Source organism: Antechinus flavipes, chromosome 1 (assembly GCF_016432865.1).
Source record: "Antechinus flavipes isolate AdamAnt ecotype Samford, QLD, Australia chromosome 1, AdamAnt_v2, whole genome shotgun sequence".
Taxonomy (NCBI): domain Eukaryota; kingdom Metazoa; phylum Chordata; class Mammalia; order Dasyuromorphia; family Dasyuridae; genus Antechinus; species Antechinus flavipes.
The window spans coordinates 260,963,158-261,107,336 of NC_067398.1; the positions used below are offsets into that span (position 1 = coordinate 260,963,158).

Below are 144,179 nucleotides of genomic sequence, written 5' to 3' on the forward strand. Positions count from 1 at the left end.
ATCCATAAAGTAAACTACCACTATTATTGGAAAGGTTGGCACATCAAATTTACCTTGTTAATAGTAAGTTGTCTTTGTATGTGAATAACATATTTGTATTTAGTAAAATGTCCTATGGGATGCTGATTCTAATGTCCAATAGAGTCCATAAACACTGAACACCAAACAACATGATTTGTGTAAAGAATATTGATGAAGGAAGAGGAAAAACCTGAGTTTTAATCTCAGTTCTATTATTAAATTGGTTCTTTTTGAAAAAATAACAATTTCTCATTTTTCTCATCTGGAATAATTTCTATTTTCAAAAAGCTATTGTGAAGAGAAAGTAGGAATGTAGATTAGAAGGTATTTTGGATAAGTAAAACCTATACATGCTATGTATTTTTTTTTTGTGTGTGTGTAGATCTTTTGTCTTCCTAATAAAAGGTAAGTTCCCTGAGGGTGAAACTATTTCATTTTTGATTATGTTTTTCTGCCGTTTTAACCTGGTGCCTGACACGCAGTATTGTGTGTACCTGTAAAGAGTTTTATAATAAATTATTTTCACCATCAAAGATAGTAAAGCTACTAAATCTGGGTTCTCAACTAATAATTTTTGGATATTCTTATAAAGGAGGCAGAAAAAGGCACTAAAGAGAACAAAGAAGAAAACAGCTGGATTGGCTGAAGTGTACATGAAATAGGGCTGTGGGGGTGACTCAATTATAGGGGTGTTAAGAGAACAAGTCACAAGGAAACCAAAGGAGCTGAAGATGCCAAACATGAGGAAAAAATCCCAGCTCAGACTAATAAAGAAAAAAGGTGATCCAGAAAATAACTCCCAACCTATGTGCCTACTTGTCAGTAAGTCACCACGTACTAACTGCCTACTATTGGCAAAGACTGTGCTAAGTTCTGGGATACAAAGCACCCCCAGAGACAGCTCCCAGACTAATGGGGACAAGAGCAGGCAGCTGCACAAAGCAAAGAAGCATAGGATAAGTTGCAAGGCACCAATACTAAGGTGGATTGTGAGAAAAAGGAGGCAAAGATGAAGGGGGAGAGAGTTCCAGGCGCGGGGGACAACGGGAGACAATGCAAGGAGTCAGGAGATGGAGTGTCTCGTGGCAGGAACAGCCAGATCAGCGTTGCTGGGTCATCGAGTACGTGAGGAGATGGGGAAAGAGATAAGAAGTCTGGAAGTGTGGGTATCTGTGTGTGTGTGGGTTAAACACCAAACATGATTTTGTTTGATCTTAGAAATGACGGGGGGTATGTTACTTTGTCTACTCCTAAACTTTAGGACTTTTCAATTAATTAATCAATTAATTAATTTACAAAGTATATACATGGGTAATTTTTAAGTATTGATCCTTGCAAAACCTTCTGTACCAACTTTTCCCCTCCTTCCTCCCACCCCCTCCTCTGGCTGGCAGGTAGCCCAATACATGTTACATATGTTATAATAGATGTTAAAAACAATATATGTATATATATTTATACAGTTATCTTGTTGCACAAGAAAAATTGGATCAAGAAGGAAGAAAAAGAAAAACTGAAAAAGAAAATAAATTGCAAGACTTTAAGACTTTGGCAGTTGAGTGGAGGATGGGGAAACATTTGTAGCATGGAGACCAATCAGAAAGCTACTCCCAATAGTCTAAGTATGAGACAAGAAGGACCTGTCCATATTAAAAAAGGTGACAGTGTTAGAAGAGAGAAGGGAACATATAGGAACAATAATACAGAAGTAAAATGGACCTCAGCAACAAATTGGATATGGATATTTTCTTCCTTCCTTCCTTCCTTTCTTCCTTCCTTCCTTCCTTCCTTCCTTCCTTCCTTCCTTCCTTCCTTCCTTCCTTCCTTTCTTTCTCTTTCTTTTTTTTTCTTTCTTTCTCTTTTTCTTTCTTTCTTTCTTTCTTTCTTTCTTTCTTTCTTTCTTTCTTTCTTTCTTTCTTTCTTTCTCTCTCTCTCTCTCTCTCTCTCTCTCTCTCTCTCTGTCTCTCTCTCTCCCTTTTTCCCTCTCTGTGTCTGTCTGTCTGTCTCTCTCTCCCTCCCTTCCTCTCTCCTTCCTTCCTCTTTCCATTCCTCCCTTCCTCTCTTCTTCCCTCCCTCCCCCCTTCCTTCCCTCTCTTTCTCTTTTTCTTTCTTTCCTTTGAATTTTTGATTTGAGCTCAAGTCCTCATAACTTGAGGCTGGTGCTCTAACTACTATGCCACCTAGCTGCCCCCTGGATATTTTCTAATAAGGGAACCCATAATTAGGATATTAGTACGGAAAATTCAGAATTATGAAAAAAAATTGATTTAGTTGAGCAACATGTTGTTTTAAAAGGCTTCCCCATCATATATCAGAATTATTCAGCATTCTTGTTTAATATATCCTCTGAGGCTTTATCTTAATTCACAATTGCCCTGATGCCACAAAGTTTGACTACCATGTCTATGTGAGAATTAGTGAGTAATCTTCAAGGGTTAAACAGGACCCTTCTTCCAATGCTATGAGTTTTAAGGCTCTTATTTTGCTCCCATTTAATACCATTTTATTTTATTTTTCCAATTACATCTAAAGACAGTTTTCAACATTTATTTTTGTAAGATTTTGAGTTCCAAGTTTTTCTTCCTCCCCTCCCTTACCTTCCTCTCTCCCCAAGACAATAAGCCAATCTGATACAGGTTATACACGTATAATCATTTTAAACTTATTTCCATATTTGTCATGTTGTGAAAGAAAAATCAGAACGAAAGAGAAAAACTATGAGAAAAAACAAAAAAAGATGCAAATAATTTGTTCCAATCTTTGTTCAGTCTTTTTAGTTCTTTCTCTTGAAGTAGATGGCATTTTTCTATTTCAAATTTATTGAAATTGTTTTGGATCACGATACAGGCTTTTCTGAAATTAGCCTGCTCATCATTTCTTATAAAGCAATAGTATATTTCATAACTTATACAACCATTTCCCAATTGATGGGCATCCACTCAGTTTCTAATTTCTAGCCAACACAAAGAGTTACCACAAACGTTTTTGCCCATGTTGGTCTTTTCTCCTCTTTTAGGATCTTTTTGGGATACAGATCCAGAAGTGACACTGTTGGATCAAAGGGTATGCACAGTTTTATAGCTCTTTGGACATAGTTATGAATTTTGAGATCTTTCTTAATGTGCTTTTCCCTATTGTTATCAGGAATGAATCATTGTACTTAGTCAGACTTACTTAGCCTTTAGAAAGAGTGTATTTATAAGTGATAGAGTAAAAATAGTTAGTATAAAATATCCTAAAAAATTCTATAATGAATCCCCAGCAGGGGAAAGTAGCCATGTGAGTTCTTGTCAAAAAGGGGTAACAGTTTTTGGCTGCTGGTTTTCTTCCATTTGTGGGACTCTCAAAAGTTTCCTCTTAGTTATGAGAAACATTTTTTTTTGATGAGACCATGAATCTATACCCAGTGAATCTTTGGTTCCCAAGGCAGCTGTCAGTTGCTCTGGGGATGCTGTCAGGACACTGATGGGAAGCCCAAAATTCTCCTTCCTTTTCACAGTTTTTAAGGTTTTCCTTCAGTCAGGTTCTAGACTTGGGCTAAAACCCAAACCTTTTCCTCTTTAGAAGCAATTGGGAAGTACAATGTATAGAACTCTGGTCAGGAAAACCTGAGTTCAAATTTGGCTTTAGATACTCATTAGATATGTGACTGGGCAAAATCTGTTTAATTCAGTTTTCTCAGTTATAAAGTGGTTATAATACCTAATACCTCTAGGGCTGTTGTGAACATCAAATGAGACAATCTTTGCCTGGCATATACTTATATATGCTTATTCCCTTCCTTTCTCCTTTCCCTCAAGCAGTTCTTTCTCAAGGGTTTTTTATTGGAACAATTTACTTGTTTTAATTTCTGGAACAGCTTGTATAGTTAAGTTCTTACCTCTAGGGTGTGATCAGGTTTCCTCGGCCTATCTGAACAATCTCCTAATGCAATATCATCTTTATTCCAAGGACTTTAAGCAATTAGCTTAAAGCCAAAGACTGATTTAAATTAAAACCTACAATTAAGATTTAATTGATTGATCAAAATTTCTCACTTCATTAAATTATTAGGACGTACTGTCACTTATTTTAAGCAGAGTGTGCTGATTTGATGGATGTATCCAATTAATTATATCCTAATAGTAGAAAGATATAACATCAAATGCCTAACTCACTGCACTGCTAGGTGGTGAGGGGATAAAGCACTGGGCCTGGAGGCAGGAAAACTTATCTTCCTGATTTAAAATTTGGCCCCAGATATTCTCTAGCTGTGTAAACATGGGCAAGTCATTTAACTCTGCCTCAGTTTCTCCATTTGTAAAATGAGCTGGGGAAGGAAGGAGAAAACCATTCTGGCATCTCTGCCAAGAAGACCCCAAATGGGGTCACAAGGAGTCAGACATGACTGAAAAATTATAACAACAATAAAAAACCTTGATCAATGACCTGATCACAAAAATCAGGGAAGGGATAAAACCAAGAGATATATGCTGGCCAAAGGTGTTCATCACTTGCTGGAGCAAATCCAGTGCAAAGTCCAAGGGGAAGAGGGATTACTTGCAGATAGTGAGGACTTCTAAGATGTCAGATAATATCTACTCTCCTAACACCATACTATTGCCCTGCAACATTATAAAACCTTCTGGAAGAAATTCATAATCAATTAAAAACACCATGCATTTCAGCCAACCAAGTAGATAAAGAGAACCTATGATATTTAAAAGAAAATTCTAATATTTTATTGCTTTCATATGGTCTCTGAAGAGATGGAAATAAATATCAAACAAACAGAATGTACATGAAAAGATAGATAAGGTAGATGGTGGATTTGAACAAATAACGTAAAATAAAAGAATGGGGTGACAATTGACATCAAAAGTATGATAGAAAAAGAATGTGCTGGTCATGTGTTGGGATTAAGGGATGACTGTGGGAATGCTGGATGCAATAATATGAGAAAGCAAGGAGGGCCTCCTACTTATATGGCCAACTTATGGGAAAATATGGAAGAGAACTGTGTGGGATGGGTGGGCATAGTTAGGGCATATTTGGAACATAGAGATCATGGATTTATGGATCCCCAATACCTCATCCAGTACCTGGCATATATATAAGTACATAGTAAAGGTTTATAAATTTTTTATTTATAATTATATTAATTATAATTATATATAATTACATTAATTATAAATATAAAATAATTATAATGTATATATTAGATATAATTGGGTTGATTTTAGAAAGCTAATTTCTTAATTTTAGATAGCATTATCTATAGGTTTTGATTTATATCTATATCTATATTTTATCTATAAAGTTTTGAAACAATTCTTAATTATTCAAGAACAAAACGTACTTCACTTTTCCTTTTTTCTGCTTAGAATTTTGTCCATTTTATATTCAACAAGTTATTTTGTTGACTATCTATTAGACACTCAACTCTATGCAAGGCACTAAAGCTGTTCAACTGTTTTTCAGTTGTCTCCAGCTTTTCATGACCCCATATGGGGTTTTCTTGGGTAAAATACTGGAATGATTTGCCACTTCCTTCTCCAGCTCATTTTACAGATGAGGAAACTGAGGAAAATAGAGTGAAGTGACTTGTCCAAGGTCACACAGTTACTGAGTGTCTAAGCTCAAATTCCTGACTCCATGTCTGGCACTCAATCCACTGTACCACCTAGCAGGCACCATGGGAAGTATACAAATATTGTAACTTATACTCCTCCTTACTTTCAGGAGTAATATTTCAAGAGTTATATTTCTTGTTGAAAAGGCAAGCCTGATGCCCAAAACACATACACACATGAGCATATACAAATTGGAAGGGAATAAAAGATGGCATCATTGAGTACTAAAGTGTGTGGTACAAATACTACAACATAGGAGAAAGAAGACCAAGTTTTAATATTCAAAAGTAAGTTAAAAGAATATAATTGTGAATAAAGGTAAAAAAGAGAAATGAGGAAGTATAGGAAACTTCAAGGGATGTTTCTGAGAGTTTCTCCCGTTACCTTGTAACTATGTTTTGTATGTCTCTGTCTGTCTGTCTGTCTCTTTCTCTGTCTCTCTCTGTCTCTGTGTCTATGTCTCTCTGTGTGTATTGCTTTCCTTATTTCCTCAGGACAAAGGACAAAGTTTTTTAAATTTTTTTAATTTTTCTTTATATCTCCAATATCTGGCACAAATAAGAAAAAGAAGTATTGGGTTTTTTTTTTTTAAGCACCAGAGGAATTCAGAGAAAAGAAAGGTCATTGAGAGTTAGAAGAGTCAGGGAGATTTTTAAAACATTTTTTAGTTTTGAATTCCACATTCTACTCCTCTCTTCCTCCTTCTCTTCCTCCCTCCCTGAGATAGTAAACGACTTGATATACTTTAGACATATGCAATCATGTAAAACATTTCCATATTAGTCATTTTGCATAAGAAGACTTGAATTTAAAGAAAGAGAAGATAACCTGCTTCACTCTATATTCAGACAATATCAGTTCTTTTTCTAGAGGCAGATAGCATTCTTCATTATGAATCCTTCTTTGAAATTATCTTGGATTAGGGTATTACTGAAAATAGCTAAGTCATTCACAATTCTTAATCATACAATATTGTGTTACTGTGTATAATGATCTCCTGGTTCTGGTCATTTCATTTTGCATCATTTCGTGTAAGTCTTTCTAGGTTTTTCTGAAATCATACTGCTTGTCATTTCTTATAGTGCAATAATATTCCATCATAATCATACCACAGCTTGTTTAGCCAGTAAGTTGATGGACATCCTCTCAATTTCCATTTTTTAGTCACCACATAAAGAGCTGCTATAAATATTTTTGCACAAACAGGTCCTTTCCCCTTTCTGAGGGGTGGGGTTTGGAAGGAATGATGGGAGGAAGAAGAGAACTATGATCAAAGGTACAGAGGAGATATGAGGAAAATTTAACTATAGGATAGTGAGTATTTCATCCTGACTGGAGCAAATGAATAGAGAAAGAATACTGGCTTTGGAGTCAACTAACTTTTGGGTTCAAATCCTTCTGTCATTTACTCCCTGTGTAGTTTTAGGTAAGTAGTCTCTATGGAACTTAGTCTCTTTGTCTGTGAAATACATAGGTTAGACTTAATGGCCTCTTAGGTTCCTTCCCTTTAAAGAACGAAAATCTATGATCTTTTAAAAATAAAGCATTCCAGTGCACAAATAGCAGGGCATTGGTTTGCAAAGCTAGATTCAAGACAGCCTTAGAAACCAGGGTGAAGAGTTTGTTGTGTCTACCTCTAGGCAATAGAGATTTTCCAAAAATTTGAGGGGAATTACATGAAAATGATGTTTTTAAGGAGACTAATGTGCTAGACCATGTGAAGAATACAGATTTATTTTTGTAGGGGGGAGAAGAAGAAAATGAGAGATTGGTTTAAGCTCCAGGACTGAGCCAATAAGGACATGGAAACTAAAAGCAGGGGATGTACTGAACAGATATTTTATCAAAGGGAGAATCAATATCAATAGATAATCGGTAGAGTTCATTTGTTCATAGCAACTATGTCTTATTCAATCTGGGAACTTTAAATAAGTCACATTAATAATTTGTGTTTCCTCTAACAGGTGAAATTTACTTGTCAGAAGGGCCTAACCAGGTGAGAACCTGAGGCTGAGAATCAGAAGGGAATATTTCATGGAAAAACCTGTCTGTTGTGTTAACATTATCTTAGGCAAACAGAGGTACAGGCTAAAGCCTAATTTATTCCATTGTCTAGTATAACCAAAGATGTTTGTCTTTTGATTAAAAGGAAAAATTGAGTACATTTCCAGTCTTTAAACTTCACAGTATTTTCAAGTCTGATGGAAAGGTTTTAGGACAATGAAAATTAATTGCTTTCAGTTTATTCTGTGAGCTGAAGTCACCACCTATCTAAAACAAAAAAGACTTGGACATAATGGCCAAATTTGTTGTTGCATGGCAACAGGTTATATACCAAATTGAAGACAATCTTTGTACTTCCCCGTTGCACAGGTTGCCAGAAAAGGTTCATTTAACTTTTTCCACCTCTTCAAGTTTTAGAAGATTCTTTTGTTGCAGATTTCCTACCTGTATGGACAAAGTGTCTTTGAAGCTCACAAGGGACAAAGTCCAAGAAAGAAGACTGAAATAAAACCAATGGCCTCAAATTTGGACACATAAATCTCTAGATGATCTAATGAAAGGAGACAAGGGAAACCTCAGAGGTATTGCAGAGATTTACTAGATGGTAACCTGGGTGACTGAACTGCACTCTGGGAATTTTTTATTCAAAAGAAACAAGATTGTCAGGGGGGGTGGGATGTAGTAGTAGTATATATTAATAAATTCAAGAACCAGAGATGGGAAAGCATGGTGGAGAGTTTGGGTGAAGATCAGTGAAGGGAGAAGCAGAAGTCATTGTCATTAGAGCATACTACAAACCACCTAGTCAGAAAGAAGAAATAGATGAGACTTGTTACTTAGACATTTGTTGGGTTCTTTTTTTGTCAAAAGCAGAGTGGCTAAAAACATCTTGATTTATTTTAATTGTAACTTCATTATTCAAAAGTTAAGAGGAATCAACAAGGGAAAATATTGGACCCGATTTTCAGTAACAGGGTTGCTAGAGTGGACATAATTAGAACTTCAGGGGAAATGACTACTCTTCTTCCATCTTTTCTTTCTCTTTCCCTCCTTCTTATCTTTCCACCCTCCCTCCCTCCTTCCTTCCTTCTTCCTTCTTTCTTTTTTCTCTTTTTTTCTTTTCTTTCTTTCGCTATGTTATGGAGAATGATGATTAAGAAAAGGATAAGATTGCTGCTTGGGATATATGGCATGATGCAATACATATTTATGTGATGATCATACACACATTTATTAAGCATCTATTCTGGACTAGACTCTGCTAAATGCTGGGGGATACAAATAAGGAAAAGGTAGTCTCTATCCTCAAAAAGTTTATAATCCAATTGGGGAAAAGATAATACACAAAAGGAAAGTGAAAAGGGGAGGAGAGTACCAGAGGGTATCCTTCTGGAGAGCATGATGATGATGTTGCGATCTAAACCAAGCACAGCAAATGGTGATAAATGAAGAAATACCTAGGATTTTGAGCCCTTTATAATAAAAAGCGAGTCTTTGGCTCAATCCTTCCACTCTCCAGTCAGAGGGAAAGAAGCTTCACTAGCTTCTAGGGTATTGATGAGGTGTGAGCATCAAAGCTGAAACAAGCTCCATAATGATGAGTTTCATGGTGAAGCCTTTATCTTGGAGAAGTGGGGTAAGGAAGAATGATGATAATCAACAACCAATTTGAGAGAACGCAGAGCTGCTCATTTCTTATTTTCTTTGGACTTTTCTGCCAAGGAGAATGACTTTCACACAGGAAATGATGAAACAAAAATGTGCAACAAAAAGTTTGATACCCAAGATCATAATGTAGATAATAAGAGAGCTCTTAAATGCCCTTCATGCATTCAAGTCCCTTGGCACAGATGGACTATATGTTTGGTAGGAAAATCACTTGAGCATCTCTGTGGAGGATTGCTTGGACAGAGATGGGAGATCAATTAGGAGCATTACACTAATCCAGGGAGGGGTGATAAGGGATTGCACTGGGATAGTAACTATAAATGGAGAGAAGATGGAGGGGAAAGAGATTGTAGAAATAGAAACTATAAGGTTTGGAAATTGGGAGAGTGAGGAATCAAGGATGATGGTGTTTACAATGTTATTAGAACAGTTTGGAAGAGGATGGTTTTTTTGGGGAGGGATATGAGTTTCATTTTGGACATGTTGAGTTTGAGAAACCTATAGGATATCCAGTTTTAAATGTCCAGAAAATAGTTATGCTTCTGGGAGGCAGTTGGTTTTTGTTTTGTTGTTTGGCACACGGTAGTGGTCTAGTTGACTCTCTAATTGAGAGATTAGAACTTGATATATAGGTCTGGAAGACACCTGCATGGAAGCTAATGAGGCCATTCAATAAAAGAAAAGAGTGCAGGACAGAGCTTTGGGGTGTACCCACAATTATATGGTTGATAATCCAGGGAAAGCGAATGCGGTGATATGGTCCCTTAGATAGTAGAACCAGGAAAGAGCAGTGCCACAAAAGACTAGAGAAATGAAGGAGAAGGTTGTCAAATATCTCAAGCTGCATGGAAGTCAAGAAAGATGAGGAAAAGAAAAGGCTTCTCAGATTTGCTCACATAATGAGAAGACAGGGACTTATTGGAAAGGATGCTGATGTGGGGGAAACTGGGAACATGGAATAGCACAGGATAAGATGAATAGTGTCATGGAAATAATGAATATGAACTTGGACAGACTTTGAGAGATAGTGGAAGAAGGAAGGATCTGATGATGTATGGTCCATGGGGTCACAAAGAGTTGTATACGATGAACACCAACATGTTGTCTCCCACATTAGATTGTGAACTCCTTGAGATTGGGGATTGTCTTGTTTCTTTTTTTATCTCCTGTGCTTAGCACAGTGCCTTAGAAGTAGTAGGTGCTTAATAAGTATTGACTGATTAATTGATTGATTTGTTAGGATGGAGTATTAGAGAAGTACTGGAACACTGAGAAAAGTGCAAATGTCCTTTTTTTTTTTTTTAAAGTTAAGAGTACAGTTCAAAGTGCTTTGATCCCTGACAAAATTTTAGAACAGGTTGTTAAAGAATGGGTACGATAATAACCATCTAGAAAATGAAGTATGTATTGATTACAAAAAGCAAATATGAGTTAATCAAGAATAGCTCATAGTAGCCATCTTTTATTTTTTGGCAGAATCATCTGTTAGATCAGTAAATGGTAGAGAGAAAATTTAGATATATACAAAGCATTTGATTAAAATACCTCATACTCTTCTTGTAGAAAAGACAGAGAGATGATAATTAGATGGATTTGGAATTTGTTAAATGACTGGATTCAGGATCAATTGGAAAGGAAGTTTCTAACCTGGAAGGATCTCCTTCCTTCTCAATATTTCTATATGTAGATGACTTTTTTTTTTTTTTTTTTTAGTGAGCTATATAAATAACTCATCAAAACTGAAGATCACCCAAAGCTTTCTTGGCAGGGTAAGGATTCCAAAAGATCTAGATAATCTTGCACATAAATTTGAATATAATAAAATGGCATTGAAGAGGGATAAATGGATTCAAAAAATCAACTTCATAAATAAAAGATGGTGGTTGAAATATGGTTAGGTGGTTTGTTTTGAAAAGATCTAGAGAACTGAGCAGATTACAAGCTCGATAATATAGTAGTGTGAAACAACAGTCAAAAAAGCTAACACAGCTTTGGAATACATAGTTCCCAGGAAACAAGGGAGTCCCTCTATACTCTGCCTTGGTAAGCCTACATGGAGAAGGAATATTCTATCCTGGGAGCATAGTGTAAGTGAATATTGATAAGCCAGACATTATCTAGAAAAAGGTGTGTCATTTGTCACATGAAGGGGTATGTGTCCCAAAGCACTGGATTTGGAGAAGACTCAGCAGAACATTAACCATCCCTCAGGTATTGAAATGGCTGTAGTCTAGAGAGATTGAACTTGTTTTGTTTGGATGGCTATTGATTTAGCTCTGAAATTCTGTTTTTTTGGTGATGTCTACAGAACACAAGATATTTAACTAGCATGTATAAGGATCTCTTTAAACCACTGTTCCCGTTTTCTTTCAAGTGATGGAGAATGAAAGTTAACACAATACTGCTTTATGTGCTGGGAACAAAAGAAAATCAGTTGCAACACAAATTCATAACCAATCTCAGGAATAAGAGTAAGATTAAGAGGTTTCGGTTTCTATAAAACTCTTATGTTTTTATTTGAGTCAATGAGAAAATAGGCAATCTCTCAAAGGAGTTTGGCCAGGCCGTATGAAGAGGAGAGAAGGGGTGAAGAGAGCAAATCGCCCAATTTCAGCTTCATTTGGATGGCCAACCTATACAGTTTATCCAATAGTCTGTATATCTGGGATGGACAGCCCAGAACTAAAACTCGGGCCCAGAGCTGACCAGGAAGAGAGTGGATTGGATTGGACTGCTTTCAGGAAATTGAAATGCGCCTTTACTGACTCCCAAATTCCCATGAAAGCAAAGGCCCAATTTTCTTTACAAAAGCTTATATTTCTAAAACATATGCATAGATAATTTTCTTTTTTTTTTTTAAATTTAAATTTTATTTTATTTAATAATAACTTTGTATTGACAGAATCCATGCCAGGGTAATTTTTTACATTATCTCTTGCACTCGCTTATGTTTTGATTTTTTTCCCCTCCCTCCCTCCCTCCACACCCCCCCCCCGAAGATGGCAAGCAGTCCTATAAATGTTAAATATGTTGCAGTATATCCTAGATACAATACATATTTGCAGAACCGAACAGTTCTCCTGTTGCACAGGGAGAATTGGATTCAGAAGGATAGATAATTTTCAATATCTATATTTGGCAAAATTTTTTCTTCCTCCTTTCCTCCCACCTTCTCCTTTAGACAAAGGCTCATCTTTTCAACACTAACACTCCACTAGGATTACTCTGACAATAAGACATGGAATACTGGTTCTGAACTAAAAAGGAGTATCATGGGAGACACACACTGCAGATGAGAGCAGGCTGCAACACATCCTTAGGAAGGGATGAAGGAGGGCACAAGATACCATCAAAGAACTGAATAATGGACTAGGAGACAGGCTGGTCATGAGGCAAGAATGAGGGATGATGGATGGACGTCCCGTTTCGGGCGCTCCTCTTGTATCCTGATATCAGGAGAAGGCTTCTGGCACACTGGGTGGAACTTCTGGGGCAAACTTTTGGGGGAGACAAAGACAAGAGTTGCCCAATAGGCAGACATGAATAATCTGTGTTCTGCATTGTTGGAGGGAATTCTCAAATTGATGATAGTTTAGTATTTAACTAATGTTATACATCAACACTATACCTACTGGGTTATATATAAGTAGGGCCTAAACAAAACATGACAAAAGATAATGAAAATACCTGCCATTCTGGAAAACATTACTGTTACCCAGAGACACAGAAACTTTCAGATGAACTCCTGAAAAACAGGATAAATTCTTAATTCAAATGGGACAATTTAGATGCTATCCTAATTAAGAGGCAGGAGGGCGGACCTTTTAGGACCACTGTGAATTCTGAGAATTTACATATCCATTTTTTTCTCTTATGTTGAAGATGTAGTAAATGACTACAGAAACAGAGATTATAAATATATAACTATATTTTTATTTTGAATATTAAATAAGTTTTTAAATTACAAGCAATTTATTGAATCACACTATGCATGATCAATATACAGTAGAAATCTTACAATTTAAAAATGTACACAATTTAAAGACAATTTGACCTGAAATTTCATTAACTATGATATTGCCATAAACCTCATATACCTGTATTAAATTATGATATGAAAACCCTCTTACCTATGATTTTATTACATAATTCCTCATTTACAAACATAATTCAACATTATATATACACATCAGTACCATTATCAAGTTACACCTAGGCCTGTGCAAATCTGAACAACTTCTTAAACAAAACCAAATTATTTTAAGTTATTCAAACATATCTTTAACAGGCTGCTGGTATCACAAATACTGTCAACACATCTTTAAGGTCCTTTTTATTACCGTAATTTTGTTTTTTAAATCAAAAACTTGAACTAATACAATTAATATCTTAGAATATTGGTTTTTTGTGATTTAAAGCTGAAGTTATTTGTACACCCCATTCTTATGTTAAGGCTGTTTCTCATAAGGCTAATATATTTTGATGCTACCCATTACTATATCCAAACAATTGGATTATAACGCTTGATTCACTTCTGAAGTTTTAAATGAAGTGCTTAGGACAGTTTAAAACTAGAAGTATTTTCCCTTTAGCCAAGCCCTTCAACACACACTCAAAAATATTCATTAAATCTTACAAATTTACTATGTAAAATAGTTAAAAAAAAAAAAAAAGAGGTGGCTCAAATTTTTAGTGCAGCAGAAATATACAATAACCTTTCCTAGATAACCTCATTTCTACAAAAATGGTTACCCATCCATCTGAACATCTAAAAGCCACATTGTTTTGTTTTGTTTCAAATTAAACACATTTGTGGTTTTTTACCCTGAAGCCCTAATTATAAACATTAAATCAGGTTATCAGAGATTTTGGAAGCACTTTTTATGCATTTCTATTTTGGGCTGTAACTAATTCTCAACTGAGAAAATCAATTAACTGCTTTGGATAGACAACAAAGGCAATTTTAAAAGAGTAGATAATATGGGGTTTACTTGATAGAATCCACCTATTCAGCAATAAACCACTGAAAAACTAAGATACAACCTAAAATTGGCTATTTTTTGAACTATCAAAAGCAAGGTTAGGAATGAATATTTGTTGTGGATCAAGTATTATAAACCAATTCTATCTAATTTGAAGAATCCCAATGAATTGCTTTCAATTGCATAATCTGTTTTAGAACAAATTAAAAAAAAATCCTATTGCTTGTAATAAAAAAAAAATATCTAATTTGAACAAGGAACTACATGCTGATATTTCCAAACACAGAATTGACTACTATAATCTATTTTATTGAACCATCTAGTGTGTATTGCTTGAAATTTCAAAATAGTATGATAACACACATTTGTAAATAAATTTTATCTTCCATATCCTAATAAGATTTTTCCATAAATTCCAAACTAAATTGATCTAAAGATGCATGTTTGGCAACTAGTTATATGTCATTTAGACTCAAAGAAGTAACTTTTTATTGAGGCTCAGGGTAATATTAATTTTTAAAAAATCTATTAAATTATAGATAAGTAGCTAATTTCTTCATACATGATAAAAAAGAAATTGCCTAAAAGTTTGAAGCAATCCTTGCTGGGCTGACAAATATGGGTTTGGGGGAAGGGGGGAAGGAAGGGCAATTTTCTTGTCTGATCTTTGAACCCTTAGTACCTAGCACAAATTATTAATAGGTGCTTAATTAATTAATATCTGATGCCAGCAGTTCAAAATGAATTCCCAGTTATAATTTTGTAAAAGAGCAGCCTCTCATTTTTTTTTTTTTTTTTGCTCAATTTAAGTCAGAAATTAGCTATAAAACCTATCATTCACTACTAATACTTAAGGAGTCTCTGTAGCAAGAAATTCAGAGTTGAGGTTCAATTTTGGCACAATCATACTCTAATGCCCTGTAATTTAAAAAAAAATAAACATACACACGAATATGGTTTTTGAAATAGGATTTCATGCTCTTTGGGGACTCCTGCAAGTGCTTAGAGTACACAACAAATAGTGGTTTTAAAAGGGTCACAGTCTCTCCTTTGTAGTTTTCCCCTCTGTGGAAATTTAATGCTAATATAGTCAATGTGTATAAGTAGTAAGTAGGTCATGATTTTACTACAATAAAAATTTGCAAGACTGAACTGAGATCATGAGTTATGTGACGTGGCCTACTGGTCTTAACTATTTTTTAACATTTAATCACAGATTGTGCCCTATATTTTCAAAGCTATTACAGTAGTGGAGACTGTAAAATATACTTACTAAAGGCAGTAAGGCTTTTTACACTTGGGTCTGAAGAGTACTTGTTGACATAAAGAACAATGTTCTATGGCATCAACTAACAGACCGATTGGCAAACTTTCCCTTATGATAAATGGCTTCATCATGCATCTGATTTTTCACTCAGCACAGTACCACAGAATCTTTTTGGCAATTGTAAACACTGTATTTGGGGAAGTTGACACTACACTTACCTGTGGCCACTATCAATTTTCAAAAATAAACAGTCTCTTTTAGAGTAAGTTCCTTTCCCCTCTTTTCTCTGCACAGTCACAAAGTTGTTTCTCAAGCATTCCAGTCTCTTAAAACTCAAGTGCTTTTAAACAATAAAAAAGCAGCATAGTGACTTAATTCAGGAGGAAATATATCCAGTCTCATGAGCACTGTGGCTACTTTATGATCATGCCCATCTAGTGGCAAATTTCCCCAAAACCCTGCTTTAAAAATAAAAGAAATGAGTTCTGTGTGCTCAGGCCAATAACAGGAACGTCTGAAGGGTCGGTTAGATCTAGCTTAACACAATTTTAAAGCAAGTCACAACCCGAAACTACACCATGTTACTCATTTCATGGGCTGCCATATTATCCAGAACTCTTTGGAGTTGACCAGGTTCATCTTGGGAAGCTGCTGATTTTTTCAAATGCTCACATCAACCAGCAATAGAATCTAGGTAAAGCAGCAGTAAACTTTTACTTTTAAAAGTAAGACAGAGTGACTTTAGGAGGAGCATTTCCCATTTTCACTTTTGGTATCACTGCTTTTTTGAAGCAAAGATGAAGGAAACTGTCAATATATTAGCTTGATTTTTTTTTTTTTTGGTTGTTGGGGTAATTGGGATTAAATGACTTGCCCAGGTTCACACATCTAAGCAAGGGTTGTGTTTAAGGCCGAATTTGAACTCAGGGACTCCTGACTCTAGGTTGGTGCTCTATCTACTGTACCATGTAGCTGCCCCATAGATCAAGTCTGATCTTTTAAATTAATTTCTGGGAAAACTTCATGATATCACTATGAAATGTCTGACTTAATAATCTCATATTTGGTTAATACAAGCTAAGAAATTTGTTCCAACCTTTACAGTTGCTTTACTTTTTAATCTAGGGAGTTTAGGAGCTAAATCATTTCTGCTTCCCTTCAAAAAACAAAAAAGTTAAGAATCATTGATTAAAAGACCCTCCAACTATCTGGAAAGAAGCCTCATATTTTCAAGTCACTCTAAGAGAAGAAATGAAAATGCATCTGATTCAGTTGAGCAACCCAGATCAGTGTTTTCAGACTCCTCAAATATATTTCCTATAAAAACATGAACACTGTAACATTCAGAATCAATTATCATTTTGAAAAATGGTACTGGTTTAAGATTCCAGTAAACTCTACAACAGCATAACACTCACTTAAATTTTACAAGTACCATGCATAGCAAACAAAATATAAAAAACAGGAGAAATCAAACTAGTCAACAGCTCTAGCTTGACCTGCTTTATTTTTCTTGAATAATTTACGATTCTGATTCTGTACATTGTTGGGGAATCTGGGAACATATATCCATAGTGCAATTACAGAAATCAAGGTAATATGTATTTAGTGATCTTCTCCCCCCCACCCTCCCCAAGAATAAATATGGCTCACTACTGACCAACTATCATTCATACGGTTTCAGTGACACAGCCACCTGTTGTACAGACACAATTATATATAATTCTATGACAGGTGTAGGTTCAAATAGAATAAACTACATGGAAAAATATAAAAAGAATATGATACAATCCCATACATAACCAGAAGGTTGTGTAATTGCTTTACAAGTTTATTACAAATAACAATTGCCTGAAGAATTAATACTTCAAGTTTTTTTTTAAAACAGCTGTAGATTCATCTCTTCCAAATGAAAAGCAAATTGCACTGATTAAAAACACACATTACAAATACACATCAAAAGTTCTGATTTAACATTTCTTTTCTGTGTTTCTTGATTCTCCTCTTCTTACTCCAGCAGAAGCCTACAGTGGCTCTCTGAACACAATTGTGTTTATCAGTATTTACACTGTGCAGGCCATCAGTGTGGGCATGCTGTCTTGTATGAGCAGTTTTGATAAAAAAAAGTATTTTACCCACTTAATCTTTTTCTCCATCTTCACTGCTTCCTATTTGATAAAAAGAGAATAAGATGGCATGAAGAGAAACAATTTTTGTAGGTTAAAAATTTTCTAGTTCAAATTCAACACAAATGTATTATGTAGAAAATGGAGTAGTTGAAGACTTAACACCTGACTGATTTTTTTGCCTTTAAAGCAAGCAACACCTGCCATACTCTCATACAGACAAAACACATCTGTTTAACTCACACATTTAAGTTCAATGTCACAAGTTGAAGCATGCAAAAAATTGAGTGGTTCTCTAAACATCTGCCTATTTGAAGGACTACTGGGTAATTGGTATTATCTAATCAGTATAAGTAAAATGTAATGCAAGTACAAATAAAAGCTCTTTATATTACTTTTAAATTATTTGATTTGCAAACTTCAATTGCCAGAGCACCTATTAACATTTATCTTTAAATCTAGCAATGAAAGAAGGTGGTATTTATTCCAAGATACTACTTAACATGTATGTACCCCTGTCCCTTCATTTCGATTCCTACCTACCATGCACTGATATTGTTTAAAAAAAAAAACTCAAAAATCACTACCCCCCCCAAAAAAAGATACTTTCAAATTAACCTGTGTCCTATGATAACTTCTACATATTAATGGGCTTGCCTTATTTAGAAGAGTTGAAGATCTCCTTAAATCTCCCACACCCAAGTACCCAAGTGTTTGCACATGCACCTACTGTCACATAGGCACTACTCACCTCCTTGTTCAATATCTGAATCTGTAAGATGTGTAAGAGAAAAACTTGCAATGTTGGCAGGAGAGATAGAAAACCTGGAATAAGGCGATGCATGTGACCAACTTTGCTCAATACTTCTAGATGGTGGTGGAGGAGAAAAGTACTTTGATGTTTGAAGAGAAGGCTTAGAACCAAGGTTATCCGCTGTTTTTGACATAAAAGACTCTTGAGAGAAGTCATCATCCCATTCAAAACCTCCACCTATAAGAAAAAAAATTTTGGTTTTGGAATTGTTTTTATTATTCATAAGAATCTAAATATGTAGTATATAATTTATACATGATAAAATTTGCTAACAATGACAAAAAACTTGTACTGAAATGAAAATTCTCTGTAGCAGAGGGAAATTGTTAGGCAGCATCTAAGTATTTGAAAGAATACAAATGAGCTGATAAATATTATATTTAAAGCTTGTGTAAGATTTTCAAAATACCTTCTTCATCAGTTGAACTTTCTGAGTTTGTAAACCTGTTCAAGTAATTAGGACCTAATGATGGCGTTGCACTATTAGACTCCTGATTATTAGCTTCAGCTCCTCGGTGTCCCAGTTCTTTGGTTGGTGTTTCCTAAAGAAAAAAAAAACTCCAATTATGTACTATATGGGAAAAAAGGAGAGGGTAGGAGGGAGAGGATCATATTAGTCATCAGTTTTAGCCAAGAATTTGGTCTACAGCATTTATGTTTCTCTTCTCTGTCTTGTCTTCTACTGTTTCATTCCTAAATAAATCTTTTCTTCTCTTTTGCCTCCCCACATCTATGTGGAATGTGTGTGTTCTCTCTCCACCTTAATTGAAAGGTTCTTGAGGTCAAGAATTGTATTTTACTTTGTTTTGAATCCTCACATCTAACAGAATGCCTAGGATGTGCAGGTGCTTAACAAAGATTTTTTGGTTAAATAATTATATTATTTACTTATCAGAATTTTATTTAAGGCCCCTCTGAAGAAATAGTTGCAATAATTCTGCAATTTACACATAAAGTATAAGGGAGAAAATTTTAAAATAATTATTCTTTTAAATTAACTAATTTAATAGTTTTATTTTTTCACAGTTACATTTAAAACATTTTTACATTTATTTTTAAAACTTAAGTTCTCTCCCTTTTCTCCATCCCCAGCCCCATTAAGAAAAGCACATGTGAAGTTATGCAAAATATTTCCATAAACCATGTCGTGAAAGGAAATGTATAGATCTCCATCCCTTAAAAAAAAAGGGGGGGGGGGAGGGGAGACAAATTTTATTTTTGTTGAAAAGCTAGTGAAATGGGTCCTTTAGATCAGTGATCTAAAGTTTTCTTTCTACTCTTTAATGGAAAAAAGAATTTTATTTTCCCAGGTTTCTTTGGTTAACTAAAAACAAAAGGGAAGGAAAAACTGGATAACAGAAGGTCAAATAAACTAATTGGGTAAAGAAAATGCAACTCTTGGCCAGATTAACTAGGAAAAAAAATAGAATAGAATCAAAAGAGCTAAAAAATATTTCATTTGTAGCTTGATTTTTAAACTCTCTAGTTAATTTCCTATCACAGCACTTTTTTTATGTATGACATCTGATTTTTTTGTATTTTTAAAATCCATTAATATCACTTCCCAGGCTCAAGTGATTGCTTTGTAGTCCTCAATTTACTGTGACCTTTGTTGTTATTTTTTAACATTTGAAAAATTACACCTAGTTTTCCAAGCTTAAAACTGCTTTAAAAAAGCTTAAAATATCCAATCTGAATCACAGTAACAGAATTTCAAAACTGGAAGAGACCAAGTTATACTGAAAAAGAATTCTGAATATACCATAACAGGTAAGTCATTGCGTAGCCTCTGACTAAAGACCTTTGGGGAAGGAAAATTTTACTTCTCAAGGCAACCACAAGCACTTTGGGACTTTTTTTAATAGCTAGGGAAGTTTTTTCTGATATCAAGCCTAAATTTGCTTCTCTTCAGTATCCACCCTTTCCCTGGTTCTGTTTTCTACATTATCATTTTGGTATTTCTCCTCCTCTCCCCTACCCTGCCCCCACCCTACGACTCCTCAAATGACGTGAACTCAGGGCCCTTTGCACTGTCCTTATGTTGTGTTTTATCATGCATTCACACTCAAAGTAGATAAACATCAGATAATTAAAAATACAACCATATTTTTAAAACAGGTACGGTGTGAAAAGAACGTTATGAGGGATTTGAATTCAGGGGCCAGCGTTTGCTAGTTGTACTATGCTAAACAGATTAGACTCTTAGAGCTTGTTTCTTTCTTTCTTTTTCAAATGATAATTTTTTTTTAATTTTGCAAAATACATGCAAAGATAGTTTTGAAAATTTACCCTTGCAAAATCTTGTGTTCCAAAGTATTCTCCCTCTGCCATTTCCCCCCAGACAACAAGTAATCCAAAATAGGTTTCATCATTTGTAAAATAGGAACAGTTCTAGGAATGCCTATACCTCAAGGGATTGTTGTGGAGAAAGTAGTTTATAAACCTTCATAAATGTGAGTTGCTTTGGTTTTAAACTATATGCAACAATACATGAGAAAGAGAACTGTTAAGATTAAAAGGAAACGCAGGTTGAGAGAAAATGAATCCTAATGAAAAAGTTGAAGGAAACTTTAGAAAATAGGCTTCTGTACAGCAAAGGTGGGATAGGCAAAGCAAAGTAGAAAGAGCAAAGAGTCTCTTTGTTACACTAGCACAAGGAGTCTTGATCCCTGTGGGCCCCATACTGATTTAGAAAACCATATATTAACATTATCTATGTTTTACTGCATTTTTATTTTGTTACACATTGCCAGTTACATTTTAAACTGATTCAGTTTAAATATGATTCCTTTATCAATAGTCAAAAGAAGCCAAATAATTTTACACAGACTGATTTTCAAGGAGGATGACACCTCAGCATATTCTGTACATGTGGTTCTATTTCATACTGGAAAGTCTTTTAGAGTTAAATCAAAATTCACAGAGATGACTTCAAATGAAGACTATGTAGAAATAGGAGCACTGTATCTAAATGTCAAGTTATTTGTCAAATTAAATACAATAGTTAAAATTACCTTCCAAAAGCTGCAATTTTCCTTGCTCAGGACCCTTCAGAGACTTCTAATTCAGATTCAACATAAACTCTTCACCTTGGTATGTAAAGCCCTATACAATTTGGCTCCAACCTACATTTCTAGGCTTACTGATTGTATCTTACTACCCCCACCCTTCACCCATTATATTGTTGCTGTTAGTCACGGCCAACTTTTTGTGATACCATTTGGGGTTATCTTGGCAAAAATATTAATGTGCTTTGCCATTTCCTTCTCCAGCTGATTTCACAGATGAAGAAACTGAGGCAATTGTGTTACATGACTTACTCAAAGTCATGCACACAGCTATTAAGTGTCTTAAGACCAGATATGAACTTGGGGAATATAAGTTTTCCTGACTCCAGTCTATCTACTGTGGCCCCTAGCTGTCTATTATACATTCTGGGTAACCCAAGCTACTTGCTGTTCCCCAAATTGGCATCCTACCTCCAGTCTGTGTGCCTATCCTGCCCTTCCTGCTTGAAATGTATTTCCGCCTCACCTCAACTTCCTAGCATCATTGTCTTCCTTCAAAGCTCAATTAATGGGAATTATTTTCTGATTCTCCTGAGTCTTTATATTGTACCGATTCATGCTGCTAGCCTACTTCACCTCTGAGCCAACAGCTGGTAATACCTTTATACCTAATGGTTTTTTTCTCCAATTAGAAAGCTCTTGCCCTGAAATCTCCATTTGAGGAATACCCATTACATCCATACTGACTTCAAATTTGGCTCATCAACACCACTCTCTGGATTGCTGCTTTGTCTCTCCTTTTTGTGTTGCCTTCGTCAGTTAGGATGTCTTTCTTTTTACTCATTTGTATTTCTAGGTATAGAATAGTACCTGGCACATGGTAAGCTATTAATAAATCCTTTATGCTCTCTCCCTTCTCAAAATGAATATACATGCTTTTCATTCTACGTGTTATAGCCACCTAGTAGAAGATAAATTAATGTTTAAGCCAGGAACTGGTTCCGTTTTATTTTGTCTTTGTGTTTCCAGGATGTAACACGTTTTTGCACATAGGAAGAGCTTAATTAATGATTTTAGGATTGTACTGAATCCCTTAATCAGGACATAACTGTGAAATATTGTTTACAAGGGACAGAAATAATCACAAAACTAGACTGATAGTGGTTGGTGGAAAGAAGGCTGGATTTGAAGTTAGCCTTACCTAAGTCCAGATCCTGATTCTGTCATTTGGTATTTGTGTGGTTTTCATAAGCCACAATGTCCCAGAATCTCAAATTTTTCATTTACAAAATGAGAGAGTGAGATGACAACTTTTCTGGTCTCTTCCATTTAAATCTATGATCAACATACTCTTTTTTGTTTTTGGAGTCACTCTCATTGCAGGTATCGTAATAGTTACTAGTGCCCTTTATCCAATAATGAGGCCTAAATTCCTGCTCTTCCTTTACTTTTTTTTCCCTAAAGAGCATGTATTAGGAATAAAAATTAGTTGCTGACACCTTATTAGTTTTGGAGGTTGTCTGGGTTTCATTTACATATTCTTTTAATGTTCTCCTAATAGAAATCACCTAACCATAACTAGAATGGAACCATCTTTGCTAATGTACCTCAGCTGATTCAGAAGGCAGAGATTCAGAGAGCATTATCCAGAGAGATTATTTTACATTGTATGCTAATAAAACCTTAATTTGTACTTAGCTATTATCTATGCCATTAATATCTGAGAGTCACAAAAAAGTAAAAGTTTAAATTATTTGTGCAACAGTTCTGCTAAGTAAGGATTAAATATTATTTGCAATTTTTAACATATGAAACTGAAACACTTTGGTATTAAGCCCATTTGGTGAAAATGAGAAAAAGAACCTGGATTTCGGTCCTTCGATTTAAGTTGATTTCACGTCTAAATTGTGATGCTATAAAATGATGTGTGATTGCCCAACGGTAAATGATGAAGCTAAAGTGAGAAGTTTTCAAAATGGCAAGAACTACCTAAGTAGATTCATTTTTGTATTCTGAACCCTTGGCTTATTTTTAAATATTAAATTATGGGTACCTGATCAAATAGATAGACTGTGACATCATCAAAGAATGTTACTGCTTTCTTATCCTTTCTCCAATTATCAGGTAGTTTGTCACTTCCGACAGACATAGATGGTTTTAGTAAACTCCGTAAATTCTTTCCATCATCATTATCACTCAGTATCACTGGCACTGGATGTACTGTTTCATCTTCTGATTCAGAACTGAGACTATGAAGATGAAAAGCTCTCAGGTCATCATCAGAATCATCACTATTTTCATCTTCTTCATCTGCATCTATTCCATCCTCTGACATGTCAATCATTCCTGAAACACCACGTTTTCCCAGATATTTTCCTTCAATATCTGGCTCCTTCAATTTAGGCCCCTCAGAATAGCAGGATAAGGCCTTATCTCCCATCAAGTCTGTTGAAAAAGAGGCTGCTGCCATTGCTGAAGGGCTCCCAGAACAAAAAGTAGAGTTTGTATAAGCGAGTAATTCATCAGTATTGGTGCCAGTAGAAGTGCGGTTGCAGCAGTGATCATCTATGTCAAATTCTTCGCTATAACTACACTCTGAATTTGTGATAAAAGTCAAAGGATTTTCAGCCTCCAATTCAGCCAAATCAACCTGTTTGGAAATGTCAGTCTGTTCTGGCTCCAATACATCTTGCAACTCTGGTTCATCAGTGCTTTGCAAACCCGATAGAGGGCTTTGGTTAACTCTCTCTTCACAACGATTATGCTTGGCATTACAACTCTGCTCAGTGCTGGATAAACCCTTATGGGGTTGATCTTTTGTAAACAAGGCCAATGCTGCTGTAACATCCTCGCTTTTCTTATCAGTCTCAGAATCGTTATCAGAAAAATAGGCAGAGTCTCGATAAGAGTTTTGAGTACTGCACACTAATGTCTTTGAGGCTAAGTCAAAATCTTTGTTGACATCTGCTTCATCTGAAATTATGATAACTGGATTGGGAGGCAGAGCAGTAAGAGTACCATCATCAATTAATGTGGTACCTGTATTTGAAGCATCATCACTGGCAGGATGGGAAGTCCATTCTGGAGATTCCAGATTCTCTGTTTCATAGCCACTATCAGCAGGTTTATCAGGTGGCACAAGTTTCTGCGGACTTTGAGTACCTAATGCATCTAAAACTCCATGGACGTCTAATGAATCCAAAGAGTCTGGTGTTTCTACAGATTGCTCAGATGTCTGTATGGGTGTTGAAAGGCTGTCTTCTAAAAGACTATCTTGGCTTGTGGAATCAGAAGAAAGGGTAGATATTAAGCCTACTTCTTTTGGTGCTTCTTTATAAATAAGCCGATTTGAAATCCCTAGAGTTTTATTTTCTTTCTTTAGCAAACTTCTAGCATTATGGTCTCCTAAAGGGGACTTGTTTTCCAAGTCCTGATTCATTTCTTCTGGAAGACATATCTTCATCCTCATACTACAATCAGTTTCTTCATCAAAATGAAGTGGTTCACTTTTGATGATATTTGTGGACTTTTCGCTTTTGGGGGAAATGTCACATGATCCACTTTCAATGTTTTCTGTTATGGCATCACTAGACAGCACTTCAACTAATGCAGTCTTAGTGCTTGGATTTATCTCTTGCTTGGAGGTATCACCACACCTGACAACATTTAAAAAGGTGAGTTTGGTTTCTTCTTGAAACAGAATAGAATCTGGGTGTATATCACAAGACATTTCTTCAGTTTTGGGCAAGTTAGAAATTATTTGCAATTCTGGAGAAGACTGCAAAGATACATTCAAATTTTCCGCTAATGGCATTATACACTCTTCTTTACTTTCAGTTTTTGCATTATTCTGTAACAAAGACAAGGCCGATTTATTTTCAATGAAGTTAAGCTCAATGTCTAAAGAATTTCTATGTGAAGATCCTAACACATTCCCAGTAAAACCTGCTTTTTCTAATTCTGTCTGGAGATCAGTGGCATGTTCTTTCCTAGACAATGTATCTTTTATTAAATTTTTCTCTCGAAGAAACAAGAAGTTTTCTGACAGTTCTTGAACATTCAGTGGGTCAAAATCATTCTGATGGACAAGATTTTCAGATAAACAAACAGCATCATGATCAAAAATATTATGGCCATTCTTTTTTTCAAGATGGCTAGTTATTAGTGTCTCTTTAGGCACATCCAAACCTGGGCTCAGAGTAGCTGGTTTAAATTCAGCATGAATGCCATTTAGTTCTGTTAAGTCAAATATTTTTTGATGACTATGCAAATCCTCTGATTTGTCAAAATCATTAAATATATTACTGAAAGGGCTTTCAGGGACACTGGCAACACGTGAATCTTCAGGTATACCAATATCTTTAGAGTCTCCAGTGTAGTGGAAAAATTCTCCACCTGTATTTGATTCCCTATCATCAAGATCCTTGAGTGCCATGAATTGGGAACTTTGATCAGTTAGTGTGTCAGGATTATCCACTTCTGTAGTGAGAATTGCTGATTGATTATCAAGATCCAAGCTGCCACCACTTTTTTCTTCTAATTGGATGTAATAATCGCTCCCAACAGAAAGGTTGTGGGCATCAAAAACAGGGACTACCCCTGGTGCCCTGAGTGACACATCTTGGCCACTTTCATCTTGTTTTCCAGGTCCAGGATCTGAGAGTGAACTCTCAAAAACATCAACTGGAAAAAAGATGCTTGTATATGACATGGCCTCATCAGGATTGACCTGACTGCGCTCATCAAAATGATCATGTTTAGCTGCCTCCCAGACATACTCAAAACTAAGCCCCTGACTTGTTTCAGTTACTGTGAGGACTTCTTCCATTTCACGACCAAGTCTATCCCTTGTAAAATGGTCAAGTATTGGGAATGCAGCATTATTTGAAGTCTCTCTGTTATTGGTATTTGGTTTAAGAGCATTCCATTGCTGCTCAAAGTCAATTTCAGAGTCCCTTTGGCTTTGCATACGAAGATAAGTTAGTAGTCTATGTACTTCTTCTGCTGTTGGTCTCTTGTCTGGTGGTAGCCAGCAGAACTGCAAAACTTCATACCTGAAAGAGCCAATTATTGAATTTATAGATAAAATAATAAAATAACAAACCACATCTTTGCAAATTTCCAACTCAATCCAAGATCTCCATACCCCCCTGGACAATTTTTAGTCTTTAATTCTTGAGATCCAATTCAATCAAGATATCGAGGTGAAAGAACAGAAGTAAAAATCTAGCCTGAGTTTTTGGCAGAATGACATTTATTTAAATCTGTTTTCACTGTTTTTTTTGGCCTGATCATTAGTTCTTTATGGGAACTTTCCAATCCCAAATTCATTAAATTAAATTTAGACTTAATTGTAGTTTTCCACTAAAAAAAAAAAAAAAAAACAGACATTATATTTGGGAAATGATCTTTTATATTTTAAGTGGATTCATTTCAATTTAGGTGAATTTTGCATAGACAAGTATTCTTCACTTATTCTCCTTCCAATAAAAAAATAAGCAACGATAAAAATTTTTGCCATGTATTATTCTTTCTGAATAAAGCATATAATATAGATTGGGAGAAGAAGAAAGAAGGGAAACATGGGAGAACACAAAGCCCAGGGGTAACCATCAGTTAAATCTTTACAGGTTTTAACTAACCAAAGGTAGTATTTTAAGTTATAGTTTAAGATCATATAGCAAACAACCTTAAAGATTGTTGTTCAAGTCTAATATTGGTAATGTTACAAAGGATAGGTTAAGATAATCTCATGAAAAAGAACATTCTTTTTGTATAAGCCCTTTATAATGTAATTGACACAAATCTGTTTTTTAATCTCAATTTTTTATATACCAAAAATGTGTCTTAGAAGGGACCGAGATTTGAATCTAACTTCAATGCTCTGTTGCTAGCTCACTAAGTCAATTAAGTTCTTTGAGATTCAGTTTCTAATTCATAAAGTGGGAACAATTCTTTTAATCAAATCTTTTAATTCTGTTAATTAATAAATCTTTTTAATCTTTAAAACAAATCTTTTAATAAACAATTATTTCACAGGGTTACAAGGAAAATAATTTCTAATTCCATAAAATGCCACATAAATATTATAATTTTAACATTATTCTGAATTGCCTTTTATTTTTATCCAAAAAGATAAAAGATAATTAAAAGATAATTCCCATTGTTTTTATTTCTGATTATTTCAAATTCAAGTTTCCTATTTCATTAACAGATTCAAGAATGCCGAGAAATTCAACAAAATTTACAATCTCAAGAAAAAACCATATCTTGTGCTTTAAAGAAAAAAATCAGTTAAAAATAGCAAATAGAGTGTTAGCTAGCTTTTTAATGGATAGTGATGTTGAAAAACTAAAAAAAAAAAAAAAAAAAAAACCTATATATAAAACAGTGGCTTTTCACAACTGTAATTCTCCTTAAATGAACATGATGGGACCACATTCAGACCAACTAATTATTTGAAAGCTAACAAAGTAAAACCAAAGGTTACCATCTTTCTGAATAGGGCTGCTCCAGCTGTGGTTTAGGGAGCTTTGTGTGTCTCTCTTTTATGACCTGCTGGAGAACTTCGACATCAGAAAGGTGTGCATAAGGCTGAGCACCATGGTCAAAGAGTTCCCAAAGTGTTACACCCAGTGACCTAGAAAAGGGAAAAGATGAAAGGATTATCATATTTTTCCACAATTTTTTTCACCTATATCTCTATATGGATTAGACAAGTTGTATTTGGACATTTTGTCATTTTAAACTTTTTTTTTTTTAAGTTACACATCAAAATCCCTCCATACCAACAAAATTGCAAGGTTTCTTGATGGTTTACACTAAGTCATAAACAATGAATAAGAATTCATGACAATCCTGGACCTAGCATCACAATAATATTACCATGAACAAGAGTGTGAGTTTAGCACATTTCCTCCTCATTGTTAATATGTGCTTTGATATATGAAGACGACACTACTGATTCATGCTTTTTTGAGGTGTTTTTCCAGTAGCAGGGATAGATTTGCACTGATCCATTTATACTTCCTTCCCTATTCCTCCTTGTGAACAACAGGACACATTTATAAGATGACTGATTGGTCATATTTAAAGGTATAGTCTGTAGTATGGAACAAAACAAAGCCAATTGAGCCCATACAAAGAAAAAACCCAAGACCTTAGGGTGGTAATTTTTTGTTTTAGGAGCCTTTTTGAGATCCATAAAACTTGTGTGCATCAGGCTGCTTCTGCTCTCAATTTGCTGTCCTCCCCCACAACATGCCTTTCCTTTTCTGGAATCTTTCATGCAGGAATGTTCTATGCTCCCTAGACAATCCATGATGTCTTCCTGTCTGTGACATCAATAAACAAATCAGATGTGCGAGCCTGATTCTCTGTCACTCTCTATAAGACCCTATTTCCCAACTCTGTTTCAGAGCCGCTCTGTTAGGCTGTCCTTGTATAGGAGTGCAGTTCTACTGCTGTGTAAAGGAGGCTATCACTTCCCCTACCAATTAGGTAGAGATGAGAGCTAGAGCTCAATGATCATTGTCATTTCTCTAAAGGACTCTCATTGAACCCCTTCCTCCTGCTGCCATGGCCTGAGAAGAAAATACTGAGATACAGCGACTGCTAAAACTATATACATTTTGCTGCTTCTGCTTCCTCTGGTGATGCTCCTTCCTGGATCATCCCTTCAATCTTTCCTTGTATGAGTTAAAATGTGCCAAATAAAGGCCTGTAGCTTTCAGTATTGCTGTCCAATTTAATTTTGTTTTTGAAAAAATTTTTTTGGAAGCCTCCTATGTCTCAAAGCAATTCTAACACACTAGGATACTTACTTTCATTAACATGGTTCTGTTCCCTCGCTTCCCTTCGCAGTATTTTTAAAAATTACATGTAAAAACAATTTTTAACATTTTTTTAAATAAAAAATTCCAAGTTTGGCTAAGATTACAGGAAAAAAATGATAAATGTTAGAGAGAATATGGTAAAAGTGGGACACTAATGTATACTTGATATAGTTGTGAAATGATCCAACCATTCTGGAGAGCAACTTGGAACTATGTCCAAAGAGCTATCAAAACTGTATATACCCTTTGATCCAGCAGTATTCTCTACTGGGTCTGTATCCCAAAAAGATCTTAAAAAAGGGAAAAGGACTCACATGTACCAAAATGTAGCAACCCTTTTTGTAGTAGCAAGGAATTAGCAATTGAGTGGATGTCCATCTGTTGAATAATGGATGAATAATTTATGGTATATGAATGTAATAGAATATTATTCTATAAGAAAGGATGAGCTAGCTGATTTCAAAAAGACTTATATGAACTGATGCTAAGGGAACCAAAAGAACAAAAAGAACATTGTGCACAGCCACAAGAAGGTTGTAAGATGATCAACTGTGATGGACTTGGCTCTTTTCAACAACAAGGTGATTCAAGGCAATTCCAATAGGTATGCTGGAAAGAATCATCCTCGTCCAGAGAAAACTATGATCTGAATATGGATCAAAGCATAGTATTTTCCCTTTTTAAAATTTTTTTGTTTATTTTTTCTTTCTTTTTTCCTTTTGATTTGATTTTTCTTGCACGGCACACCCCCAGTAACAATGGCTCCCAATCACTTCCAGGATTAAATAAAAAATCTTTTTGATGTTCAAAGTCTTTCATAACATGTCCTTTCCCTATCAATATTTCTAGACTTTTTACATTTTACTCTCCTCCACATACCCTATGATCCAGTGATTTGGCTCCTTGCTTGTTCCATGTACATGACACTCTCCTTCTGGCTCTTGGCATTTTCTCCAAGTCTGGAATACTGTTGTTTCTTCACTTCTGCCCCATGGCTTCCTTCATGCCCCAGTTAAAATCCTATCTTCTATAGGAAGCCTTTCCTTAACCTAATTAATTCTATTGCCTTCCCTCTCATTTCTATTTATCTGTATACAAGCTTGCTTATACACAGGCTATTATTTAACATGTTGTCTCACCAGTGGGTTGTGAGCTCCTTGAGAAGGAAGATTACTTTTTGTCTTTCTTTGTATCCCTAGCACTTGGCAAAGTGCCTGGCATGTAATTTATGTTTTTTTTAAAAATAAATTAAATTAAATAAACATTATTTAATTAATGTTTATTGACTGGTTGACTGACTACTGTGTGTTTCACACTGTGCAACTAGATGTTTATGAGGGTGAAGGATAAAAAATTTAAAAAAAAAATATGATAGTTCCTTGATTGGAAGATCTTTGAAATCCCATTAGGCAGAACAATAAAAGGTCACACAATTAAAAGTATTAAAATGAATACATTTTAGACTTAGAGGTGCTTTAGAAGGATGGTATGGGGAGACATCTTAGAGGATACAGACCTTAGGACAGGCAGGATTTATGTGGGCAGAGAAAAATGGTGGATATCCCAGAACAGGAATGGGGAAGAAAGTATAAACAAAAACATGGAGATGGAAATGGTATCTTCTAAAGACCATGAGAAGAGGTCAGACAGATCCTTGAGGGAATTTAAAACAAATAATGGGTAAGGAGAATGGGGCCTATTTACAGAGAGCCTCTGAGCCTTGGAAGTAGGACCTGCTGTCCCACTTAATTCTCCTCTTCTAAACTCTCTGCAGTTTAGCTTGACATCATCACTAAATTAAAACTGCGCTCTCCAAAGTTAACAATGAGGTATAGTAAAAGGCAGCATAGCATAGTGGATAGGGCGCTGGACTTAGCAGTAGGAGGACCTGAATTCAAAATCTATCTTAAACATTGTTGCATATGATTCTGGATATGTCACTCTGCAAATTACTTTTCCTAGGTACAGGCTATACAATGCCTATAAAGTCTTTCTAATTCTCAATCTATGATCCTATGATCTCTTCAAATCTAATGACCTTTTCTCAGTCTCAGTTTGTTACCTCTAATAGAGACAGACTCCCAAATCTATATATCCAGTCTGTATTTTTCTCTTGACCTTCCCGTTCTGTAGCATCAACTATTAGGTATTTTAAATACAATGTCCCATAGATATTTCAAACTCCAACATATCCAAAACAGAAGCCGTTCTCTCTAATCTCTGCCCTTCCTCTTTCACAACTTCAGAGCAGTCTTTGACTTTTTACCCTCATTCCACATTTCTAATTAGTCACTAAATCTTGTCATGTCTACTTTTAAAACATTTCTCATGTTCTATTGCCTTTTTTATCATTCACACAACTACCTTTTTAGTTCAGACTCTCCTCATTACTCACCAAGACTACTAAAATAGCCTCCTAATTGATTTTCACAATTTGTCTTTCCTCACTCCAATCAGTTTTCCTTGAAGCTCCCAAAGTGATTTTTCAGATCTGACCAAATTGTCTATCTTATTCCCAAGTATTCCTTATTTCCTTGAAGATCAAATATAAACTCTTCTGTTTAGCATAGAAAGCTCATTACAACCAGGTTACTTCTTACCTTTTCTGCTTTGTTGTGCATTATTCTCTCTCAACACACTAAAGTTCTGGCCATACTGCTTACTGGTTGCTCTTCACCCTGACAGTCAGCAGCCTGCCGCCGAAACTTTTGCTTAGCTGTCCTCTACAGGAAGCTCTCTCCTCATCTCCATCTTTTACAATTTCCTCAGTTTCCTTCTAGATCTACCTTCTAACCAGTGCCTTCTATTCCAAGATTACCTTGTATTCATTTTGAATGTGTTTTGTAAAGAGGTGTGTGTGTGTTTGTGTGTATCATCAAAAAAATTTTCATCTTTTGAGATATTATGAAAATCAATCTTAAAAAAATCAAAATAAAATTCTCCTAGCTCTTCCAAAGATTTCTTCTAGAGGTAATTTGGTAAGGTCTGTTCTTCATAACTTAAATATCTGCTTTATGGTACATCAGGCACAGAGGTGAGTAAGTACAAACATAGTGTTCTTGGAATAAGCTGGTTTGGCTGGATTTCATGCTGACTGCTACAATTTCCTTTCCTCCTCAAATGCTTTTCATCAAGAGTATTACCAATTCAGAATTTTGAAGCTCATTTGAAAAATACTGAAAAGATGATGATGAAGATTCCAAACAATATTTTTGTTCTTGGATTTTCTATCTTTCAGTTGTCCAAGATGATGAAGGGTTATAGGCTAAGACCTTTTCTTGATTCTTTTAGCCTCCTCATCACAGCAACTGTTTTACATCAATTATGCATCTCTAAGAAATGGCAAATGAGAGTTAATCTTTATTTTTATTTAATTTTATTTACTATCCATGTCCCCAGGTTGAAATGTAGAAATTCAGACATGGTATAATATCCTCACCTTTAACTTATAATTTTGTATTAACTTTGATTTTGTTCTAACCACTCCCTAATCTAACAGCATAGAGAAAACCAATTCTACAATGATCATTTTTTTTGTTCAGATGTAGTCAATTTTCCTTTTTATGAATGCTATTTGGCTTGCAGGTATAGCAATTTTCTCTTAATGAAAAACATATCTATGAATATCTATAGCAGGAAGCTTCTGGGGAGTTTATAAATCTTTTTTCTGTTTTTTTTTTTTTTTTTTTTTTTTGAGGTCAGACCTTTGTTTCTAACATAGGTTTTCCTGTTTTATCCTGTGTCTAGTTGTTTTGAAATCAGTAAGTGTGGATGTATATGATAATTAATTTTGGGGTACACTGTCAAATTCTACATAGATTTTTCTGTTTCTTCTTATTCTGCCAGAGATTTAGAGCACAAGCTCAGTCTATTTGCTTATGCTCACTCAAAGGCCCACAAAGTGAGATGAAGTTCTCACAGAATTATGTTTATTGTTGCCTTCTGGAACATAATAAAACCAATAATCCTATCATCTCCCTTATTTATCATTTCAAGAAGAAAATCTGTTAGTCATTCTTCCATTTATCTTCAACTTCTTTTCTCCTTTCATTTATACTAAAAATGCCAGTGATCAGTTCCTTTAACGGTGTTTCATCTCACTGATTCCTGGACAAAGATTTTATTTTAAGAATATTAAATGAATTAATATTTGTGAGTGACCTTAGAGCTTTTTGATTCTTTTTGCTTTACATGACACATTAATGTCTCCTGATTCTCATCTCTAAACAAAGGAATAACTACACCATTAATAAAAATGTTATTGCCATTAACTTCTGAGATCTGAAAGCTGAATGACATTTCAGGAAACTTACTAAGCTCTGATTTCATACAAGTCCAAATGGAAAACATTAAATTTTTTACTGAGAAATGTTTATAAAGTCAATCTGTTTATGATGACTTATTTTTAATAGCAGCAATAATAATAATTTTTATATAGTACTTCAAGATTTGGAAAGCACTTTACCTATATTAATTATCTCTTCTAATCTTCACAAGATCCCTAAAATAGGTGCTATTAATACTAGCACTGTTTTACAGATGAGGAAACTGAGACTAAGATGTTAAGTAACTTTCTCAGAGTGACAATGTCTGAGGAAGAATTAGAGCTTAGGTCTTTCTGACATAAGTCTAGTGTTCTATCCACTACACCATTTTTTTTTTTAACATATTTGACAAATATATTTGAACTATTTACTATTTTATTTTTAGTTAGAAAGTATATCAATTAGAAAAAAATAGCTACACATTAATTCCATTAAGTAATGAACTCTTTTCTGTTCAATACTTCTTTTTATTGACAAATGCAGCCAAAGATAGAAGGCTTATAAAAAGTACAGATGACATGAGAGGACAACTTAACATATTGGATGAAAGAATCAGGATTTTGACATGAGGAAAAAAAAAAAAAACAACAGCGGATTGAATTGAATATCAAGTTCTAGGCTTGGGTTAAAAATATCAACTGCAACAGAATAGGATGGAAGAGGACAATATGTGAAAAAGATTTGAAGATTGTAGTGAATTACAAATTCAAATGAATCAACCAAGCTACTAATTATTGAGGTGAAGTATTAACCCCACCATAATTGGGCACATGTCTAAACTGGAGTGTTCAAATAAAAAAGTGACCAGGATGAAGCAAGGGTCTGGAAAAGTGTTAAAGAAGCTATAGTTCTTTAGCTGGTATATACAAGTCTAAGCAAGGGAACATGAGGTGTCATCAAATAATTGAAAAGCAATCATGAAAGATAAGATTTGCTCTGCTTGACTCCTCCCTCTCCCCCACAAAAAGAATTAGGAGCAATGTGCAAAAATTGTTTATGGAGATGTATTCTTTTCAGTTCAACATGAGGAAACATTTCCTAATCATGAGGAATATTTACAGGTACAATAGACTGCCTTTAAAGAGTAAGATACCCCAGCACTGGAGATTTTCAAGGGGTGGCAAATCGCTTACTTGTCAGGGTCCAAACGATTAGACAAGATAACCTCTGCAGTTCCTTCCAACTCAAATTAATTAAGTTGACATTTATATAGCATTTACTATGTGCCAGACACTGTGCTAAGTCCCTTTATAATTATTAACTCATTTAATCTTTACAACAATGTTGAGAGATAGGTGCTATTATTATCCCCACTTTATAAAGAAATGGGGGCAAGTGACTTAGGGTCACACAGCTAGTAAGTCTGAGGTGTCTGAGGCTAGATTTGAAGTCAGATTTTCCCACTCCTCCAGTGTTTCAGTCAGTGAGGTGCTCCAAATCCTCCAAATGCCTACTATTTGCTGAGAAGTATTGTCATAAATCTAAGGCATAGTTCCTATTCTCAAAGAGTTTATAACTGAGCAAGTATGTCTGCATCAAACTCTAGCTATCTGCTCTGTATATATATAACTTTGTGTCAGAGTCCAAAGGAATTACAAAGATTAAAAAAATATTCAGTTTCTACCCTTGGACTTTATAATTTAATAGTGGTACTGCAATGTACATTGCTGTGGGAGGACAGGAGGGAGAGGAGTAGAGGGACAGAAAAAAGCCTGTTCCTGTAGTGGTAATGCAGTTAAGTTTAGGGAATTCCCAGTGTATATACAATATACTCTTAGAGAACTGCCTGGGGCACTTAAAGGCCTTCTTACTTCCAAAGTGAATTCTCTATTATTATACAATGTTTTTAAATTCAAAACTAAAACAATTAAATGTTGCCAACATAAAATTAGGTGCAAAAATGAAAGTTACAATTTTAAACTTTATATCCTTGGAAAACTACTTTATCTTTCAAGATTTTTCCTTTTTAGAAATAGATATCTTAAATTACAAAGAACATTCAAAGGAGTAATAGACTGCTATTATAATAAATATTAAACAGAAACCACCAAGCTCAACTATATTCCATTAACTAGCATTAAATACAGCCATTAAAATCTCACTTGCTAGCACAGAATCATTTAATATCCACCTCCACATTCACCTTCAGCTGAATTCTATTATTTTGTTTTTAAAAAATATGTATTCTGGGAAAGTAAAAGAGATGAAAGAAAACTGCTATAAAATTTTCCAATCAGATGAAGGATAATCAAAAAGTTTTCTTCCCATATTCTACATGACCCAGTTTTCTTCTTAAAAATGCTAACAGTCTTATTATTATTATTATTTTTTTTGCCAAATAAAGATACATAAGATGACAACTACAAATAGTTACATACCAGATATTACTAAACTTTGTTTGATCTGCAGTTAGTAATCTCTCTTGAAAGCTGGTTACCAATTCTGGTGCAGTCCACCGAAGGGGAATAATTTTATTATCATCTGTTTCAATATAATCCGCCTATGGTGTTAAGACAAAGAATATGGGAAAACAGAATTCACTTTTTAATGCACATCATAACTTATCTAAGAGATATTTAACATGAACTAAAAATGCCTGTATAAAAAAGAGATGGGACAAAGTGATATATTTTTTTTGCTTTTGAAGTTATAAAAGAACTTTCCTAGGATGAAAGATAAATAATGATCATCTATGAAATCCTCTGATTTCTAAAAGTTGAATGGCTCTGAATGATCTTTAATTCCTGAAAAATGATGGCACATAATATCTGGTGTATGAACTCTCCCCAGTCATACAACAAGACTATTTGGGTATAAATACTGGAACTTATAGTGTCAGCCATATATTATTTTATCTATGTAATTTATATGTAAATAAACAAACAAAATAGAAAACTATCATCAGGGTTAGGTTCTGAAAATTAAAACTGATATCCAGAAGGGAACAGAATTAAACTAATTTTATTGGCTACATGAAGAAGTTTATATATACAGTGTTAAATACTAGATGCTACTAAGATCACAGTTTCAGAGATTTATAACTGGATCTTAGAAATCATGTCATTTTATAGACAAGGAAACTGAGGCTAACAAATGTTAAGGCACTTGCCCAAAATCACACAGGGAGTTAAGTGGAAGGACCAGTATTCAAACCCAGGTCCTTGGATTCTATAAAGTAAGGGCTCATACTTTGGGCTCAAAGTAATGGAAACATTACTAGGGTGTCTTTTCTTGTAATAACTTCAGTAAAATGTTGCTATTATTTTTAAATAAATTTCTATATCAAAATGCAATGTTAGATTTGTAAAAACTATTTCTCTAGAATACTGATAATTTATTTGTTGACAATTAATCAACATCTATCATTACAGGGAAATTTATATTTCTTCCAATTCATTTTTTAACTTCTGATCTTCAACGTAAAAAAAAAATCCCTGTATAAATCAAAAAATTAGGATAATAATAATAAAACTTATTGTCCATTCACTTATTTAAAATTTCTTATTATTCACAAGAAGGAAATATTACATTTCCTATGTAGAAGTACATCATATTCTGGAAGAAATTCCAGATGCCAACTTTGACTTTATCCTGTCTCCCCATTTCCCCCACCCCCTTTTAAAAGCCAAAATAACCATTAAAATAATTAGACCAGTAATTCCCTCTTATTAAAAATTACATCAAGACCAAACCTGCATTGAACAAAGAGTGCTATTTTGTCAACATAAAGGTTATTATTCTTTGAAACTGAATTAGGGGGAAAAAATCAAAACCTCTAACTTACCTTGTATTTGCCAAGTCCTATTTCATAGTCTCCTATTTTTACATTTAAATCAGAAGTGAGAAAACAATTCCGCAGGGCTAAGTCACTGGAAAAGAAAACAAAAGAAGAACTAAACAAAAGCAAGAGAAAGGTAAAGTCAATTTTGTGACAAAAATCAAGGACCTGACTAACATAGGTCTGACTCAATTCACTGAATTAGAGCAAACTAATTAAAAAAATTAATCTTTGTACAAAGAGTAACATGATATTGTTATCTTAATGCTAGTATCTTCTGTTTATATTTCCATTTTATCCTGTATGTATATATCCTGTTTGTCCACAGATGGCTACATGCTGTCTGCCCCATTAGATTGTGAGCTCCTTGGGAGCAGGGCCTTCTTTTTGTTTTTTTGTATTCCTTAGGGTTAGTACAGTGTTTAGCACAAAGAGGTGATTAATAATGGCTTACTGAGGAAGAAAGACTTGATTAAACATTAGAGTGACTGTAATGATAAACTTTAATATTAATTTTCAAAGCACTTTATGAATTTATGAACATTATATAAGTTATGTCAGCTGTACTGAGTTACAAAGAACTAATTTATTTTACTGTCCAAGTGAAACATATATATTAAAATTTATTAAATTCAGTCTGTAAGACTAAAATGCCGATGAGTTGCTAATGTACATTAATAGAGTTTAATTTATTTTACTAATGAAGTCACAAGTCCAAACAAATCCCCAAAACTAAGTAGTCAAAGGAATTTCTAGCAAGTTACATTTTAATCTTCTTAATATTAATTTAACACTAAATTAAGGTGTATCTCTCTGGTAAGTAATTTGCATAACACTGAGACTCAAATAAACTTTTTTTCCCCTAATGAAGCAATAATCTACTTAATTTTTCCCTACTATAAAATATAACAACATAACAAGCAGAAGAAGAGTGGAGGCAATCCCAGGCATATCAAACACCTTCCATTTATATAGCACCTTAGTTTGCAAAGCACTTTATATTTCATCAGATTCTCACAACAATCCTGGGAAGTAAGTACTATTACGATTCTTATTTTATAGCTGAAGAAAGAGAGTTAATATGTTAGATGAACTGCTCAGGGCCACACAAGTAGTAAAATGTGAGACTGGTTTTGATTCAGATTTTCCTAATTCTAGACCCAGTACTCTATCCTCCATATCACCTGGCTTCCAAGAGTAGCATTATAACTCTACAAGCAATGTTTGGGAGATGGCAAGTGGTCAACTTTGGCTGTATATGAAGGGGGATATTATGAGATGGAAGTTGAGAAGTAGGTAGTCACTAAAATCATGGAAGGCCTTTTAAGGAAGGCTACAGAGAAAGGACTTCATTTAGATGGAAATTTGTTATTCAAAGTATGTTAAAGGACAGGTCAATTCTCCGAGGGCCTCCACAGCTGTGAATCATAGCATAGCAGCTGCAGGACAGCCTTTGCTGACACAGGTGTTGCAAACTGGGAATGAGATAAATTGGAGGCAGAGGGAAGAGGAAAGAGGTCAGACAATGCAACTGCCTCTCAGTCAGAGAGGTCAGAGAATAGCAACTGCCTCTCGGTATCCTTGTATTATCCTCTCACAAGAGGATGTCCTCCTGTAATCCATTTTTCAGGTCTGGGTTGGATCTCCCTGTGCCACTGTCAGGTGGCTCCTGTGTATTCCAACAACTCCTATGTATTCCAACAAAAGTAGAATTAATTTGAGTTTTTCAGCAGTGTAGTTATGGGATCAATTTTGTACGTTATGGAGTAATTTGTGAGCGGTATATAATTTGGATTTCTATTTGCCTGGCTTATTTTTCTTCTACCTTCTATCAAGTTTTCTGAATTCCAATTCTTCCTCCATTACAGTGCCAGAATGATCTTTCTTATTTATAGATTTGGTCACGTCACTTCTCTATTCAAAAACCTTCAGAGGATCCCTTGTTGTCTTATAGGTAAAGTTCACTCTTGTTTGGCATTCAAGACCTTTCCCTGTTTCTAGGGTATCCTATTTCCTCCTTTTCATCTACTGAATTCCTTCCTATATTTTGTTTTCCTTGATCAATATAATGATTCCCCTCTAATGAACTTAAAAATATTATGGAATAATGGAAAGAGCTGTGGAAGTCAAAGAAATTGGATTTGGCCACTAAGATTAATGATTGCATTGGTGATCCCAGAGAGAAGGGGGGAATGTAAACCCAGAGGCAGAATGTTGAGGAATGAGTAAATAGTATGAAAGTGTAGGTGGGGAATACAGCCTAAAAATTCAAGAAAAGGGAGAAAGAATAGAGGTTTTGATGGGAAGAGAGTTAATGGATTCACTATTCTCAGTAAAGAAGGAAGTGAACAAAGTTATCTGCTAGGTGCATGAGGATGAGCCTGGGCAGTGAATTGATGCAAAAGTCGTTTCTTTCCAGAGAATATATTTCAAATCTTAATTCATAGAGGTAGTATAGACTACCAATTCCAAGCAATTTTTAGGCAGACAAATATATACATATATTTTCTGTCTCAAAATGTGACACAACCTATTATGCCCAGAAAGAAACAGAGATATTGAAGGAAATGTATTAAGCCAAGAGAACAACCAAAGTACTTCAACTGCTTGAGACAAACTCACAGAATCTATCAAGGCATTAAGAGATCCTTTCAAATAACCAACCCAAGACTTGGGGGTTGACTGGGAGAGGGGCTCTGAACAAAATGAGATATCTAGACTTAACCTCAACTAAAACAGAACATTTAAGGTCAAAGTAGACTTGGATTTATCTGACATTAGGGTAATGCTCTTAAAAAATCTTGAGAATTAGAATTCACCAAATTTATAAGAATAAAAGTTGTAGGCAAATGCTCTTATTTCTCACATTCTATTCTAGGTCAGGTTGAAGCAGTGTGATGTTAAGAGAGCAAGACTTGAAGTAAGAAGTAACATGGGTTGAATTCTACCTCTGATGCTTCTCAGCTGAGTGATCCTGGGTCATTAAGTCATGTAACCTTTTTGAGGTTACAAGGGATAGTAATACAATGTGCCTTTGCCACATGAATGTTGTGAGAATCAAATGAAATCATATATGCAAAGCACTTTGTCAATCTTTTCAGTACTATGTAAATGTTAGTTGCTATTATAATTTTGAAAACTCAAACCTAAATAAGTTAGGACCAAAATATATCAAGCAATATAATACAATGTACACTTGTTCTATATATGTACATTTTAAAACTAGCAAATATGTTTAACTTTTAATAAAGAAAATAAGTTGTCTTTCTGTAGTGCAGTTTCCTTAAAAATCAAATTTTCCTTAGCATCTATGCTCAATCTAAGAAAAAGAAACAAATATATATTTTTGCACATTTGATATGTTTGTGCTGTCACATATTCCTAAAGCAAGATGGCCCCCACTTTCACTGATGCAATGAAGAAATTACTTCTTCACTCAATGGGCAGCCCCTAAGATACTAGATTTCAATTGTGAAAGTAAAATGGTATAAAAACAAACTGCTACAGGCTTTCTGATTTAAAATTAACAACTACACAAATTATTTAGACCAAAGCTTTATGAATACATGAATCCTTAGATTATTTTTAAGTGAGAAAAATTAAAGCAAGCAAGAAAAAAAAGTAGAAAGTCAAAAAGAATGCCAAATTACATGTGTAATGATGAAAACTCCTGAATGAAGGATGTGCACTAGTAATATGAATGAACTCCTATACTTTTCTAGTTAAAATATCTCTAATTACACACCAGGAAAACTTTTAAGGAAAACAGTCCTTAATATTAAGTGTGCATTTATACTAAGAATAACACTTGATGCTTAACAATTTATGACAGCTAAATAACTTAGTAACCTTAATATTCTCAGTTGAAACATTCTGGTAATATTATACTATTAACAGTATTAAACAAAACCCTAAAAAATTAATTCTTCCAGGAAAAAACAATCTGAAGATTTAACAATCTACATATTTAACAACTCTAACTATAGAACGTATATAAGTGGCTAATGTGCAGATAACAATATAGCGTATTTATTACTGCATAATCTCAAATATCTTCTAAAAATGACATGATGGAATTTTAATAATACTCTGCTTGAGAAAATTCGAATTTAGGGAATGTTAAGTCCAGACTCTTGGTCAGTGAAGGATAGGAATGGTATGGTACATTAAGATAGCAACAGCTCTGGGAGCTAACAGGTTGCTGTCCTTTGTAACTAAAGAAGACCAAGATGACATCACTATGCTGGGATTAATGCATAGTGTGTCTGACTGGCTGACCAAGCCAATTTAAGCTTAGAAGACTCTATTACATCTTGGGCACAAATAGTTTGCATGAATATTTGGAGTGGAAATGTCTCTAAATTTACACATTTGTTCCTTTTATGCTACTTACAATGTAAATGATAAACTCTAAATTGCACAGATTGTGACAGTTATAGAAATAGGGAGCCTATTGAATTGGTTACATCAAGAGGCATTTATTAAGCACCCACTATGTAAAAACTGCTGTTGTAAGCAATGAGAATACAGAATGAGAAGATGTACTTTATCAACATAGAAAATAAACCAAGTGATGAAATGATGTCTGTCAAAGAATTTAAAAATGACAAACATTTGTTCTGGAACTTCTCAGTATAACAAATATTAGCAAAGAGACCAGCTTACAGTGAAAGATGCAGTTTAATCTCAAATCATATTTGTGGACTGAAAAATTCTTCATTTTGCCATCTTTATTAATTATGTGTTTCAGTTAAGATAACTTTTGTAGAAAACTAAATATTTCCCACAATGCAACAGTCCTCAAATGAGAAGATCTTACCTATGCACAAAGTGATGTTTGTGCATTATGGCAAGTCCAGCAGCAATCTCACAGGCCATTCTCTGTAGCAGCATTATTTGTGAGTCTCCCTTAATATGTTCCTGCTCACTGCACAAATATGCTTTTAGGTCACCCTGAAAAAAATAATTGTTAACATATATTACTATTTTTGAATGCCAAATATGTCCAAGAGATATTTAAAATGAAAGCAGCAACTAAACACATTACTTGATTTACATCAATGAATAAATTTATTAGTAGTTATAAAATAAAGGAACTTAGGAGATTCCAATTCATTGTCTTAAGTTAAAAATAATGATTCTTACAAAACACAATTTAAGTATATCGTACTTTCCTTATAAGTATTACTAACCATCATATCACTTCCTTCATCCAAGCATGTGAAATAATATAAACACAACAACAAAAAACAGCTCTGCATTATTGAATTATTTATATTGTAGTTCTGACTTTTAAATCAAACTTGAGAAAACATAGAAATATAGATTTATGGATCTGTACTTAGTCCACTCCTCATTTAACAGAAGAGAAAACAGAAAATGGGAATATACAATTAAATTCTGGTTTATAATTTATTATTGATATCTTCATCTTATCTTTTCCTCCTTTGCCTTTCCTTATAACAAAGAAGAGAAAAAGATGGAAAAATGAACAGTTCAGAAAAATTAGCCAACATCAAAAAAGTCTGACACTACTAGTAGTAGTCCTTATCTAAAGTTCCCACCATCTCTGTTAAGAGAAGAAAATATCAATATATATGTTAAACCTATGCAATTCTTCTATACATATTTCCACAATTATCAAGCTGTACAAGAAAAATCAGATCAAAAAGGGAAAAAATGAAAAAAGAAAACAAAATGCAAGCAAACAACAACAAAAAAAGATGAAAAAACTATGTTGTGATCCACACTCAGTCCCCATAGTCCTCTCCTGGGTACAGATGGCTCTCTCCATCACAAGCCCACTGGAACTGGTAAGGTAAAGTTTTAATAAACTTACAAAACTATGTTAAGAAGTTAGTAGTAATCCTTAGTAGAAAAATAATAACTAATAAAACCACAGACAGGCTCCTTTTTTAATAGTGCTATAGTTTTTCTCCACAATATTCTTTCAAGTTAAGACATTCAACATTAAGCAGAATACAGGGCTGATTCTTTATATGCCAGTTTACTGCATATGGCAGTATACTGCCAATACTTAAATCTATAATAATAAATTTGGTTGATTGTTTATAATTATTTCATAACCAATGGAATCTAGAAGGAAACAATTCTATGTTTAAAAGGACTGAAATGATAAAAGTCAGCACAAAGTCTTTGGTTTCAGTAGATTTTACACTACAGTATTGGTTCATATTGGTTTGTTCAATTATGGAAATGCCACGATTTTATTCAAATTTTTCATTCCTTCTAAAAAAATATTCAAGGTTGTCCAATTACAAATTTTCATTATCATTTAAATGAAACTCCCCCTTTAATATCTATGCCCCACAAGTATATTGTTTCAGTTTTAAAAAGAGTAGAGGGGTTGAAAAGATTTTGGAATTGCATATTCTATTTTGAAACAGTTTTTATACTGACCAAATAAAATGGGTATTTAATGATATATCTTCTAGATGAAAATCAAATACCCTAAAGCTATTAAACCTGCCATCTTCAATATGTGACTGTAGAGGGCAGCAAGCAACTATGTTAATATATTAGGGGCAGCAACATGTTACTGAAGATTTCTTTAAACTAATTTTTATGAATTGTTTGAAATATATTGAAACACCTTTTAAAAAATCTGGAGAAATAAAGGGAAATTGTTCTGACTTAAATTTTTAGTATGCTATACTGCACTAAGAATTTTCAATCTAAAAACTGAATAGGAAAAAGATGAAAATGAAAGTTTCATCATTATTAAACAAATGAATACTTTGTTCATCTAGTAAGTTTGCTTTAATTATAATTCTAAATGTACAATACAGGTAAAGTGACATTTACAAAGTAATTCAGAATGTACATATATCCCCACCTAATGTACCTGTAATCATTACTACACTTTTTCCCCCAAATTAAGTGGTTTAAAGAATATCACATATGGCAAAATCTTTATTAGAGTAGACAAAAAAGCAATTTGATATAGGGAAGCAGGATACAGAAGTATATATATGAAACAAATGTGAGATCATAAATATTTTAAATATTCTAAGAGAAGCCTTTACATACATGAAATTTTTGTTGAGAAAATTTAGTTTAATTTTTTTTTACAGTGAATTTGTGGTGGCAGAAGAGTCAGAGGATATAGAAATGAGTTAATTCATTAAAGAAAAGCTAGTTTAAGATAGCTTACTAAAAAAAAGAAAAACAATGATAAAAAGTAAAATGCAAACAGAAATACAAAGTGATGGGAATAGGATCAGAGATGTAGCTTAACCTCAGCTTTTGGGATAAGAATTCACTATTAGACAAAAACTGCTGGGAAAATTGGAAACTAGTATAGCAGAAACTAGGCATACCTAACACTGTATACCAACATAAAGTCAAAATGGGTTCATGATCTAGACATAAAGTATGATATTATAAATAAATTAAAACAACATAGGATAGTTTACCTCTCAGATGATTTCTTTTCTTTTGAAAATTATTTATTTTTATTGAAGCTTTTTATTTACAAAGCATATACATGGGTAATTTTTCCAACATTGACACCCTTGCATAATCTTTTGTTTAAAATTTTCCTCTCCTTCCTCCCATCCTCTTCCCTAGTTGTCAGGTAGTCCAATACATGTTAAATATGTTGAAATATATGTTAGATCCAATATATGTATACACATTTATACATTATCTTGTGCAAGAAAAATTAGATCAAGAAGGAAGGAAAAGAAAACTGAGAAAGAAAACAATGCAAGCAAATAACAGAGAATGAGAATGCTAATGTTGTGGTCCACATTGTTCCCACAACTCTCTCTCTGGGTGTAGATGGCTCTCTTTGTCACTGCACATTTCTTGATGTAAGTCTCTCCAGGCATCTCTAAAATCATTCTGCTGGTCGTTTCCTACAGAACAATAATATTCCATAACATTCATATACCATAATTTATTTAGCCATTCTCCAATTGATGGACATCCAATCAGTTTCCAGTTTCTTGTCACTACAAAAAGGGCAGCCACAAACATTTTTGCACATGTGGGTCCCTTTCCCTTCTTTAAGATCTTTGGGACATAATCCCAGTAGTAATACTGCTGGATTAAAAGGTATGCATAATTTGATAACTTTTTGGGCATAGTTCCAAATTGTTCTCCAGAATGGCTGGATCCATTCACAGATGCACAATGTATCAGTGTCCCAGTTTTCCCACATCCCCTCCAACATTCATCATTATCTTTTCCTGTCACCTTAGTCAATCCAACAGGATGATTTCAGACTTACATGAATTGATGCTAAGTGAAATGAGCAGAACCAGGAGATCATCAAGTAAGGCAATAACAAGACTATGATGATCAATTCTGATGGACGTGACTCTCTTTAACAATGAGATGATTCAAACCCATTCCACTTGTTCAGTAATGAAGAGAGCTATCTACATCCAGAGAGAGGACTATGGGAATTGAATGTGGACCACAACATAGCATTTTCACTCTTTCTGTTATTGTCTGCTTGCACTTTTGTTTTCCTTCTTAGGTTTTTTTCCCCTTTCTTTCTAGATCTGATTTTTCTTGGGCAGCAAGAGAACTATAAATATGTATACATATATTGGATTTAACATATATCTTAACATATTTAACATATACTGAACTACCTGCCATTCAGGGGAGGGAGTGGAGGGGAGGAGGGGAAAATTTGGAACAGAAGGTTTTGCAAGGGTCAATGTTAAAAGATTACCCATGCATATGTTTTGTAAATAAAAAAGCTATTAAAAAAAAAAAAGCATATAGCTTAGCTCAGAGAACTTGAAAAAGAAGAAACTAAATGTCCATAAACCAAAAAAACACAATTCAAAAATTTTTGTAGGGGGAAGAAACTATCAAACACTGGCTACACTAGCCAGGAGAGCTTTTTGAATCTTCATGTCATCTCTTCTCCCCACTTACAGAGTTGCCACCTGATTGAGACTTTCATCATCTTAAGTCTCTCACCATTTTAATCTATCCTTCACATATCTCAGATGTTTTCTTAAAGTGAGGTCTGACAAGATACTTCCTTATTCAAAGAACTTCAGTGTCTCCCTATTACATTCAGGCATTTAAAGCCCTTTCCACTTTTCCAATCTCCTTACACTTTATTCTCTACCATATACTCCATAATCTACTGCTCATCTTCACTTTCTGGTTTTCCAGTCTCCCTTCAAGACTCAACTCAAATCCTACTTTCTGCAAGGCCTTTCCTAACTACCCCTAACTATCTATTCTGATTATATCATGCTTGTACTGTCTCCCCATTAGAAGGTGAGTTACTTGAGTGAAGGACGATATCCTCCAGTACTTCCTAGTTCTGACATCTGTTACTTGTGTATCCTCAGGGAAATCACTTAATCTCTCTAGAGTTCAATTTCCTTATCTTAAAAGGAAGTCTCTACCAGCTCAAAGTCCTATAATCCTATGCAGAAAATTTTTTTAAAAGGAAAGTGAGATAACTTTGAACTGGAAGGATGATAGGTTTGCAAAATGAAGAAACTTGAGAGTCATGGTTTGGTGTAAAGGGCTACTTAACAAACCTTTACAATCCAGTTCCAATTACTTTCCAAGCTTACTACAGCCAAACTGGACTTCTTGTTCCTTATACATGACATTACACATCTTGATAGTGTTGTGTACATATGACTGTTGCATTTACCTAGAATGCAATTTCATCTTACTCCCCTAGAATGCAATGCCATCTTATTCCTCCTTTTTAGAAATGCTATTTTCCTTCCATACTCAGTACAAATATCACCTATAGAAATTCCTGCTCTCCCTAGCTATCCTCCCTACCTTCAAACCAAATTAACTTTCTATTCATTTTATATATGCCTATGTATATAAATTATCTTCCCTGGAAGAATGTGAGTTCCCTGAAAGCAAGGACAATTCCATTTTCTCTTTTCTCCCTAGTCAGGGTCTCACACCTGTGAGAAAATAAATACTTGTTGATTAAGTATATTTCAGCTAAAGAGTGTTCATTACACAAAATAATGGGAAGAAAAATGAAAGCAAAATTCTATAGCAGGGTTTGTATATATTCAAAAAAACAAGATTAATGAATCTACATATAGATACAAAATTAAAAAAAACAGAAGACATTAATTTTATTCCTGGATCCACAATTAACAGTGTGGAGTTAAGACAATCTTTTTTCATCTGTTTACTCACCTGTGAATCAGAAGTAGTATTTACACTATCCATTTCACAAAAATGTTGTAAAAATAAAGTGAAATTTTGCATTTGCTTTTTCATGCTGGAATTCTATGTGCTATATATAATATTATTATTGCTCTGGTATCTAGTACATTATTTAATAGTGATGAAAAAAGGAAGAAGGAATTCGTGCTCTGGGGATTTTGAGAATTTATAATCTTAATTTTCAAAGTATTATATACACAGATTTATATACATATTTATGATAGTTGTCAAAGTAGTAAACACATTGTTTGGATATGTAAAAATCTGCTTAAATTACTGTGTGGGGAGGCAAAAGAAAGGAGGGTGGAAAGACAAACCCAACATTTTGAAAAACAAGATCGCCAATGCAGAGTACGTGTTGGAATAGTCTGAAGGGTAAGTCTGGGGACATCTTGTTTTTATCAAGTGAGTTAAATTAAATAGTTCATGGAACACAGGTTAAGAACCCTGGAAAAGAAATTCCCCCACAATAGAGAAATCCTAGAAAAAATCAAAAACAAAACCAAAAAACTATAACTGGATTGGACCCAAATTATGTTCATCAAGTCACTTTTCTTTGGAATACACTATCCTCAAGACTGATATTATAACATTTAAAACTGTATCAAGAAATTTAAGTGAAAATATCAATCAACAGGCATTTATTGTCAATTGAATATGCTTACTCTTTTTTCTGACTGAAAAATAATAAATGAAATGTTTTGTTACCCTTAAACTTAGCATAAACTGAAGAATCATGGAATATGAGGGCTGAAAAATCACAAAAAGCATCTAGACAAAGCTGAACATATGATCAGCAACTTGTCATTCTGCATGTGAACACCTCTGGTAACCAAGAAACTCATCACCAACAAAATTCCACTTTCGGTCAGCTCTAATTGTTAGAAGTTTTTCCTTACTACGAATCTGCCTCTTTGTAACTTCTATTTATTGATCTTATTTCTGACCTAGAGGACAAAGCAGAATAAATCTAATTCTTCTTCCACACATACATGTTGTTCCAAAAGATTCTAAGTTCCTTGAGTTCGGAGATTTTTTTTTCAGTTTTATCTTCAGTGCTTAGTGTAGTAACTACTTGTTGAGATTCCAAATGACACTTTCAAATTTCTGAAAACAGATTAAGTCTAAATTGTCTCTTTTCCTGACTAACCATGCTCAATTCTCTAAAACAAGCTTCATACAGCATGAATTCAAGGTTCTTTACCATCTTGGTTGCCTCCCACCCCAAACTCCTTTTAAACCTGCAGCTTCTTTGTTTTTCTCTAAACAGTGGCATCCAGAACTAACTAAACACAATATGCTAAAAAAAAAAAAAAAATGTGACCAGAGCAGAATAAAGTAGGATTATCTTCTACTTAAGCTGAATGCAAACTCAGAAAGCATAAGCATAAGTGGTTGCCACTTGACTCATACGGACCTTGCAGACTATCAAAATTCTTATATCATTTTTCAGATTTTTAAAAATCTACTCATGCCTCTTCCATCTTTTATTTCTGAAACTGATTTTCTTAAAACCAATTTAAGATTTTACTAATCCTTATTAAATTTCAATATTCAACCAAGAAAAGAGAGAGAACTTTTCCATACATAAATGGCTACACATAAAAATTTTCTTCATTTTATATTGCGATTCAGGAAGCCTAATTACTGGAATCTATGTGGAGTCAAGAAGGAAACTGAGATAGTGACTTCTCAGGATCATAGTTTTCTGAGGGAAAATTTGAACTCAAGTTTTCTTGACTACAAGCCAAGCACTTTTATCCATTTGCATTACCTATCTACCTCAGTACTAATTATTTTCACCACATAGTAGCTCTGCTTTTGTAGATTCCAAGAATTAGGGTTCCTGATTATAGCACTAGAGTTGACATTTTTTAAAAGAATCAAATAAATATTATATTTTTATTCAAACATGTCGCTTATTTTTTAGCACTGGGGTTTTGTAAATTGCCAGTTTAAAATGGAGAACATTGTTATTTGTAGCTATTTGTGTGTGAAAAAGTTGTCTCTTTTTCTTGGTTGAATATTCAACTTAAGAAATGCAAGACAGAAGAAGCATGACTAGATTAAAAAAAATTATCTGCAAATTCAATATGAGTCAATAGTGACAGCCAAAATGCTTATGGGTCTCTGTTTGTATATATAATGTATAAGACTAACATCTCATTCCTGATACAAGGTAAAAGCACATGAATAGGCAGCAAAGATAGAAATCCCAAACTATCAACAATATGAAGAAGAGCTCCAAATCACTAATAATTAGAGAAATACAATACCAGATTAACAAAGATTATAAATGAAGAAATAAAAGCTGGAGAGGCCATGGAAAGAAGCATGTAATGCATGGTCAGTGGAACTGTGAACTGATCCAGTCATTTTACAAAGCAATTTAGAATCTTGTTGTAAAAGTTACTAAACAGTGCATACCCTTGGACTCAGCAATACTTCCACAGGATTATGCTTCAAAGAGGTCAAATAAAGATGAAAAGCACTTATATGTACAAATATATTTTAAGCAGCTCTTTTCATAGTAGCCCCAAACTAGAAACTAATGAAGTGTTACTGTATGTGAATGAAATGGATATGAACTGAGGTTGTGTAAGGCGAACAGAGGCAGAATAATTTATACAATGACAACCAACATTGTAAAAAAAAGACAACTTTGAGAGACTTTAGAACTCTGATCAACCAATACAAAGATAAACTATGAAGTCGGAGACCGACGATGAAATAGGTTACCCAACTCCTGCCAGTGGTGATGAGACTCATTTCTGGATATAGCTAATATGAGAATTTGCTTCACTGAATTATGCATATGAGTTTTTTTAAATTTTTTTGTTCAACAGGGGCAAGGAGGGTACCAAAAGGAAGAATAATTAAAAAAAAAAACCCATGAGCATGTTTTGTAGGCAAAATGGTCATTAATTTTTCTTAATAAAACCAAGAATTATGACTGAATTAACTTTGTGATGTTAGAAGAAAGAGCAACAATGCTATTTAAAAAATTTAGCTAAATTGCTTGGAACTCTACTGGAACATTAAGTCATATGTCAAAGATGTATTTGAATGAGGACCAGAACCTAAGGGACATAGAATTTTTTTTCCTTTTCAACACAGGCAATTTTAATATGAGAACAAAATCAGGATTGTAAATCATATGTATGTGAGAATTCAAGAGGGAGCATGTCAAACAAAAACAACAGAGAAGTTGGACATTGTCCAACAACTAACTTTTCAGGAATATTGTTAAGGATTATGTATATAAGTAGTCACTGATAAGTTGGAAAAATCCATCCTTTATTAAAGGAGTTGGATTTAAATATCATAATTGCTAGATCTAAGTGAAAATTGAGACAGAGAATGATAAAGAAAGAAGAGAAGTTAACTGAACAAATCTTTTGGTTGAAAGGAAGCGTTTTAGATCCCTCAGCTTTAGTGAGCTGCTTAATAGTATATTAAGTACTCAGCAAAAAAAAGTTTGTGACCAGAAGTGTATGAGTCATGGACAGAGGAAAGAAGAGGAGCAACTATAATTGTCTGTGAGATACTACAGTTAAAAGATACTAAATAGTATCACATTGATATAGTTAACCAGGGCTTTTAAGCTAGGGCTTGTTCATTCCTTTGGGAAGCTTACATAATAAGTTGAAGATCAGGTTATTTACAGCATCATGAGGTCCTAAGTTATTCTTTGACCTCAAAGTCTGGAGTCCAGGAGGGAAGTATAAGAACTTATAGGATATTCCTCCTTCAGAGGAAATAAATAAATGAATTTTTCCCAGAAAAGCTTACTTATGATTTTTAAGTAAATTACCAGCAAAGCACTTGCAATTGAGACAAGAGGTTATGATGAAACTAGTATATGGTCTCCATTTTCACACATTTCATAAGCCTTTCAAATAGTCTTCTAAAAATATGAACTTAAATTGTTTCCTGAAACTTACCATGTCACACAACTCAAACACCAAAAGATATGGGATTGCTTCCACACACCGTCCAACACACTGAAGAATATTTGGATGCTGAAGAAGACTATATTTAAAAAAAAAAAAAAAAAAACCTCAAATCAATGTTCATCCCTAAACACGCCAATAAAACTTGTACAAGTTTTTATACCAATTTTTTTTTTGCACTGCATCAAATGTAAATATATTAAAGGCCTGTGATTTTAAGTATTGTGAATTTCCTCTATCTAGATAGATCACAACTTTTCTACATCAGTATTACTAGCTGTCTGGTCCCATCAAGACTGTAATTTGCCTGTGGTTATAGGGCCAGTAGATATGAAAGTAGGTTATCAATTGCCTTAACTTAATTCCATGTTTCTAAGTCCAACATTATGCCCACTATCCCAGAGTATTCTAAATCAAATTTAAATAGACATAGCAAACTAAAAATGACTGACTTGAAATTTATACATAATGTCTTAATAAAGTAATTTCCGTTGCAAAAAGAACATTTCCATATTTCATTTTTTGTTTTTTGACTAAGGAGAGTCATTTAAATTTGCAGAGAAAGGTTCAATTTTGAGTTAACATTTACTATAGTGACAGTCTATGTTAATAAATTTAATTATAGAATTATAATCAGTATTATAGTTATTTTAAGGCAAATAATTTATCCTGTCAATGTTTTGTCTTATTTATGAAAATTTCACTGAATATTTCCCACAGAAGATACCATATTAATTAAAAAAAAGACAAAGTTAGAAAAGTCTTCAACATTAAAAAAAAAAAAAAACTTTACTCAACAGAACATATTTATATCATTGCACAATTTAAAGTTTACTTACTAGTATGGCTCTCCATTTTTCAAAAATTTATCTTGCTCCTTTGAACTCGCACTGGCTTTTAACTCCTTTACTACTACTCTTGCTACACTAGTGCCTGTATAAATCTCCCCAAGCAGAACCTGGAAACAAAAAATAGTTGCTTATATAAATCCCATCAAACTAGATAGAACAGAGTGTCTCATTGCCTGATTAAAATCAACTGAAGCATAGGGGAAAAATTAGATATGAAGACAATAGTCCTTTCTTTTCTTTTTCTAAACCACCACTGAAGTCTTAAATAATTCCTTTCTTTCAAGAAGAAGCAAATTATTCTAACAGGCATATAGATAATACCTGCCCAATTAAGCAAAACATAACTTATCAGTTAACAGGTCAATTTACAGGATTATTTAAAAATTTTATTGGTTAAAGCATTTTACATTGATAGGGTTGTATTAATGTCTTTTGTTACATTTAAATAATGCAAAGGATCAGAGATTTAATTTGTCTGGGTCCCTTATGTCCTCTATGTTTTATAAATTATTTTTATTATGACTAAAATACCTATAGTGTTGATGTCTTTCCAAATTTTGCTAGATTAATTATAACAAGTGACTAGAAAATAGCCCCAAAGTACCTTTTTTAGGTAGGATCTGCTAGATCTTGTTCTCTAATAAAATAGGTCTTCAGAAGCTCATGCTTAAGAAAACAGATGAGGGTTTTCGAAGGGGCAAGTAATTATAAAGGGTTAAAAATACTCATTCGGGTGCAAGTAAATCATAAAACTTTAGATATATATGTTCTAACTTTAACATAATCATCACTTTCTAAAAAAGTATATACTTATTTTGTACCTAAAACTATATACATTGAATACTCTTCAGAATAACAAACACAAATTAAAAGATCTTTAATAAAAAATAAGTGGCATAAAAAAAGTTTAATTGAATTTTGCAAAACATTAAAAGAAATATAAAATTAACTGAAGTGATTTAAGCAAATTTAGGTAAACAAAACTAGAATAGATGAAAAATGGCAATAGTAATTAAGGTATCATGATAATATAAAGTTAATAGCTACTGTGACTTTAGATCAAAATAATCAAAGATGAAAAATCCTTCCCTTTAAATATTTTAAAGTTACTTTACTTACTGACTGAATAAACTAGTAACTTATTCTGTAAATAATAAGGGTTATAAATAGTGTTTGCAGGGTAAATAAAAGGGTAGGTAAAATGTATACAACTTTGGTAATGAACTGAGTTATTATTTTTCAAAGTAATAAGAATGAGAATATGTGGGGTGGCAGGGAGAGGACTGCCACCAATGTGATAAATAAAGTACATTAACAAAGAAAAGGAAGCTGATCTAATTCGGAGAAAAGGCTTTTTTATTGTTGCTGGTTAATCTACTTTAAGAGAAAACAATATTAAAAGATAAAAACTGAAAACTACAAGCAAGGATGTACTTTTCAAGAATAAATAATGGAGGGGCAGCTAGGTGGCGCAGTGGACAGAGCACCAGATCGGGAGGACCCGAGTTCAAATATGGTCTCAGACACTTAATATTTCCTAGCTGTGTGATCCTGGGCAAATCACTTAATCTCAGTTGCTTCAGGGGAAAAAAAAATAATGGAGACCAACCACTAATTTTTTTGACATAGTTCTCAACGAGAGGTGGGCTATGACACTAATCCAGAATTGAGCAAGGCATCTGACAGTCTCTCATGAGATCATTATGAATAAGACAGAGATATTGGACTCTTATCATAGTAAAGTGTTCAGAACTCCAAAACTGGACCTAAAGAGTAGTATGATAATTACAGCGTAGAGGAAAGCATTTAAGGAAATGGCACAATGATTTGTTCTTTGCCCTATTATATTCAATATTCTTTATAAAAACATAAATGGCATGCAAATCAAATTTGTCAAAGATCAAGCTAAAGGGAATACTGAGCATTCTGAACGATAAAATAGAAATATGAAAAGATCTTAACAGAATGGGCTCAAATATAAGATGAAATTCAAAAAGGGTAAGTATGAAGTTTTATACCTAAATTTTTAAAAAATTGAAATACAAGTGGGAAAAATATAATTTACAGTTCATGTAAAACAGATCTATGAAAGTTTGATGTGAATTAATAATATGTGACCAATAAAAAAGTTAAGTCATTTTTATATTGCATTAATAGAAACTTGGTGTCCAAAAGGGGATGGACTGAAGTCCTACTATATTCTAAAATATTATATATGGATTTTTTTGTGCATCATATTTAGGAAAGAAGATAGAACACAAACACATGAAGGCAACTGAAATATTAAAAGTGCTGAAAAATAAGCTATTTGATGAATTATGGAAGAAATTACAGGTTTTTACCATAGAGAACATTAAAGAGAAACATTAAGGTGTCATCAAATATCATTTTACGATAGTCTGTCATGAAGCACAGGGATTACATTTATGTTGCTTAATTCAAAAGGCAGAACCTGAAAATGATACTAACATGCAAAAACAAAAGACTATCATAGAAGTGAGTTAGAAGAACTATTATTATGTCAGTATTTGTTATCTGGGAAAATAAAATCTTCAGGCAAAATATAATTGTAACAAATTCCTGTGGTACACGAAATGATCTTGTTGTGGTAAAATTTTATTATAATGTATATTACTAGAACTAGCATACCTGACCTGACATAGTAATGTTGTTCATTACAGAGAAAATATGTCTACTTTAAGAGTTCATGATTTGAGCAGTGTGGACACATAATTCATCTATACAGATTGCACCTCAAGTAATAGTCTTTGTGAAGTGCTATAACAAAAAATTTATTACCCAATGGCTAATTCTTCCCATAATAAAAATACAAAAAAATGAACAATTCAAGAGCAAAAACACAAATGCTTTTACATAATATTACCTCCTAATTCTTTGATCTTTTAACTTTTATTTTATTTTGGTACGTGTCTTGGGAATTTAAATATGTTGATATATCTGAGCTAGGGAAAGATGAGAAATAAAAATATCTAAAAAATACTGAGATGGTTAAGAACAAACCAAACCAAATTCTAGAAAGCTCCATCATAACTCAATTTAGTGTTCTTTCTGCCATTCACTTTAAAGGCAAAAACAAAAGCATGATATAGACAATTACTACAGCAATCTCAATGTCATATATATGGTCTGTTGGATATCTTTTTCTTTTAAAATGTTCTACTTCGTTATAAAAGGATGAATTTGAGAGGGGAGATTCCTCAAAAATGAGCATAATGTAAAAAATAAAAAGGCACCAAAAGTCCTGTTATGCAGAATGCTTCTTTATAATAGCAGTCATTACAAAGAAAGAAGCAGTTAAAAATATTGGGAAAAGTGTTAGAATGGGAATTTGGAGTCCAGTAGACATTATTGATAGAGAAGTCAAACACTCAGAATCCATTTCTTCTGTAAAACTGGGATAAAAATACTTGCAATACAAACCTCAGAGGACTACTGTGAGTAAAGTTCCTTGTAAGTGTCAAACAAGCTATATGAACAAGCTATTATTATTTTTATCACTAACACTTTAAGAACCACTGATAGTTCTTTAAAAAAAAAAATTACAAAAAGCTAAAGAGTGCAAATTTGGAGGAACTTGGAGAAGTTTCAGAAAGGAAACTTTCTTCCTATCCATGATCTCTAATATAATACTCAAGCGGTCATCATAGTCATTTTGGCATCCTAATCACATAAAAATTCTGCTGGACATCTTTCAGGAAAAAATACAAGGTAAATAAGATTGGGAACTAGTGAGGTGAAGTAGCACTGAGAAAGAAAGATTATCAAATAATGAAAAATGCAGAACAAGAATGATTTCTTCAGTACTAAAAGTTTAAGTAGAAAACTGATACCTATATAAAAACAGAATTTGTGGAAATATTTTTAAAATGTGAGGAAATAAAGTATATAATTCAAATTGGATGACTGATTTTTGATTTTCAATTACCATAGATTATGACATTCAATGGGAATTCTACATTATGATCAATGTAGATCAATCAATTATAATAACCAAAATTTTACTACTAAAGCATCAGAAAATAAATTTTTACCTTTCCAAACCAGCCATTTCCAATTTCCTGAATATAGTTTAGACTCTGGCGTGTAACTTGAGACTTCAATCCTTCTGTTATAGGAAGAAGAAAAAAATACAATCCCTCCCCAATTAATAAAATTTTTTAAAAAAATCACTAAAATTTAAGTAAGTCATTAAACATGTATCAACTTTTTTCTGAACTTGACAAATATCAATAAATGTGAATGTTTCTATGATTAAAGATGAGAACAAATACTGCTTTTTTCTTTTCTTTTTCACTGCGCTGTTATTACTAGCTCCCTTCTCTCTACGATAAATTTGAAAGAAATTTCAAAAACCCTCAGTAACAAAATAGCATAACAAAATAGAACAACATATTAGTTATGTCTAAAAATATATGTTTTATTTTGCATCTCTATTACCTCTATGTTAAGAGGTAGAAAGCATGCTTTGTATTTTGCCCTATGGAGCTGTTGCAAATCATGGTACTTACCAAAATTTTAAATATATATTCTATGACAAAAACTATGTATTATTTTAAGTTTTTCCTAATGTAACAAAGTATAAGCTTCTCAGTATTTTATATTTACTAGATGGTTAATATTTATTGCACTTATTAAAATACAATTAGGTTAATGGGCAAATCATGTTAGGATATTTCATTTCAAATCTCAAAATTGCCAAAGTTCCCAAACTAAGTAATCTGACCTACTGCAATCATATCACTAACCAACTCAATCCTTAATCCTCTACAATTTAGCTTCTGCCACCATAAACTACACTAAAACTGTATTCTTCAAAGTGACACTTTTTCATCTCTATTATCTGTAACACCAAATTCAGAGTCTTGAACCATAAGCCCACTCAAAATGGGAGAAATTCTATGCAAACTACATAAAATAAATACTCAATAAATTAACATAACTTACAATTTTTTTCATGTTTTAATGTTTTTATTTTCCCAGTTATATGTAAAACAATTTTCTACATTTGCTTTTAAAATTCTGGATTCCATTTACTCTCATCAGAATTGGTTCAAATAGGAATCAACATACATACTCAATAGGGGCATATTTTACCCTGCAAGAAAATAGGAGAGAAGGAACAGCTAGGTGGCTCAGTAGATAGAGCACTAGCCCTGAAGTCAGGAGGACCTGAGTTCAAATCTTTTTTTTTTTTTTTAAGTAACTTTTTATTGACAGAACCCATGCCAGGGTAATTTTTTACAGCATTATCCCTTGCACTCACTTCTGTTCCGATTTTTCCCCTCCCTCCCTCCCTCCACCTCCTCCCCCAGGATGGCAAGCAGTCCTTTACATGTGGAATAGGTTACAGTGTATCCTAGATACAATATATGTGTGCAGAACCAAACAGTTTTCTTGTTGCACAGGGAGAATTGGATTCAGAAGGTATAAATTACCCGGGAAGAAAAACAAAAATGCAAGCAGTTTATATTCATTTCCCAGTGTTCTTTCTTTGGGTGTAGCTGCTTCTGTCCATCCTTGGTCAATTGAAACTGAATTAGCTGAGCAGAACCAGGAGATCATTATATACCTCAACAACGATACTGTTTGAGGATGTATTCTGATGGAAGTGGATCTCTTTGATAAAGAGAGCCTTAATTGATCAAAGATGGACAGAAGCAGCTATACCCAGAGAAAGAACACTGGGAAATGAATATAAACTGCTTGCATTTTTGTTTTTCTTCCCGGGTTATTTATACCTTCTGAATTCAATTCTCCCTGTGCAACAACAAAACTGTTCAGTTCTGCACACATATATTATATCTAGGATATACTGCAACCCATTCAACATGTAAAGGACTGCTTGCCATCTGGGGGAAGGGGTGGAGGGAGGGAGGGGAAAAATCGGAACAGAAGTGAATGCAAGGGATAATGCTGTAAAAAATTACCCTGGCATGCGTTCTATCAATAAAAAGTTATTTAAAAAAATTGAAAAAAAAGAAAAAAAGAAACTGAATTAGTTCTCTTTATCGAAGAGATCCACTTCCATCAGAATACATCCTCAAACAGTATTGTTGTTGAGGTATATAATAATCTCCTGGTCTGCTCATTTCACTTAGCATCAGTTCATGTAAGTCTGAGTTCAAATCTGAACTCAGATACTTAACACTTCCTGGCTGTGTGGCCCTGGGCAAGTCACTTAATCCCAATTGCCTCAGCAAAAAAAAAAAAAAAAAAAAAGAGAGAGTGGGAAGGTGATAAGAGAAGGCATATTGGGAGAGTGAGTGGTTAGCAGAAAAACACTTTTGAGGAGGGGTAGAGTGAAAGGAAAGAATAAATGAGGGGAAATACCATTAACAATTGTATTTGTAAAAAAATTTTCAAAGCAAGTTTCTCTGATGGAATATTACTGTTCTCTGGGAAATGATGAGCAGGACGCTCTCAGGGGAAAAAAAAACACTTTGGAAAGTCTTTCATGAACAAAGTGAAATATACTGTATACAAAATAATAGCAATGTTCTGGGATGATCAGCTGTAAATGACTTAGTCAAAGAAGTACAATCATCCACAACTATTCTGAAGGGCTTGGGATGAAAAATCTTATCCATATCCAGAGAAGGAACTGATTGTGTCTGAATATAGATCGAAGCATTCTTTCTTTCTCTCTTTATTCTTAATTTTTTCTTGAGAGTATTTATTTTCATTAGAGTGGAAGATCTGTTTTCTTTTACAATGACTTTTATAGAAATGTTTTGGAAAACTTCACATGCAGTTTCTTAAATTGTGGGTGAAGATAAGAGAGAGAACCTAGAACTCAAAAATCTTAAAAACAAATGTAAAAAAATTGTTTTGAATGTTACTAGGGGAAAACATTAAATTAATTAATTAGTTTAAAAAATACAAATACAAAAACAAAATTTGGATTCTCTCCCTTCCCCTACCCTCCCACTTTGTCCCCCTCATTGAGAAAGTACATATGAAGTTATACAAAACATTTCCATAAAAGTCAAGTTCATAGCCTACAATTTCAATGATTCTATACCTTAGGCATTTGTATTTGTCTGGTTTTGGAAAAGATCTGCCAGAGACCTCATTGTTATGAGAATCTCCCAAAGAGAAAACTCCCTCTACCAATAAAGAGCTATATCTACTTTTCAATTTGTATTCTTCTTACAGACCTGTTATTTGTCTACAGATAAAGTCTATGTACATCAGAAGTGAAATTTGAACTTAGCTGACTATTCACTACACATGATACCTCTCTTAAATCTTAAGAAAAAAAAATCTAAAACCTAAAAGAAAGATTTAGCAAACACAAGGATTTGCTAAATAATTTTTGTCATATAATGAGAAAATGTTTATAGTAATACTTAGCTACATATGGGTGTCTGTGTGTATATGAGAGAGGTAATGTGTTATTAAGTGACTTGCTCAGGGTCACACAACTAATAAGTGTCTGTGTCTGTATTTGAACTCTGGTCCTCCTGATTCCAGGGACCATGCTCTTTCCACTGCATCATCTAACTGTTTCTAAATAGATATTTGATGTAGTTCTCCAATTTCATGCATTAACTCTTCTAATACCAACTTAATTTAATAACTGAGTTTTACTAAACATTCTTGGCTCCATTAAAGCAAATGGAATTGTACATCAAAATACCATTCATTATACATTTAATACAACACATCTGGGGCACTGTAACATCTGTGATAGTACACTTACACAGTCAAAATAGAAGATTTTTTTTTCTCTGTTTCTATTTCTGACATGAATTTATTCTAAAGGGATGACTGAGACCTAAGGAGTGGAAGGTGCAATTAATGGTATGCTCTAACAGTTATACAATCACTCAATTCTTAAAGCTAATTTATAACAAAGTAAATCTGTGAAATCCAACCAAATTGATCCCAAAATGTTTATTATGAGATCTCAATCTTACTGACAAATTTATTCACTTCCTATGGTGCACTGAAGGGCAATACTAATTCAACAAATATTTTATATTAGTCAACATACAAGGGATCATGGCAGGTGCAAGTGATACAAAGACCAAAAAAAAAAAAAAAAAAGGAAGACAGTATCTACCTTTCTGATAAAAGAGGCAGAAATTAATGCAATAAACTGTTAAACATAGAATCTTAATACTTTTTAAACTATTATAAGTAAAAACAATACTGGGATTTTCCAAAGTTAAAAGATGAATCTTTTTTTTTTTGGGAACATGATAATATACTATCTGACCTATATGATTTCCAGAAAAAGGGATACAGAAAATCTGATTAAAGGGATGTGGTTTCTGACCTGGCAATTCAAGGAAGAATTAATACAAAGTTAAGGGGACTTCTTATTAAAATCATTTAAAGGCTTAAGGAAAAAATGAAAGGAAGCTTTGATCCAGAGAGAACAGGATCCAAGGTAACAATGCACAGCTCATTTGTAATAAATTTAGTAAAAGATTGAACAAAAACATTTTCTAGGAGTAGACCTAGAACCAAACACAGACTGAAATGACAGTTCAGAAGACGAAGAGAAGGCTTAAAACTAAAGGAGAGAGTCCAAAAAGGAAAAGACCTGGGTTTTTAAAGATTATAAGGAAGGGGGAAGCGTAGGCCTGGGAACTAGAAGTATTATGGGCTACTAAGAATTGTAGGCTAGTAAAACGCCTCCCAAAGCTTTCCTTTACAAGGCTCTTTCTAGGTAACACTCCAGCTGCGTTTCACTAGAAACTCTGTTTGCTTTGGATGCCATGAAATATTATGCCCCTGCAACAGGCACCCCTGTCATGTTCCTTGAGGGTAGGGATTGTCTTTTTTTTCCCTTGATATTTGTATCCCCAGTGCTGACAGTGCCTAGCACATAGTAAGCATTTAATAAATGTTTACTACATTGAATTCAAAGTCTGGGGGAATTAAAATTTATGCTTTAATGTGTTCAAGTGGTTAATATATAACTATGTTTGTAATTTACTGCATTGTCTATGTTTTTATGTCACAACACAGCAAAGATTAGTCACATACTTGATCCATACTACTAGAAAAGAGGTGGGGAGGGCAGATCTCCATTTTGTGGATGGGCCCTATCTCCCTTTTCTGAGATATTTTCCTTCATCAGAATGTAAGCTTTTCAAGGGCAGGGAATGTTCCCCCTATTTCTCCCCCCTCTTGAAAGTAACCCCTTTTAGTTACTTTTAGTATAGTGTCTGGAGTTAGTAAATGCTCATTTCCTTCTATGTGACAGAAGTCACATTCTCCTAAGAATAAAGTTCTCCCCTTTGATCCCTGAATAGCAGCATCAGAAAGGTTAATTCAAAGTGAAAACAGTCTCTGGATGGTAGAAAATATAAAAAGAATAGAAATTATAAAATAAGTATCACTTCCAATTTTCATTGATTAGTAGCAGGGCTTCAACTAATGATAAAAGTTTTCATTCAGAAAAAATGAGTGATTCTTGCCATTAGAAAATTTAACTAATACTATTACCTGAAGAAGGATGAAATTGGGATGGAACTGGCAAAGAAATATTTGGAACCGAGAGTGTAAAAACTTCTGCAGGAGATTGGACAGAGGGTGTATCTTCTGCTGGTGGTGTAAAATCTATTTCATCATCAAAATTATCTTCAAACTCCTAAAAAAAATTTGGGACAGAAGAGAATAAACATATCAATTATTCTGATTATTAATAAGAAACATTTCAAGAAATATTTATAGCTAAGAAATAGAAAAAGTAGCATGGCAAAGTGAGTAGAGACAATGAGGTGGAGTTGGCGAAAAAGAGATGGAATTGCTCCCTGAAGCAAACAGGAAGTGCACTGATGGGAATCAGTTTAACTTTATAATCCCACCCTTTGTGGAGATCATCCACTCAAAAATCCAAGTTATGTCAAACTCCTAAGGTTAAATTTCCCCTAGAATTCTATCCATGGACATCTTTGCTGGATCTCTTTTGGGGTAGCCTGCCACAGCATTCTGCCAAGGGTGGCTCCCTGTTGCCCCCTTCTCTCTCCCCTCCTCCCATGACTGCCTCATGGTGTCTTTATACTTTTTATAGCTACTCTTTCAGGGTGCTAAGTCCCTTTTGGGATTTAGTCTGCCAGCTAAGAGCACATCCCAACCTCATGGAGCATTCCCTTTCTCCTGGTTAATTGTGAGTTCTACTAGGGAACTTGTCTTTTCCATCATTAATTGTTAAAATTTCTTTCTCTGCTAAGAATATACTCTCCCAATTCTACTTTATTATTTACTATTCCTGGTGTCTATTGTATCTCTTTATTTTATCCCTATGCTATTATAAATAACCCTGACTTTTGCCAAAGAGAATGACCATTGTGAATTCTTCACACAACTGAAACCCAACATTTGGGGCTAAACTCCAAATACACCATCTGGAATTTGAAACTGCTCTGCTAAATCACATCAAAGAGTTACCTTAAGGTTAAAAGAGCTACCTTAAAGGTTAAAAGAAGTCTTGGCTTATGTTTGTTGTATGATCAAGAGCAAGTCACTTATCATTTTGGTACATAAAACAACTCTAAAAGACTGAGATATAAAAAGAGTTGCTAATTTGTTGGAGTGGAGAGAATTTGCATCCTGGAAGTTTAAGAAAACAAAACAAAACAAGTTTTGACTAAACTGTCAGAAAATTAAAAATTCTACGAACCTGGATTTCTTTTACATAAAACTTTTATATAACTGTATATAGCAGAGGACTTCTCAGGTCTCTTCCTACTATGAGATTCTGTGAAGTAAATGCTTATGAGACAAATAGAAGACTACACCAAAGCACTGAATGGCCTCTCAACTAATTTGTCAGAGGCAGGACTTGAATGCAGATCTTCTTAACTTTAAGTAGGACTCTTTTGCCACCATAACAATTATACCATTCTGCCTTATGCATAGGTTTATATCTGAAAGTTACTCAGATTTCCAAAATATGGCTTTAAAAAACCACACTGGTCAACTCATTTATATGAAATTAATTATAAATATTATTTTTCAATGAACATTTTCATGGATCCCAATAATGCAAGTCAAATCAGGTTCCTCATATTTTAATTTTATCTCCATTCTAATTATTAATTTTATGAAAATAAAAACAAGATACTTTGAAAAGTAGCATCTATAGAAAAAGAAATAAAATGTTATTAAATTTTTGATCTCTAGAAAATGGCAACACTTGAACCACAATAACTATTTTAAAATGATTCTGTGTAATTTGAATTTAATTAAAATTGTCAAAAGCTGAAATTATCTTAAGATGGCACCTCTGAAATTCAGTAAACAACGAATGAAAACATGAAGTGACTGATCAAGTTAAACTTAACAAAATTCCTATCTTCATTTAATAAGCACTACTGCATCATAATTCTGGGGGCTAGCTTAAAGCATTTATTAACTTAAATAATGGATAGTCATGTATATTGTTTTCGGCCTCTTACAGAATATCTATCTTACTGACATAATCTAACCATGTCATATAACACCACTCAAATGGTTCCTGGTTTCTCCTTATATCTATCTTATAAAATAAGTCACAGTGTTTAAGTGGACCAAAGAATTAATTAGTGGAAAATTAAGTCTGTATGATCAGAAAATCATAAGATATACTTCTTAGACACTACATTAACTGTAATTTCATGTAACTATAAGCTTTAATGGATGATATCACTATTTGCATCTAAAAGGTGGGTAGGACAAATGAACTTTAGCAATTTCTTTTTTTTTTTTTTTTTGAACTTTAGCAATTTCAATATGTGTGTGGGAACATCTAAGTAAGAAGGATTTGCTCAATTTCTCCTTGAGGCAGCTGTAAAGATTCTTTCATTAAAATGATTGTGTAGCCTAGTTTGCCACCTCTTCACACAATAAAGATGCCACACCAAAAAAAGCATCAATGGAAGTCACTGACTATAGAGTGTGGTGGGGGGAAAAAAAAAAATCAATGTATTTTACAGGTCCCGGGTGCTAGTAAGATATATGTAATGGAACTCTAGAATGGGAGTCAGGAAATTTAAGTTTTGATACCAGTATTATTATGTATTCGTTTTGTGACCTTCACTCTCCTCTTCATCTGAAAAATGAGAAGGCTGCCTAGGCGATTTCTTTTTTCAAAAGAGATTTTTGTATCATCTACACTTTCCTCTGTATCTCTTCCAAGAGTCCATTTGTTATGACAATTTTTGTTTAAAAAAAAAGGGGGAGGGGAATATAAATCAAAACAAATCAACACATCGACAAAAATTTGGTAGCCTTAGATATAAATGTTTTATACTCAAATTCCTAGCGCTGTGAAGGTGTCATCCCGGGTTTCAGCACTATTTATGATGAGGTAAAATAGATACTGGGAGTGGTAAATAGAAATAGATTTGGGAGAGTAATAAATTGTAAAAAGAATATTATATTAAAAAGAACAAAATAGACAATTCATTCAGTTCATAACATGGAGCAACCATGACAAGATATCCATCACAGATTATAAATTATTTGAATTAACAAGGGGGAAAGATAAGTTCTCCAAGGAGACTCACAATTAACTAGAAGGAAGAAGCCATCAAAGGGAAGATACTATAAGGTACTTACCCATAGCAAGCTTATTCCTGAAAAGGAGTCATAAGGAAAGAATGCTATTTATTTACATGATTAGCTTTATGGGGTTCAGCAATTCCCATGTAGACTCATAAATGAATGAGTGGTTTGCATTTCAGGGTAAAGTCTTAGGGGAGCAAAGGCAGGATCTATGAAGTAAAAAGAGGAACCAGACAGGAATTGGTAGCTCTGGAGGGATCAAGGAGGAGCCAAATGGAATCCACAAGACTGCCCAGATCCCAGGTAAGCTAACCAAGATCTCAAAGTTTGTTGAAAAATGTTAATAAGGCAGTCACATTATAGCTGTCATAAAAACAGTCTGGGAAACTATGCTCTCAAGAAGAGCGTTTTACAAGCATATTTATAATTCTACAACATTTAATTTTGACTGATTATTAGTGTGACTTCTAATGTCCTTTCCACATCTAAAATAGTCAAAATTCTTATACACCATATCTGTCCTAAAGAATTCAATAAACTATAGATTGGAATATCATTAGAATAAGAGAAATTTTTAAAAGATGGCACACTTCTTTTTATAGACTAAGAAAGATTAAGCAAACAATTTGCCTTAATGTTATAAAATGGGTTAATAGAATTGGGAATATAACTGGGGTTTCCTGAATGTGAGACTGAATGTTTCCACTACACAACACTGCCACACCTTAAACACATATTAATGTAACTGACATAATCTCAGAAGTTGAAGATAGCCAAAAGTGTTCTTAGACCTAAAAAAACCCCTACTGTTCCACAGACTACCCATCTTATATTTTCCATCTTTAGAATAAGTTCTATATTACTATCTCACAGAAAAAGGCTCTGACAGCTCAATTAACTCCAAGCACACAAAAACTTAAGGCACAGACTACTGCATTTCCACTTATAAGACTCCTTGCATATTAATCTCAATGAACTGTCAGGGGAAAAGGATACCAAACAAAAACACTGAGGAAAAGCTTTCTCTTCAAGCTATAGTTAAGTCTAACTCTTCAAATCCTGTAGGTCCCATATTCTGCTCTTAAGAAAAGACCAACCAGAGATAAGCAACATACCTGTTTCACTAATGATTCAAAAGAGTTGACGCAACATAGGAAATAAAAGATAATAATAAAAGTTAACATTTATACAGAATATACTATGCACCAAGCACTGTGTTAAATGCTTTACAAATACAAATCATCTGATCTTAACAACTAGAGGAGACAGATATTGTTAGTACCCTCACCTTACAGATGAGGAAAATGAGGCCAAGAGAAGTGAAATGAACATTATAGGAGTGCAGACACACTTACAGGCCAGAATTGAGCTATAACTCCAAATGGCCACATTTTTATTATGGAATTACTCAGGCAAGATCTCAGATAATCAATAATATTATTTTCTTAGAATTTACTGACTTTACTGTGCATACCCTTTGATCCAGCAGTGTTACTACTGGGCTTATATCCCAAAGAGATACTAAAGAAGGGAAAGGGACCTGTATATGCCAAAATGTTTGTGGCAGCCCTGTTTGTAGTGGCCAGAAACTGGAAACTGAGTGGATGCCCATCAATTGGTGAATGGCTGAATAAATTGTGGTATATGAATGTTATGGAATATTATTGTTCTATAAGAAATGACCAGCGGGGAAAATTGGAAATTAGTATGGCAGAAACTAGGCATTAACCTGCACTTAATACCGTACACCAAGATAAGGTCAAAATGGGTCATGACCTAGTCATAAAGAATGAGATTATAAATAAATTGGAAGAGCACAGGATCGTTTATCTCTCAGACCTGTGGAAGAGGAAGGAATTTATGACCAAAGAAGAACTAGAGATCATTATTGATCACAAAATAGAAAAATTTGATTATATCAAATTGAAAACTTTTTGTACAAACAAAACTAATGCAGACAAGATTAGAAGGGAAGCAATAAACTGGGAAAATATTTTTATAGTCAAAGGTTCTGATAAAGGCCTCATTTTCAAAATATATAGAGAATCGACTAATTTATAAGAAATCAAGCCATTCTCCAATTGATAAATGGTCAAAGGTTGTGAACAGACAATTCTCAGACGAAGAAATTGAAACTATTTCTAGCCATATGAAAAGATGCTCCAAGTCATTATTAATCAGAGAAATGCAAATTAAGACAACTCTGAGATAGCATTACACACCTGTCAGATTGGCTAGAATGACAGGGGAAAGATAATGCGGAATGTTGGAGGGAAATGTGGGAAAACTAGGACACTGATACATTACTGGTGGAATTGTGAACACATCCAGCCATTCTGGAGAACAATTTGGAACTATGTTCAAAAAGCTATCAAATTGTGCATACCCTTTGACCCAGCAGTGTTACTACTGGACTTATGTCCCAAAGAGATTTTAAAGAAGGGAAAGGGACCTGCATGTGCAAGAATGTTTGTGGCAGCCCTCTTTGTGGTGGCCAGAAACTGAAAATTGAGTGGATGCCCATCAATTGTAGAATGGCTGAATAAATTGTGGTATATGAATATTATTGTTCTGTAAGAAATAACCAGCAGGATGATTTCAGAAAGGCCTGGAGATACTTATATGAACTGATGTTGAGTGAAATGAGCAGGACCAGAAGATCATTATTTACTTCAACAACAATACTATATGATGATCAATTCTGACGGATGTGGCCCTTTTCGGTGATGAGATGAACCAAATCAGTTCCATAAGAGCAGTAATGAATTGAACCAGCTACACCCAGCCAAAGAACTCTGGGAGATGAGTGTGAACCACTACATAGAATTCCCATTCCCTTATTTTTGTCCACCTGTATTTTTGATTTCCTTCACAGATTAATTGTATACTATTTCAAAGTCCGATTCTTTTTGTACAGCAGAACAACTCTACATATGTATACATATATTGCATTTAACTTATGCTTTAACATGTTTAACATATATTGGTCAACCTCCCAGCTGGGGAAGGGGTGGGGGGAAGTAAGGGAAAAATTGGAACAAAGGGTTTTGCAATTGTCAATGCTGACATTACCTATGCGTCAGTAATTTCTTTTTTATTATTATTATAGCTTTTATTGTAAAAAATATTGCAAAAAGCTATAATAATAATACAAAAGAAATTACTGACTTTTCCTACAGAGAATTAATGAAGTCAATAAACATTTATAAAGCACTTAATATATATTCTAAGGCACTGTGCTAAACTACAGTAATGAAGTAAATATGAAATTTTAAAATAGAAAATTAATCAACAAACCCAAAATAAGCACAAAAGAGAAAATCTTGCAAATCTGACAGATAAATTAGAAATGTAATAGAAAACAACTGAATTGACAAAGCTCAAATCTGAATATTTGAAAGACTCAGGAAAATTAATAAAGCTTTAACTACTCTAAGTGTGAGAAAAAGCAAATTATCAAAATAAGAACATAAGATAAAATCACAAGTCCAAAAGAAATAAAAATTATCAGAATCTACCACATGCACCATTATATATCAACAAAACTGAGAATTCAAAAGGAGACTAAAAAAAGAACCCTTCTTCCCCCCCAATTAACAGAATTGAGATTTCAATCAAATTTCAGAAAGGTAAAACTTTTCTGTAAAAGTTGTAAAACCTTTTCAGTAAAACCACATTCTAAAGGGGGAAAAACCCCCCTCAAAACTTGGTCAAGATAGATTTATAGAATTGTTCTCTAAAACTTTTGAGAGATTGCTATCTAAATACAAAAATTCTCAAAACTTGTGAAGGAACACATTTAACCAAAAATCTCTTTTATGAGATATATATGGTTCAAATAGATATGGATGAAAAACATTATGGGACCAAATTATTAATGAATACTGATTCAAATTCTAAAAATAAAATATTGGCCAAAAAAACCGCCATAATAATTTATCCAAAAAAAAAATCATTCAATATGATCAAGTTTAAGTTATTCCAGGGATGCAAGGATGGTTCAATGTAAGGCAAACAAGTAACATAATTAATATTATTAAAAACAAAACATACCAAACCACAAAATTCCATTATCATATGACAAAAAGGCCTTTGATAAAGCATAACACCCATTTTTGCCAAAAATCCAACAAAGCATAAAACATAGATATACAATTTTAATGGCATAAAAAAATCTACTTAAAATCAAAAGCTAGCATTATATGCAATGTGAGAAAATCAGAAGTTTTTCTAGGAATTAAACAAGGATATCCTCCTTCCCAATAGTATTAGACATATTTCTAGAAAAAGCAGCAATAATAATAAGATAAGAGAAAGAAATTAAAAACATAAAGATAGGCAAAATAGAGATGAAATTATTCTTTTCTATTAATGATATGATGATTTATTTATATAATCCCAGGATAATCAATGAGACAATAGTTTCATTAAAGTAGCAGTTTATACAATAAAATCACAAAAATCAACAGTACTTCTATATAGCAACAACAAAATCCAGAAAAGAATAACAGAATGGGAAATTCCATGCAAAACTACAAAAACATACACTACTAGACAATCAATCTATCAAAGCATACTCAATGTGCTTATATAGTTTCAATACAAAATAAAGAATGGTCTACATCCATGGATGGGTCAAGCCAATATAATAAAAACAACAATATTACTGCAATTAATTTACACATTTAGTGATATAACAAATTTAAAACAGTATACTTTACAGAGCTAGATATTAAAAAAAAATCAAGAATATCAATAAAAACAATGAAATTAGGAATAAAAAAGGAATATTTAAAACTACATTATGATCTTCAATTGATAAATGGTCAAAAGATATGAATAGACAATTTTCGGATGAAGAAATTGAAACGATTTTTAGTTATATGAAAAGGTGCTCCAAATTACTATTGATCACAGAAATACAAATTAAGACAACTCTGAGATACTACTATACACCTGTCAGATTGGCTAAGATGACAGGAAAAGATAATGATGAATGTTGGAGGGGATGTGGGAAAAATGAGACACTGATACATTGTTGGTAGAACTGTGAGAGAATCTAACCATTCTGGAGAACAATTTGGAACTATGCTCAAAAAGTTATAAAACTATGCATATCCTTTGACCCAGCAATGTTACTACTGGGCTTATGTCCCAAAGAGATCTTAAAGGAGGGAAAGAGATCTACATGTGCAAAAATGTTTGTGGCAGCCCTTTTTGTAATGGCTAGAAACTGGAAAGTGAGTCAATGCCCATCAATTGGAGAATGGCTGAATAAATTATGGCATATGAATGTTATGGTATATTACTCTTCTGTAAGAAATGACCAACAGGATGATTCCAGAGAGGCCTGGAGAGACTTATATGAACTGATGCTAAGTGAAATGAGCAGAACCAGGAGATCATTATACATGGCAACAACAAGAGTATATGATGATCAATTCTGATGAACATGGCTCTTCAACAATGAGATGATTCAAACCAGTTCCAATTGTTCAGTAATGAAAAAGCCATCTACACCCAGAGAGAGGTCTGTGAGAAGTGAGTGTGGACCATAACATAGCATTTTCACGCTTTCTGTTGATGTTTGTTTGCATTTTGTTTTCCTTCTCAGGTTTTTTTTCCTTTCTAGATCTGATTTTTCTTGTGCAGCAAGCTGACTGTTTAAATATGTATACGTATGTTGGATTTAACATATATCTTAAAATATATGTATTGGACTACCTGCCATCTAGGGGAGGGCCTGGGAGGAAGGAGAGAAAAATTTGGAACAAAAAGTTTTACAAGGATCAATGTTGAAAAATTACCCATGCATATGTTTTGTAATGCTTTAATTAAAAAAAACAAAACCCTCTAATGAAATAGTCACTATCAGTACTATTTAGTATTAGTTAGAAAATAGCAAAGAAAATAAACGAACAAAACCCAAAGAGATAAGAATTACAAGCAAACTGTATAACAGTCTAAACCAATGTTATTGGATTATATAATACATAAACTCAAAATGAGCAAATTATCCTAAATCACTCAATCAAGATCTTAACATGAAAAAAATCAGATGAGAACGAGATCAGCTACCTTTCATAGCTAAGACTAGGAAGTGAATACTTAATAAACAAGCAATAGAGAAAAGTACAAAAGAGAAAGTGGATAATGTTGATTATATGTAATTAAAAATTTTTTGCATGAACAAAATAAATGCAAGTAGAATAAAAAGGGAAGTAATCAACTAAAAAAAAAAGCCCTGTTATTCAAGTTAAAAGACAACTAAAATATATAAGGTAAAAGCCATTTCCATTAAAAGAAAAAGATATGAATAAATTGTTCTCAAAAGAAGAATTGTAAACTCATTAAAACACTATAAAAACACTACATATCACTAATAATAAGAAAAATGCAAATCAAAACTCTGAGGTATCACTTCGCTCTCAGAAAACTTACAAAGATAAGCAAAAGATAAGAATAGTCAATGTAGGAAGGGTTGGAAAGGTAGACATACTAATGCACTGCAGGTATACTTGTGAATTGATTCAATCATTCTAGAAAATAATTTTGAAGTATTCAAAGAAGGTAAATCACAAAAAGTTCTTATATATACATCAAAATATTTATAATGGAACTTTTTACAGTCTAGCAAAGAACTGAAAAACAGAATGGATAAACAAGATTTAATTTTAAAATGAGTTTCAAAATAAAATGAAACAAAGTAAAGTATAACTAGGAATAAACATATAATAATAATAGTGTAAATGAAAATAAACACAACAAAACAGTTGAAAATATTTTTGAAATTATAAGGGCCAACTTTGGTCCTAAAGAAGAGATGTCAGAATTTTTTGATAAGTTGTTAAGTTTTGCTAAATTGTTTTTCCCCTTTTTTTGCTTCCTGGTTATGAGTGATGGCTCTCTGAGATTAGAAGGTGAGTAGAATACATATAGAATATATATAAAAACAATATATTAATAAAAAATTTCCTTTAAAATATTGATATTGAATAATCACAGATTGTTCTCTCTGCAAATAGCTTCTTAGTGTGATAACCCTCAGTAGCTTGATCACTAAATTAATAAAAATGATTTTAGTTTGACAGTACCATTTGAACAAAATAAAAATCTTTAAAAGACAAATAAAAAATTACTACCCTTAGTGATTCTTTTCCCCTTTTATTACAATTGTTTTCCTCTATTAGCATTTCTCAACATCTTTTCTCCCAGTAATATTAATCTTTCCTCTTGCAACAACAAAAAGAGGTTACCAAAACAAACAGTCCCAATGATGACATTGAATTGGCATGTGCAGCACCTCACCACCAAGGTAGTCATTGTGCTCCCAGAAGGGAAGCACGGTTCTTTTCCTAGAGTCTTGCTCTTTCCCTACTTTGTATATACACTTGGGGATAAACAGACACTTGGTAATTTTCTCGTGCCACTAAACAGGAGAGAAGTAGCAGCTGCAGAGACGTTCATATAAATGAGAAGCATCCATTCAATAGACAGATGGTTTTGATTACAAGGCTGCTTTTATACATCAAAGCCAAGAAAATACTTACTTATAAAGATTTTACAGTATTCAAAATAGTGGTCCTTAGCCCTGGGGCAGTACTAATAAATGGTTAGCTACCATTAGTGTTAATATATGAACATTACCACAAATAATACTGAATGTTTTCCACATGATAAATAAACATAAGATAACCAATAAAATCCAGGGAATGACCATTGAAAATATTTCCTTTTTAAAAAGCAAAGCTTTAGAACAAAGGTTTCCAACCAATGTCTTTACTTTTTTGACTTATCTGTAAAATGAACTTTTGGATTATATGATTTTTAATACTCCTATGACCTACCATAAGATCAAGCTTATGTCAATTTCTACCACTATGTTCCATTCTTAGTAATATTCCTTCCCAATAATATTTAAATATTCTCCTAGAAACTCCTACCCTAGGAAGATCAAGTCTTCTGGAAATCATTTGAAATAAGACAGAAGTTTATCTAGCTCAACCAATTTCTGAAGAATGAAATGTCCTCTAAAAATATCCCCAAATAATCATCTAATCTGAAATGAAACACAGCTTATTTTCAGAAAAAGTTTGCAGACATCTGTTCCATAGTAATCTTAACTAAGTAACCCAAAATTTGCCAGTCAAAAAAAGTCTTATGGGCTTTTTCCCCTTTGGTTTTTAAAAGGAATATGTCCTCCCCCACAAGAAATTAATTAAATGAACATGGATTCCTACTTACACAGTAAAATTTAGATTTTATATTGAATATTGTCAAAAATGCTACATGTGTTTAATCATAAGTTATTTCCAGAGGACCAATTAAAATATTTCTATTTTTAAATGCTCACCTTAAAGTCTATTTCTTGATCTTTACAGCAGGATACACAGTTCACAATCAGCACTACCAATGTCAGTAAACTGCATATAGACAGAACCACAAAAAGTAAGGACACTTCTGCAGCAGCTCCTTCCCCTAAAAAGAAAGAGGCAAGTACTCTTAAAAAAAATGCATTCAAAATTAAATTTTAATCACTGAATCAATATCCATGTTCCAACCCCCCAGGCATAAATTGGATCAAATATTAGATAAATGCTTAGAATGAAGCTATGGCCAATTTTAGATTTTTCACTGACATGTCTTTGAGTAATTAATGAGTAATCCAATGCTGATTTGTCAAATCTGATTTGAATATTTTGGGGATTGAGGTACACTAGTGGACACTATTCTTCCTAAATATTCTTTTGCTAATAGTAATTAATGTATCTATTGTGAATTCACAGTAAATTAAAAAAAAAACTATGTATTATAAGTTATGCTTCATCCAATAGGCAAATTCTATTGTAGATTTTAGTTCATTCAAGAAAGACCTGAAAATATCTACTAGAAACAAGAAGGACTAAGTCCCATCAATAACATTCCTCCCTTCTATGTGTGGTTTTCTCTACTTTAAAATGAAGGGATTTTATATACATATTTATAGCTGGAAAGTGATTGTCCAACTGGAGAATAGCTGAACAAATTATGCTATAGATGAAACACAAGAAAGGACAAGAAGAAATCAAGAGAAACTTTGGAAGACTAACAGAGTAAAAAGTAAGTAGAACCAGAACAACTTATATAATGACCACAATAATATGAAAGAAAACAACACTAAATGACTTCAGAGTTCTGGTTCTGATTCAGAAGGTAGAGAATAGAATACGTCTCTTGATTCTTGGCAAATGAATGAGATATTCATTTTTTAAAATTATAGCTTTTTATTTACAAGTTATATGCATGGGTAATTTTACAGCATTGACAATTGCAACCTTTTGTTCCAATTTTTTCCCCTCTTTCCCTCCACCTCCTCCCCCCGGATGGCAGGTTGACCAATACATGTTAAATATATTAAAGTATAAATTAAATACAATATAAGTATACATGTCTAAACAGTTATTTTGCTATACAAAAAGAATCGGGCTTTGAAATAATGAGACATTCATTTTAAACAAAATCAATGTGTCATTTTACTTAACTATATTTCTCTGCTAGGAAGACTGGGGGATGGAGTTTACTAATTTAGGAATGACAGAAAAGTTTTTAAAAGTGTGAATGGCAATTCAAAATAATATAAAATAAAGAGGTTGGAGGAGATGATCTCTACAATGCTTCCCAATGCTAATACTGTAATTCTTATATGAACAAAACCTACCTGTGAATAGCACTGTAGTTACAAGCATACAAAGAATTCTCACAAAACTATTTTGGCTAATAGCAGTACTTAAATCTGTGTTGCATAAATCAGTTAACTGATGAACTTCGAGAATATCAAAGTACATTCTTCTTGGCAGTACTGTTAAGTATTTAGCAGTGTAAGATAAATGAAAAATTATATTTAAAGACTAAGAAGGAGATTTCAGAGTTACTCTCAATAACTCATTCTGTTATTTTGGTTTTAATCCTACAATGGTATTTTCCTTTTCTGATTTAGGTTAATGCTATCTTTCAGATTCTTTTCTTTTCCCAATTCATTCCCCGTTTTCTCTGTCAACTGATATTCCTAAATACAGATCTGGGTGACACTCTATCCCAATTTTTGAACAATTTAAAAATCTGCATGGATCTCTACCGATTTTAGGATAAAATCCAAAATCCTAAATCCAGAATTTAAAGTCTACCATATCCTGACTCCAGACTATCTTGCCAATTTTACTTCATAATACTCCCCTTCATGTACTCCTTGCAAACTAGCCTGTTAATTTATTCTCCATACACAACATTCCACCTTCCATCTCTGATTTTGCATAAGGAGATCTTAGGATTAGCATGAACTCTCTTTCTTAGTTCTCAATTACAGAATCTCTTGCTTCCTTCAAAGCACAAATCAGGTGCCATCTATACTATTCCATTCCCCCAATTACTAAAACACATTCTATATCAAAATTTTGCATATATATTGTATTTACTACTTATGTATGTAATACAAGTATATGTGTATAATGTACAAATGTATATATGTAAACATATATATGTATAAATAAATGTAAGTAATGTAAACTGCTTGAGAAAAAGTATTGCTTTCTTTTTATTTTTGTAGCTCCAACATCTTCTAGTGCCTCCTGCAAATACTCAAATACTTAACCAGTTCTAAAATATCATCAATTAGAAAGTGACCTCTAAAGACTACAACCTATCCATCTCTGCCTGACATAGGACTTGTCTTCCTGTAAGTTCTTCCCTGTTTTTTTCTCAGTTTCAGGAGGTATTGGTACACTCTGACTACCCAAATGCTTTCCTATACCCCTGCAACATGACCATTAGGCACATCTTTTCTAATCATACAGTTTTTTGAAGACATTTTTTATTATGGTTCTTTTGTGATGTTCCTTACTGATATGTAAAGAAAACTCAGAGACATGATGTGACTCTCCTCTGTTCTCTGTGATATTCATTTTCAATTCATCAGAAACCATTATATTGTATATGTTTCATTGTCATTTAGCAAGACTGACAGAATGATGCTATTTAAAAGATGGCCTTGGATTCTATGGGAAGCCTAGTCATTAAAGAAATTTTCTTAGGTGAGCCTTTTGAATCTTCAAAATCTGCCTTATTACTAGTTGGAGGAGTTGGGTCCTGTCACTTAATCTCTTCTAATTTGTTTTCTCATCTGTAGGTAATACCTATCTCATACGCAAGGTGATGTGATGGTCAAGTGAAATAATATATGTAAAGTGTTTTCGAAACAAAGTATTACATAAATTTAAACTATTATTTGCAACTTCTCAATCCAGCCCACTCTCCTCCCATTCAACTTTAAACCAACTCATCCATTTGTGCTGTGTATCTTTACTAGATGCCATTGGATTAGATCTGTAAAGTTGTCCATTCAAATGAATAGTACAACCAGGGCAATAGACAATTTTCATTCATTTGGTCTTTTCTGAGTGGATGGTAAATCAAATTCTTGAGTGGTTAGAGATTTCTTCCAAGAAGCTCTATAACATTCTGAGCATTGATGAGCAATGTCATTCACAAATAGGAAACTACAGGGAATCCCTCTTTAATCTTGATGGGATTTCTCCCATCAGACACATTTTTGATGAGTACAGATTTCCTTTTTTTATATATCACACCTAAATAGTTATTTCTATTCTTTCTTTCAAGTAATCTTAAATGATTTGATGTATGGATGGGAGACACTTGTTAGAAGAGATTGTAAAGCAGTTTTGTTATATAGAATCAAATATATATATTTTTAAAATGTCTTTTAGTCAATTGCAAAATAGCTAAAATATGGTCGATTGTTTAGTATTTTCTGTAAAAGCCTGATATTATTAATATATTCCTTGGAGACGTCCTTAATTCACATACAGATGACTCTCAGAAAACTTTTGTACAGAAGGGGAGAATTGGGTTACAGAATGATAGTTGTTGATGTTTTTTTCCTCAGTTGCCTTTGCAGGGGTGTAAGCAGAGGAGGCAGTAAGATGCAAGATCCTGTCTATGTCTTTATTATTTATCTCATTTTCAGTTACTTTGTCTATCAATTCTCCAATATTCAAACAACTGTGGTGCTTCTGGCATGCCTTCCTGTCTTCAAAATAAATCTAAGCCAGGTCCTTCCCTGTCCATGTTATTTGTATTTTCCCTACAAGCACATCTGGAATTGATGGTTCATGCATTTGTGTTTAAGTGTCCTTGAAGGTAAAAAGTTAACAGTTTTGTAACTCATTTCTCCCATTTTCATTTTTGAATATCCTTAGGACAGTTTTGCTTAGTTTGAACTAGTTTTGGAACTGGTTTTACTACTTCCTTATGGGGTGATCCTGCTTATAATCTGCTATCTTCCCTCTCTTCATAGTATTCTATAGACCATTGAAAATTTCAAACTAGTGCTACCTTTGAATGTTCTATATCTCTAGTCATATGCAAAGTGTTTGCTGATTAAGGTACTTTCAGATTTCTTTTGGTTTACTTATTGTGACAATAGGTTTATATTCTGATTCTTATTCTAATTTTTGTTTGAGCAAGTTGGTAATCTGATGATATATAAATAAATGATTTTGGTTTGACTTCGACAACAATAACAAATCTTTTCTGTTTAAAATATAACCTATTTTGCATTTTTTGGTGATGTTATTTGGTATGTACTATGTCTACTGTCTACCAGTTGCTTTCTCATTATGAGAGTATGAGTATGAGGCTTCTGCAGTAATTTTCTCCCCGAGCCATGTTTTCCAAAATATTTCTTAGAATCCTAACCTTTCTTTTCCCCTTTGCAAAAAAAGTCCTTACGTATCAAAGATGTGTTGATTTAATAGAAAAGATCTTAGTGTTTTTAATAAAACTTTTCTTACTCTTCATCTTCAGCAACCTTTTGGTGCATAATCTGCAATTACACATGGTTGTTCTTTTTACAAATATAAACTGGTGCTACCAAAGAGTATGTATGCCATATTTTCAATGAGCTACAACTTTATTCTATTTTTTTTAAATACCAAGAACGTCAAGATCAATATATTCTTCCAGCAGTCTGTCCATATTTTGATCATTGGCTAAGAATCTGATTTTTGGTCAAATTAAAGTCAACAGATGGCCTAAAAACTGGATGGATATTTAAGATATATAATTTATAATATATAACATATATAATAATAATATATTATATATAATTAATATAATATATAACAATATGATATATAAATTATATATATATTTAAGATATATAATACACAAATATTTATATGTATTTACATTTGGCTAACGATTTTTAAAGTAGTCCTAACACTGTCTTTCTCCCAAAGAAAAATTATGTGAATGGTAAGATTATGATACTAAAAAAAAAAAAAAAAAGTCTTTAAAAAACTTTATAAAATAAAGAATAGCTCCATACTAAATTAGAAATGGAGTAGTTCATCCTCCCTGTGAAAGAATGTGTATACCTATGAGCACATTCTTCATATATAATTCTGGGAGAAATTTGCTAAGGGATAATAACAAATCACTAACAGTTGAGTTTTCTAAGATTTAATACTTCTAAAGATCACTTCTTATTTTGCTTTTATCTATGCTCCATAACTAGTTCAATGTGATTTATGTTGGTATTACATAGTATGGCACATTAAACTTTTTACTCATAAAAGAAAGAATTAATATAAGATGATACACTAAAATTTCCTTAAATGTAACAAGACCCAGGATCACTATGATGAGTCTCTAGCATTGATATAAACTTTTTTTCCTTTCAAATTAATAAAACAGAAGCCCTGACAGTCAAAACTGAAACCTACTACTATTCCTTGGTTGTTTGGTACACTTCCACCTTTAGAGACCAGTGATACTAAAATACCTTCACTCTTTTTTTTTTCATTCATAATGTCTCCTTATTTGATTGCATTAAAAACTAAAAAATTTGGAATTAGTACATTTCTGTAGATTTATAATTGGCAATTTCAACAGAAAACTTCCAAAAAAAAATCTTCCAATGATTAAGTATGCTAATATTATTCTCTATATTGTAAAGGTTGACCAGCTTTTTTATTTTTTGTATTTAATAAAAGAACATTTATTTAACAATAGCAACAAAAGGATATTCAGCAACCTAAGCAGCTAGAGGGTTTGGAGTCAAGAAGACCTGAATGAATCCTGCCCTCAGATACTTTCTAGTTATATAACCAAAGGCAAGTCACATTTGCCTCAGTTTCCTCATTTGTAAATAGAGATAATACTATCACCTACATACCAGGGTTGTTGTAAGGATCAATGAGACAATAACTGTAAAGTGCACTGCACAGAGTCTAGCACATGGGAAGCAATATATAAACCTTAGCAATAGCTAAGAATATTGTAAAAACAATATTGTTACAAAAAGGACAAGAAAAGTGACAACTGAGTGATTGATTCAGCAAATAAGTGGTTATTGGTTACAATCATTTTGGGAAGCAATTTGGAATTATTCAAAGAAACTGATTAAACTTCCCTACTCTCTGACCCAAAGGTTCCACAACTAAGCAAATACCACAAGATCACAGACACAAAGAAAGCAGTCATATGACATCAAAAGATTTACAGTAGCACTTTTTGTGGTAGTAAAGAACTTGAAAAAAGTTAGATGGTCATCAACTAGGGAGTGCAGAAACAACCTGTGGCACATAAATATAATGTAATATTAATATGCTATTAAGAAACAATGAGCATGATGAATATAGAGAAATTGGGAAAGATTAATATAAACTGATGCAAAGTGAAATAATCAGAACTAAGAAAAATCTAGGAATGAGAACAATGCAAATGAAAGAACTACTATAAAACAAATGAAATGAAATGCATGTAATTATAAAGAATAAGCTTAGCTAGAAAGGAGAGGTATGAAAAGATATTTCCTCTTTCTCCAGCCCCCGTGCTTGCCTTTCAAATGTCAGGGTCTAGCAGTGTAGAATATTTCTTGTAACTTCAAATAAATTATTAGATGTGTTGATTGATCTTTCTGAATTTTTATTCCCTTTTTTCCCTTTAAAAAAGATTCTTTGTGATAATGAATAGTTCTCTGGGAGAGAGAAAAGAGATATACATAGAAAATCTCAGCAATGTAAAAACAAAATATATATATTTTTAAAAGAACTTGTTGACAGACTTTGAGAAAAGAGCTTCAAAAAGGGATTGAGGATAGATAACATACTGCAAGGAATTTAGAGAATGGATTGTGAGGAAGCAGAGACATTCTTTTAAATGGAAAAAAAAGATAATATAGCACTTGAGAGGATATCAGAATCTACAGAAAAGTCACACAATGGAAGAATCTGAAGATAATAATTATAAATGGATCATAACAGATTTGGAAATTATCCTAAAATTTTTGTGATACTAATAAAATGGTTCCATAATGCTAGGCAGCTACAGAAAAAATAATATTTCCTCACCAAAAAAGGGAGAAAGATTGACATTCTTGTAAACAACAAATTGCAGGATTTTGTTTTTTAATTCACTATTTGCTTTTGTTTTGTAGAATAGTTCAGCCCATTCATATTCATAATTATGATTATGAGTTCTGTATTTCCCTCCCCTATTTTCTCCTCTGTATATCCTTTATTTCTCTTTCCATTTTGTCCCTACTTAGTAGTATTTTGTTTCAAACCCACCCAGCACTGTACCTGCCCTCCCTTCTCTTATTCCTTTCTCATAGTGTTTCTATCTTTCTTTCTATCCTGCCCTTCCCCTTTTTTCTCCTACTTCTTCATAGGGTAAAATAAATTTCTATACCTAATTGAGTGATTGATTTATTTCCTCTTTGAGCCAAAACTGATAAGATTAAGCTTCAGATAATATTCATTCCCCTCCCTTCTTTCCTTCTGTTGTAATAGGCCTTTCATGTCTCTTCATGTGATCTAATTTGACCCTTAATCTTTTCTCTTTCCCCTTTCTCCCAATACAATCCTTTTTCCACTCCTTAATGTCTTTTTCTTTCATATCATCACATCAGAGTCCACATCCTCTAACTACCCCAATAACCAATACAGTTCTTAAGAATTACAGATATCGTTTTCCCACCTAGGAATGTAAATAGTTTAACCTTTAAATAATATATATATATATATATATATATATATATTTTCCCCTTGTTTATCTTTCTATGGTTCTCATGAGTCCTGTATTTGAAAATCAAAATTTCTGGCTTAATAGAAATGATTGAAAGTCTCTTACTTCATTGAAGATCCATTGCCTGTCCTAAAAATTGATGCTCAGTCTCACTGGGTAGTTAATTCTTGATTGTAACTCCAGATCCTTTGCCTTCTAGAATATGATATTCCAGGCTCTCCAATCTTTTATTTTAGAAGCTGCCAGATCCTGACTGTTGCTCCTTTTTGTCTGGCAGCCTACAGTATTCTTTCCTTGAGATTATAGTTTTGGAGTTCTACAACAATATTCCTTGGGATTTTCTTTCTGGACTCTCTTTCCAGAGGTGTTTGATGAATTCTTTTAATGACTATTCCCCCTTCTGGTTCTAGTACATTAGAGCAGCTTGGATTTTTTTTTTTTTTTGGTCATGACCTTCAGATAGACCAATAATTTTTAAATTGTCTCTCCTGGATCTATTTTCCAGGACAGTTGTTTTTCCAATGAGGTATTTTATTTTACATTTTTTTCCATTTTTTTCATTTGTTTAAGTGTGTTTGACTAATTTTTGATGTCTCATTGAGTCACTAGGTTCCATGTGCTCCACTCTAGTTTTTAATGTGTGATTCTCTTCAGTTAGCTTTTGTAATTCTTTTTCCATTTGATTAATTCTACTTTTCAAGGTATTTTTCTTTTCCATAGATTTTCTTTTTTTCTTTTTTTTGCATCTGACCAATTGTATTTTTTAAGGAATTATTTTCTTCAATTTTTGTCCTTTCTTTTTCAAGGTGTTTAAGGTGTTGACTCTCTTGCATACTTCTCATTTCTTTTCTCATTTTTTTTCTCTCTCTTTTATTTGTCTTTTAAAATCTTTTAAAATCAAAAACCATTTCCAAGAAGTTTCTTTGGCTTGAGATCAATTCACATCACTTTTTGAGGTTTGCTTTGTGGACATTTTGTCTTCGTCTGAGTTGGTGTTTTGGTCTTCTCTGTCATCTCTATGATTAAGGTTCTTTTCTATTTCTTGCTCATTTTCTTTCCTTCTTTTTTTTTTTTTTGTGTGATTTTTATGGTCAAGCTCTGCTTCTGGGATAAAAGGGATGCTGTTCCAAACTTCCCATGCAACTCTTGAGCTTTGGCTTTGAGCACAGAGGCCCCTTGTGTTTGGTGTCTTATTTACAGCAGGAGGTAGCTTTACCTGTTCTTTCCAGGAAATAGCCTGGTTCCCAGAATTTGCCTTCCAAGCTGGGACTGAAGGCTGCTCCACTGATCTGCTTCAGTACTGAGCCAGGACCAAGAGTCTTAGTTGCTGATCTTATGTGATTAAGAACCTCTTACTGTCTAAGCTGGGCTGAACACACCTTTCTTGTGAGACTAACTTTTCTTGAAGTCCTTCCTATCTATTTTGAGCTAGAGAGAGGTTGCATTCCATCAGATTCTATTCAGAGGTTTGGTTTCATGTGATTTTCAAGGAAAACTAGGAGAGCTTGAGCAGCTTCCTGACTTCACTCTGCCATCTTGGTCCCTTCTGACAGACATTCTTAGCAAATGTAATAGGCTAAGAATTTAAACAAAGATTTTTGAAAACAAAAACAAAAACAGAACACTTCACCAAGTGACAGTTGAAGCAGCTAAAAGGGAATTATCACTGGAATGGAAGTTCAAATGAAAATGAAATGGTTTGCCTCTGGATGATATTTATAAAATAGCTATGATCCAAGAAAGGAATCAAAAGACTCTCCATGTGGGACATTTTCATATATTTCATAGTATTTTAATAGAGTAACATCAAACAAATGATAGTCATGCAGTTTTGTTTGTGGAAACATGGGTGTTTTCATGTTAACATAAAAATTCAGGACCAGGACACTGCCAACAGAAATGACAGTATTTTTAAGGAGCCTGGATTTAGTGACCTATGTGGACAATAAAACAAAATGGTAGAGATAGTCTGCAATAATGTGTTGCACTACGAACATTAAGCACTAACAAATCCCTAGCAAAATATGACCTGATATCTAGATTTAGAGGTTAGAATTATTTACTCTCCATGGAAAATTCCCATAGTACAAATAAAGCTCTCAAAATAACTCAAAGACCTAAATAATAAACTCTATTGAAATCCTATTATCACAGAACAAATTATTCATAAAATTGATCCATAAAAACTTAATAACCATCTAAATAGACTTAGCATATTCTCAATCTTTATGCTACATGGAGAAAGAAGTTTCCAAAAGAAGAGAATATGGAAACAGAAAAAAAAAAAAAAGTATATGTCATTCCTGTTGACTAGTCTATTATTGAAGTAGTACCAAAAATGCTTTCAGTGCATCCACAGAGGATGAATCTACATCCTTTATTCTTTTACAAATTTATTCTATTTACAAAAAATTCCCCAATCCCCTTATTTTAGACACCTATTAAATAACCTGCATATAATTAAATATAAACAAATAATAGCAAATTAATAATTTGTTCCAGGACCATTTCTCAGGGAACTTCATCAAAAAAGATGAAAATGAAGTTATTTTTTATTACATAAACATAGATTTATATGGTCAGCATTCATCAAGCTCATTAAGGTTTGCAACACACTTTTATTTCTTATCTCAGATGACAGAATAATAAAGGTAAGCTTCCAAAGGAGAAAGACATAATTGAAGGGGGGGGGGGGAGGAGGGCTTTGTAGAAAAAAAAATTGGCTCCTTTATCCCCTTGAGGTTATAGCAAATTTGGCAAGGATGGATGAAAATATAGGGATAAATTGTGAGACCTGAAGGAAGAAAAATAAAGTCACTGACAGATGGTCTCAAATACCTTGAAAATTTTCAGTAAACTTGTTTCAATTTCAACACTTCCAATGATACATAATTTCACCAATTCAGGATATGTTATTCTTCAACAGAATAAGTATACAACTTAAAGGACAAAGTACATATTTTATACAATTTTACATAAGATAAATGGAGAAAGTTTCTTCAGCAGCTTAGTCAAGGGTGGCACACCTGACCCTCTAATCCAAATACTAAACAAAGTTCTCAAAATTCCTAACTAAAATAAACAAAAGTAACCTTGGTCTATGTAATTTACTTACTAATCATCTATGAAACAATGGTTGAAATAAAATAGCAAACCTTGTAAAAGTACCACTTGGAGGAAAAAAAAAAGGTATTTTTAAGGAATAACTTTTCAAAATTTACCTCCAAAACTGATTTTACAAAAGAGTGAAAAACATAACAAGTTAAGCTATTTTCATCATCCAACATTCTATTAATTTTAGTAGAATCTGATGAAAATATCCGCTCTTTATTTATTTTAAAGAAATGTACAAGCCATGCTTGGCTTCCTGTTAGTAACAGAAAAGAGATTTCACTAAGTAAAAACCTCTGCTACTTAAATCTTTTTTTTTTTTTTTAAATTTAGTCAAAAGAATTAACATCTCCTACAATCATCATATAAGTAGAAATCCGCACTACACTAAGATATCTTGTTAAAAATGAATGCAAAGAGGAATTGGAAATTGAGGATATGCCCATCAAGTGGGGAATAGATGAATAAGTTATGGTATATGAATGTAATGGAACATTATTATTCTATAAGAAATGATGAGCAAGCTGATTTCAGAAAAGTCTGGAGTGACTTACATGAACTGATGCTAAGTGAAAAAGCAGAACCAAGAGAACATTGTAATAAAATTGTAACAACAAGATTATATAATGATCAAATATGATAAATTTGAAAGATTGAGATTGAGATTCTTTTAGCAATCCAGTGATCCAAGGCAATTCCAATAGATTTGGGATAAAAAAACGCCATCTGCATCCAGAGAGAGAACTATGGAAACTGAATAAGAATTGAAGCATACTATTTTCACCTTTATTTTTGGTTTACCTTTTCTTTCTCATAGTTTTTCCTTTTTGTTCTGATAGTTATTTCACAATATGATTCACACAGAAATATGTTTAACTCAATCTTTGCAAAAATGAAAGTTGAAAATTATTTTTACATGCAATTAGAAAAATAAAGTATTATTTATTTTTTTTAAAAAAAGTTTTAAAAATATTTTAAAGAGAGCTAGAAACAAAATTTATTTGGAAAGGTTGAGTCACAATATATATCACAAGAAAATTATCTAGTGAAGTGCTTATGCACTGAAACACTAATTTTTAAAGTGGCACATTTAATGTCTGAAAAATATTTTCCTAGATAGAAATTTATCTTTAAAAAAAATAATACTACAAAGTTCTGTTCCTTTCTTTGGTTATTAAATTGAATTTTAAAGGGTGTCTTTTTAGCATCAACCAACACTGAATGTCTACTGAGTAAATAATTAGTTAGGTATTTTGTTATTAAAGAGAACTGTGGTGGAACATTATTCAGATAAGTCATCATTCCAAGAAAAAATACAGATCAAAAGAAATCTAAAAGATATCCTGGACAGCTATGTGAGGCAACAGATGAGAGTGTTAGACCAAGATTTATGAAGACTCATCTTCCTGAGTTCAAATCTGGGTGCAGACACTTATTAGTTATAAGACCCTGAGAAAGTCACTTAACCCTATTAGCCTCAGTTTCCTCATCTGTAAAATGAGCTGAAGAAGGAAATGATAAACCCCTTCAGTGTTTGCCAAGAAACCATCAAATGGAATCACAAAGAGATGGATATAACTGAAGCAACTGAATAATAACAAAAATATATTCCACCCTGTAATACAGTACAATATTAACAGTGTTTCTCAAGTCTTTCCATCCCTTTTTAATAGAAGTCTTTTAGTTTTATTTTAAATAAAATAGGCATTTATTAAGCACCTATGTATTAAGTATTGAGCTAAGTGCTGGGAATAAAATTGCAAAAATAAACAGTTCTTCTCTCAAATAGGTTATATTCTCTCAGGGAAGAAAAATGTTTACATATTTAAAAGTACTATCTTCTGTGTTCTCCTTCCCCAGTTTGCTCTCCAAATTATGAACTGGGTCCCATTGCTACCTCAAGATATAGGATAAGTATTCTGTGGGTCTTTATTTCTAACACTATAGATTCTACTGGTGTGATTTTCAGTAAGTTAGCCTATTAGAATTAACTCAGAATAACAGTATTTACTTTAGAAAAAAGTCATAATGGTACAAAATCCTTCTATCAGAAGGATAAACCTGGGACACAAACTTCTCCCACAAATTTGGTGTCCATGATAAGTGTGCATAGAGTACAATGGCAGTGAGGTACATTTGTAGGGAAGACATGCAGCCAGAAAACTTATGACTCTGAAACTTCAGATTATCAATGTCCTATTTCCTAGTGGAATCCTTACAAATTGTTACTCTTGGGTATAGCATATGCTGGTTGGGTAATGGGGGTCATGTTCAGTTGGGTTCCTAAAATCTACCCTTCTTTGCAGCATCAATCTCAAAGACTACCAAGGATAAAACTCTCTTTTGAGTCCAAAGAGGGTTCTCTCCTATACTATTCTAAGTTCTGCTCTTTGAAGTTGCTTCTAGCTTCAAATGGCTGCCACTTTTTGTCTATCCTCTCTCAAGTATAATTTGATTTCTCTGGAACTGAATTTCCAAATGCCAGATGAGGTCTGAGTAAGTAGTGCCAATGCTAAATGCCAATGTTAACAAAAAGTGGTAGGAGGAAAGAAAATTCTCTCCTTCAGCCAAAAATTAAGGAATTGGAATCTTTTCTGACTTCTGACCCTGCCTCTACTCTACCTACCTTTAACTGAATGACTAAAACGTCATTTTTTTAAGGGTCTCCTCGGAAAATATTCACTCACCATTCAAAGACATTACTCCATTCTGACCTATTCAAGGAACTTGTGTTCATGTAATAGAAAAAGATCATATGATATGGCCATATTTTACACTTATAAAATATTTTGACCCCTTTTCTGTGATCAGGTCTTGGGGCTTTCAACTGATATATAAAACAGATATAAGGCATTTTGAAGGAGGGGGGAATGGTATTTGCAGAGGATGGGGAAGGGAACCACAAAAGATTTCATGTAGAAGGTAGAACCTGAGCTAAGTCTTAAAAAGTCTAAAAGATTGAGATGAGGAAAGCTACTTTCCTGACACAAGGTTCTGAAGATGTTAGCAAGGGAGAAATTGTAGGGAAAAGGGCCTAGGGCTCTGCCTTGAGGTGGATGTATAGTCAAAGGTCAGATAAGAGTGATGAACCAGCCAAGGGTACTGAAGAGGAATGATGAGACCATTAAAAGAATTTTTTAAAAAGGGCACAAAGAAAATTCAGGGAAGAGCAAACATTCATAAAAAGAAGGTCATGAAATACTTTAGAATGGCAAGTTAATAGATCATCAAGAACTATAAAAAGAGTAATAGATTTGGTTGGCTTCTCAAGTAGACAATTTGTTCCCCAATCCTGCACTATAACTAAAAAAGAGGCAAAAATGACTGACAAAACAATTGCACCTAATTCTTTTTTTTTTTAATTTAATTTTATTTAATAATAACTTTATATTGACAGAATCCATGCCAGGGTAATTTTTTACAACATTATCCCTTGCACTCGCTTCTGTTTCGATTTTTCCCCTCCCTCCCACCACCCCCTCCCCTAGATGGCAAGCAGTCCTATATATGTTAGATATGTTGCAGTATATCCTAGATACAATATATGTTTGCAGAATCGAACAGTTCTCTTGTTGCACAGGGAGAATTGGATTCAGAAGGTAAAAATAACCCGGGAAGAAAATCAAAAATGCAAATAGTTCACATTCATTTCCCAGTGTTCTTTCTTTGGGTGTAGCTGCTTCTGTCCATCATTTATCCATTGAAACTCAGTTAGGTCTCTTTGTAAAAGAAATCCACTTCCATCAGAATACATCCTCATATGTCCATCAATTGGAGAATGGTTGAGTAAATTGTGGTATATGAACGTTATGGAATATTATTGTTCTGTAAGGAATGACCAGCAGGATGAATACAGAGAGGACTGGCGAGACTTACATGAACTGATGCTGAGTGAAATGAGCAGAACCAGGAGATCATTATATACCTCAACAACGATACTGTTTGAGGATGTATTCTGATGGAAGTGGACCTCTTTGATAAAGAGAGCCTTAATTGATCAAAGATGGACAGAAGCAGCTACACCCAGAGAAAGAACACTGGAAATGAATATAAACTGCTTGCATTTATGTTTTTCTTCCGGGTTATTTATACCTTCTGAATTCAATTCTCCCTGTGCAACAAGAAAACTGTTTGGTTCTGCACACATATATTGTATCTAGGATATACTGCAACCCATTCAACATGTAAAGGACTCTTGCCATCTGGGGGAAGGGGTGGAGGGAGGGAGGGGAAAAATCGGAACAGAAGTGAATGCAAGGGATAATGCTGTAAAAAATTACCCTGGCATGCGTTCTATCAATAAAAAATTATTAAAAAATTAAAAAAAAAAAAAGAATACATCCTCATACAATATCGTTGTTGAAGTGTATAATGATCTCCTGGTTCTGCTCATTTCACTTAGCATCAGTTCATGTAAGTCTCTCCAAGCCTCTCTGTATTCATCCTGCTGGTCATTTCTTACAGAACAATAATATTCCATAACATTGATATACCACAATTTACTCAGCCATTCTCCAATTGATGGGCATCCATTCATTTTCCAGTTTCTAGCCACTACAAACAGGGCTGCCACAAACATTTTGGCACATACAGGTCCCTTTCCCTTCTTTAGTATCTCTTGGGGTATAAGCCTAGTAGTAGCACTGCTGGATCACAGTTTGATAACTTTTTGGGCATAATTCCAGATTGCTCTCCAGAATGGTTGGATTCGTTCACAACTCCACCAACAATGCATCAGTGTCCCAGTTTTCCCGCATCCCCTCCAACATTCATCATTATTTTTTCCTGTCATCTTAGCCAATCTGACAGGTGTGTGCACCTAATTCTTCATGGAACATTCCCTACCCACCAATTTTCCTCTCCCCCCTCTCTAGGAGAGGTGTGTTTCATCCACTGTTATTCTGAACTAAAATTTTCAATATTCTCTGAAAATAAAAAAAGGGAAAATTTATACCTGTAGACTCCAAATCTGTGTTTTAAAAAAAAGGTAGCCACCAACCCTTTGTTTATAGAAAGATTAATAGAGATCCATAGAATGTCAGAATTTGAGCTCAGCAATTACAGTTTCATCTATTTATCTGCAGATAAGCCAACTGAGGACCAGAGAAGTGAAGTAATCCACTGACAGGACCATTAATTGAATTCAAGTCTTCTGTTTGCAAAGCTTGCATTCTACACTTGTTAGAAGATTGAAAGGAAGTAACATTGTGAAACACAAGTTATGCACCAAAATATGTTCAGAATCCTCATATTAATTCTGGTGCTAATTAACTATGAATTATTTAAGTGATCAAATCAGAATACTCAGAAATAGATCTTGATCTTTGGGAGTCAAATACTATTAGTCACTTTAAACATTAGAAGTACTGTTAAATTTTAAAAATTTGTTGACCTCCACAGAGAAGACTTCAGAACTTACAAAGAAAGCTGAACATTCTTTCCTTCAAAAAATGATTACTTTTAAATAATCATAAATAAACAGTGTTGTTCCTAAGGAGCTCTGTGTTCTTTACAAATGTTAACATAGTAAACATTAATTACTTAATTAGAATAATCTGCAAGCTCTTGAATGAAAAAAAGTTTGGCTTACATCAAAAAGTACCCTTTCATTCCTCTTGAATACAAAAAAGCAGCAATTATAATATGTTTAAATCTATAAGCAAACAAAATAGGAACTTCAGAAAGCTGTTAGTCATAATTTTAAAAGCATGAAAATTTAAAATATTGACAATGAAACCAGGATTCTTTTAAGCAGAGTGATCCAACAGAGTGATCTCAATATCTTTGCTGAAAAGGCTTAGGAGAAATTAAAACATTTATAACTGAGAAAATACATGAAGATTTGGCCTGTAAACATGTAGAGGATACAACAGCCAAAATTTTAGTTCAGGTATAAACATATACTGCTATTTATGTTCAAGAATTGTGCTGTTACAGTATCTTCCTATAATAACATGTCTAGTTGTTACAAAGATTTGGATATTCTACAAAAATTTGAAAACATGATGAAAAGTTAACACAAATGCATCACCTAACATAAAAACATCACCTTTATAAAAAGATTTCATTGTATTTAATTGTCTATGGTAAATGCCCAGGAACTTTTGACTCATCCTATAAAATCTAAGCTATTTCCATAAACAGGTCTATGATATTTGTCCATATACTGTCAGCACTTTATGTCCATAAGATTACATTATTCCATAAACATAATTAAAACAGTGGAAGTGCCAAAAGGTAGAAAATGGTAATGGTTTCAACACATAGGAGAACCAAGGCCTAGACTTCTATCAATCAGTCATTTTAGTAGGGGAGTCACACAATCAGATGTGAACTTAAAGAAATTACATCAGTGGTAGTCTGTAGAATGGACTGAAGTAGTAAAAAATCCGAAGACACATAGAACAATCAGGAAACTATTGCAATAATCTAGGGTAAGATATGGTGAAGGCCTGAGCTTAAGGTGATAACAGTGTGAGTAGAGAGAAGACCACTTCTGGATGTGAGATGCAATAGAGAGAAAAATGGCAAAATGTGGCAAATAGTTAAATGTGTGGAATAAAATCTAAATTAATACCTGTACTAGAAACCTGACAGATTTGGAAAGACAGTGATTCCATTGACAGAAATGAGGAATGTAGAAGAAGGACTTGAAAGATATGGAAAAAACTTTAATGCCAAGCTTCTCATCATCCTCCCTCTCCCCCCCCCACTATAAGTATATCGAAATGCCAATCCTTCTATTACAAAATTCAGAAGACTTCTTATCACAGATTTTCAAAAGTACATAAGGCAGACAACCTGTATTTCAAAAATATTCAGAATAATCTGTTTTTTTTATAATAGGTATAATGAGAAAAAAAATTCCTAAAACTGGCCTAAAAGTTCCAGGTAAAAAAAAAAAAAAGACATGGTAAAGGAGAATGTCAATTACTTGGATGGACTACAAAGGGGGTCAAATACACTAATGCCTGGTGGTGAGGAATATTACTGATTCAACCATTTTAGAAAACAATTTGGAACTATATACCCAGAGAGAGGCATATACCCAGAGAGATTCAAGGCAGAAGAAAATAGCCTACATATTTAAAAATATTTATAGTAACTTTTTTTATTATAGAAAAGGAAAACAGTCAATCAATTGGAGAATGGCTAGACAAATTATAGTATACAAATGTGATGAAATGTCGTTGTACCATAGGAAAATCAACCATGAAAAAAAAAAATCAGAAAATTTGTATGAGCTGAATGAAATAAGCAGAACAAAAGAACAATGTATATAATGTTCAGAATAAGATGAAGGAAAACAACTTTGTAAGACTTTAGAACTCTTATGACAAATCATAACTTAAGACTAATGATGATGCATGCCTCCTACCTCTTGGCAAAAAGGATAATAGGCAAGGGGTGCTGAATGAGATATATATTTTCAAACAAAGCCAATGTACTGACTTGTTTTGCTTGACTACATTTTTTTTTTTTTTTACAAAGAAGGACTTCTATTAGGATTGGGTGGAGAACAGGTAGTGAAATATACACGATCAAACAAAGGATTAGAGAGGATAACAGAAAACAAAATGCATAGTTTTGATGGTATAAACATTTAATAAAAGTTTTTGCATAAACAAAACCAATGCAACTAATATCAGGACAGCAGAGAATTATGGAAAAAACTATGCCATAAGTTTTTTTTTGATAAAGCTCTTGTTACCAAAACTTAGGAAACAGATTCAAATTTAGTAATGAGTTATCCCCCAATCGATAAATGTTCAAAAGATATGAAGAAGCATTTACACTAATAATTAGAGAAATGCAAATTAAAACAACTCTAAGGTTGTTCCATATCACATCCATCAGATTGTCAACAGTTAACAAAAAAGGAAAATCACCATGTTAGAGTGGCTGTGGTAGAAGAAAAGAGATACATTAATGTTCCATTGGTAGAACTGTGAACTAATTCAACTACTTCAGAAAATACTCTTTATACTATGTGCACTCAGACATTCATAAAAACTGCTAAGTCAGTCATTTTGGAAAACAATTCAGAACGATGTCCCAAAAGTCACCAAACTGTACATATCTGAACAACTTCATATATTCCCCAAAGGAATTGAAGGTGTAAGAAAAGGACTGATACGAACAAAATTATTTATAGCAGCTTTTTTTATGGTAGCAATGAAATGGAAACTAAGAATTTCCAATCCTCATCCATTGATGGATAGCAAAACAAATTATGGTAAATTAATACAATGGAATACTATTGTGAAAGAAATCTTGAATGGACAGTTTTAGAAAAACCTGGGAAAACTTACATGAAATGATGCAGTGTAAAGTGAAGAGAAACAAGAGAACAAATGTAATTCTTTATATACGACCTTTGTATAAAACCTTTGTGTATGTTAGAGATTTTATAATAGAAAAGTTTGTAATAATTTTAATGTCATATGTATAATAATTTTTTAAAAGAATCAAGTCAATTTCAACAATTGTAAAGAAGGGAAACCTGGAGCTGTGAATTCATGCTATGGAAACTTCTACCGATAAAAAATCAGCAATTTCTCTGGCAATATTTCGATCACTGAACATTATATGACTACTCTATGATCACACACTTATCATGTATGAGAAATACAACATGACCTCAATATCCACTTTGGCAAGGATTTCCATAACAAATCAGAACTAGTCAGAAATTTACACACACACACACACACACACACACACACACACACACACACACAGTATTTGATCAGTTTTCTCCTTTATCACTTTTTAAAAGTTGGGAATTTTTTAGATTCACTACATTTAATAAAACATTTCATGCTTTTTTTGTTTCACTATTTTGAAATTCATGTTTGCTAAAGTACTATCAAGGTATTTCCTTAATACACAAACATGACACTGATGGTATGTGTGAGTGGAGGGATGTGTATTAGATTTCTTCTGCATTTACAGGGTCAACAATTTAGAACTAAAAGGGACATTAGACATTATTTAGTTCAATGTGAGAGCATTTTTAAGGTAAGTAAAATGAGTCCCAAAGAGGATAAGTAATTTGCCCAGTGTCAACATAGGTAGTAAGTGTCAAATCAAATATTTGAATTCAGATTTTGAAACACCAAGCTCTATTCATAGTACCTATGTTCCCTTGCTAAGACCTGAAGGTCTCAAGTAAGGATAACAAAATAATTTTATATGTTATATATATTTGAACATGTCATTCTCTTCACATATAAATGGTTAAAATTCTTTCAATGCTAGAATATTTCATAAAAAATATTTCACATCTCTTTCCTATCTAAATATTGTGAATGTTTATTAAGAAAAGATATTCATCATGATCATTCAGTGGATCATCACAAATGGAGAAATTTGCTAATAATGTTGGCTGTGACCCTTTCATTTGCCATTATGTTGGCTTCAGGGACAAAAAGAATGGGAAATATAAACAAAGACGACTCATGAAAGCCTTTACAGAGAGATCTCTATTTTTCTTCTTTTCTATCACCTCTTTCCAGTGCAGGAAATTCATCTCTAAGTTTAAATGGATAAAGAGTGAACAGAGAATATATGGCCTGAAATAGCAAAATAAACTGAAAAAGGCTTGGAGGAGAAAATAGAATGAATAGGGAAAGATTGAGGTTTAAAATCTTGTAAATCAGTCCTTTTATACCAAATGGCCTAGCAAAGACAATTTTAAAGGGATAAAATAAAATTACATCATTTACTGGCATCTGGCAACAGACTATCCATCTCTTCCTCGTGCATACCTTTGAAAGCAACTCTGGACTACATAGAGTTGGGGGAAGGGAGAAAAGTCAGTATTACTTGGGACAGAATGAGATTTGAAATGACATCACAAATATTTTAAACCACAAAGTAGGAATACATTTATCATGAGTTTTCCTGCATGCAGAATCTTAATTCACTAAAATGTTTTTCCATGCCTCAATGTAACAATACATTTGTTATAATGTTAATGTTAAGCAATTTCAAGTCTCAGTAGTTTCTAATATTAGAAAGGCAGGGACAACGAACCAAAGCACTAAATATACTTGTTCATGCAGTACTGTGAATGCTGTAAATGGTGTTAGAGCTGATGAGTCAGAGATTCTGAAATGACCCATAACTTAAACATTAACAGCTTAGGGAAATAAAACTGCACCTAGCACTAATTATGGGCAATGTTGTCCAACCTCTGCAATGATAATTTTCAAGGTTGACTACCTCACCAATTACTAATATTAGAGGAAGTTTGTATAATTGATCACTGCCTGTTAGTAAGGCTTTTTGATTTAGGTAAAATTGCTTATTTCTCTCGATACTTTCCATTAATTTCTACACCTCCCCTCAAAAAAGAGCTTTGATTTTTAAAAAATCATTTTAAACTTTGAGTTCCAAATGCTATCACTCCCTCCAGCCCTTCCCCACCCAATGAGAAGCTCAGCAATATCACCCCTTTTACATGTGAAGTCATGCAAGACATTTCCATTATGAGACATGTTGCAAAAAATGGGGAGGAGGGAATTAAAGTGAAAAAATAGGCTTCAATCTGTACTGAAGAATTTATCAGTTTTCTTTCTGGAGGTGGAGAACATTTTTCATCATGAGTCTTTTGAAACTGTCCTGGACAAATTATTATCATAGTTGCGAAATCCTTTATTCTTGATTTTTGTTACAATACTGCTGTTGCCACATACAATGTTCTTCTGGTTCTGTTCACTTCCCTTTGCATCAGTTCATCCAAGTGTTCTCAGGTTTTTCTGAGAACATGCATCATTTCTTATAGCACAATAGTATTCCATCATAATCATATATGATAACTTGTTCAGTCATTTCTTAATTTATGGACATCTCTCAATTTCCAATTCTTTATCACTACTTAAAAGAACTGCTATAAATATTTTAATATATATGTCCTCTACCTTTTTTAAAATCTCTGAAATATAGACATCTTAATAGCATTGCCGGTTTAAAGGGTATATACCATAAGAGGTCTGAGTTTTAGCCCCATCAGAAAATTTATAACAATATAAATTAACTTAAAGGAAGAGTACATTGGTAGCTCTAACACAAGGTGAGAAAGGAAGCAAGGAATGAAGGAAGGAAGGAAGAAAGGAAGGAAGGAAAGAAGGAAGGGAGGGAGGAAGGAGGGAGGAAAGGAAAGGAAAGGAGGGAGGGAGGCAGGCAGGGAGAAAAGGAAGGAGGAAGGGAAGGAGGCAGGGAGAGGAGAAAGGGAGGGAGGAAGAGAGGAAAGGATAGAGAGAGGAAGAAATGATAGAGGAAGGAAGGAGGAAAAGAGGGAAAGAATGAAGGAGGGAAGGAAGAAAAGAAGGAGCCAAATAAGGAAGGAAGAAAGCTGGTAACTCAAAGTACTTCATATTATTTGGTAATTTCAATGCAGCTTAGATTCTAGACATCCTAAGACTAGAGCTCCTTTTATTGCATACTGGTTAAGAAATATGATTATGCTAGGTAACTGCTTAAATTTTCAAACTGAGAAATATATTTTAATAAGTCACTAAAGAAAGCTTTCCAAAAAAACCCAACATTTAACTTTCTCTAAATACTGCCTATAAAAAATTAAGGAAACTTCTAGGACAGTTTAATATTAATAATAACCTCAGAAAACATAATATCAATTTTATTGAATCAAGGCTAAAATAGATCTCTAGAGATCAGATCATCTCATTCATGTTCCCTTACTTTCCAGATCTTAGATTAAGTATCTTCAAAAGGAATTTATCTTTTCTTTTAAAAATATGAAGAAATTATAAGAACTAACACACTTGCCTTTTAAGATTTACAAAGCATTTCAATATTATTTCATGTATACTTCACAACAATGCTATGAGGTAAATACTTGCAGATGAAGAAACTGAGTCTTGGATTAGATGACCTTTAATTCATTGCCCAACAATGGGAGAAGGAAGAATTTGAACTCATGTTTAAGTCTAGTACTCTTTCTATTCTATCTCATGATACTTCTCAGCAGTCTATGATTACAAAATTTCCTTTCATAACTTCTTTTGGTCTCTTAACCGCTAATTCTTCCTGTTTACCTTAAATTCTCCCATTATAATTTAAACTTAAGTTTATTTTAGTTCACTATGCAGTATATAACAAAAAGTTTTCTCTTTTAGAACACTATTCTCTTTTAAGAGATTTTTCAGCTCCCTACACTGAAAAACTCCAATTCCTTTAGTCTTCCCTTATAACAGAAGTTCTTATTAACCTTTTTTGTATGTGTCATAGACCCCTTTGACAGTTTGGTGAAATTTGTAAACCCTTCTTAGAACGTTTTTAAATTATAAAACATGTAAGATTACAAAGAAAACCAATTATACTGAAGTACAGATATTAAAAAAAATTTTTTTTTTACAAGTTCACAGACCAAAGGTTCAGGAATTCTTCTCTTTATCTTACTCCTTTAAACATTTTTTAAAAAAACATTTCCCCTCTTTTTATTGAGGGCAGAATCTCTCAGTTCTCTAGATTTCAACTAAGTTACAAGAGCTTGTAAATGGTTAAACATAGGCCTTGCTAGCATAGAAAAGAAGAATTAAATTATGAGTTGTATGTGATCTATTGCCTTTTTTTTTAAACTGGCATCGGTATTAAATTTAGTTTTTTAAGAATACTGATAATTCATTTTATAACATCATATCCAAAAAAAACATTCTTTTAGTCTTGCACGCAATTTTAAGAGTTAAGGTGTTCTCCATAATAATAATTAATTTAGAGTCCATGAAAATGTAGGGTATCCTCTATTTAAATGTTATTTTGCCCAAATACTAATGTCTCTTGGGTTCTTTTACAAAAAGAGAAAAAAGAAAAGGAAAGAATAAACTTATGTTCTTCTTAAGAGAAATTAAATTAAATCTCTTCCCTTTTCAACCTGGCAATTTGGCTCTAAGGAAAGACTCTCAATATAAGCAAATGGTACTTTCCAAGAATGTAGCTGTTCAGTTACTGTTCAGGGTCCCACTTTATTCTTACTTGAGACTATCATTAAAATGCAACATCAGGACACTGATTGCTACTGAGACACTGAAAAATAACAAACTTACCCAAAATAGTCCCCAGGAAATAGCATTAAAGAGAATGGTACTATAAGGGTACAGCAAAGAAATCTACAGTTGAAAATGGTTTTCTTAGGGAAGAGTTTAATGGGCAAACAAAAGAGAGAGAGAGCATTACAAGATGTAAAACAGATCATTTTGATTACATTAATTGAAAAAGATTTTGCACAAACAAAACCAATGCAGCCAAGATTAGAATGAAAGAATTTTTTTTTAAGTTTCTCTGATAAAACCTCCATTTTTCAAACATCAGTCAAATCTGTAAGAATACAAGTCATTCTCCAATTGATAAATGGTCAAAGGATACAAACAGGTAGTTTTCAGAAGCTATCTATAAACATTTTTAAATGTTCTAAATCACTACTGGCTAGAAAAATGCACATTAAAACAACTCCGAGCCTCACACTTATCAGATTGGCTAATTATGACAAAAGGAAAATGACAAATGTTGAAACACTATGAATTCTTGGTGGAGTTGTGAACTTGATCTAATCATTTTGGAGAGCAATTTGGAATTATGCCCCAAAGGCTATAAAACCACATACCTTTTGACCCAGCAACCTCTAATACTTACATACACCTCAAAGACCAAAGAAAAAAGGAAAGGGACCTATATGTATAAAAATATTTATACAATCTCTTTTTGTGGTGGCAAAGAATTGGAAATTGAAGAGATGTCCATAAATTGGGGAATGGTTGAACAAGTTGCAGTATGAATGTGATGGAATACTATTTGTTATAAGAAATGATGAGCATTACTCATTACTAATCATTACTAATCAGAGAAATTCTAATTAAAACAATTTTGAGATACCACCTCACACCTATCAGATACGTTAATATGACAGAAAAGGAAAATGATAAATGTTGGAAAAGATGTGAGAAAATTGGAACATTGTTGGCAGAGTTGTTAAACGATCCAACCATTTTGGAAAGCAATTTGGAACTATGCCCCTGAGGGTATTAAACTGTGCATACTTTTTGATTCAACAACATCACTACTAGGTCTGTATCTCAAAGAGATCATGAAAAAGAGAACTTTTTTTTTTTTAAACAAACCAAAATATTTATAGAAGTTCCTTTTGTGATGGCAAAAAATTGGAAATTGAGGGGATGACCATCCACTGGGGGATGGCTAAACAAATTGTGATACATGAATATAAAAATTACTACTCTTCTATAAGAAATGCTGAGCAGGAAGATTTCAAAAAACCTGAAAAGACTTAAATGAAATGATGCTGAATAATGTGAACAGAACCAGAATATTGTATATGGTAACAGCAAAATTATGTAATGATCTCTTCTCAGCAATGCAGTGACTGATGATAATTCTAATAGACTTGGGATAGAAAATGCCATCCATACCCAGAGAGAGAACTATGGAGACTGAATGTGGATCAAAGGACAGTAATTAAACTTTTTTTGATTTTTTTCTTTCTTGTGTTTTTTCCCTTTTGTTCTGATTCTTTTACAACATGACTAATACGGAAATATGTTTAATGACGGTACATATACAACTTAGATGGCTTGCAGTCTTGGGGAGGAAGAAGGGAAGAAAGAAAATTCTAGAACTCAAAATCTTATATTGTCAATGTTGAAAACATTTACATGTAATTGGAAAATATAAAATATTTTAAAATGTTTTTAAAAATTAATATTTATCTTAATCACAAAAATTTCTGATAACCAAAGGCAGGTAAATAATATGCCTATTATTTATCTTTTAGTGGACTATCAGGATTCTAGAATCACAATCCTTAGAATTGAAAGATTTAGGTCCAACTAATCATTTTACAAAGAAGATTTGGAAATAAGCTTAGGGAATTTAAATTAAATGACTGACCAATGGCCAAATGGCTAGTTAACTGGAGAAGGGACCCTAGAAATCATGTCTTAATGCATTTCATTAATACATTCTGACTTTAAACTACCTTAGAAACCTCTTAGCCCAGTAATGCCAATTATCAATGATCTCTTTAATAACTATCTACAAATACATATCTTATTCTTAAATCTAAAGCTACTGATATGAAGGTCAATCAACTATTTCTTGTTGAATAATATAAGAAACTCCTTCATATTTGTAAATTATGCAGATTTGTAAATAGCTGCACTAGGAAAAAAATTATTAAAATTAGCATAAAAAGATTTGTAAGAATGCTCCAATTTTTCATTCTTGAAATAGGCCTCTATATTCATCAGCCCTGCTGAAAAAGATTTGAAAAAATAACAAAAGTACCATTCTCAATGGAGCTCTGTATTATAAATACTTTACAATTTGTAAACTGACTAACTAGTTTGAGGATAGGTAAGTACATCATATTGTTTTAAAAACTAATTTTCAATTGTTAAACAATGATTACCTATTTTAAAATAGCTACTTTTTCTATACTCAAAATTGTTGATCCCAAATATCACAGCATTAACTTTTTTCGTCTTCCCACCTGTTCCTGGTCTCTCCAATGAATAAAAGAAAACACATAATGCTTTTAATAAGCAAAGTCAAAAAATTTCCACACTGGTCGCATTCAAAAATACATCTTACTCTGCATGTTAGTTTATCACCTCACTGACATGAGGTATTACAGGAAGACCTCTGAAATCAAGATTGATCACAATTCTTGTCTTTTAATATTTTTTAATAGCATAACAGCCCTAAGCACAGACTCTTAATAGAGGCAAATGATATTTTTCAGGGAAGTAGCCTTTCAGTTATTGTTCAGGGTCCTACTTAATTAAGAAAATTAAAATTATTGGATAGGAAATAAGAAATGTACACAAACATTACAAGGATCAACTCAACAAAGAGAATTCATTAGAGGAAAAAAATGTAGGGCTAGTATTATTGATCTCAAAATTAAACTTAAAAGATTCAATCAAGAAAGAAATCTACATTATGTCAGCCATAATAATATTGTTTTAGATGCATGTCTACGTATGTGTAAAAATATGTATGTATGTATGTATGTATGTATGTATGTTTGTATGCATGCAGCTATATGTATGTGTTCACCCATATGTACGTGGGTTGGAGAATATATGTGTCTGTGTGTGTGTATATAAAAATATACCCCTGTATATTTATATTAAACTGTATATAAATATATGTATATTTATGGTATATAATATATTTATATATTATTAATATAAATATACATATTTATATTAAACCGTACCCTGCTTGAGGGAAGCAAGGGGGATAAAAGAGGAAAAGAATAAAGTAAAATGTGAATAGCAGAAAACAAAAAAATAACCTACAAGGAAGCAAAGAAAAGATGGAAAGTCAACAATATATAATTTCCTTTATTATTATCTTTCTTAAAACAGAAATTTAACGTTACATATTTTTAATTCTCCCTGATGTTCTGCTGGGCACATGACAAAAATTTTAAATTATTTTCCTTTTCTGTCTTTTTCTATTTTGATTTTTCTTATTTTAATTTAATTTTAAATTAAAAAAAAAAAAAAAACTATCCTTAAAATACAATAGCAGGACACATTACTGAGACAACTGAAAAATAGTTACCCAAAATAATACAGTTGAGGTAGAGTACAAATTGCTCTCATTTTGCTTCACTTTGCATAGAAACTTCCCCAGATTTCTGTGAAATTGTCTATTTCTTCATTTCTTATAGTACAATAGTGTTATATTACATTGACATACCATAATGTATTCAGTCATTCCAACTGATGGGCATCTTTTTGCCACTGCAAAGAGCTGCTAAACATACTTTTGTAACATGCAAATGCTTTTCTTTTTTCTTTAATTTATTCTTTTTGGGGTATTAAGCCTACTAGGAGTATCACTGGGAAAAGGGCAGGTACAATTTAGTAAATCTGAGGGCACAAATTGTTGCAAATTGTCTTTCAAAATGGTTAAACCAATGCATTGCTCCATCAATAGTGTACCACTGTACCTGTTTTCCTGTAGCACCATTTTTGCTAAATTTGCTATTTCTGACAAGTTTGAGGTAGAACTTATGGAGCTGCTCTTATATTACATTTTAAAACATTTATTTAATTATTATAATTAGGAGTTTTAGCCTAGTAAGCTGAATCCCCTTCAGGTCTGTTTGCATTTTACTACTTTATTAAGACAAATTTGGAGGATAAAGTTCCATATGATTATATTCCAAAGTAGTAATTATTCTGATGAAGTACTCCCTTTCTATTAAAATACAACTAAAGTCCATTTTATTGTCCTAAATATCTTATTAAAATATTAAGAATTCTTAGTATTTTTTATCAAATGTTAATGTGCTTTTATATTTTAAATCAAAACCAGTTAATTGTATGTAATTCATTAAAATCTAGTAATATAAGAATGTTGAGCATACACAATATTCATAAACAACTGTAGCAAAGTAGAGAAATAATAAAAAATAGGAAAAATACTAGGATTATTTTCCATACATAAACAATTTTTGATAAGTATTTTCCTCATACTATACAAGATTGAGTAAGATAAATATATTTCCCCCCTAGAAAGTCATTATTACAGAACTTCAGATTACAGAAGCCTTTCAATACTACATGCTATTTAGATTTATCATAGCACACCACCATTAGTTAAAATATGAACTTTTGCTAATTGAAGAATTACCTACTTCCTTTTTAAATTACATATTTATAGAGCTTTGAAAGCTCTAATGTGGTATTTCATGAATATTGTTTGACTTAATCTCCAAAATTCCAGATAATTCCTCAAGTTACAGAAATGATACTACTTCTGTTCCCCAGTTACAATCAATCACTTTCATTTACTCTATAGAACCATCTAAAACTCTACCTACTTATTTAGCTCACACAGATAATAAAAATAGGGCATCAATGCCCATGAATGCTACTAATGGGTGTGGTTTGCCAATAACTGGCAAAAATAACAACTAAAATTGGAAAATAAAACCAGGAAAAGTTATTTTGTATGCCTGTAGGTAAGGTAAACTGTAATGTCAAAAAGCTTTAAACTTTCACCATAATATGTGGCTTATTACAAAATGCTGTGTCATGAAGAAGAGAATTTTCTAGTCTTAAAAATAGGTTTCTAATAAAGTGTGGTTAATACTTCCAGATAATAAGAGTTCATAACCCATTCACACCTTTTCAACTCTGTGCTATTCTTGTCCATCTGACTAATCTTCCACCAAGGGTCCTTCTCTAAATCTGGGCAATACGAGGTTACCAATGAAGCTCACATGCTATTTATGGTTAGCTTTTATTCTTGCTACACAATCAGTAAGATTTCCTCCTTTAGTGGGCATACAATTCAATGATATTTTTACATGAATATTCACTATCTTGATCATAATTCTTGCAGTTCTTAAAATTTGGTTTTTATAATATTTTTATGAATAAACTTTTCATGATTCTGTTCATATCATTTTTCATCAGTTTATTAAAATTATTCCTTTTTATACTATTGAAGTTGTAAATTATTTTTCTAGTTCTTTTTGCTTAACTCAGTTCATCATTAGTTTACGTAAAATTAAGTTTTTTTCCTTTCCTCATTGCTTACAACACAATGATAATACTCCATATAAGCTGCTTGTATAAATACATATACATATTTTACATCAGAACCTTTTCCTCTTTTAGGCATAAGCCTAGAGGTATAGTGGGGTGAAGGGTACACAGTTTGTTAGCTTTTTGTGTGTAATTCCAAATTGCTTTCCAAAATCTTTATGGCCATTCACAACTCCATCAATAGTGCATAAATGGAGCCTCTCTTTTCCATAAAAGTTTCAACTTAATTCACTATTCATGCAAGGTCATTTTAAGATACATGGACTAATGGATCAGCTCCACTGAGTTAACCATCAGCCTTTATAAAGGAGCCTCATCAATGGATAATCTTTATTCACTTGGGTATTCCCATGTTGACAACTGACCACATCCTTTGAGTGATTTTGCATCTAATTAGAAGACTTTCCCAAATTCCAAAGTTTGTATGATTCTCATACTTGAGATCAAAAACCAAAATTATTTGAAAGACCTCACCATCCATACAGAAAACCTCTTCCATGTGAACTCTGCTCCGAACATCTTCCTTTACAGTAGCAATGTCTTAATTATATTTATCCCTGTACTATTCCTCACTTGATATTTATAATTAAGAGGGTTAAATTAATTTCTCTCTGTTTTGTCTTTTCAAGGGACTTTGTATGATTTTAACAAACACATGAGCTATCTTATTGAAGAAAAGGTTATGCTTTACTGAACCAAATTCTTTTTTAGGTCAACAAGTATCAGAGTGCTTCCTCATATGTTCTATAATGCTCAATTCTGTGATTATAAAGATGCAGCCTGATACACAAAATGTTTTGCAAAATTCTATTCAATCATTCATATTTATATTAATGATACTGATATATGTATAAATTATTTCCATTAAGATTTCAGAGATGGGAAAGTAGGTATTTCTGACTGCTACTTTTTATAGTAGCAGCAGTAATAGCTAGGGTATGTTTCTACCAAATATCTGGTAGACTATCTGTTTTGGGCAATATTGAGATCAGCTCTTCAATGCTCCTCATATACCCTTCTCTAGGTGTAATTAGGATGTGTCTAGTTGTCCTTTGTTTTCTTTAGTGCCATTTCTATTTCCTTATGTAGGATATTGGAAACTACGCCTTTATTGTCATTGATGGAGAATAATTGTCAAGATAACAAATGATATGACTATGAATAAAAGAATGAATGATTATTATGAATTACATTAATGAATGTATTAGTGCTTACTAGATGCTAGGTATTGTGTTAAAAACTAGGGCTAGAAATATAAGCAAGAAAAATCGCTTTCCCTCAAGCTACGTACATTCTAAAGAGAGAAGACAATACATGGAGAAGGAAGTGATATCAAGGCACTACGTTTTGGAAACTCATGAGGATAGGTTGTAGACAAGAAAAAATGTAAACGTATCTAGAACCTAGGGTCCCATGGGCAGGAATGAAAATGAGAAAGATGGCCAGAATGCAGGTAACATGGTCTAAAAATGTTTGAAAAGTAGGAAATCTTTATCATTTTTGTCTGTTTGATATAGTAAAATAGTTTCATCCTTTCAGGTTCATCCCTAAATGTCTTCAGGATGCTCAGGGATTAACTGGTTTCATACTGCCAAGCTTTTTATAAAATTGTTTCTTCTTACATTACTTCTCACACAATACTATTTATGGCCTACCATAATTCATCATAAGAGTTTTCCATATGAGCTGACTTTTTAGACTTGTGTTGTCCTCAGCTGCCACATTTATTTGCTTGGCAGAGATTATCTGCTGAGTAAGGCAGTTTTTAAGCTCTTTTGTTCTCACCATTGTGATGATTGAATTATGTGTTAGGAAAATAGTTATATCTTTAGGATATAAATTTTATATATATATTTTATATAAATTTTAGTCTATTTATCTGTCTATTCCATTTTCAACTGCATAAAAGCTGGAATGGTTTAATGACATTTTAGATATTCTAATTTTTCTTTTTTAATAACTCAGTACTGATTTGATTTTTGCTCTAAAAAATTTAATAGTCTAACTAGTTGTACGAAGATAATGGATTTGGAAATGACTTCCATATCTGTAACTAGTTTTTTCAAATTCATTTAAATATTACCCATTTCATTTCTTGTGATATTACTTGGTGTTCACCATGCCTTAATTCTTCTCCTGAAGGAAATATCTGTAATACATTGGCACCCCATTTATATGGGGGGGGGGAAGAATTTCCCTGGCCTTTTATGTTTCTTACTCCCAAACATTTATCCAAAAGTTTTCATCATTCTTCACTATAGCTTTCTTTGCACTCAAGTCACCAAATATTAAACACTGTTTTAATTTAAAGGATCTGAGTTCTTCATAAATTGTCTCTATCACTGTATGATCTAGGATTATAAGCTACAATTATCTTCATGGTGGTCTTTTTGAAAATGCTCATCACAAAGACTATAATATGAAGTGACCAAATGTCTAATAAAATTGTATTCTTTATGTAGCCATTGCTAGACCAAGGGATGACGAAGGAAGAAAAAAAGGGGAGGGGGAAGGAGCAATTTTCCAAAATAACTATTATGTTTAAAAAAAAAAAACAGCTAGTTGTACATATTAGAATGACAGTTTTATGTGCAATCATCTTTTTTATTATACTATATCAAAATGTTTTATTCCATAAATTAAAAATGAAACAAATTAAAAAGAAAGATAAAAACAAAAACCATCAACTCCTTTGTTCGCCTTTTCACACTACCTGTGAACCTTCTTACAATCCTGAAGAATTTTAGAATTAAAATTAAAAAAGAAATTAAAATTAAAATTTAGAACTAAACATCAGAGAACCAACTTGTATACAAAGGGAATTCCATTAAAGCATACCTGAACAAGAACCTGTCATCCAGCCTCTGCTAGAAGACTTCTAAGGACCGGCAAGGTAGTAAGTCCTGAGGCAACACATTCCATTGTGGTGTAGATCTAATCATTAGTAAGTTTTTCCTGACATCATGCCTGAATGTGCCCCTTCCCGATTTTTACCCATTGCTCCTAGTTGTTCTCTTCCCCTCCCCAGTCTTCTGCTGTCCAAGCTAAATAGCTCCAATTCTTACAGTGACTTTCATATAACAAAGACTCATAGAAAAAGGCCCTTCACCAACTTGTTTGCCCTAATCTGGAAATTCTTTGTTTAACTAAACTATAGTGCCCTGAACACTAATCCAAGTATAGTCTTATTAGGGCAGTTAAAGCTAAGCCTCTCAATAAAATCCAAAAGCCCATTAATTTTCCATTTAGCTACAACTTCTTTTTGTTTTCTGTCTTCATTTATGGCAAGAATGTCACTATTGAAGTGACATTTCCTATTTAAATTTCAATTTAAATTAAATTAAATTTAAAAAATTAAATTAAATTAAATTAAATTAAAATTAAAAATTAAATTAAATTTCCTATTTAAAGTACCAACCATGTTAAGTGAATACATAAACAAAAATGGTAATTCTTTGCACATTTATATGCATTGATAAAAAGTAATCATAAATACTACTACACACTTCTCAGATTGGCTAAGATGACAGGAAAAGATAAAAGAGAATGTTGGAAGGGATGTGGGAAAACTGGGACACTGATACATTGTTGGTGGAACTGTGAACAAATCCAACCATTCTAGAGAGCAATTTGGAACTATGCTCAGTTATCAAACTGTGCATACCCTTTGACTCCGCAGTGTTTCTACTGGGATTATATCTCAAAGTCTTAAAGAAGAATCCACATGTGCAGAAATGGTTGTGGCAGTCCTTTTTGTAGTGGCAAGAAACTGGAAACTAAATGAATGCCCATTAATTGGAGAATGGCTGAATAAATTATGGTATATGAATGTTATGGAATATTATTGTTCTGTGAGAAACGATTTCAGAGAGGCTTGGAGAGACTTACATGAACTGATGCTAAGTGGAATGAGCAGAACTAGATCATCATTGTATACGGCAATAAAAAGTTATACAATGATCAATTTTGATGGATATGGCTCTCTTCAACAATGAGATGATTCAGGCCAGTTCCAAATGTTCAGTGATGCAAAGAGCTGTCTACACCCAGAGAGAGGACTGTGGGGGAACTGAGTATGTTTCACAACATAGCATTCTCACTTTTTACTGTTTGTTTGCATTTTATTTTTATTCTACTTTTTTCTGGTTTAATTTGATTTCTCTTGTGCAGCAAGAATACATATGTATAAATATGTATTCATATATTTCTACCATGTTTAACATATATTGGACTACTTGTTATCTAGGGGAAGGGGTGGGTAAAAGGGGGGGGGGGAACTGGAACACAAGGTTTTACAAGGCAAGTGGAGTGACTTAAGGATAGAGAGACTATTCCATGAGGTAAGACCATGCCTGATGTATCTGTTTTGCGAAAAATAAGTTGTCTGATTTAGTGAGAGTGAAGGATACCTGTAGGGCAGTGATTCTCAAAGTCTGGTCCACAGAAATCCCTAAGTAACTTTTTGGAATTCTATAAGATCAAAATTATTTTCATAATAGCATGAATTATGCCATAATAGCATGTTCACACATGTTTTGAAAAATAAAAAGCTTTAATAAAGAAAGAAAAAAAAAGTAATCATAAAGTGTCTCTCCTTGCCTCATAAAGTAATTCCTTATTATACATACTTCTTAGTATCTCCCAAACTCAAGTTCTGTAGCAACTTTATGTTTAACTTGAGTAATTTTGACCTTTCCTTCTCCCTTATTACCCATATTTAAAAAGTTGACACATATCACATATTTAAACCCAATCATATCTCTTGCATCTATTCTCTTTTCTCAATTCATAGGGTCAATACCCTCAATTAAGCCCTCATTGTTGCTCATTTGTGATATTCTCTAATGGATCTCTTTGCTTCCAAATCCTCCCTTCTCCAATTATCATTCAGCTAGCAAAATTAATTTCCTAAGGCTCAGGTCTGACAATGCTATTCCTATATTAAAAAATCTTTAGTGGTTCCTTATTGTCTATAAAAGAAAATAAAACTCATGGCATCCAGAGAGTTGGAACAGATGTCAAAAGCCATCCTCAGCTTAGTATTTGAGAACCTCTACAGTTTGGCTCCAATCTCCCTTCTGAGACTTATTTCACTTTATATCCTCTTTATGAACTCTATATTCTATCAAAACCATTTTACTATTTCCTAAATCTATTATTTCCACTTTCTTCACAGAAACGATTCCTCTGTGTTTGTAATATATCCTTCCCCCTAATCTCTACCTGTTTAGAATTTTGGTACACCAAGTGCTAGATTTGGAATTAGAAGGACCTGCTCTGACACTATGCAACCATGGGAAAGTCGCTTAAATTTTGTGACACTTGGCATCCTCATGGGGAAAATGGCCATAAAATCTGAGTTTTTACTTGGGGTTAATAATAGGTTTATTATGAACTGCAAATGAGGTAGTATATACAAACCACTCTGCAAATCTCAGAAATTACTGTCATCATTATCTAAATTCAATGATAGCACTTCAAGGCTTAGCAATGCCTTCTTTTTTGAAGTCTTCCCTGAACTTCCCAGAAACTACTTTCCCCAGGACATCAGTGCTATATCCCTCCTTAAACTGCCTTGCATTTATTTACTTCTCTATACATATGCTATAAACTCCCAGCAGGACACAAATTGTGTCAATGATCCTTTTTTGTCTATTTCCAATGTGTAACTAGTGTATGGATATTTGACAATAAATAAAAATTTGTAGACAATATGGTCCCTAATATCAAGGGTCTTGAAGTATAGCAAAAGAAAAAGCATGCATACAACAAATGCACAAATATAATAGTTTAAGGCAACACAAACTAAATATCTAAGGAATGGAATGGAAAGAGAAATACTAGAGTAGATCCAAGTACCACAGATCACTGAGGGTTAGTACAAGTGGAGTGATTTAAAGATAGAGACTATTCCATGAGATAAGACTATGTCTGATGAATCTGATTTGCAAAAAATGAGTTGTCTGATTTAGTGAGAGTGAAGGACTACTGTAGGACAGCGATTCTCAAAGTGTGATCCACAGAAATCCCTAAACAACTTTTTGAAGTTCTATAAGGTCAAAACTATTTTCCTAATAGCATGAAGAAATTTTCATTTCCAACATGGTAAATGTCAATAGTATAAGCCACAAACAAAAACTCTTTGGGGGATCCTGAGATCAAAAAGTTTGAGATCCACTATAGTAGGAAATTGGTATGAAATGAGTCGGATACCTTAGCGGGGATTCAGGGTATAAATAAACCCTGAATGCTAGGTTAAAGCTTTTACATTTTGTTCTGTAGGCAATGGGAAGTCACTGAAGTTTTTAGAGCAAAGAAGATCAAATGTAAAGAATCGAATTTTAGGTAAATTAATCTGGGAGCAACATATAAGTTAAATTGAAAAGGGAAAGAGACTCTGGATAGGGAATACAGAAAGATTACTAATGGCTAGACTGCTGCAAATGATGCAGCCGTGGGAAAAGATAACACAAATGGGAACCGAGAGAGAGAATATCTGCCATGTTATGGTTTTAGGTATCTAGGCTGCATGATAATAGTCTTCATTTCTTCCATGTTTTTAAGATCAACTATTAATTCTGAATGAAAAATAGAATCTTTCTCCACCACTGTCTAAACCATTAAAGTTGTGTCACCAATGTGCCTGTTGGTATGGCTACAACTGCAATGCCGAGGCATGATTCCAAATTAGTCATTGACGGCAATTTTAAAATGTTATCTAATTATTCAATATACCTGATTCATCATATTTTCTTAGCTTGCTTTTAGAGTGTCACCAAAAAAGGTTCAAGGACAGGTTAACAATGGAATTCATAAGCAGTGTTTTATAATTTGCAGTTTGGACATTTCAAAACATGGATTTTTGTCTAACTTTCCCGATTTAATAGTTTCCCCCCTCATGAATGAGATATTCAGCCAAGTTGTATAAAAAACAGATATGGAGACAGCTAGGAAGTATGGTCATAAAAAACTAAAAGTCAATAGCAACCATTCCCCATGTGGAAATCACACTAACTTTAAGAGTTTGAATTTCTTTATTCTCTTCCCACAGATAACATCTCTTCTCAATGTTCATTTAACTATTCAGCTTCCAGAGATGCTTTATTCTAAAAATATAGTGTAATTGTCCTTTAATCCACTCAACTTACATAGAATTTTATTCATTTTATATATCTTTTTGCTTATAAGAGCTACTGTAACTGAAACTTATCCCTCAAAAATATTCCATAAAACAACATGAATTTATACAATCCCTCCTCAAAAGCTTAAATAACTTCTTACTCTGCTTTAAATTAACGCCCAAAATTATTTTGAAAATTACTCCAGAATATCTGTATGCTAGACATGAATGATCTTCTTTTGTCAACACATTATAGAAAGTTTTCTGTGTAATCAAAATTTAATAAGGCAAAAAATTCTAAATCTTCCCTGGTACCTTTCTAGAAGTGATTCTCTTAGCTGAAATAAGGCGTTTTCTTCTTTGAAAACATACATTTGAGTATTATTAACAAGAACTAGATAGATGGGAATTTATAAATACCACCCTTACCAATTAGCATTTATATAATATCCACTATGTGCTAGGTATTCTGCTGTACAAATATTTTATTTGATCCTTACAACAACCTTCTGAAATTAGTACTATTATTGTCTCCTTTTTACAGATAAGGAAATTGAAGCAAACTTTTAAGTGACTTGCCCAGGTCCTGAAGCTAGCAAGTGTCTAAGGCCAGATTTCAGCACAAGTCTTCCTTCATAAACATTCTCTTCTCACTGATTTTGAAACAGAATACGGACTATATGCATTTTCTTGGATAACTAAATTTTTACAGCCTTATTTTGAAGATTTATTACCAACTGTTTCAGAATTCTGAATATAATCCAGAGAAAATTTACTTCTTTTTTTCATTTACTCGCAATGCCCTTCACAACAACTACCTGTTACACTATTCATAAAACTCTGATGATCTAAGGACTTTTAATTTAAAAAAACAAAACAAAAAAAAAAATTGGATACTCAACATTAGCAATATGGCAAAACTTAAGGGTTTGATGTATATATGTGGATGAATTATAAAATATCTGAACTGAGCTTTCTATAAGATATTTTCTTATCCATTATACTAAAAGTAGTTATAGTAGTCACTACAACTAAATCATACAAAGACTATCACTAACAAGATGAAAAAACTCATTTCCATAGAAATTGTGATAGAAATAATTTGAAGCTATTAAAATCAATGTCTAAACTTGCATTTCACTAAACTCTCCCCTTAATTTAAAAGCATTCTGCAAGTTACAAGTCTGTTAAGTCTAACTCTAGAGTCCCAGTTTCACACACTCAAGTTTAATCAGCAGCTGATTCCCAATGGCTTCACTGAAACTTCAGTATAGTCTTTTATCTACAACTGCTGAAAGCTTCTTCTGTACTCTGTGACCTAATATCCCACAGAACAATAGAAGTAGGTTTCCTTGCCTAACTACTGCCCTAATATCACTAAGATACTATGTACTTATAGGAGGAAATTATATAGGAAAATATAGGACTCCCAAATAAGAAAGTACTCAATTTTCAAAACAATTTAAAGCCTTTCTACTTTAAAAGAGGCCTGAGAATTGTACAGATGTAAAAAAGAAATCCACATTTGTAGAGAAAAGAAATCCGCATTTGTAGAGAAAAGAAATCTGCATTTGCAGAGAAATACTTTCTAAGAGAAGGTAAGTCTAATGAAAACTGAGGTCCAGAAAAAAAAAAAAAACCCACAAAATCTTAACTTTACAATTGTCATGAAAAGAACGACTCTTCTACTTCTTCTTCTTTTTTTTTTTTTTTAAACTTTTTTCCTAAAGACCCTGGGGGTGAGATTGCTTGAAAATGCTGAATCTGCCAGAAATAAGGATTAGCAGGAGGGGAGACTACAAGGGAGAACTAAAAGGAGAACCAAGAAAGAGGTTTATGAAGCATAGTCCTTCAGGCCCAACCCACATATTTATTACAACCATACAGAAACATTATAGCTTTTTAAAAAAATCAGATAAAATCAAGCTATGATTTTCACTTATCCACACTTATTCTGTCATTTACAAAGGGGGATAGTTGAAGATAACTTAAAATTCAAAGCAAATTCTAAAACTTGATTTTTTTTACTTGTTTCAAATGACTTCTGTACCACATCTTTTTTTACATAAAGGGGTAATAACAAATGATAAAAGTAAATAATGAGAAGTTTTACCTAGCCTAGATGATAACCTAATAGTTCTAATAATTACTATATATGTTAAAAAAAAAAAAAAACCTATGCTACTCTTTTTTTTTATCTCTCAAGAAGAGCAAAAGGAAAAGAGGCAATAATAAAGTCTGTATACAGTCTAGATAAAGATATAATTGTTCTTACCAATTCCAGGGAATTATGATTCCCTGACTTTTTAACAGGCAGTTCCCCTCACAAAGTTGAATTAGATTCCCTCTTCATTTTCATGCATAAAATGTACTCCTTCTCCTTAGAATCCTAATTTCCTTCAAAGATTAGACCAAGCTCACCACTTAGATGAAGCCTCTCCCAGTTCTTCCTCCACCCCTGGAGGCTGACTTCCCCTCAAATTACCCTATGTTTATTGGGTAAATATTTGCACACATTATCTCTTCATGTTATCTCCTTATCATATCCTTGAGTAAAAAAATTTTCATTTTTGTTTTTGTAATGCCAGAACCTAGCACCACTGACTAGGTTCTGACTGACACATAGTAGGGAATGAATGTTTGCTGATTGACCTACATAATAAAAAAGATGGCATTTATCACTGTTTACAAGGTTTAATGGCTCTTATTAAGTGTACAAATTCATTGGTTAGTCTGCCTTACCTAGTGAGAAATAAAAAAATATACTTGTCAGGACTAGTACAAAGTTTTCTTCAAATTCTTCTTCTTGGCCTAACTGATTCAGTTTTGAATCATCTCAATTATCAGTCCAATCCAACAAACATTTATTTAGGATCTTTATACTCTAATATCTAGTCTGTGGAAGCTACATAAGACAATATAATTTACATTTTGAGTCTGTCATTTCCTCAGAATTTTATCTAGACAACTTGTCATTTAAATTTATCACTCATCTATTGAAACCCTTTAATCAAGATAAAATTCAATATGTCACAAGATGAACATCTACTGAGAAAACTTTATTTTTACAAAAGTTGACATCAATATTAATAAGCTACAAATATATATTCAATATTTAAATTTATTGCTTAATTTTTAGTATAAGAATCTAGAACCTTAGTAGTTGCTTTGTTTTATCATATTCAGGGAAAAGCTGATGTTTCATTTTAAGTTTTATATGTAAGCATCCTTTTGAATTCCCAAGTCTTTTAAAGGGCTGACATTTAGCATTCACGAATAAACATCATTTTTGTTATTTCAGAAGATTTGTTTTAAGGCTTTAAAAAACAAGATCCCCAAAATCCTGAGAATTGAGAAGATGCTTGTAGGTTGACTGCTATTTAAAAAAAAAAAATTATCTCTAGTCCATTATGGTACCTTGCATATAGCAAAAACTTAAATATTTGTTGAAATGACTTCAAATTACTTTTTTATGTGTACTTTTTTCATTTTCTTTTCAGGCTTGGAGGATGTTGTATTAATCTGCAGTAGTTTTTATCTACTAGATGAGAAAAAAAAAAGGTTTTATCTTACAAGATAATTGTTCTAGGAAGATAAAGTGTAATGGATAGATAGCTGGCCTTCGAGCCAGGAAGAGTTGGATTCAAATTCTTTCTAAGACAATTACTGTCTGTGTCTCCTGGGCAAGTCTCTTTAACTCTCAGTGCTCTTAGGCCATCAGCTCTCAAACTTTTGTTCCCAATATCCCTTTATACTATTAAAAATTATTGATGATCTATCTGTTCAAAGAGTTTTTTAAATGTGGATTATATTTATAGAAATTTATCATTTAGAAATAAAAACTAATTTTGAAGTTGGAGATATCCCCTGAAAGGATTTGAGGCTCCCAGAATTCTGTGGACCACACTTTAAGAACCACTGTTCTTGGTAATTCTTCAATTGCAAAAATATTGATATATAACATTAATATATATTGACATATTGTTGATAGAAGAATCTCCTCATCTGACAACTTTCCCATACTAATTAAACCACAAGTCCAAACTCCATTTTTATAATTAGCACAAATTACATTACCCTGTTGATTAAAAAAGACTCAGTTAAAAGGTTCTTTAGTATCTGGTTGAGTCAAATTCAATGATATTCAAAATAATGTGAATTTTTCTCCTAAGTTTCTTGAGTATATATGTCTCTGTGTGTATACACATATACAAATTCATCTTCAATATGATAAATAAATGATAATAATTCTACAAAGATTTCTCACTTTCCAGTTTTTCTCCTTCGAAGAATTTGACCCTTGATAAAGATAAAGTACAAGAATTTCCCTAAATAGTTAACATTGGTCTCTCCTGTTTCCGACAAGAAGCAATGGCAAATTAGTGTAGATTTGTTAAGGAAAAAAAAAAAAAAAAAGATGGGGGCCTAAATGCAAAATACTGATTTTTTTTTTGGGGGGGTGACAAACGCAGATTATGGAGGAAAAGGAAGAAGGAAAAAAAAAAAGTCATTGCTAAGAAAATAAATTATCTTTAGACCAGATTCCTAATAACTATACAAAGCAGCTTACCCTGATCACATGACTTCAACAAAAATAATTTACAGATGGAGGTTCAAAACTATCATCTTCATGGATTCATTTTGTTGGAAATAAAAAGACAAAAGAAAAGCCTAAACGCTTGTATTTATATTGAAAACAATTAAATTTCAAGAAGCTACAGAACTAACACTACCCTTAATCACGTACAATGCAGTATAAAAATGATTTAGGAAATTGTTCCTGCTACAAGAATTTAGAATCCCACAGCACGCAGGAAGATGACAGTGGAAAAGGGAAGCTCAAATGCCGTACACAGATGAAGGCTCCGAACCCACACAAGCTAAATTGCCTTGCAGAGATGCAGGCTCTGAACCCACGTACAACAGGTACAGAGCTGATACTGCAGTTGCTTACAGAGAGCAACAGTGGGGAGAAGACTGGCTTAGTTCTCCTTTCGCCATATCCTTTTTATCTTCCTAACCTAACTTCCCTTCTCTCACCAAGTCAGCGAAGCTCCTAAGTCTCCCCGAAACAAATACACCCCAAACCAAAGGTTCATTTCTTGGAGATCTCTCTCTCTCCCCTCAGTAGTTGCCCCCTCTCCTGTGGCTCAAGCTTTTCCCATCCTCCTTCCCTGCAACCCCCGGAGATGTTGGATTGGTTCCAGCTCGTCTCTGCTTTTTACCTCAACAAAATCTCGGAAGTGGCACCCTAATTTCCAACTCGCTCTATAAAGCCAATTGCCTTTTTTTTTTTTTTTTTTGCTTCTCCTAGACAAACGCCCCTCCCCACCCATCCTTTCCGCCTCCCTGTATGGTCCCAGCCACATCGGCCCCCTCGAGAACCCCACCTCGATGTCCCCATCTCTCACCTGCACCTGTTTGCGGAAGTGGCGCGGCCCGGACGCCCGGCAGCGGCAGCAGGAGCAAGAGTAGCAGCAGCAGTAGCTGGGGCAGCGGCCGAGGAGGCGGCAGCCGGAGGGCGCCCAGCGGCCCCGGCATCTCCCCCGCGCAGCAAGTGGAGACTGCAGCGGCAGCGGCGGCGGGCGAAGTCTCTACGGCCGGCTTTGGTTCCCGGCTCCCTGGGCCTGTGGGTCGCTCTGCGTGCAGACCCCCCGGTCGTTCCCTCCTTTTCGCTCTCCCTTGCCCCCCTCCCTCGGCTGCCTCAGCGGCGCCCGCGCCGGCTCCTGAAGACAAATCGCTGCTCCCAAATCCCGGCCCGGCTCCTAGTCCGCCCTCGCCGCTCCAGCCCCGGAAACAGCATCTTTCCCTCCCGTGTAGTAGTGTCTGTCGGTCTATATTGCGGTTGCGGTTCCTACCGCCTCCGCCGCTGCCGTCTGCCTTTCAGTAGTCGCTGTCCGGAGATCGGAGCTCCAGCAGCAGCAACGCCGCCGCCAGCACCACCGCCGCCATGATGGGCTGCGTCATGTGACGTAGGCGGGAGCGAAATCTCGGGATTGATGGTTTAGGAAGCGAATGGAGGAGCAATTCGGTCTCTCCTGGAGCCCCCGCCCACCTCCTTAGCGGCTGCGGGAGGAGAGGTGAGGAGCGATGATCCTTCTGCAGCTGAAAAGAGGGTGGGAATGGAGAGAGGAGGGAGCACTTATAATGCCCTCTGCAGGCAGAGAGATGCGGTGAAAGTACCTGAGTAGAAATCTAAGATGCATCTACCCAAAGTCACCGGTAAAAAGAAAATCCCTACAATGTAATGTTTGCAATGTAAACCCCAAATGTGTTATCAAATAAAATAAAAACAGCATTCCTTATGATAGCTAAAAATCGAAAGCAAATTAGATACCCATCAAATAAAGAATAACTATACCCCTTGTGATACATAAATATAATGGAATATTACAGTAGTGTGAGAAATAATGTGTTTGATGAATGTAAAGCATGGAAAGATGTATTTGAAATGATGCAACATGTAAAGTGAAGTAAACAGAACCAGATAAACTATCTATACAATGACTATAACAATTTAAATGAAAAGAAGAACTACACATAAAAAGGTAATGTAACAAAATTATAAAGCTCAAATATCTCGTGAAGAGAAATGAGAAGGTATCTCCAAGACAGGGAGACATGTGGGATATAACTATGGTAATCTAAGAAGCAGAAAATATCAATAAAAACTTAAGAAGAAAAAAATAAAAAGAAAAAATGCTTATAGCTTCTTATTGGATGTCCCACTATCACCAAATATCCAAAACCAAATTTAGTTCAGTCAAGTTGACAAGCATTTTTAAGGCACCTCGTATATCCTAAGCAGACAGCTAGATGAGTACTGGGCTTGGAAACAAGACCATTCATCTTAATGAGTTCAAATCCAGCCTCAGATACTTACTAGCTGTGTGACCCTGGGTTGTGTTAACCCTATTTGCCTCAGTTTCCTCATCTGTAAAATGAACAAGAGAAGGAAATAGTAAATTATTCCAGTGTCCTTGTCAAGAAAACTACAGACGGGGTCACAAAGAGTTGAACGGGACTGAAATGACTCAATAAATTTTCCAAGCATTATGGTAAAGGTTGGTGCAGTGAAAACATCAGAATTAGGAAGACCTGAATTCTATTTCCCAGTTCTCAGAATTAGCTGGTTCATTTTATTTTTCTTTTTGCACTGTGCTGTCCCCCATAACTGGAATGGATTCCCTCTTAACCTGTTAGAATCCCGACTTACTTTTAAAGTTCATTTCAAGCTCATATGGAGGATTTCCTAATTCACCCAGCTGATGGTAACTCCTCAAAATTACCTTGTCTTTATTTTGTGAATACTTATAGGTGTACATGTTTTACTTTTTAGAATGTAATTTCCTTGAGAGCAGGGACTGCTTCATTTTAATTTTTTTTATGCCCAGTGTCTAATATATTACCTGGTATGTAGGAGGGGCTTAATAAATGCTTGTTTATCTGGAGAGAAATTTAGAACTATGCCCAAAGGACTATCAAACTGTACATACCTTTGGTCCAGCACTGCTATTACTGGGTCTATATCCCAAAGAGATCTTAAAGAAGGGAAAGGGACCTGTATGTGCAAAAATGTCTATAGAAGTTCTTTTTGTGATGGCAAAGAATTGGAAAATGAATGGATGCCCATCAATTGGGGAATATGTGATGATCAGCTATGATAGATTTAGCTCTTCTCAGCAATTCAGTGATGCAAGGAAATTCCATTAAACTTTGGATGGAAAATGTCATCTGCATCCAGAAGAAGAACTATGGAGACTGAATAAAGCACATTAGTTTTCACTTTTTTTTTTGTCTGTTTTTTTTTTTCTTTCTCTTGTTTTTACCCCTTTTGTCCTGATTTTTCTCTCCCAACATGACATATGGAGATACATAAAAAATGGATTTACATGTATAACTATAAAATAAAATATTAAAAAAAAATAAACACGTGTTGAGTAATTAATGAATTGGAAAAAACCCTTAGAACTCAAGTTCAAGCCCCCTTCTCTTGGGCCTCAGTTTTCTCATCTTTGGCTCTAACATCCTATGATTGTTATCATTTCCCTCCCCAAACAAATCCTTTTTATGATTTACGTATGCTTATCAATAATTCTATCATTTTCTCCATCACACATACTTGAAAACTTAATGTTATTTTTAAATTTTCCCTCTTTAACTAGGTTAACTAGGTTAAATAAATTTAACTAGGTTAAAATCCCTACCCTGAATTGACTATTTATATGAAATTGAGCAAGTTACCTAACCTCTCAAGGTCTCAATTTCTTCATTTGTAAAGTTTTAAGTTCTAACAGGTGGACTCTTCTAGTTGTAAATCTATTTGTTATATGATATGCAATAGGGGTATCTAAGTGATACAATGGATAGAGCATTAGCCCTGGAGTCTGGAAGACTTAAAACCTGACTTTGGACATTTGTTATTTGTGTGACTTTGAGCAAGTCATTTAGCTAATTGCCTCCCCCCCAAAAAATGATATGCGGCAATAGCCAATCATGATATACAATTAATGACCAAATCCTGTAAAAATTTTCTTTTGAAATATCTCCCAAATTCCTGCCATCTTTTTCATTGCCACTACCACCATCTTTATCCAGATCCTCATAATAACAATGGTTTCCTAATTGACCACTGTGCTTTCAGTCTCTGCCCAATTAATATGTCCTGTTTACCACTGTCAGTTCTTAAAATATTGGTTTTATTACGTCATTCCCTTGCCAAAAATCCTTCAAGAACTCTCTATTAATTCAACTGGACATGTGATTTTATTTGTATGAGAAATTCCTGGTGTGAAAATTCCTGTCATTGATTTAAACAGATCAAGAACTCATCTGTAACTTACAGTCTTAGAAAATTACTTGGAAGACGGAGATTTTATGTATCAGAGGCTGAACTCAGAACCAAGTCTTACTGACTCTGAGACCAGTTCCCCATTTCCTATGGGGATAAAGTTCAAATTCTTCAGTTTAGCTTCTAAGATTCTGCAGCCTGTTTCTAACATATTTTTCCAACTTTATTTTTCACTCTTCTATTATTCTCTGCTCTAGTCATACCATTCTACTCACTATCCTAGAAGAGATCATATACATTTCTATCTTTCAAACTTTTCCCCCACTGTGTCTTTCAAGACTCATTCTTCTCCAGGAAAGTATTTTCTAACTACTACAGTTCACAGTGTTCTCTCCCTCCCTAATCTTACTTGAAACTTACCACAACCCTATGACATAAGGGAATAGGTATAATTATCTTCATTTTAGAGATGGGAAAACTTAGGCTCAAAAAAGTTAGGGGATTGTCTAGAGCTATATAGCTACCAAAATCAGAATTTGAGCCCAACTGTTCCTGATAAAGACTTACTGTATATTTGTTAATGAACATATTTATTTGGCAAAAATCGGGCTCTTCTCAGTTGAATTATTAACTTCTATTTTATCTTATTCATTGTTATGTAGCTCTACATGTTTGTGGCTGTTATGAACCAGTTGGGGACAGGGATTAGACATTATATGCTATATCATCCCATTCATAGCAGATATTCAGTAAATAATAAATGACAAACCAACAGGGGAAAAAAGTATCATTGGATATACAGAGCCTAAGAATTAATGATTTTGTGTTGAATTATTCATGGGGGGAAAACAAAAGTCTAATGGGACAGAAAAACCATTCTGTCACTTTGCTTAGGGAAGACTTCATAGGTTTATTTTGATATTTTAAGTCTGAAGGAGAAAGTACTGAACTGCAGATTACTTGAATATAGCCAAGTCAAGTCAACAAGCATTTATATTAAGCACTTACTATATGCCAGATACTGTATTAAGTATTGGAAATACAAATGCAAGCAAAAAGAAACAGTTCTTGTTTTCAAGGAGCTTACATTCTAATGGAAAAAATAATGTATAAAAGCCTGGTGGGGCTGGGAGAGGAGAGGAGGAGATACTGGGATGCAGACACAGATAGAGAAAGTTCTGAGAGTGAAAAGTGGAACCTGGAGAGGAATGAGAACTTAGCTATTTTGACAGCATTTTCCCCCCTTTCCCCTTCTTTCTTGTATATATGTAGGTATTAATGACTTTCTTTAAAATGGACATTCTGGGAAGAATTAACCAATCAGAGGAAAGGGCTGCAGGGGCAATCTGAGAAATCCAGAGGATGGGGAGGCTGCAGAGGCATGGTAGAGAAAGTTGAGAGTCAGGAGGCAAATATGAAAAGAAAATATATTCATCCATGGCAGTGTTTGCAAGAAGTCACTTCATTTTTAGTTTTCTATTTCTATCTCTGTCTTTCTGTCCCTGTTTCTGTCTCTTTCCTCTTTATTTCTTTTTTTTTCTGTCTCTGTCTCTCTCTCTTTGTCTCTGTCTGTCTCTGTCTCTGTCTCTCTCTCTTTGTCTCTATCTGTCTCTGTCTCTGTCTCTCTCTCTTTCTGTCTCTCTGTCTCTGTCTATCTGCCTTTGTATCTCTGTCTCTGTCTCTTCTATTTTTCTTTTCTATTTTTGTCTGTCCCTCTCTCTCTTTTCTCTGTTTCTGTCTCTCTGGAAAAATAAAATACTGAATTGTCAGATAGAAACAATCCTGGGGCATGTTACCATCTGGCTATTATTCTATTTTTATTGTTGTTTGTCCTTCATTTTGAAGAGGACCAATGACATCAAGAGGTGATATTCTGACTTCTGCTTTACTTAGGTTTAAATGAGGGGAGCTGTACAAAGACATTGGCCTGGCCCTCTCTTCCAGCATAATCAAAGTCCAGTAGCAGGAGGAAGTTGGGACAACCTGTGATGCCCCAGGCACTGGGAGATCTGGCATGTATGCTATCTTGACCAAGCTCTAAGCTCTCCACAGCCCCAACTTTCGCCCACTTCGTGGCCTTTCGAATTGTTCTCTTCTGCCCATTCCATTGGAGGAAGTTTTCACTTGTATATAGTGGACATCCCTCTAAGTCATCTGTGGGTTTGAGGCCTGTTGGTTATCCCTAACCTGGTTTAGCCTGTCTGCCTAGAAGTTTTAACGGGTGTGGTTATTGTGTGTTAGAGCTTCTTGGTGGCATAGGTGAGAGTTAGGAATTAGATTCCAAAGCTGGATGAGCAGTCCTGAAAAGGGCTCAGTAAGCCTTCATACCAGATGTACTAGTGTACCTGGAAATACATATTTTTAAAAAGATTTAGTCAATTATGTAATACTGGGCAAGTCACTTAACTACGACTGCCTCACACACACAAAAAAAGAAAGAAACAAAGAAGGGAGGAAAGAGGGAGAGAGGGAGGAAAGAAAGAAGGAAGGAATATAGAAAGGAAAGAAAGAAAGAAAGGAAATAATTTTTCTCCTTCTTTTGCTGAGGCTGCTTATTCAGGAGCTGTTCACAAACCACTCTTTTCCTTTCTGATCATCATGGGAGTTTTCACATGCTCCATTTCCAACTTGGGTTGATTGTACCTACCTAGGCAACTTAGTGGCCCTCCATGATATTTCAGGGGTCCTCAAACTTTTTAAATAGGGGGCTAGTTCACTGTCCCTCAGACTGTTGGAAGGCCAGACTACAGTATAAACAAAAACTTTGTTTTGTGGGCCTTTAAATAAAGAAACTTCATAGCCCTGGGTGAGAGGGATAAACGTCCTCAGCTGCTGCATCTGGCCCACCGCCCATAGTTTGAGGACCCCTGAAATTTTAGACAATGCAACTGAGAACTCCTGAGCTCAAGGAGATTCACCAACCTTAGCCTTCTTTGTAGCAACTACTGAAGTACCACTACAACTAGCTCTATTGTTCTTTAATATTTACCTCTGTCCTTCGGACTATTATGCAATCAAATCAGGTCCATCCTAAAAAAAAAACACACACACACACAAAAAACATAGATTTACAATAGGAAGGGACCTTGAGGTGTGAATCCAGGAAGGATCTGAATTCAGACCTTCCTGATTCCAAGCCCAACACCTGATCCACTATATCATATTCCTCTATTATTATCATTGTTACTAATAATTATAGCCAAATGTCAAAGATGTATTAGGAGATAAACAAAGGGCAAAAACAGTCATTCCCTTCAGAGCTCATAGTCATCTTACAGATAGGAAATCTTGTTTTCATTTTATACTAGAAGAATGAGTTCAAATTCTTCATCAGATGACTAATATTACCCCTTTCTAGTGCCCCTCCCCATCACCATACATATTTCTATTCCACTTATCATGATTCGCAAAAGGAGATCTTTTTTTAAATGAAAACAAACAACAAAATCTTTTTATTTCTAGTTCCCCCAAAATGTGGGCTACATGGAGTTATTAGAACCTTTCACTGAAACTCCTAAAGATTAGAAGCTGTATGATCACACAATGTGTAGCCTACATTTTAAAAATGCTTTTCAATTTCTTTTACATGTTCATTTCATCCCACTCCCAATCTTCTGTTTCATCAGTGGACCTCTGAGCAATTGAAGTTCTTTCTCATGAATTTTTGTTAGTGTAACCATCATTTATCTATCTTGTTGTTCACAACCTGTGATTTCATTGGCATAGTGAACTCCCTATGAAGAAACTCACATGTAGATGAGTAACTCATAGTATCAGAGTTCCTGTGACACTGAGAGGCTTATCCAGGGTCACACAACTAGTTTATTAGAAGTAGGATTTGAATTAGGTCTAACTCCAAAGGCTACCAGTCAAGAACTGAATTCTTTTCTCTTTTGCATTCTTCTTTCTTCAGGCTTATGTACAGGCAGTAAATTGTAAGAAATTCAGCTTTGTGCTGAGCCAAACAAAAAGTAGATATCCAAATCCTATTTGTAATGGAACACAACTATGCTATATTTGTGTTTTCCATTTGAAAAGAATTTAGTATGATGTGAATATTTTCTATTATTGTCCACTGTTTTCCCCTAAAGTTATAATGCTAAGAGGTAATGTATGACAGATAATATTTGACTTATAAATTGTTTCCCTCCTAGAAGCCATAGACAAAGCTTTACACATATTAAATAATACATAAATATTTATTTGTTGATTTATCAACAGAGGGTTTATCTTCTCCCCATAAAGTTTTTGAACCAGAAATGATACTTGGATTCTATCCTGCACAGTAAAGAATAAGAATCTGACACATTGAGAAAAAATTAAACTTGAGAACCTTAGAACTTTGGAGAACTCAGGTTAGCTGGAGGGCTCAGGAAACCTTCCCTCCACCCTCTATCACCCTCACCAAACAGCATAATTCTTTTTATTTTTCAACCATTTTCTTTTCCATAAGCTTCCTAGAAGAGGGGTTGAGGAGAAACTCTTCATGTACTGCCAAGAAATACAATACAGTACAAGAATAATACCCTTCAACAAATTCAGAGAAATTGTACTTGAACTCTGGAGGATTCAAATTAGTAGCTAATTAGCAATGTTTCCCTAACTAAGGCTGTTCAGGGGATCAAGCAAAGACATTCCTCTGTAATCTATCTCACTGTGATTTTCAGTTATTTGTCAAGACTTTCTAATCTAAGACAAAATTGCATAGCAGCTGATTTTTTCTTTGTTATCTTCATACTCTCATTTCAATACTCTTATGACATCTCCCCAGTGCCCTAGAGTCCTTTTGCCTCTGTCCTGCAGGAATCCATCTCTAGGCTTCTACCTGTCTATCCAGAAACTTCTTTAGTAACATCCTACCTGGTCCACTCTCCATAGGAATGTCTCTGCTCCAAAATTACCTTTTCCTGTACTGGATTTGAAGTTAGGAAACTTTGATTTATATTTTAATTCTGCCACTTATTACCTATATGGTTATATAAAGAAATTTCACCTTTCTGGGCCTCTAATTCCTTATCTATAAGGATTGATCTCTAAGGGCCCTTCCAATGTATGATCCTATGATCCCTATGATAGCTTTCTCCTCTCCCCATAAAAATTTCCATTGCTTATTGCTTGAACTGATGTCTACTTAATAAGTATTAGTAAGAATAGAATTTCTGTTGAATAAATCAATCATAAGGCATGAATGACTCTTGGGCCTAATTCTACAAAAGAGTAGTTTCCTATTAAAAGAGGAATTGAGCAGAAACTCTAATTGGTAGACTGTGGGTGGGGACATTTTTGAACAAGTCAAGTATCTTTCTGGTTGTCCCTTGCTAACTCATGGTTGTAATTTATAATCCCTCCTGTTTCTCCCTTCCCTCCTATTCCCAAAGAAAAACGATATTCAACTATTTTGCATCTTCTGAAAGGTTGCTGATTAAGATTTGAGTTATGATATTATCTAAAGAATAATGGATAATATGGCATTCCTTATATCTGCAGGTTTTTTTTTTTTTTAATTAAGGCACCTGAAATGTCCCCTACTCTTTTAGGATGTAAGATACTGTTGAATTGCTCTGGTATCTTATGTTTTTAATCATCTGCCCCATAATACATTCTAGGTGTGTATCAGAAACTCGGAAAACATCAGCTAAACAGGCTGCCCCACAAATAACATTTCTGAATTGGTAGAAGTCTGAGTATGGATAGTTTACAAAGATGAAAACTAGTTGGTTTTCCAATCTAATAAAGTTTGGTTGTAATTTCTTGTTACTTTCAGCTGTTTCCTACTTATATGACATATTTCTGGGCTTCAATTTATTCAGCTATAGAGTGAAGGGGTCAGACTACAAAATCTCTAAGGTTTCCACAAGCTCTAAATCCTTTAATCCATCAATAAAGTTTAATAAATTTGATTTTTAGAATATCTCCCCCCAAAAGTCCCAGATAAAAGTAAGGTACCATATTTTTGAGTTATTGTCATTTTAAAACTTCTATTTTAAATTCTGTTGCTATCTTTGAAATTAATACTATTACAATATTTTATAAGTATCTGAAAAAAGTCAGTATGACATAATATTATTTAGAGCTAGGCTCGGACTCAAGAATACCTAAATTCAAGTCCTGCTTCTGAAATCTATTAGCTGTATGACCATATGCAAGCCATACTGAACCTCTCATTTCCCTAGGCAACTCTCTAATATCTATTACAAAGAAATTGCTGATCCACATTATTAAAGGGAATTTCCACACTGGTAGTTTCCTAAAGGGATGAAATCACAGATATTTAAAAATCCTTCAAAACCTGGGGGAAAACCTCAGAGCCTAGACATTCCCATTAGTAATAATTCCTGAGGTAAAGCAAAAATGTTATTTACTTGAGAAAATCACACAATTTATTAGGCTAGTTGATTAATCATCTATTTTTTAGCAGGGTACAAAAAAGTCTGGAATTTAGGACTCCAAATTTGGAGCTTATATAGGTAACATGAAGGCACTAGACTCCTGAAAGAGTTGGGAGAATGCAAAAAAAAAAAAGATGGAAAACTATTGCAGGCCAACATTTTACTACAGAATCATAGTTAAGGATTTCTATGCCCATAGCAGAGTCATATTTGTTGTTTCAACAGAAGACAATAAATACAACTTATGGATATTATATTTTAATATATTTTCTTTTTATTTGTATATCTCTTTACAACACTGTTAGGTCTAATAGATGGGTCTAAAGCACAGGTCTTTTAAATCAAGGGAGAAAAATTATAATCTCATAGCCTGTGATTGGTTTTCTAGTTAGAACAGAAGCCTAATCTGATGGGCAATTAAGCTGCATTATATTATATAACCGAGAACACCCCCTACTTTCAATCAACTCTCTTGTAAATACATGTCCTTGATAGGAATTGCAAGGAATTCATTCACTCTAATTTGGCTGGGAGGAAGACTAGGTGTGTATTCTAAGAGGTGGCAGGGAATGAGGGAGAACATCCCGCTGAGGATCCTTTTTGTAAAATAGCCTGGTGTGATTCCATGCCTGAGTCACAAAAGAGCTGAAAACGTAGTGACTAGACCCCAGAGTATATTGACCAGCCTAGGCATTTTGTATATACATCTTCACCAGATAGCAGCAACTGTTCAATGAAGAAGTAGCAAATGGAAGATTTAGAGGAAGAATGAAATAGTGGATACAAAGTGGAATGACAGTGGGAAAGAGAGTTCTAGGACCCTATCAACATCATTTCAAGAGATAGAGCAAGGAAGCTGTGAAGCACAATCAGCTGTTGAGAGATGGAGTTGGTTGAGATGTTTTAGGCACAATAGGGTTGGGTTAGGAGGATGGATTTTTCTAGATAAAGTTCCCTACAGACATGAGAGTCTGCAGAAGATTATACTTCTTTAGTTTGGTTATGAGAAAGATTCTATTCCCAAATTTTTACTTGCTATTTTGCTTTTCTGTTCAAATAAAACACATCCTAATTAAATGCTTTGTTGTTTGATTTAATGATTCTTATCTGGCCTGCTAGTAGAATTGCCTAGGGTGGGGAATAAAATTGTATTTGCATAATTAGGATCAGTGGTCTATCTGGGAGTAAGCATAGTATTGCATAATGATCAGCTATTAAAGGGAGAGCATTGTATCTAATTTACTTCATGTAATGCTCTATATTATAGGGTCCTTAGTAGTAATGAGAATGACAAATAAAGTTTATAAAATACTTATAAAGTAGTTATATTACAAGACCTTGTGCCAGAATACAATAGCCAAATTTCGTTTAGATTCTGAAGTCATAAAAGCAAAAAATGTCCCTATCCTCAAATAACTTAAACTCTAGTGAAGAGATACTATGTACAAACATAATAATTATATTACAAAGAAAACTGAGAAGAGATTGACCATTAGCAACTGAAGGAATCAGGGAAGTCTCCACAGAAGAGCTGAACTGGGAAAACAATTCTGAGAGGCAGATTCAGGAAATCACTTGTATGAATGCATTCCTAGAAACTCTTCTGGAAAATCTAGCTAATAATTTTCTTATCTACCATCAAACCAGAGATGAGATCAATGTACAACTTTCCTAAATGTTTACATTCTAACAACACTGGAAGTGTTCAAGAGGATTGCATGGTCATTCACTGGGGATCTTTTAGAGGAAACTCATATGTTTTAAGTCAGTAGGGGTAGATTAAATGACCATTTGTATCTTTCCCAACTCTAAAATTCATAGAATTGAGATCAAGTAGTCCAACTTTCATTTTACTTGAAATGGGGGTCTGGCATATGTGAATAAATGGCTTGGCTGATTTAACATGGAGGATACTAGGGAAATTGTTTCTGGGGGAATCATAATGAGTAAGCTAAGTGCCTTAGTGAAGACGGGACTCTTTCTTTGACTGGTTCTGTAAGCATTCAAAAAGGCCTGTCAACATCATCTGTGTCCTCTTCTGGTTATCATTTTGGAGGCATCATAGTGGATTTTTCCCTTCATAGGGCATCATAATGGGATGTTTGAGCAGACCTTATCACCTTCTTTGACCAGTATAAACTCTCCATGTGGAGAACCAGAAAGATTCTATCCCAAGCACTCTCCATATATAATGCACCTGGTTACATACAAATGAGGAAACTAAGACCCAGAGAGATGACATATTTGAGCCTAGGCCCACAGATTTTAGAATGAAACTGAATTTGTATAACTCTGTCTCACTTAAATCCAATTCATGTTCAATACAAGACATGGCTTTTCCTATCATTGGTCCTCTTTGAAAACAAAGGAACAACAACAATAACAGATTCCAAACCCAAACAAATTCCAAATTTTTTTCTATCAAATTTGCCACTTCTATGCTTTTGTTTGAGCAGTTAGGTGGCACAAAGGATAGAAAGTTCAACCTGTATTCAGGAGGACTCATCTTCCTGAGTTCAAATCTGGCCTTGGTTGTGTGATCTATTTGCCTCAGTTTCCTCATCTCTAAAATGAGCTGGAGAAGGAAACGAAAAACCACTTCCATATCTTTGCCAAAAAAAAAAAAAAAAAAAAAAAAAGCCTCAAACAGGGAACACAAAGATTCAGATGAAAATAACTGAATATCAACAAATTTTTTATTCAGTGGTTTCATAACAAAAAGCTATGTGAATTAACTTGCATCAGGTTTGATTGCTCTGGCACAATGTTGACTTTGGTCCCACACAAATAAATTTAAAGATGACAAGGATGGAGTCATCTCATCTACTAATCATTTTACAAGTGACATGTCCTATTCCAACAAACTAGAAAGGGGCAGAGAAACTAATCTTTGAACAGGCTGTTTTATGGCTCTCTGGTATGTTTCAATTGAAAGCTGGGAACAAGCCCCAAAGTGCTATTATGCAATGTTATGGGTTATTCATTTAAGCAGGGTGTAGGTTAAATAGTGTGTCAGGGGCGCTGAACCAATCAGACTTCAGCTGCCTCACTCATACAGGCCAGCCCTGGGAGCTTCTGCAAAGGGAACCTTAGATATCTATGGCTGAGAAAGCTGAAACTTCACTTGGCCAGATCAAAGCCACAGCCCTCACTCTGCCCTTTACCCTCAGTCCTACTGAGGAGAAGAAGTCAAGGAATGTGACCTATTCAAGTACCTGAAAGCCACACCCGTATGAAAAAATGTGACTGATTTTCTTTTGAGTAAATGAAAGATAAGACCAAAAAAAAGATAAAAAAAAGTGGCAGAGACAGGGAGACTGACACAGAAAAACGGAACAGAGATAGAGAGAGAAAGAAAGACTTTAAAAAAAAAATGGCTCTTTTCAACAATGAGGTGATTCAAAGCAATTCCAATAGACTTGGGATGGAAAGTACCATCACTTTCAGAGAGAGGATTATGGAGACTTGATTGTGAAGCAAAGCATATTTTCCACCTTTTTTTTTTTTTTTTGCTTGTTTACTTATTGTTTTCTTTTTGTGTTTTTTCCTTTTAAATCTGATTATTCTTGTTCAGCATTATGAATATGGAAATATATTTGGAAGAATTGCACATATTTAATCTACATTGGATAGCTTGATGACTTGGGGAGGGAGTTGGGGAAAAGAGAGGAAGAAAAATTTGGAACACAAGATTTTGCAAAGGTGAATGTTGAAAACTATTTTTTGTTTTGGAAAAATAAAATACTATTTAAAAAATTTATGTTCATTCAGAGGCCTCAGATCCTCTCAAAACACATGGTACTTTTGGATTTCAGGCTAAGTTTTGATTAGAAACAGGGAATAGTTTAGATCACTTGTAGCAAATAGAAATGAGGAGAGCCAATGAATAGTATATAAAAATACTTGTGGCCTGTGTATTGACCTAATTTTAAACTGTATTATTATGTCTGTCTTATTGTATTTTTACTTATTTTGTTAAACATTTCCCAGTGATATTTTAATTTAGTTCCAGCTACAGTCAGGAGGTTGTAAGTCACATGTACCTCTAGGACCAGGTGCCTGACACTTGTGAACTCAATGACTTCAGAAGATCCCCTTGACTACTTAAAAATAAGTAAAATCATACTCCCATGACATATATTTCCACATTTCCTTATTTATGTTTTTACTTATTATATATTTCTAATAAATCTGTCTTCATTATTAAAGTCTGACTTAGATTGTTCTAAATTCCAAACTATTAGGAAGGAACTCTAAAATCTTGGTGCCTAGAGAACAAAGGTTCTTAAATTTAGAGTTGAAAGGGACTTTGGAGTTTATTTTGTACAACCCTTCCATTTTATAGACGAGGAGATTCATAATTATTAATGTTAAATGATTTACCCAAGACAATATAGGCAGTAACTAGCAATTGGGATTTGAACAGGGTACTTTGGACTCCACAAGTAGCTACCGTGTTTCACCAATAATAAGACCTATCCTGAAAATAAGCCCTCCCTTTACTGTGTAAGAGTCCTCTAAAATAAGCCCTCCCCCGAAAATAAGCCCTATTGAGATTGCTACTGTAGTGAAGGTGATCCCCTGCACTACATGCTACATTACGGTACCCTCTGTATGCACCGTCCGTCCTCCTCCCCCCACGCCCTCCCCGGGTGAAATGCACACCGCACTGCATCCAATCAGAGCTGCAGCAGTGAGCGCGTCATCCTGTTCTTCCCCAGTGATTTGCTTGCTGGCACCATTGAAAGCAGTGCCACGGAGGAGAGCTGAGGCAGAACAACATAAAAACCCGGTATGTAAGCGGGAGTGAGGGGACATGATGGAGGATAAAAGGGGCATCATGGAGGATAAAAGAAGAACTCAGGGGGCATGATGGAGGATAAAAGAAGAACTCAGGAGGCATCATGGAGGATAGAAGGAGCACTCAGGAGCATGATGGGGCTAAAACATTATTGAGGGGCATGATGGAGTGAAAAGAAGGACTGATGATCATAATTTTATTATTCTGTCTGCATGGGTCACCTGTGTTTTGGCAATTTGTTTGGATGGAAAGAAAGCCACATCTCTAATCATCAGTAAGGGCAAGAAAGATAAGACTGAACGTGTATCAGGCATTTATGTTCTTGAAACCAAAAAAGCCTGGTGTACACAAACCGTTATAAGAAAGTGGGTTGATTTAATGCTGCCACTTGTTATGCGAGGTAACCAAAGAGGTCTGATAATCTGGGATTCCACCAGCACTTACCGTGCTAAAGAAATGAAGAACTTCCTTGCAGAGAGAAGAATAGATCAAGTAATGATTCCTGCAGGAATGACTGCCTATCTCCAGACCCTTGATATTGCAATAAAGAAGCCATTCAAGGACCATTTGCGCATGGAAGTCAATGACTACATTGAAAATAGAATGGAAAGAAATCAGCGTGGAAACTTTGTGAAGCCCTGTCTGCAAGAGGTCGTGACTTGGGTGAAGAAGTCATGGGATAAAATTACTGACAGCTGTGTCGCCAAGGCACTACGAGCAGGTTACCTGGACAAGACATGTTCATTTAAAGAGAGCTATATTGCTGTACATGACAGATTGGGTCCACTTCTTCTGAAGGAAATAGAGGCGTAAGACATCCAGGACAGAATTCAGGGTATGGACACTTATGACGATGTTGTTGAAGAAGATGACATGATCATTATTGAATAAAGGTACTTTTTTTTATTCACATTTACCTGTTTATTAAAATTGCTGTCAATGTTCATTAAAATAAGCCCTCCCCTGAAAATAAGCCCTCTGGTGTTTTCCTGTCCAAAAAAATAATAAGACAGTGTCTTATTATCGGGGAAACACGGTAAGTGGTTCAGTGGTTAGAGAATTGGGCCTGAAATCAGGAATACTCATCTTGAGTTAAAATCCTTGAGTTAAAATCTGGGACAATAAAAATGTCCCAGACTTGAATAGACACCTTGGGCAAGTCACTTAATCTTGTTTACCTCAGTTTCCTCATCTGTAAAATGAGTTGGAGAAGGACATGGCACACTACACTAGTATCTTTGCAAAGAAAATCCCAAAGAGTCAAACATAATTAAACAAAAGCAACAAATTTTGAACTACAAATCAGATGCTCTTTTCAGTGTCATACTGAGCAACATTACTTTCTTTATATAGAAAATAGTAAGATTCTTCATACAGAATCTAGCAATATGTGACACAAATATAGGTATTTAATTAAGACATCCAGCATAACAGATTAATAAAATGGAGTGTCTTTGTTTCAGGTTTTAAAGCAAGCCATCCTCTATCTTTATCCTTTTCAATCCTCTTAAGTAGAAAATTATTTGAAACAGTTCCAACATTCTGAGACAAGGCAAGCTGGAGAGTGTGGTCCCTTCTATTATTTTATATTGTGTTCTTATATAATAAAACTTGTTTCTACCTGTGCTAAAAATAAAAACAACAAATTGTTTTGGGTGTGATACCTGTAATCCCTGCTACTGGAAAAGCTGAGATTGGTGAATCACCTAAATTTGGGAATTCTATGCTATGTGGTCTGGGACCACATTGTCTGGCAGCCAGGATGCTCACAGGAACCCTCCAACTGGATCTGGTCAGAGTTCTCTATGTTTCTCAGTAGTGAGATCAGGTCTAGAAATGGAGACAGTATTTTTATCCAAGATGATACAAAAAAAAGCTTGTCTTAAAAAAAGAAAAACAATCATTGGAACTGTACCATCCTCTATCTATCTTATATTGCACAAAGTTTTAAACATGAGAGGCAGTTTTTCTTCCATAGCATAGCATTAATGGAGTTGAAATGAGTGGGTACCTAATAAAAATGTAACTTCCCTTTTTTTTTTTTTTTTCAGTTGCAAATACATAGGCAAGTTTTTACCTTTAACAGACAATTAAAGAGAACTTTTTATGGAAGGTGTAAACTTTGACAACAAAGTTGAAGTTTTGGTACAGGGTGAGTGACTCTCTTCTCCCTTCCTCCCAGTTTCTCCTTTAGGAATGTAAAATCAGTGGACAACTATTTCTAGTGACTTTGTTTTTTTAGAGAACATTAAAGGATTTTAAAGTGGATTTGAATGTGGATGTGAATTTGGAACTAGAGGGAACCATAAAGATAATCTAGTTCCCAGCTTGTTAAACTGTAATTCATGAGCTCATATAGGGTCTTATAACTGAATGTGGACTTTGTGAAATTATGATTTATTATTATTAAATGTTTGGTTTGTATATCTATTTTATATACCTACATACCCAAGATGACATAAAAATTTCTCAGGCAAGAGGTCATGAGTGAGAAAAGTTTAAGAAGCTTTAATCCCAAACTAAAAGGCCAAGGGCTTGTCCCATGGTTACACAAGTAGAAAGTGGTGCAGCTAGGATTTTAATCCAGATTTTCTGAATCCAGAGACATAGGCTGGCACCATCAGATTTGAGTAATAATGATAGCTAACATCTGTGTAAGATTAATTATGTATCAGGCACTATGCTAGGTGCTTTACAATTATTATTTCATTTGTTTCTTATGACAACTCAGAGAAGTAGGTGCTATTATGGCCCCAATTCACAAATAAGGAAATGGGGGCAAACTGGGATCAAGGAACTTGCAAAGAGTCACACAGTTAGTACCTGAGAACAGGTCTTCTCAACTCCAGACCCAGTGCTCCAGCCACAGTACCCCTTAGCAATTAAATGATCAACTATAGAAAGGGTTGAACTGCTAACTGTTGAACAACTAGCTTTCCATAAATGAAAAATACGTAGGACACATATTTAATTTACATTATTAACATTTTCTCTATCACATTCTTATGTGATACGATCTTATATAATGATTAGACAATCAATAAAATGATAAATCAATCCTTAATTTACTGTTTAGTCACTTTTTAGTCACGTTGGACTCTGCATGGCTCCATTTGGGGTTTTATTGGCAAAGAATTGGAGTGGTTTACCATTTTCTTCTCCAGATGAAGAAACTGAGGCAAACAAGTTAAATGACTTCCCTAGGATTACAAGCTAGCAAGTGTCTGAGGCTGGATTTGAACTGGATGAAGATCAGTCTTCTTGATTCCCAGTGCTCTATCCACTGTGCCATCCAGCTTTCTTTTCTAAGGTATAATTGCTCACATTGAAAATTTAATAAGAGGCTCTCCAAAGTCTACAGGAAATGCTTCCAGCATATCCCTTAAAAATCAGGGAATTAACTAAGAAATCTTTCTGAAATTTTAGAAGAAAGACTCTTCGCATTAGACTTCTCTTGATTCAACTACAAGTACCAGAAGAGATGCTTAAAGGATGTTATCATAGAAGTTTTCATATGTATATAAAGTATGAGAATCTCCATTTTTATGGAAATAAAATAAATTCTTGAATTTCAGATTGAGGAATTTATAATATACACTAAGAATCATTTTCTGACCCTGAGAGTTGTCAGACATGAAGGAGTGAATGGAGAAGAGGATTTGCCACCTTTGTACATCTATTGCCTAGCACAGTATTCTATAAAAAATCCACCTGTAATAAATATTTCTTAAGTTTGTAAAATTTTAAAAAATTAGTCTGCATTACTGGGTCAGTTTTTCATATTGGGATCCTCAGAGTCAGAACAAAGAACAACTTCAAAAGTCAACTTAACTTTCACATATTTATCTGCTAGCATGTATCCCTCTCCTCAGTAGAATGTAAGCTCCCTGAGGGCAAGCCATAGTCTATATTTTGTCTTTTTTATGCCCAGTGCATGTTAAAGGCTTCAGTTTGCTGGACTTGTCAGGAAGACCTGTGTTCAAATAGAGCCTTAGAAATTTAGTAAATGTATTGGCTAGGTATTGGACAAGTCCCATAACCAAACCTGGATTTTAATTTCATTTGTAAAATGAGAGGCTTAGACTAGATGGTCTATAAAGTCCCTTCTTACCTGTAAATCTAAAAGCCTATGGACTACATTAAATTTAGATGAGTTTTAGACTTCAAGAAAAGTATTTCAAGGAAAGAGGTGGAAATAACATGATGATGTGATACAAAGAGAAATTGGACCGAGCATAAGGACAGAAGGGTTGGCTGGTAAATGTTTAACAATCAATTCTCTGGAAACAACAACAACAACAACATGTATAAAGGATATACTTTTAATTGAATCTACATTACTAACATTTTCTTCATCACTTTCTTTAGTCTAATAATCAACAAAATGGTAAATCCAATCCTGATTTGTAACATTTACATTCAGAGATGTAAATACTTACACTGAAAATTTAGCTTAACAACTCCAAGGAGGTTTGAATTATAGTTTGACTTCTCTTGTTGTTCTTGTTTGCTGAGTTGTTTTGGTTGTACAACTCTTCATGATCCCAATTGGAAATTTTTTTTTTTGCAAAGATACTGGAGTGGTTTGCTATTTCCTTCTCCAGCTCATTTTACATATAAGGAAACTGTGAGGTATACAGGTTATGTGATTTGCCCAAGGTCACACAGCTAATAAGTGTCTAAGGCTGAATTTGAACTCAGGTTCTCCTAACTTCAGGGCCAATACTCTATCCATTACAACTACCTGTCCTACTTCTTGGTCGCTCTTAAATCCCATTCACATGCAAGTTAATACAGCAACCAGCAATTCTCTTGGAGAATGAAAGATGAAAAGGAACTAAAAAGTCCTTCCATTGAATTCTGAATTGAATATTGTTCCCCTAGTTTTGTAGAGAGTGGTAATAATTTGTTTAGGTCTCAACTCAGTAGAATTAGGGTGCAAGTCTTGGTTCCCGGGTTCCCAGTTCCTGAATCAATAGGATCTACTGCAACAAACTAGAAATCTATCACACTGAGGCTTTACTAGAACTGTTAAGACAAAAGCCAGTATTTAGAGCACCCATAATTTTATTGATCTGGGTAATACTCCCACCAATAAAGATTACAATCTCTGAAATTTAGTCAGCAATCTCTAAGAGCTAATATGGCTGAAAACTCCATCCTTCCATAGCCTAGCTGGGAATGAGTCTTTCTGAATTCTGTTGGGCTAGCCCTTGAACAGCAGACATCCTCCAGACCTTTCCAGCTTGGCAAGGCCTGCGATATATTGTTCTCTACTGGCATCCTTTCAAGGACTCAGGGTCAACTTCACATCACCAGGAGGCATCTGCATAGGACTTGAGTAGAGGATGATTAGGACTTTTTTTTTTTTTTTTTTTGGTCCAGATCTGTGATTGTCAAACTTTAAAAAACCAAACCCCATATTTTTTTAATTCCTAATTTAATTTTTAAACTGTTATAAGCATTATCTATGGGGAAAATATCACTAGAAGAACTTGAATTTTATTTTATAAGGCAACTTGGGATTTCCAAAAAAGATGCATAATTTCCTCCCAAAAAACCTTTCTAGGCAACTTTCTTCAATTCTGGGCCCATCTCAAATGCCCTTTTGCATTCTGTCTGAGGTATTTATGCAGATGGATAGGCTCAATGAGCTGTTTATTTAATTCTGTCCCATTGTCCAAACAATAGGCATACTTTATCTACTATTTTTTCTTGTGTAGATTATTATACTAATTTTTTTTTGAATGCTTGAGCCTCTGTAGTATCTGGAGGTTGGATACAATTGCTAGTTACCAAAAGAACCTCACTTCTTCCATTTGTATTCTATGTTGGATTTCCTCTGTGACAAACATCTTTAGTCAGCACATGTCTCTTTGTTTTATGCCTTGGCCATGAGTCATGGAATACCACAGTAAAAAATGTGAGTGACCCAGATGGCAACAAGAGAGATATATAATGGGAATAAGTAGGCAGCAGAATATTAATAATGATGACTTGTATAAAAGAAGTGGTGTGAAAGAAATCATTCAGAAAGATGATCAGAATAGGAAATGTCAGGCCATGTACCAAAGGTGAGATATATATTCCTTCCCTTCCCTTCCCTTCCTTTTCTCCCTTCTTCCTATCCTAGATCCTAAGCTTCCATCCACATTCAACCTCCATAGTTCTTTCTCTGGACGTGACTGGCATTTTCTATCCCAAGAATATTGGAAATGCCTTGAATCACCTCATTGTTGAGAAGAGCAACGTCCATCACAGCTGATTATCATAATCTTGTTGTTGCCATGTACAATGTTCTCCTGGTTCTGCTCACTTCACTTAGCATCAGTTCATGTAAGTCTTTCCAGGCTTTTCTGAAATCAGCCTAACAGCAAATAGTTAAGAGAGGGGAGACATTAGGATTAAGAGGGATTGGGGAAGGCTTCCTATACCAGATGGAAGGGAAATCAGAGAAGTCAATAAGTGGAACTGAGGAGAGAAAGAACACTTCAGACTTGGGGGATAGCTGGAGACAGTGTCTGAATTGCTTAGATTTCTCCCTAGTTAGATGGAATTCTTTTTGTGTGTGTGTGTGTGTAATTGTCAGACAATCCTCAAGTGTGTAGCATTCTGCTATAGCTTAGCACGTTGGGACCTTTATATAATTCTAAAACTTCCTTGGCCTGTCGAGTTTATTCTTGGACCACAGTCACTATTGTCAATGGAAATCCAAATCTTTTAACCCTTTGAAGTTCACTCCTCTCTCTGACCTTCTCCCAAGTAATTCTCACTTAAGATCTTGACTGGAACTGTTCTGCCACTAGACTGATCTGGAACTGAAATTCTGACTTTGAAACTGACTTGTTCTTTTATCCAAGTCCCCTACGACATGGCTCTCTCCATCACAATGTATATGTCCTGTATCTCATTTTATCTAATCCCTAGAAACATTTCAAGTTGATAATGTTTATGCCTTTGATTGATTAATCGATCCAATAAAAGAGTCTAAGAATTATTTATACTCACCTTAATTTCTGATTAATTCTATTTTTGGCAGATAAAGGGAGTGCCGCCTACAGCATTTTATTTGCCTTAATTGAGCTTGATAGGTATGAAATACTCCTTTTATATAGGTAATAAATTCCCTAAGGGAAAGGTCTATCTCAGATTTTTTTTTCTTTCGTTCCCAAGATCCAGCCCAGTACATTGTACATAATAGGTACTGGATAAATATCTATTTAACTTATTCAATTTCAGTTTTGGAGTGATAGTAGTGAGGAAAGGGAAGCACATACCAGGCCTATGACTCAGCTTAAGAGAAGGCCTAAAGGAAAAAAAATTTTGGATAGACAGGAAAAAAGGGCTTTCTGAGGGTGTGTCTTTGGATTTTTGGCAAGACAACAAAGTGAGTAGTGTGACTACACCTAGTTTCCCTGCACCACCTCCAAACAATGACAAATACACCATTTTTTTTTTTTAAGGAGAGGAAAGGGAAGAAGCCCTTACAAGAAATGGAAAATCTTTTGAGAAAACAAGAAACAAATAAAGTATTAGTGAAAAAAGAGACATCTAAATATTACTAGAGAGTAAAAGAAAGAGCTCTGAAAGAAAAACAAACTCCAGAATGATTTATAATTATGATTAAAAAATATGAAGGAAGAACTGGCAACTCTATAACTAGAAATAATATAACTAAAGGAAGAAGTCAAAGGGAGAAATACAAATACTGACAACACAAAAAGCATTTTTTTGCTGGTTTTTTTTTTTTTTTTGAAGCAATTGGCATTAAGTGAATTGTCCAAAGTCATACAGCTAGGAAGTGTTAAATGTCTGAAACCAGATTTCAACTCAGATCCTCCTGACTTCAGGGCTGGTGCTCCATCCACTGCACCACCTCACTGCCCTCATACTGAAGCCTTTTAATGTAATAATATATTCCCTGAGAAGATGATCAGCTTAGGGAGACTGAAAAAAATCAGAGATGAAAGAACAATTGAGAACAATTTTAAAATGACAAAACAACAACAACAAAAAAATTTCAGATCTCCAGAAAATAAAGAAACAGAAAACAACTTGGTGAGAGTCTCAGAATTACGTTTCCTGAAAATTTTAAATAAAAATTAATTTTAATACAATATTACAGAAAGTTAAATGAGGAAATCATCTGAATATATGAGAAACAGAGGAAGGGTACAAAACATTAGAATCCACAGGATGCCAACAAAAAAGATTTCTATTTAGATCCTAAGTTTAACTAAAAAATAATAGTTTCATAGTCCAAGAAAAAATCTTACAAATCAGAAAGAAACCATTTATATATTGACAAATATCAATTTGAAATGTACAAGACTATTTGAGGGCATGAAATTAAAGAAAAAACTTGGAGCCTGGTATAATAAAAAATAGGGGAAATTAGTAACTCCAAATTAATTATTCCCCCAATATAAATGTTGAGATTGTCCCCAAAAGGACATAAGTCATCATGAATCAAGAGTTACCTCAAAAGAGCAATTTGGAACTATGCTCAAAAAGTTATCAAACTGTGCATACCCTTTGATCCAGCAATGTTACTACTGGGCTTATATCCCAAAGAAATCTTAAAGAAGGGAAAGGGACCTGTATGTGCACGAATGTTTGTGGCAGCCCTCTTTGTAGTGGCCAGAAACTGGAAACTGAGTGGATGCCCATCAATTGGAGAATGACTGAATAAATTGTGGTATATGAATATTATGGAATATTATTGTTCTGTAAGAAATGATGAGCAGGATGATTTCAGAAAGGCCTGGAGAGACTTACATGATCTGATACTAAGTGAAATGAGCAGAACCAGGAGATCATTATATACTTCAACAACAGTACTATATGTTGATCAATTCTGATGGACGTGGCCATCTCCAGCAATGAGATGAACCAAATCAGTTTCAATAGAGCAGTAATGAATTGAACCAGCTATACCCAGCGAAAGAACTCTGGGAGATGACTATGAGCCATTACATAGAATTTCCAATCCCTATATTTTTGTCCACTTGCATTTTTGATTTCCTTCGCAGGCTAATAGTACACTATTTCAAAATCCTATTCTTTTTGTACAGCAAAATAACTGTTAGGACATGTATACTTGTATTGTATTTAATTTATACTTTAACATATTTAACATGTATTGGTCAACCTGCCATCGGGGAGAGAGGATGGGGGGAAGGAGGAGAAAAATTGGAACAAAAGGTTTGGCAATTGTCAATGCTGTAAAATTACCCATGCATATAACTTGTAAATAAAAAGCTATTTTAAAAAAAAAAGAGTTACTTCAAAAGAATTTGTAGGCATAGACCTCCAAATTAAGAAGTAAAGATCTTACTACTCTGCTAAGAGTGGGCTAAATTCCAAGAGAAGTTAGCAAGAAAAATGAAGTTAGCCATTAACATGGGAAAAAATATGTTCTCTAGTGGAATTCATAGTTAACCAAGAGGGAGACATTATAAAAGCCTGGCAAGTTGAGTATTATTTAGATAACTCTAAAAGAAGTTTAGGGTCCTAATAAAGCATTAACTGTTGTAACAATTAGCAAGTAGACTAACTCCAAAAAGAGAGTTAGGTATGACATTGACTGGTAGGCTAACATCCTAAAAGAAGTTTATCAAGGATTTCAGTATGAGCAGATCTTTTTTTTTCCCCCTTCTAAACATATTTCCACATTCATCATGCTGCATAAGAAAAATCAAATCAAAAAAGAAAAAACAAATGAGAGAAAAAACAAACAAGCAAACAATAACAATAAACAAGGTAAAAATACTATGTTGTGATCCACATACAGTTCCCATGGTCCTCTCTCTGGGTGTAGATGGCTCTCTCCATTACAAGTCTATTGGAATGGTCTTGCATCACCGCACTGTTGAAAAGAGCCTTCACAATTGATGATCACATAATCTTGATGCTGTCTACAATGTTCTTTTGGTTCTACTCACTTCACTTAACTTAATTCATGTAAATGAATTTTTCTGAAATCATCCAGCTGGTCGTTTTTTATAAAACAATAATATTCCATAACATTCATATACCATAATTTATTCAGCTATTCTCCAATAGATGGACATCCATTCAGTTTCCAGTTTCTTGCTACTACAAAGAGGGCTGCCCAAACATTTTTGTACATGTGGGTCCTTTTCCCTTTTTTATGAATGAACAGATCTTCTATGGAAATATAATCTCTGGGTTTGACATCATAACTTGGTTTTCTGATTAGCTATAGTAAAAGTGGGGTTTCTAGAGACCTCTAAACAATAGAAACCTTAAAACTGATATGAGTCTATCAATGCCCTTCCCTGCTTGCCTAAGTAGTATTATAATTTTATCAGTGCTTCAGGTTGTCTCTGCTAACTCTTACTTGAATACTCAGGACCTCATCACACTCATGATAAATGATATCAGGAAATTTGTTTATTTTCTGATGAAAATCCAGAACTGAGAATGGCCTTCAACTTATAGGTGGACTAAGGACTGAAGATAATCTATAAGTCAATGTTAGTGTAACTCTGAGAGCCCCAGCTGGGCCCAGGGGATTTGAATTCTGCACCTCTATCTCCACTAAAGAGACCCTTTTAAATTTGAACTGAGGCACCTATGGACTATGTTCAGTCTTGGAGAAGCCTGCCCATCTACAAAAGGAAAGGGAAAGGATAAGAAAAATAAAGAAAAAGAATAAGCATTTATGTAGAACCTAAGATGTGCCAGATACTGTGTTAAGAACTTTTACAAATATTATCTCATTTGATCTGACTTTAAGCCCAGCACTCTATTTTTGAAGCCACTGGCTACACTGAAAAAGATTTATTAAAAGCTAATGATGAGGAGGATTTTGATCAGAAAATTCTAAGCTCCCCAAATTTCCCCCACAAACAAGACAAAATTTAGTCTCAGGATAAACATGGAGAAATTAAAAACAAATAGGAATTGGGATCCTGGGACAATTGGAGAAGCTGGGAAGAAAGATACTAGGAGGGAGATAGTGTGAAGTATAAATATCTCCATGCTAGTTCTGCTGAAACAACAAACAGTGAGCCCTGGGGTTAACTAAATTGGGAAGTAGATCCCAGCCTCAGCCACAGGAACTTTCACTTCTCGGACAGTATGGGAGTCAGCCTTCTGAGTCTTAGGGGAAGATTGAGGGAACCTCCATTAAGGAACACTAGACCCATGTTCTACAGAGACTAGGCTCTGAACAAGAAGGAACAGTGAGTGCAGAAGCAGTGGGGCAGGGATGCTGCTAGCTACAGGCAGAGTGGAGTTCTTAGTTTGGGGTTCCAGGCTAGCGGGGAGAACTGAAGGAGGATCTGAAGTCAGAGGCACTCCTACCCCTACCCCTCACAGAGGAGAGATGATTACACTAACAATCTCACTCTTTTTTTTTTTTTTTTTTTTTAATGACTAAGCAAAAGAGAAACAACCCAACTATAAAAAGTTTTTATGGAAATAGATAAAACTGGGGTTCATCTTCAGAGGAAGATACTGAAGTAAAATAGTGTCTCCTACTCCAAAGAGTAACATTAAATGGATACTTGTCCCAAAAGAATGCATAGAAGAACTCCAAAGGACTTTTAAAAAACAAATAAGAGAGACTGAGGAAAAACTTTTTTAAAAATGAGAACAATCCAAGAAAAACAAAAAGTTTATGAAAAGAAAGTCAACCAACTATCAAAGAAAATTCAGTCTTAAGAAGGAAAATGATTCCTTGAAAACTAGAATTGAACTAGAACTGAGAATTGAGGAAATTATAAGAGACCAAGAAATAATAAAACAAAATATAAAGAATGAAAAATAGAAGACAATGTGAGATGTCTTATAAGAAAAACAATAGATCTGAAGAACAGATCAAGAAGAGAAAAAATAAGAATAATTGACTATGACAAAAAAAGAATCTGGATACAATAATACAAGAGATAATTAAAGAAAATTGTCCAGAATTGTTAGAACAAAAGGGCAAAGTAGAACTAGGAAAAAAATCTGTTGATCACCACCTGAAAAAGATCCAAGGAAAACCCTACAGGAACATTATTGCTAAATTTCAAAACCCCCCAAATCAAAGAGAAATTTTTACAAGCATCAACAACAATTTAAATATGTTTGAGCCACAATCAAAATCACACAAGCCTTATCAGCTGCTACAATACAAAACTGCAAGTCTTGGAATACTACATATTGAAAATCAAAAGAATTAGAGTTCCAAACTGTAGTGGGCAGGTATACTTAAGGCTTAGTATGATTGATTTAATCCTACAACAAAATATTAACTCAGTGGGACTGATGAGATAATTGGTTCCCTAGTGATAATGATTAGCTTATACTCAGCATGAGAATTGATTTAATTGTAATAGAGTATTTAAGAGGTCAGAGGCTGACTGAAGTTGGGGAGCAGAGACTAAGATATGCAGACTGACTGACACTAATGGTGCAGACTGGGAGACTGAAGGAGACAATAAAGACTTTGGACTTTATTCCTGACTATTTTCGTGGTGATTATTCTGCTGAGACCAAACCTGGTCCCAAGGCCCTCCAGAAAGCTAGCCGGATATTACACCAGACAAAACTATTACATCCAGTAATCACTAAGTTGTGATCCACACAGTCTCCACAGCCTTGTTTCTGGGTACAGATGGCTCTCTCCATCACAAATCCATTGGAATTGGCCTGAATCATTTCATTATTGAAGAGAGCCATGTCCATCAGAATTGATCATTACATAATTTTGTTGTTGCTGTGTCCAATGATCTCCTGGTTCTATTCACTTCACTTCAGTATCAAGTCATATAAGTCTCTTCAGGCCTTTCTGAAATCATCCTGGTGATCATTTTTTATATAAAAATAATATTCCATAACATACCATAATTTATTCAGCCATTCCCCAGCTGATGGGCATCCACTCAGTTTCCAGTTCCTTGCCACTACAAAAAGGGCTACCACAAACATTTTTGCCCATGTGGGTCCTTTTCCTTTTTATATGATCTCTTTGGAATATAGACCCAGTAGAGACACTAAATATAGCAGTTCTTTGAAAAGGGAACACATAAAATCTAATCATCTGAAGGGGGCAGGCAGAGAGAAAGCAAAGAAGAAATAAAAGAATACATAGCAGTCACACTAAGGAAAAATCATAAAGCTCAGGTATTTTGAGTGATTCACTATTCCTTTTTGTACCTTACTAAACTTACTGCTTTACTGAATAGTAAGGACTCCTAATATGATAGTACACTTCAGTTTCAGAAAAACAAATACCTACTTAAATGGCTCTATAAGTGCAGTGGATAAAGGATAGGACTTGAAATCAGGAAGATCTAAATCCTTTAGCCCCAATTTTCTCAGCTGTAAAGTGGGGATAATAACAGCATCTACTTTCCAGAGTTGTGAAGGTCAAGTTAGTTAACAAAAAGTGCTATAAACCTTAATATACTATATAAATGCTTTTTATTGTTATAATTATTATTATTTATGTGGGCATTCTGTCCCTAGTGTACATTATGCTTCTTATACACTTTGTTGTCTAAGGTTAGTACTGTTCAGATCTTAATCCATATAACCCAAAATGGCATATGAAAATCTGTACATCATAAATCCTTATTTGGTATATGATTACTGACACCAAAGAAAACATAAGTCCAGTTTAAACAACAACAAAAACTCCTAATAAATAGTTATTAAATTTAATTTAATTGAAAAAATGGAAGTGAGAATTAACATTTCTTTTATTCAATTTTATCAATGAATTAAAAATAGGATGATTTTAGATTATTCTTTTTTTTCCAGACCTATCATTTCAATGAATTGGTATCATTTTCATATCTATTTTGTAAGGAGTTATGCTTTTTCCATTTCATCTAATCTATTTTTTAAAGAGTTTTCTTCAAATAATTTTTGTTTTTCCTTTTCCATACCCTCTTGCAAAAATCTTAATCTTGTAGAACTATATCAGGTACTAAGTACATGTACTGAACTAGAGAACTATTAAGCACCATGCTCATCTAGATAACCATTGTATTATCAATTCCACTGACTTAGTAGCACCTTGTAAGAATCCTTGTTTCAAGTTCAATTCTGCCCCAAAACACCTTTCCCCATTTTTCTTTTAACTTTCTTTTTATATCCTTTTTGAAATCTTCCAAGAAAGCCTTGTGAAATGGGAATCAGCTCATAACTCCCTTTGGGGCTTCAATTGGAGTTGATTTGCCTCAAGGAGCCTCAGGATTTGAGGTCTATTCTTCTCTCTCTCCACAAAAACTGTCTATGGTAAGAGTTGATTTTTTTTTTTTTTTGCTCATTTTTTTAAAGGTTGAGGTCTGC

General features: G+C 33.9%; 1 protein-coding gene across 1 annotated transcript; it reads right to left on the reverse strand.

The window, feature by feature from the left end:
* Positions 1–13,215: 13,215 nt before the first annotated feature.
* On the reverse strand, positions 13,216–117,755 carry LMTK2 (lemur tyrosine kinase 2). The gene is made up of 14 exons (XM_052000719.1): positions 115,300–117,755; positions 73,323–73,447; positions 61,928–62,072; positions 56,500–56,573; positions 52,436–52,554; positions 51,588–51,675; positions 42,260–42,393; positions 37,447–37,531; positions 36,041–36,162; positions 27,993–28,142; positions 23,556–26,556; positions 18,904–19,036; positions 18,432–18,671; positions 13,216–17,722 (listed from the first exon to the last, which is right to left on the reverse strand). The coding sequence occupies exons 1-14, from the start codon at positions 115,427–115,429 to the stop codon at positions 17,694–17,696; spliced, it is 4,575 nt and encodes a 1,524-aa protein (XP_051856679.1). The 5' UTR covers positions 115,430–117,755; the 3' UTR covers positions 13,216–17,693.
* Positions 117,756–144,179: the final 26,424 nt, after the last annotated feature.

Coding starts and splice junctions, on each gene's coding strand:
- LMTK2 (XM_052000719.1), bottom strand. CDS start 115,429: ATGCCGGGGCCGCTGGGCGCCCTCCGGCTGCCGCCTCCTCGGCCGCTG. Junction 62,073..73,322: donor ATCAAGAAATAGACTTTAAG/GTGAGCATTTAA, acceptor AATTTTTTTTAG/GAGTTTGAAGATAATTTTGA. Junction 56,574..61,927: donor CCAATTTCATCCTTCTTCAG/GTAATAGTATTA, acceptor TTCCTATAACAG/AAGGATTGAAGTCTCAAGTT.